Source organism: Salvia miltiorrhiza, chromosome 5, assembly GCF_028751815.1.
Source record: "Salvia miltiorrhiza cultivar Shanhuang (shh) chromosome 5, IMPLAD_Smil_shh, whole genome shotgun sequence".
Lineage (NCBI taxonomy): Eukaryota > Viridiplantae > Streptophyta > Magnoliopsida > Lamiales > Lamiaceae > Salvia > Salvia miltiorrhiza.
The window spans coordinates 22,190,724-22,334,902 of NC_080391.1; the positions used below are offsets into that span (position 1 = coordinate 22,190,724).

At 37.7% G+C, this 144,179-nt stretch overlaps 9 protein-coding genes and 2 long non-coding RNA genes across 13 annotated transcripts; 8 read left to right on the top strand and 3 right to left on the bottom strand.

Annotated features, from left to right (window-relative positions):
- Positions 1-12,528: 12,528 nt before the first annotated feature.
- LOC131025658 (uncharacterized) lies at positions 12,529-15,226 on the top strand. Its single transcript, XM_057955454.1, has 2 exons — positions 12,529-14,986; positions 15,085-15,226. Exons 1-2 carry the CDS (start codon positions 12,705-12,707, stop codon positions 15,224-15,226), a joined length of 2,424 nt encoding a protein of 807 aa, XP_057811437.1. The 5' UTR covers positions 12,529-12,704.
- A 16,586-nt stretch (positions 15,227-31,812) lies between these two features.
- Positions 31,813-33,999, top strand: LOC130986740 (UDP-glucuronate 4-epimerase 6). Its single transcript, XM_057910244.1, has one exon. The coding sequence runs from the start codon at positions 32,149-32,151 to the stop codon at positions 33,529-33,531; it is 1,383 nt and encodes a 460-aa protein (XP_057766227.1). The 5' UTR covers positions 31,813-32,148; the 3' UTR covers positions 33,532-33,999.
- A 24,016-nt stretch (positions 34,000-58,015) lies between these two features.
- On the bottom strand, positions 58,016-60,353 carry LOC130986741 (glycine-rich RNA-binding protein 4, mitochondrial). Its single transcript, XM_057910245.1, has 5 exons — positions 60,174-60,353; positions 59,529-59,662; positions 59,382-59,450; positions 58,597-58,703; positions 58,016-58,329 (listed from the first exon to the last, which is right to left on the bottom strand). The coding sequence occupies exons 2-5, from the start codon at positions 59,650-59,652 to the stop codon at positions 58,204-58,206; spliced, it is 426 nt and encodes a 141-aa protein (XP_057766228.1). The 5' UTR covers positions 59,653-59,662; positions 60,174-60,353; the 3' UTR covers positions 58,016-58,203.
- Positions 60,354-61,827: 1,474 nt separating this feature from the next.
- LOC131025660 (uncharacterized) lies at positions 61,828-62,907 on the bottom strand. Its single transcript, XM_057955455.1, has 2 exons — positions 62,581-62,907; positions 61,828-62,415 (listed from the first exon to the last, which is right to left on the bottom strand). The coding sequence occupies exons 1-2, from the start codon at positions 62,905-62,907 to the stop codon at positions 61,828-61,830; spliced, it is 915 nt and encodes a 304-aa protein (XP_057811438.1).
- A 6,036-nt stretch (positions 62,908-68,943) lies between these two features.
- Positions 68,944-78,861, top strand: LOC130986742 (uncharacterized). 3 transcript variants are annotated; one of them, XM_057910248.1, is made up of 5 exons: positions 68,944-69,305; positions 69,672-69,873; positions 70,058-70,681; positions 76,481-77,522; positions 77,780-78,861. In XM_057910248.1, the coding sequence occupies exons 3-5, from the start codon at positions 70,604-70,606 to the stop codon at positions 78,334-78,336; spliced, it is 1,677 nt and encodes a 558-aa protein (XP_057766231.1). In that variant the 5' UTR covers positions 68,944-69,305; positions 69,672-69,873; positions 70,058-70,603; the 3' UTR covers positions 78,337-78,861. The 3 variants fall into 3 exon arrangements, with proteins under 3 accessions (XP_057766231.1, XP_057766229.1, XP_057766230.1); XM_057910246.1 differs by having other exon boundaries at positions 69,672-70,681; XM_057910247.1 differs by having other exon boundaries at positions 68,944-70,681.
- Positions 78,862-92,842: 13,981 nt separating this feature from the next.
- LOC130986743 (uncharacterized) lies at positions 92,843-93,490 on the top strand. The gene is made up of 2 exons (XM_057910250.1): positions 92,843-93,018; positions 93,090-93,490. The coding sequence occupies exons 1-2, from the start codon at positions 92,899-92,901 to the stop codon at positions 93,369-93,371; spliced, it is 402 nt and encodes a 133-aa protein (XP_057766233.1). The 5' UTR covers positions 92,843-92,898; the 3' UTR covers positions 93,372-93,490.
- Positions 93,491-93,713: 223 nt separating this feature from the next.
- Positions 93,714-94,481, bottom strand: LOC130986744 (uncharacterized). Its single transcript, XM_057910251.1, has 2 exons — positions 94,128-94,481; positions 93,714-94,048 (listed from the first exon to the last, which is right to left on the bottom strand). The coding sequence occupies exons 1-2, from the start codon at positions 94,305-94,307 to the stop codon at positions 93,770-93,772; spliced, it is 459 nt and encodes a 152-aa protein (XP_057766234.1). The 5' UTR covers positions 94,308-94,481; the 3' UTR covers positions 93,714-93,769.
- Positions 94,482-111,321: 16,840 nt separating this feature from the next.
- On the top strand, positions 111,322-113,214 carry LOC131025661 (uncharacterized). Its single transcript, XM_057955456.1, has 4 exons — positions 111,322-111,799; positions 112,005-112,050; positions 112,152-112,653; positions 112,738-113,214. The coding sequence occupies exons 1-4, from the start codon at positions 111,322-111,324 to the stop codon at positions 113,212-113,214; spliced, it is 1,503 nt and encodes a 500-aa protein (XP_057811439.1).
- A 1,941-nt stretch (positions 113,215-115,155) lies between these two features.
- LOC130986745 (protein ECERIFERUM 26-like) lies at positions 115,156-121,130 on the top strand. Its single transcript, XM_057910252.1, has 2 exons — positions 115,156-115,763; positions 120,112-121,130. The coding sequence occupies exons 1-2, from the start codon at positions 115,320-115,322 to the stop codon at positions 120,961-120,963; spliced, it is 1,296 nt and encodes a 431-aa protein (XP_057766235.1). The 5' UTR covers positions 115,156-115,319; the 3' UTR covers positions 120,964-121,130.
- Positions 121,131-131,115: 9,985 nt separating this feature from the next.
- Positions 131,116-135,441, top strand: LOC130986746 (uncharacterized). Its single transcript, XR_009089357.1, has 4 exons — positions 131,116-131,350; positions 131,428-131,486; positions 133,563-133,625; positions 134,257-135,441. It is a non-coding gene; the product is annotated as an uncharacterized LOC130986746 (long non-coding RNA).
- Positions 135,442-137,093: 1,652 nt separating this feature from the next.
- Positions 137,094-140,327, top strand: LOC130986747 (uncharacterized). Its single transcript, XR_009089358.1, has 4 exons — positions 137,094-137,226; positions 137,304-137,362; positions 139,435-139,497; positions 140,129-140,327. It is a non-coding gene; the product is annotated as an uncharacterized LOC130986747 (long non-coding RNA).
- The last annotated feature ends 3,852 nt before the right edge of the window (positions 140,328-144,179 follow it).

Sequence of the window (144,179 nt, forward strand, 5' to 3'; positions counted from 1 at the left end):
TCATATAATTCCTAAGAGCAACATTTTCTATAGATATTTTAAAGGTGAATCTACAAAAGTGAGTGTGTTGCGCAAGAAATTCAATGAAATGAGACTTGACGAAGATGTGGAAGACTATTGGCCGTCGTGTTATGTTTTACACTATATTTTACACTTTTGGGATCCATATGCAACTCATATAATTCCTAAGAGCAGCATTTTCTATAGATATTTTAAAGGTGAATCTACAAAAGTGAGTGTGTTGCGCAAGAAATTCAATGAAATGAGACTTGACGAAGATGTGGAAGACTATTGGCCGTCGTGTTATGTTTTACACTTTTGGGATTCAATTTATGTTACGTTTTATTAAATGATCGAGTACAAGATTGAAATTATGTTTTAACTTCTTTAAACAAGTGAAATTATTTTATGTTGTGTTCACGATCATGCCCACAGTTGTGGGCACGATTGTGTCCATGATCATGGGCTGCCCATCGTGCCCACGTTCGTAGGCACGATCGTTCTCCATTATCGTAAGATTTTGGTATTTATGGAATTAATGATGTTTTAATCGATTATATTAACTTTGAACATGTTATATATTTCTTAAACAACATTTTAATATATAGGTGATTGAATAAGTAAATCTTAAAACACATAATTAAAGTGTTGGTGTCAAATGTGTCATGACATAGTATATATAGTGAAATATTACATATATATTCTACTTAGATCTTGATAGTAGGGGTGTGCAGAAACCAAGCCGAACTGAAAAACTGACAAAAAACGGGCCGAACCGATTGATTTTCGGTTGGTTTTTTTTTTTTATATTGGTCGGTTGATTCGGCCAAAAAAATATACTCCCTCCGTCCCGCCCAAGATGCTACATATTCCTTTTTGGGCCGTCCCAACGAAGATGCTACATTTCTATATTTGGCAAAAATAAGGAATTTTAAACACTTAATTAACACTAATTAAGTATTTCTTTATTACATTCTCTATCATACTTTATCACTTTATTACCTTCTCTTTCTTACTTTATCACTTTATTATTTTCTCTCTCCTACTTTATCACTTTATTATTACACACTTAAAATATTAATCAACAACTCCTTAAATTCCGTGCCGAAAAGTAAATGTAGCGTCTTGGCTGGGACGGAGGGAGTATAAATTTTGGATTTTTCGGTCGGATCGGTTTTCTCAAATTTGGTCGGTCGAAAATCGAACCGACCGAGAATATAATTATATATATATAATTATATATATATATATATATATATATATATATAGGGAGATGTTCAAATAAGAACCACTAAATAAAATTAGAACAGAGAACCATTTTAAACCATTCGATCATCAAGATCTACGGTGGATGCATCATCTTGGTGGATGAATGCAGATCCTGGGTTCGAATCCTGAAGGGAGCAAAAAATTTATTATTTTCGGATGCATTAAATTTAATAGCGAATGCATTAATTTATATAGTAGATGCATTGATTTTAATGGTTCTTATGTTCTCACGATAAGTGTGGTTCTCACTATAACCGCACCATATATATATATATATATATATATATATATATATATATATATTAATATTTCTATTATTTTTTAATTTTATTATCAACACACAATACTAAAACCCTAATTAATCTTTCCTAGCCTCACTTTTTTCAATTATGCACCCAGATCTTGCCTCCTCCATACCTTAGACCTCACCTCAATTGTGTGTGTGTAATATTGTTTAACCATAATTATAATGTGTTTAATTATATGTTCTTGAAATGAATTATGGATAATGACAAAATATATAATATAATTTTGAGTATTTTTTTAAAAAAATTATAAAAAAATTGATTTAAGAAAAATTCGATTAATTCAGTTTTTTGGTTCAGTTAAGTTAATTCAATTAATTCAGTTCGGTTTGATTTTTTTTAAAACCCGAACATAAATTTGGTTTGATTTGGTTTTAGCAAAAACCGAACCAAATAATCGAATGCACATCCCTATGCTTGATGCTCAAAGCACCGGCGCTCATTGGTCTCGAGCGTGCGCTGGACAGAAAATAGGTGAAAGAATCCAAAGAAATCTCGTGTGATGAGGTGAGATTTCTCTCTTTGTATATTTGAAAGAGAATCCATCAAAATCCATAGAGTTTTAAAATCCATAGTCTCAATGCACAAACTTTGAATTGTTTATTGTTTGTTCGATATTACAAATTAAACTTCATTAGCAAAATATTATTTAAAACATAATATAATACATAAAACAAGTCGATGATCATTTTTTTTAGGCAAAATCGATTAATTTTAATAATCTCAAGATGGCCTGCAAAAGCCACTGTGACCATGATCGTGGGTACACCATCGTGGTCACGGTGGCTGCCACGATTAGAGATGTCAATCCAGCCCAAAATCGTGGGCCGACCCAAATAACCCGATAAAATTAGAGGGTTAGGATTAAAAAATCACAACCTGATTATGAATCAGTCTAATTGAGCTAGCCCGTTCGGGCTCGCGGGTTGAAGCGGGTCAGCCCGTCGGGTTGCTCAAATTTAAAAAAATGAAAATCGAAATTAGATTTGAGGGCTATGCCGCGAGACTCAACGCCTCCATTCTTCCTTGGGTAACTCCTTCCTCTGCATCACAATTTGTCACCCGCCTCTCCATCAGAGATCCCCATCGTCCACCGTTTTCCGTCCGTCGTCCGCCTCACACCAGAGAATCAGAGATCCACGTTGTTAGCCTCTGCATCTAGGGGTGTAAAATCGGGTACCCGCGGGTACCCTACCCGCAAAATGCGGGTACCCGCGGGACGAAAACTGCTGAAAACCCCACCCTCACCCGACCCTCCTCCCCGATGCGGGTACCCGAATACCCGCAGCGGATACCCGCTGCGGGTATGAGGGTACCCTCACAGTCCCGCAATTTTTTTTTAATTGTAATTTTGCGGTTTTTTGGTCCCGCGAGAGGGTATTTTGTCCCGCATTTCACAAAAAAAATTGAAAATATCCTTTCTATTTTTTTTTAATTGTAATAAAATGTTTGGAGAGAAATTCCTATTAATTTAAAATTTTGGTTTAATTCTTATTTCCTAATATTGTTAAATAAAATTATTTAATTTTAATTTTTAAATATTTATTGCGGGTATGCGGGTACCCTCTACCCGCGATTTTTGAGAATTTGATACCCTCACCCGACCCTCCTCTTCAAATTTGCGGGTATCGGGACGGGTGAGGGTATACCCGATACCCGCAACCCGAATTTACACCCCTATCTTCATCTGCCGCCATTTGCCACTGACCCGGCACCACCTCCGTACACCGGTTACTCCGCGTCAGCTCCTCCACTCGCAGCACCACGAGCTCCGACACAACGCCTCCACTCGCGTCTGGCCTCTCAGCCTCTGTTGCACGCCGGCACCACCAGGACACGACGCTTCCACTCGCGTCAGCCGCCGCCTGGAACTACTAGCTCGCGTCGCCGCCTCAGCCGCCACCACCTCTGGCCGCCGACTCCTCTTCACCCCTGTTCGTGTCTGGCCTCTGAGGTAAGGTATATGCAGATTTTAGGTGTTTTGTTGTTGTTGGGGGAATTGAATTTGTTCAATTTGTTTAGTTTCAGTTTGTTCAATGTGTTCAATGTGTTTGAATTTGATCGAATAATTACATTTTAAAGCACATAATTATAATATTGGTGTGCAATGTGTCATGACATAGTATATATATAGTGAAATATTACATATATATGCTACTTAGATCTTGATAGTCTCAATGTACATAACTTCGAATTGTTTATCATTTGTTCGATATTACAAATTAAACTTCATTAGCAAAATAATATTTAAAACATAATATAATGCATAAAACAAGTCAATGGTAATTTTTTTAGGCGAAATCGATCGATTTTAATAATCTCACGATGGCGGGCAAAAGCCACCGTGACCATGATCGTAGGTATGCTACCGTGGTCACATGACTGTCTCGATTGTCTCAACGGCCGTGAGCACGATCGTATCCACGGTTGTGAGCACGATCGTGCTCCGAGGTCGTGATTAATTTGACCCGACTATTAAACTCCAACATCCATACAACACAAAATAAACCAAACTCAACCTAAATGAACATTAAAATAGATATCATAGATAGTTAAAGGTCACAAAAAGTTCAACAATTTCTATATTTCTTTCGGAGGGGCATTGGAAATTCTCTTATATCATCATGACCCTCACTACAACAATTGCTACATCTTTTTTTTCTCTGACGCCTCCGGCTCGGTTGTGCTCCCCCATATCATAAAAAGGTTGTTCATGTGCAACCTATATGTTTACATAAAATCAAAACCTTCAAACAACGAAACAATCATGAAAATCGAAAATAAAATTGCCATCGTGAGGTTAAGAACACCATCGTAGGCACCTATCGTGTCCACCATCGTGACATTAAGATCTCGTTTTCCATAATTCACTTTTCGACTAGTAGACGGATTATTCATACTTTTATATGAAGTGAGAAACACGAAGACGCCTTCTTTGAAGTTTTTCTTCTTTTTTAGCCTATGTTTCGAATGCTAGTATGAGGATTTTGGTTTTCTTTTTCGTGGTTGTTTTTATTTCTTTTGTAAAATGTTATGTACTTATGTTGTGTTAAACAACCACAAGTTCCGCACTATTACAACCACCACCAACACCATACTCAGAAACTTTATTAAATACCTAGTCTCATCCGAAAATCTTCACTAAATCTGCAGTTCTTGACAAATATAATATTGTCAAAAGAAATATATTAGTTAATTATAAAAAAAAAAAGAATTGAGTCTGATTAGCCCACGAAACCCGAACATTTAAGGTTAGAGTTAAAATTAAACTCAATTAGATCGCACCCAAATAATCCGATAATTCCGATTGGCATACCCCTCCTGAATCATTGAAAAACCAACTAAAATCACAAACTAATATTTAGAGGACCAAATTAGCCCTACTAGTGTGTAGAAATTACAGACTTGGGCATGTAGATATGACAAAGAGCTCGAGCTGCCGACATTTTTGCGCGTTCCCGACACACAAGAGAGACAACGACAGAGATAGCGAGAGAGCGACATTTTTAGTCATCAGCCAGCCACTGGCTCCACCTTTTATTTGTTTGTTAACAAAATATTGGATTAATTACAACTTTACGTTCAAATTTTGTCGATTTTCAAAAATCGAATACACTTTTCACTTTAATACATTAGGTCTCAATAAATATATTTATGTTTTCGTTGTGTTTTATGGTTTAAATTGAGAGATAATTGTAATTTATATTCCAAATATTTGATTTTGTTTTACGCTAGCTCTAACTTTTAAAGTGTTAATAAATTCTTTAACTCTTCAATTTGTAGCAAATGTGTCATTCTATTTATTTTTGAACGAATGGAAACTGAATTTTAGACTTCCATCTAATATAATCAAAACAAAGCCTATTGTGTAGTTCGTTCTCTCACGTAGTCAATTTCATCGTCAGACATTTGGAGACATATGGTAGTTGATTATGAAAAAGTAAGATTTTTTTTTTTCAGTGTATTTTCGCCGTTAATTTTGAATACTTATTTATGTTTGTTTTCAATATTTTTTGAATCAACGAATGTATTTGTCTATTTAGTTCACAGTGCTGCTCAACAGCCCAAAAATAGGGCTTCAAGCATCTTTAAATAATTTTGAGCTTTGACAGAGATTCATAAACCTTTAAAAGAGATTAATAAATTATAGTTAAAGATTAAGTAATAAACTCTAAATAGGAATTGATAAACCTAATTAGAGTGGATGCATCGTACATCCAGATGTACACAAGTTTTGCTAAACATAGAAGGCACAAAATTACTTACCAATTAAAAGGCCTAGACAATATTAAAATATTTTTAAAATTAGGTGTAATTTGTAACAAATTTCGAAGTTTAGGATTTAAATTACAATTATTCTTACTAAGTGTCATGTGTAATTTAATGATAATTCTACATTTATTAATGTCAACTAAAATGGAACATGGTGAAATGAAAAACAAATAATCAGATGGAGGGACAAGTTTTACTTCTTATCTTAACATTTAACACATCGTCCTACACAACTTTGAAAGTATAGAGCAAGTTGCACAATCAATTCCAAATCAATCTTAAATTAATGAATTTACTATAAAAGCACACACCCACACCTACTCACACCCACCCCTATTTTTTATCCCGTTTTAGTTCAGAAACAACTGCATCGATTGTACATCGAATTAAAGCAAATGGCTTCAATTCATTTTAGTGCGTAGGTCTCAGGTTTTTTTTTTTGTAGTAGTAATAATTAATTTTCCTCAAGCTATCCAACTATCATTAAATTATAAAAGTAACTACCAACTACACCGCGAATTTCTAGTTATATGGAGTACTACAATTCTATAAAAAGCAACAATGTGAAATTACACATAATATTTTTTGTGTTACATAAAACAAAAAATTTAAAATCACTTCACGATAGACTCGAATCTGAGATATTCGGCCTCAAACATTAACCACTCTATCATTAAACTATTGTTAACACATTCACATTACATTTAATATTTTTATTGTTTAAAAACCTAATTTGCCAAGCACCATGCCGTATCAAGTTATATACATTTTGGCTCTAATATGTAAAGTGCTATGTTTGTAATTAAACGATTTTGTAACTTAGATCTAGAATGAAACATGCCTGCTTTGATTACATCTCAAGGCGAAGAGAAAATGTAATTAAATACATGAAAGGACATGATTTGCCAAGGGCATAAATACATCAAATTATTAGTATTTTGTAAAAATTACTATTATTCAAAAAATTTATCACCAGCTTGAATTACATAATAACCGACTTCTAGAAAATATCGAACTTCGAAATTTAAAAAATCAATTCTTATGCGTACGGCATATCCCATGACTTGTAGAGTTGAAAAGGTGATTTGAATCCCCAAAATTCTACAGATTGAGGATAATTTTTTTCATAAAAGGAAACAAGACATTTGAAGTGGGACAACCCAAAAAGGAAAACAAGACATTTGAAGTGCGACAGGAACGGATATAGAAATTAACAAGACACAAAGAAAAATATATAATGTAGAAAATGATTTCCGAATTGAATTAATTAATTCTATCATATTTCTGGGTGCATAATATTTCTTACTGATTCAACCAATCGATCAGATTCATAGGAAACTCATAAATAAACAGCAATTAAGTGATGAATAGCGAAAAATTGTACCCTTTAGTTTGAGTAGTACTTTCAAGTATGTTTTTTTGGATATGTATGCACAACTCAAAGTGGTTAGATAATCATGTGATGTGCAGCATCAGAAACCAATAAATTAACGTTTCAATGAATTAATGTTGGCATGCATACTTCACAAAAAAATGTTGGCATGCATTAAAAAATACAGACATCTGGGCCGACATATTTTGCCCAAGAGTAATAAATTCCCAATCAAAACCCTTGAAAAACAAGTACTACAAAAAAGCTGAATTAACTTCAATCATAAGAATAGCATGCGTTTAATTCACATTGGGAATCGAAAGTACTAGTACTAATTTTAGTGAAAACAATCATAAATTGAACTACCGTTAACTAACTTTAGTGAAAGACTAGTGTTATTTGGACAAAATTTGTCCGAATAAAAATAAGGTTAAAATTTTTTAAAAATCAATTTATTTATAAATTTGGATTCAAGTTTAAAAGGATTTATTTAGTTTTATTGTTTTCTCCATATTGTAGTTTTTTCATAATTTTTCAACACTTTTTTTATTTTTTGTTATTTTATTTGTAGTTTGTGTACTTTAAAAATAATAATAATTAAAAATGTTATTCAAAAATTATAAAAAAATTACAATATAAAGAAAACAATAAAACTAGTTAAATCCTATTTTATTTTGAACCAAAATTTTTTAATGAATTTATTTTATAAAGTATTTAACTATATTTTATCCGGACAAATTTTGTCCAAATACCATTATTGTTAGTGAAAACATTCATAAATTGAAGTTTAAACGGTGAGGTTCATTATTCAAACTTTATCGTTTTCCTTCCTTTGAGTTTTTTTTTTTTTTTTGTAATTATAAATTAATTACACTGAAAAGTGAAAAATTAATCATCTATCAAGAAATTTAATCAACAATCTCGAGGGGAAATATTATTATGTATCAAAGAAATTTTATTGACTTGGCTAATTGAAAACTTTTATTTTTAGGATTTCTTTTTGAAATATTTTTTTCTTTTATTAATTTGACTTTGAATTTTGTTTTGTTTACTTTTCACTATAAAAGAACACACAACGTCTAAAGACAAATTTAAAACGGATTAACGTTGAAAAATTAATGTGTGAATATGTGTTGTTTAATTTGAGGGAGCTTTTGCAATATAATTGTAACTAAGTTCTTGTGAACTTGAATGTCGCTGGAACTAATTAGCTTAATTTTGTGATTTAGTTTAATTTTATGGTTGTTAATATATATGTAATTTTTATTTTATTAGCTTATAATAGGTTGATATATTGAAAGTGATGGTATATAATTTTTAAAAATTTTAATTTTTGAACTTGAATTACTCTATTCGTCCCTTGTGGTCCAAAGGAGATGACCTGGGATTTTACAAAAATTTGTATAATTGTGTTTTGGGTGGAGATTGAGTCACACGTTTTTTTGTAAATAGTGAGTGAGAAAAATTTGTGGGGTCATTTTCAAATAAGCAAATAGCACGATTTTCAGGCATGTACGGATATAGTAATAAAACCATAATTTTGAAGAACGGCGGGAGTAATAGATATAATAGTGGGATAAAGTGACATATAAAATCTAATCCCATATGTTATCTCGATGATGGTAGTTTAAGTCTAAACTACCTAAATGATCGAGTTTGCATGAATTCAACTCAAGGTTTATGAATGACACGGCTCAATCTGTAAGACATTAATTTTTCCTCCAATCATTAGTTTGAGGGTTTTGAGTCATTGAGAACGAAAAATAGTAAACCAATTTAAAGTTTCATATGTAAAGAATTAATTTTCGTTTTTAAGAACCATATATTGTTCGACTTCATGCAAACGCAACGGAATTGACACGCAACGGAATTGACACGAAACATGATATAGGTATAGAATAAAATCTGGTTAATTAAGACTGCAGAGAAATCTTGCATGCTTTGGATTATTTATTTATTTTTTCTTCAAACACCAATTTCAAATGAATAATGCTATTTGTATTTATTGTGCCAATCATAAACTGATTATATAAAAAAGAAAAATTCGATTCACAATTTTTTTTTGGTTTAAAATAAAAAAAATAGTTAATTTTATTGTTTTGTTTACATTGTAGCTATTTTTTTACAAATATGTGGATAAAACAGTAAAACTATCCAAATACTACTTTTTATTTAAAATTAAAAAATTTAAATAAATAATTTTTTAATCAATTTATGATTGGTTGGCCGGGCCACAATAAGGCAACATAAATTTATTAATTTCAAATGGACTGATGCTAATTAAACAACCACATTGTGACCACTCACAACTAGTTAAATAGGAAATCTTTTGATTTATTTAATTTATTTTTTAAAATAAAAAATATTCAATTATTTTATTGTATTGTCCATATTGTAGCTATTTTTATAAAATATAAAATATAAAATGCAATGTTCTATAGAAAAAGATACTATATAAATAATACAGTAAAACTTATTTTTATTTAAAAAATATATTTAAATAATCAAAAAATTTATATAGAAAAAGATACAATATGGATGGCTACAATGTGACAAATATAATGCGTTTTGTGAAGCTCTGTGTACTTAAAATTACAAGAGTTAGTCAATCGGCTCAGTCCGAGGCCGGGCCCACGAAACTGAGGAATTTCCCAATTGGCTGAGTCCACTTGTCGAAGCTAACTGGACACCGACATTAAAAATGCTGCCTAAAGATAAACATGAAATGAAATTGCATTTGTGCATAACTTTGACTAAAACCACTGAATTTTATTAAATTAAACATGACCTCCTTCAAATGCTGCCTAATTTCACGATTTGTCTTATGACGGTCCACCTAAGAATAAGGAATTTTATCATGTAATCATGTAATATACCAATTCATTAACTTTACGATTCCCTAATTATTCTCATATCATCAAAAAATATGGCATCAAAACTCCGGTGATGTGTCGGCGCTCCAACCAATAATAAATTAACTAATTATCATTTTATTTATTAGGGGTTAGTCTGGATTTATTTTAATTTATTAAAAGCATCCACATTAGTTGAGTCAGTAACTGACTCATCTATACTCTAAGATCATTTATGAGCCAAGGCCTGCATTGGTTTGACTCATGCTGCTGGCTTATATCCATGAGTTTTGATTTTTATCCTTTTCATTTAATTTAAATGACACAAATTTAAATAACACAATTACTTGAATTAAAATTACATTAATTTAAGTTATATAAAATTGAAGAAAATTAAAATAAACATATAAATAACTATTTCGGCTCTAGATGCCCGAAACGTGCCCAAACATGCTTCGATCAATTTGTTATTTTTTGCAAAACTAGCAGATTGATAAATTGATTGACAATTTCTTGTGCATTCACGATAATTTCTGCTATTTTTTCGTCCCCCGGTAGAAAGAAGAAGACGAAGAATCAGAGAACCACGAAATCATTTTTTGATAGAGATAAAAATGAAAAAGAAAGGAAGAGAAACTAAGTGGATTTGATGAAAGAAGTGAGAAAAAATGAAGAAATGGTGGTGTTTTAAATAGAAGAAAAGAAGAAAAAAAAGAAGAAAAAAAGAAATAAAAGGAAGAGTCCATTTTCGGCCGTTACAAAGTTTAAAATTCAAAATTTCAATTTTTTCTTTTTAATTAATTGCGTGTGTCACACACGCGTGAGCACTTAAAGGGCGATGAGCCGAACTCATCCGGATGAGCCAAGAATCGAGCCTCCCCTTTATGCATCGGTCGGCTCATTGCCGAAATCGACTCGAGTCGGGCGATGAGCCGGATCGATGTGGATGCTCTAATTTCTAACTAAACATTAATCATAATCAGAATTTAACTAGAGGGATGCCTAGATACACGTAATTAAAAAAATTATTAGTTTAAATGTCACGCGCAAAATCAATGAATTAACATTATATATATATGTACCAATCTACATACTTGATATAATGTCATGTGTGTCATAAAATCAATGAATTGATGTAATATATGTACCAATTTACATACTTGATATAATTTCTGAGAATGGAAAAAACCATAAGAACTTACTACTATGATGCAAATATGAAATGTACAAATAGTTTTGTTTTGTTTTTTCAAATCAAGACTTTCAAATACAATATAATACTCCTTAACAACCCCCCAACAGTTTTACTGATTAGTTATCGGATATTTAAAGGAGGCAAAATTTAAAGTGCCCTTTCTCTTATGAATAATTTGAAAAATGCCCACCCTTATCATGCAAAGCACTACATGCCCTAAATAAGTGAAGAACCGAAAATGCCCTTTGAATGTGATGGATGTGCATTGTTTTCCGCAAAAGTTCTTACACATCTATGACAAAAGTTGTTAAAGTGTAAGAAAAACATCAATTCATCAATTTAAACATTGAAATCGGTCAAATATGTGTTGGAACATGTGAAATACTGACAGAGAAAATAATATTTATTTATTTTTGAATTAAAATCGAAGGTTTTACAAGTAAATCGTAGGCTAATTAACCAATGGAAAATAAATACTAAAAATTAACACAATCGATATTAGCACTCAAAACACACATTGGAAAAAAAAAACAAGCGTCCGACCGGGAAAAACAAGTGTCCGACCGGACACAAGGTTTCACCGGGCGGACACATATATGTTCCGGTCGGATAGATGTTTTTTTGGTTCCTATGTGTGTTTTGAGTGCTAATATGGATTGTGTTAATTTTTTGTATTTATATTCCATCGATTAATTAGCCTTCAATTAAGGGACATAATTTTTTTTTTTTAAAATTGATGATAAACGACAAATATGATGTGAAATAGCTTTGTCAGTAAAGTATTCATGTCAAACACTCTAATTTCATTGAAATTCACGTGAAATGAAGGAATCTTTGTTTATATATGAGTGAATTCTCTCATTCTCTCATCCTCTCATCCGAACACTCAAAGTGAAAAAACACTCAAACTCATTAGAAATTCTAATATTTTCCAAGTGGTGAAGCTATTATTTGTGAATTCTCTCATCCGAACGTTTAAAGGTATGTCATTTTACGTTTGAAATGTAATTTAAGTTGGTTATTGTTTATTTTCAATGTTTTGTTTGATCCTATATGCTTATGTGAATTATTAGCATATTATAGCATACTATGATTTAAAGCCACGTTTGAAGGAAATACATGTGAATTAGAGCAAATTCTATCATGTTTTAAAGTATTAATTAGTAATTATTAGTTGCATTTTAGTTCTATACATATATATTGCTACATAACTCATGTTATTATGCTCGAAACTTATGTATCCGCCCGGACAAGTGTCCTTGAAAATGTGTCCGGCCGTGTGTAATTATATATCATGTAATACACGGCCGGACACATTTCCTCGGCTACTTCCCCGGGCGGATAGATGTTTTTCGAGTGTATTAACATGTTATATGTTGTATTTTAACATTGTATTCCATTTACATCATATATTTATTTATTTATTATTTTTTCTGTAGATGAATGAATATGGGAGATACTTTGTGGTTAATTATGGAGGTGCCTTCAATGGTTATGAGTACATCGGCGGCTCTTCTAAGAATTTGCATATTTTCGGAGACACAATGGCCAGTACGGTGTACATGATAAATTACCTGATGATGGAGAATTCATTGAGCACTAATTACAGCTTGTATTATTTGACGAAGAGATTAAATGGCAGGGTATACAGTAAAAATATTCTTGCCGATGACAATGATTTGCTTCAGTTGCTGGCGTCGCAGCCACATTTTCCTGAGATTTATGTTGTTGAAGACGATTACAGTGGAGGAGTGTATGTTCCTTCGTTCGATCTCCCTCAATCTTCCGGGTATGGAGGTGAATCCACTGCAACATTCGAAGGTGGGGACGGATTGGAAGCAATCCAAAGATATGCTTATTTAGACCTATCAGCCGGAGATTCACCGGCGCAACAAAGTGTTGAACCGTCGGTCACTTGGGGTAATGATCAGTCAACGGGTTGGCCTTCATGGGATGAGCCAAATCCGTACCAGTACGATCGCCTAATAACTGATCGTTGTTGGGGTCCAGCTGATGATCAATATACGTACGAGCCTCAGTTTGTGGAGGATGCTGGTAATGTAGATGAAGATTATGTTCCATCGTCTGAAGCCGAGACTGATACAAGCGCCTCTGAAGACTTGTCGGAGACAGAGAACGTGAGAAGGGCGGGGATTGAATATGCAGGTTGGCAGAATTTGCAGATCGACGAGGATGATGACGAACAGGTTCCTGGAGCAGATGAACTAACTAATTGGTTAGTACCGGTTATCCCGTTGGACGCCGCAGCGGCACTTGTGGATATTGAAGATTATCAGCTACTGCCTCGGGAGTTGTCAAAGAATATGTATTTCAATAGCAAAGATGATCTGATCGTTGCAATCGGTCTGTGGAACATGAAGCAGGGCAAGGAATTTTCTGTCAGCAAATCAGACAGCAGACGAGTCTACTTCAAATGCAAGCATTCAGATACGTGCCCCTTCAAGCTCCATGCATCGTCACAAGATGGAGCCATTTGGGGAGTGTATAAGTTCACCAATGAGCACTCATGCGACGGTGAGCTAGGGCGCGTAGCGCGAATAAAGGCCCCCGCAAAAGTCGTCGCAGCATATTTAGCACAGAAGATACACGACGATTGCGAGATCTTGAAGCCGAAGGCCATCCAGCTGGAGCTGCGACGTGAGTTTGGCGTACAGATCAAGTACGATGTTGCATTGCGAGCCCGTAATCGAGCCACGGAGATGGTTTATGGTCGACATGATCAGTCCTTCGAGATGCTGCCCAAGTACTTATACATGTTGAGACAATCCAATCCCGGTTCGATGGTGGAGTGGGAAGTTGACGATGATGGCCGATTCAAACACTTATTTGTTGCTCTTGCAGCTTCGGCTACCCCTTTCATGTTCAGCTTACGGCCAGTGATTGTCGTCGATGGCACACACTTGAAGGGTAAGAATAGGGGTATTTTGTTTGTTGCAGTGACGAAGGACGGCAACGAGAGTTTGTTCCCACTCGCGTATGGTGTTGGCCCGAAAGAAAACGATGAATCGTGGACTTATTTCATGTCACGCATTCGACGTGTTTATGGCCAAGCCGATGAACTTTTGATTGTCTCTGATCAGCATATCTCCATTGCCAATGCTATCAGGAATGAGTTACCAAATGCAACCCACGGCCTATGCTACTACCATTTGCAAAATAACCTGAAGCATTACGGTAAGGCAGTGGTCGAGGTGTATCGACAAGCTGCATTTGCGTACGAGAAGTCCGACTTCAATAGGGCTATGAACGCCCTGAAGTTTATGAAGAGAGCTGCGTACGATAAACTAATGGGAATTGGGCCGGAGAAGTGGGCTCGTTCGATGTGTCCTATGCCTGTGCGACGCTACAGTTTTATGACATCAAATGCTGCTGAAGCTTTTAATTCCAGATTGTTGTGGGCAAGAAGACTTCCTATATGCTCGATGTTAGAGGCAATCAGAATTGTTATTGAGAAATGGTTCAGCGAGCGACTAAGGGCTGCACAACAAATCGAGCAAGGCTTGACTGCTGAGGCTGGTAAAAAGGTAGCTATTGAAGTCCAAAAAAGTCGTCGATACACTGCACAAAGGTTGAGTGGCATGAAGTATAAGGTGCAAACTGCTGACAGAAGCTTCAAGGTGGATCTGGAGAAGAAAAAATGCGAATGTCGAGTATTTCAGCTAGACCAACTGCCATGTTCTCATTCAATCGCTGCAATAAGGTACGATCATGAAATGATTACTGTCGGGTTCATTGAAATGTAAATATGTTCTAATGTTCGTTATATTGATTACTATCGGAGTTTGTTTGTTTTTATAGTGAAGCCGGTGATACGATCGCGGAGTATGTAGACTCGTACTACACGAATGACTTTCTTATCGATACTTACTCTCGCGAAGTTAATAATCATCCCTCACAGGGCCCCGAACACTGTGACTGCGAGTCGTACGAGGCTGTCTAGGTACATCCTCCTCGTCCCCGCGCTCCTCCACAACACGGGCTCCGGTGCCCTGTGGAAATTGGACACCCCGAGCTAATGGGTTGTCGGGGGGCCTGAAGCTCACCGAGAGTTCGCCCGGTGTCAGCGTTGATATGAAGTAGTGACTCGACAGATCGTCAGCATCGGGCTCCAGGGGCATGACACCACCCTAGAAAGCAACAAAGATAATATATTAGAACATAAGTAAAACCAGTAACGGTGTGGAGGATAATCTTAAATAACTGATTACCTGTCCCTCGAATAGATCGCGCAGACCGTGAAGCTTCGGCTTACCCCTGAAAGTCCATCTCAAACACCGAGGGTGCGCTGTCGGATCACCGCTAGATGCTGCGACCATGTGTCCGAAGCCCGGGACGCGCTCCAATGCCCAGACATATAAAGCCCACGAAGGACCGTAGAAGTGATATTTCTCGCCGGTTCCTACATCTGTCGTATAATGACATAACATCTTATACGAATACGCGCCCCAGGGGAATCTATCAAACGCAGCCAGATCATCCACCAAAACCCAAAGCCACGGCTGTACCCGCGCATCCAACCCAAGAACAAGGGTGTGAGCCACACACACGAGGACAGCACGAAGGTACAGGCTCCCATCCTCATCATCCACTCGACGATCCAAATCGCACACGCGTTTGATGAGCGACTGTATGGTCATGCTTCGCGTACCGCAGAATCGTCGGTATGCCTCCACGCGACTGCAGTCGTGCTGTAATGTCGCATCGAACCTCGATCCCCCGAAATTGAGCCCAGTCACTAATGCGTAGTCCGCAGGGGAAAATCTGACTCGTGCTCCGCACAGAAAGAAGCAGATCTCATTTTCTTCTGACACAATCTGCCTCGATACAATCTGGTGTAATGCTTTATTGCTCTTCGCGCCGGGCCTCCAATCAGTGAAATGCCCAAAACATGATGCTCTAAATCTTCCCAATGAATCTGAATTGCACTGTTCGCCGACCACATTTAAAGTTTCAACCAGGTCCGGAAAATGTGAATCCCTATAGTAGGTGCTGATAGCAACCTCCGTCTGGTCTATAGTGTCGCGACGAAGATATGGGACATTCGCCTATTCATTTACAAAATGAATACCATATTAAATTCAGTAAAAAAATTAAAAAATAATACAAATAGGCATAATTAAATAACTACAATTTAATCAATACCAACCAATTTATATAACTGCAATTTAATACTAAATTCAGTAAAATTCAGTAATATTAAACTGCAATTAAATTCCGCAAAATATTAAAATTCAATAATTCAGTAAAATACTAAAATTCGAGAAAAATAGTCAAATTCAGTAAAATATTAAAATAGTAATTCAGTAAATTCAGTAATATTAAACTGCAATTAAATTCAGTAAAATTCAGCAATTTAATATTAAATTCAGTAAAATTCGAGTAATTCAGCAATTTAATATTAAATTCAGTAAAAATTCAGTAAAATATTAAACTGCAATTAATACCAAGCAATTTAATTAAATTCAGTAAAATATTAAAAAACTGCAATTTAATTAATACCAAGAAATAACAGTTTCATTAATTAATAATTCAACAATTATAATTAAATTAAATTCAGTAAAATAGTAATAATTAACGTAAACATACAGATAGACGGAAAAAAGTATTTTATACCTAAATAACAACTATCCGGCCGGCGAAGTGTCCGGTAAAATGAATCCGGCCGGGTACATTTCAGATTGAAACTGTCCCGGCCGGACTCATTATTCCGGGCATAGTGCCGGCCGGGTAGTTGTTCTATCGGCATAAAATACTTTAATTTATTAAATCGCACAAAGCCCACATACACAATGCAATTATAATTACTTAAACAAATATTTCAGATTGAAACAAATTCAGTAATACCCAGCAAAACTCGCAATAATAATTACTTAACCAAATATAATTAAATTAAATTCAGTAAATTACTAACTGATTAATATAAACATACAAATAATTAAAATGGAATATTTTATGCTAAAAAACGATCGGTCCGGCCGGTGAAGTTCCCGGAAAACTCAATCCGGCCGTATATTTCATTTAAATAATGAATTCGGCCGGACCGATTTATCCGGCCACTTCACCGGCCGGACCGATCGGTTTTTAGCATAAATTATTCTATTCTATTCAATTTCATGAAAATTAAAAATAAAAACCTGTGAAGAAGATGCCATTGATGAGTACGACGTGCTTCAATATTTTGAACTCTCTCGGTGGGTAAAAAAAAGTGAAGAAGCTGATATGTGTGGTGAGTAAAAAACCCTAGTGAAGGAAGGTAAATATAGTGGTGTTAAAAGCTTCGGAAAAAATGTGATTGAAGCCGATTGTATCGGCTTTATGTCTATCAAAAGAGAATCAAATTTTTTAGAAAGATATTTTTGACCTTTATGTATCGGGTGTTGCAAAATTCACTTGGTAACATGCATGATTTTTTTGGGTAACACGCATGCATTTAATTGGGACGGATTTTGAGTATATACATATATATATATATATATATTTTAAATTTAAAGATATGGATTAATTAACACGATATATATAGTGTTATATACTATATATCAACATTCAAGAATAACACAATATATACAAATAATTTCAAAGAATATATGTATTGAAATTAAGATATTAAAGGGAAAAAAATAAAAAATTTAAGATAGATACGCATGGATATATATTATTAGCTTCTTGATTTTTTTTTTTTATGAAATTGAATAAAATATAATATTTTATGCCTAAATAATATCTATCCGGCCGGTAATTTTCAAGGAAAAATGTATCCGGCCGGGTCATTGTTTTTCGGAAATGTACCCGGTCGGATACATTTCTCTGGCCATTTAACCGGCCGGATCGATGGTATATCAACATAAAAGTGTTTTTTCTATCTATTGCTATCTTTATATTAATTTTTACTATTTTGCTGAATTTAATTTAATATATTGTTTAAGTGTTAATTAGTGTCCGGTCGATAATATTTACACTTTAAATTATCCGGTCGATAATATATATACAGTTTAAAAAAATCATATCGGACACTCAGTGTGTAATCATTTCGGTCAACATCACAAATTATTGTACAAAAATGCATTGGAACTTAAAAATATGTAAGATTGTGTAAGAAGACCGAAATGATTACTTAAGATGTTGACTCACTCAAGGGTTAATTAGTAATTTAGGGCATGGATAGCTTTGTATGATAAGGGTGGGCATTTTTCAAAATATGAACAAGGAATGGGGCACTTTTGTCTATTAACACTATTTAAAATTCGGATACCTAAACGCAATAGTATCATTTCTCGTAGTGTCTAACGTTTTCTTGAAACTTCACTATTAAAATTTTCACTCTGAGCCCTCTCAAAATAGAAAGAAAAAAAGAAAAATACACTCTAACCAATATGGGCTGCCAACTTCTCGAAGATATTTAAAAACTAAAAGAACTAATAATATTACAATAGACAAAACCAACTTTCAGTCTGATCTGTATGAAGAGATCTACATTAAATTCTGCTACGCGGTTCTATATTGGTCAAATAATATCCTTCGTACTTTAAAATAAAAAAATAATAAAAAAAATACTTGTGTTTGGCGCATCAAACGATGTCGGTGGAAAAGGCCACTAATTAAATGAAATTCAATAAAAAGGGTAAGAACTGATATTCCTACTGAAATTAGGAATATTTCAGTGTTGAAAACCCTATTGGCCATTTTGAAAAATTAAATAAAACAAACAAAATAAAGATTTTGTAACCAGGCCATGTGAAAATTTGTATTTTATCTTGCTTACCCCAGTTAACGCCTGAATGAATTTGCAATCTATTAAATTATACTAGGGATTAATTACTATACACATGACATGCACTATCTCCAATATCTAGGAATTAGCTGATATATTTCACGTTAATGATAGATTTCCTTGTATAATGGATCAACCTAACATGTAATCTAGGCATTGAATTTAAATACATTGATTGCTTTTAATTATATTAATTTATAAAAAAATTCGATCGTTCATACTTTATAAAAAATGTTTTCTCAAGGAATTTGATACGAGGTTTCCTGGTTTATGTGAACCTATAAAATCTTTTAGGGTAAAGGTGCAGATTAGTCCTTAAAGTAGACCCCCCTAGAGCGTTTAGCCCCCCACACTCGACTTTGGTGCAAATACCTCCCCTATAGTACATAAAAAATATGCAACTTAATCCACGAAGAAAACGGACGTCTAACACCGTTTCCTTGAATTTTTTTTATTTTTTTCTTTTATTTTGTAGTGGGTCCCACCTTCCTCTTCCTCCTCCTCCTCCTCCTCCGACCACCACCTCTCTCTTCTTCCCTGCGGCGGTAGCCGCCGCCGGCCACGCCGCCGCCTCCCTCATCTCTCTCGACTACCCTCTGTTTCCCATTCCAGCCGCCTCCTGGACTAGCTTCATCTCTCCCCCTCTCCACTCAGCCCTAAATCCCCAAATACCAGATGCCACCCCTTCGATTCCGGTGACTGCACAGCCATAGGCTGCCGCCGCCGAGCTCCAGATCCACGTCTCTGTCTCAGTCTCTCCTCTAGTCACTCCAGCCGGCGACAACAGTGGCGCCGAGCCACCGCCGACCGCCGCCTGCTCTCTCTCATTTCTGCCTCCCTTCTGCTCCCTCTGAACAGATCGACGACCGAGCCGTCGCCTCCGAGCCCTAATCCTCCAAATCCAGGCGCCACCCTTTCCATTCCTCCGCCTTCTACGGCAGGTGACGCCCCCTGGGAGAAGCAGGTCCGCCGCTCCTCCATCCCCCCCGCCCAAATAGTTTCTCTGTCCTGCTCCTCCACCCCCCGCCGCCCCAATAGCTTCTTCGTCCTGCTCCTCCACCCCCTGCCGCCCCAACAGCTTCTCCGTCCAAGAAGTGTGGAGACGCGGTTCCCTCTAACAACTAGCTCCTCTACACCGTCACCTCCGCCGGCGACGCGGGGTTCGTGCGGGAGCCGCCGCGCCGAGGTTCGCCGGCGCCGCAGAGGAATGGAGGTTGTGGGCGGAATGGAGGTGGTGGTGGTGGTCGGATGAGGAGGAAGAGGAAGGTGGGACCCACTACAAAATAAAAGAAAAAAATAAAAAAAATTCAAGGAAACGGTGTTAGACGTCCGTTTTCTTCGTGGGTTAAGTTGCATATTTTTTATGTACTATAGGGGAGGTATTTGCACCAAAGTCGAGTGTGGGGGGCTAAACGCTCTAGGGGGGTCTACTTTAGGGACTAATCTGCACCTTTACCCAATCTTTTACTTACAAAAATTGGAGTTCTCAAAATCAAATTCTTTAATAATACTATAATCTAATTATAGATATAATTTTTTGGATAAATATAACTTTCAAATATTATATACGTAACAATAGACTCGAACTTAATATTTTTAACTTAGACATTAACCTATACATACAATAATAGGGTAAATATCACTTTAAACTTCAAACTATTTTCGCAATACTAATTATATCCTGAACTATCGAAAATATTTTTTTTAAATATTGAACTATAAATTTTGTATCTATTGTACTCTTCATTCATTTTTCACTCTTTGTATTTTCAATTAATAAGGCATATAATGAAGTTGTTTTGTACAATGTAGTTTAAGAAATAGAATAATTCTAAATATATTGTGGCATTCTGCGAGCCACTTCAAATTTTTGGAGCAAAAAAAATAGAGGAATGATATAATTGATTCAAAATTGATACTCCCTCCGCCCCGCCCCCTGACCTCCCTCTCACTCGCCTCTGCTCTCTCACTCTCTCTCTTGTTGTGCGCGCGCGCACACACACACACCGAAAATGTCGCTGCCTTTCCCCTCAAAACTTCCAACGATAGCCATCGCCGCCTCTCGCCCCTCAGCCTCTCCCCTATCTCCATTTTCTCTAGCTAACACGACAATTACCCCTTACCCCCGACCTTTGGACTCTCTCATAGACACAGACATATACTCACAGATCTGAGGGTGGTCGGCGGCATGGAGCAGCGTCAACACCTAGATCTGAGGGTGGTCAGCGGTGGTGGTGGTAAACAAAAAGGTGGTGCATGCGATTTTGGGGGCTAGGGTTTTTAGGCGGCAGGTTCGCTTGTGCGTCGACGAGAGAGAGAGAGAGAGAGAGAGAGAGAGAGAGAGAGAGATGAAAAAACGGTCGTTATCCACCGGAAAATGGTCGTTAAAGGTATTAACGACAGTTTTTCAGTGGTCACCGTTTGCATCATTGCGCCGATCACCAACGACCGTTTTTTCGAAGCCGGCGTCCAGATGTAGTGAAAAGAATAAGAAGTTAGGTTGAAGGAAGTCTTAATTAACTCATTAATTTTGGTGGACCACACTTAATTAAAACATAACAATTTCAGTTTTAATCTTTGCACCCAAAAGAAAGTGACCGCTGTTAATGGGATGAAGAGAGTACACAACTATCACAGTAAAATTCATGACCTTTTAAAATATAAATTTGTTTCTCTTATTAAAAGAAGCCCTCGTTTTATTTGTGTATTTGTATGATTAAATATTTAGTATGAGTTGCCTAAAAAAGTATAAGCTAGAGAGTTCTTACATCTCTTTAAAATGTAAAAATAACTTTAAGATATGTAAAAGTATCAAGATCAACTAAAGCATGACCAAAAACATGTACTCTAATAATTAAAAAATTTCTCTAAAATCTAAATTTTGTTTTAGTTGTGAAATAAGAATATTGATCTCCACACACATATAAGTATACCATCGTCCAATTCTCTGTTAATGTTAAGGTGAATGGTTCTTTTTTTTTTTTTTGCATGGTGAATGGTTCTTTTCTTAATGTGGTATCTCTCTCTCTCTCTCCTTAATAAAAAGGTCATGATTCTATTAATGAAAAAATAAAAAATACAAAGTTCATCCATTTTCTTAAAGGATAAATCTATACGGATCAAATTGATCCGGATCAATAGGGGTAAAGATTTTGCAAAATTACAAATTTCGACAAGAATTAATAATAGATAACTAATGTAATTCCGAAAAAAAAATACTACTATAGATAGTTATTAGCTAATGTCTCGAATTTCCACAATTTTTGCTAAAGTGTTCCGACCTTCAAAATATTCAAAAGAAGATCATAATCACTTCGAATGATAAATTTCTTGAGGCCTTTCTAGCATCGCACGCAGTCTACATCCACAACCTCTTGCCAACAACTTAACAAATAAATTTAATGTAAATCTTTTTTTGATCAGGCAAGAGAAATCATTTAATAAAATGAGGTACCAGAAGTACCTAAGAGTTCAAAACAAAGAAAAGAGAGAGGAAAAGAACATAACAATTACACACTTACACAAAACAGTTAAAACCACTCCAACACCAAGAAACCTTGAGCTGACGGAATCAATAACTATCCAGACAATGTGGCCGCAACGAACCAACATCTGAATCCTGTTACCGGCAACTTGAAATCGAAAGCCATCCTCCAACTCCACAGTATAGACTTGATTTCTGCAATCAGTTTATCTTTGTTCCATGGCTCTTGATTGAACTTGCAACCATTTCTTTGTTTCCACATACACCAAATAGTACAACTCCAAAGACCAGTAAGAAAGGAAATTTCCTCCTTCCTGCCAAGATTTGTGAAAGCTAAGAAATGACCTTTTGCCGAATGATGATTGACTGCCACTTTTCCAATCCAAACCAAAATCTCATTCCAAATTTCCACCGCCCTTTGGCACTCAAAGAAAAGGTGATCAATCGACTCTTGATTCGACTTACACAGGGTACACCTCGCCTCAGAATAAGAAATAGGTACCTGTCTTCTTAGAAGATTGTCACAAGTCGCCAACCTTTGCTTAAGAACTTTCCAAGCTGTTAAAACAGCCTTAAAAGAAGCCGGGGCTTTCCATATCTGCTGCCAATCAAAACCGTCTGAGCTGGGACTACCAGGCCTTGCTACCATGCTCAAAGATTTGTAAGCCGTTTTAACAGAAAAGGCTCCGGATACGCCCGCCTTCCACTTCCAAGCATCTCTTTTTCCTGCGACCATATGAATATTGCAAATCAAAGAGTTAAGAGAAGACAAAAGATCAAGTTCTCTCCCCCTTAGTTCCCGATTCCACGATAACCCCCAACTCCACACTCCCTCAAACCATTCTCCCATTTCACTAATGAATCCATCTTTATTGGAGCTCAGATGAAAAAGTCTAGGGAAGATATCCACCAAACTCCTCTCCCCAACCCATCGTTGTTGCCAAAATCTGGTCGACTCCCCCTCCCCAACTTGTAAAACTATATTCTCCCTGAACCAGTTCCCTCCATCACCCCAACTAATACTCAACACCTTTTTCCACCACCCACTTGTTCCGCCTCTTCCTCCCTTCACTCGGAACCCATCCCCCTCATTCTCTATTTCCCCTTGACTTGCCCTGATTACCCTAGCCCACAAAAGTTCTTTTTCAGTTAGGAATCGCCAAATCCATTTTGACATGAGAGCGATATTAAACCACTCCAAATTTTTTATGGCCAAACCCCCTTCCTTAAGATCTAAACACAACTCCTCCCACTTGATCCAACAGATTTTTCGCTCCCCAAAACTCCCACTTCCCCACAAAAACTTACAAAAAAGAGAGCGTATTTCAGCCAACACACTCTTAGGAAGCTTAGCAAAAGAAAGTTGGTAAATCGGCAATGAGAAGAGGACCGATCGTAAAAGAGTTAACCTGCCGGCAAACGAGATTTTTTTGTTGTTCCAGTTAGCAATCTTCTTTTTAATCTTGTCAACCAAATACTCCCAGTTCATCGCTCGGCATAAGCTGATCCCAATTTTGACTCCCAGATATTTCGTTGGAAGCTCCCCCTTTGTGCATTCAAGAATCTCTGCCATCTCCCTGCAATTTTCACCAACATCTCCAATTCCCATGAGGTTGCTTTTCTCGAAGTTAACTTTCAAACCTGAGAGGAGCTCAAATAACTTAAGGATGCACTTGAAGGCCCATGCGTTCTCAATCTTTGCGGAAGATACAAAAATTGTATCGTCCGCGTATTGAAGGTGAGATATCTCCAATCTGTCCCTCCCAAATTTGAATGGTTCCAGGGTCCCATTAGAAATTGATCTTTTGACCAAGAGGTTCAGTCCCTCAGCTGCGACGAGAAAAAGGAACGGTGATAGTGGATCTCCCTGTCTCAACCCTCTTTCCATTTGGAAGTCCCCCGAAGGGCTTCCATTTACCAAGACATTAGTTGTCGCTGAACTGAGGCAGCCGACAATCCAATTTCTCCATCTTTCCCCAAAATTCATCACTGCCAACATTCTATCAAGAAATCTCCAATCGACTGTATCGTAGGCCTTTGCAAAATCGACTTTGAACAGCAAAGTGTCAATCTTTTTCCTTTTGGCCTCTTCCACAATCTCGTTCAGGATAACCACTCCATCAAGAATGTATCTTCCCTCAATAAAAGCACTCTGACTTTCTGAAATAATGAAGTTCATCACTTTTTTCATTCTAGAAGCCAGAGTTTTTGCAATTACCTTGTAAAGACAATTGATTAAAGAAATAGGTCTGAAGTCCTTCAGTTCTGAAGCGGCGTCTTTCTTTGGAATAAGAACAATAAACGACGGGTTGCAACCTCTAGCTATCTTTCCATTTGAATGAAACTCTTTGAAAACGTTAATCAGATCCTCTTTGATGATCTCCCAACACCTCTTCATGAAATGGAAGTTAAATCCATCCGGACCCGGGCTCTTCCCACTATCACAATTCCAAACTGCTTCTTTGATTTCTTCTTCAGTAAACGGTGCTTCAAGTAAATCTCTGTTGTCATCTGAAATACTCTTTTGACCGAACACCTCTGGAACAGTTGGTCTCCACCTGTTCCTGTTACTAAACTGCAGTTTGAAATGTTCTCTCACCTTTCTTTTCACTTCCGTTGGATCGTCGATCCAATCCCCTTCGAGAAGCAGCCCCGCCATCTCATTCTTGATTTTTCGCCCCCTGATTGCCTTGTGAAAAACACTGCTGTTGACGTCCCCTTCCTTAATCCATCTAACCCTTGATTTTTGAGCAAGTAGGCTGTCACGATTATTTAGCTGGATAATGAGATCAGCGTTGGCTTCGTTCCTTTTGATGACCTCTTCCTCATCCAGTCCCAAAGCATCATCAATAGCATCCCATTTCATAATCTGATCTTTCAGTTGAATAATGTTGTCCTCGATGTGCCCGAATGTTGATTTATTCCATTTCCTAAGATCCTCCTTCAGCCTTTTCATCTTTTCTTTGAACACGTAACAACTCCATCCGGTGATACCACTTTTTTGCCATGACTCTCTGACCACTTGCTCAAAACTTTGGTGATTAGTCCAAGCATTTAAGAATCGGAAAGGCTTTGGTCCCCAAAAAACCGCCTTTGTCTCCATAAGGATAGGAACATGATCTGAGACCGACCTTTGAAGACCTCTCACCTTAGAATGCGGCCAAGCCTCCAACCATTTATCATTTACCAAGAATCTGTCAAGCTTTGTCTTGCACTGCCCCTGTGGTTGATACCACGTGAATTTCCTGTCTTGTAACGGTAGTTCAACCAAATTGTTGTTCCTAATAAAAGAATCGAACGACTGCACATCTCTCAACTGGAACTGAGACCCTCTACCAACCCTTTCAGATCCGTTTCTAATAGAGTTGAAATCGCCGACAACACAGACACACACATCTTTATTCTGTTCCACCACCAAACTGATCTGATCCCATAACACAACTCTATCTGAAAAACTTTGGGGAGCGTAAATATTAACCAAACAACAATCAACATTACCTGAGAGCCATCGACCGTTAACAATTGATGCTCCCGGCAAATCCCACTGGCTCGAACTATGAAAGCGAACGTTATTCCACATTGAAAGGATTCCCCCTGATCTACCGTCCGCTTGTCTCTCTGCCACTCCCACATTATCTGATCCCCAAATTAGCTTGATGTCCATATCGCTTATCTTCCCCATTTTTGTCTCTTGGATGAAGGAAAAATCAAGGTCGTGATGTTTAACGAGCTCTCTAATTTCTCTCTTTTTCATCTTACTCCCCAGCCCTCTGATGTTGAATGAGAGCATCTTCATTTATCACTTAAAATGTTTTTCTCCCTGACCCCTGCAATCTCTCTACATTCCGCCAGCTCCTTTGCGATTTCCAAGTCCGCATGAGAGCTAATCAACCCCAGATTTTTCCCAAATTCCCATATTTTCTTCCCTTCTTCCAAGGAACTCGAAACAATTTCCATTGAAGTTTCCTCGTCTGCTTGTTCCTTTGCAAACGTTGCAGTTGATCTGTCACTGAAAAGCTCACCTTCCATCTCACTGCCCTCGATCACCCTACCTTTCTCTTTCCTTCGATCTTGTGATTTATTTGGATTCTTCTTGAGTTTGAATTGAAGAAAACGATTGGCCCCCATTTTTAAAGAAAAGTCACCTCCCACTCTTCTTTTTTGATGATTTCGATTTCCACTACCAATCCTTAGGGAATCTGCTTTTTGCTTTTCCTCAATTAGGTGAGTTTCCTTTCCAGCTTCCTTGTCCTTACTCGTCGGTGAAGTAGGCCCACAAAATTCACAAGGCTGAATTTCGCCTCCTTCTACATCTACAGTTTGCGGCAATAGTGATTCGCAGATAATTGGGCTGCTCTCTCTTGCACAATGGGCTTTGGGATCCGTTTCTTTTAGTGGGCTTATATCCACTGTTGCTTTGAGAGACTCAGCTTGAGAGCTGCTTGGGCCGAGAACAGTAGGTGAGAATTGATCTCCGTAAATCTCCCCTCCACTTTTCGAAATCTCCACCTCTGGGTTGCCAGCTGTCATTTCTTTATTCAACGTCTCCTCTAGAAACAAGCCGCCTAAAGATTGTGCCGTATCTGAGCCGTAACAAATCTTTTCGGGGTTCGAGAAGGCGGCTGCATGTCTGTTGGGAATTGAAAGCTCGGCCAACTGTGTCGTCTTCCCGCATGAACTTCCTCCGTCTCCATCGGGTGGTGAAATTTCTCCGATCTGAGCTTTTGCCGGTGACGTCGAGACCTGCTCCGCCTCCTCCTCCTCATCCGTTTCCTCCTCAAACTCCGAAACTGACTGTCCATCGTGTTCCATCGGTTGAATCTCTAATGGCAGGTCTTCAACTTCAACAATATTGATCTTAAAATGAGCACCATCGATGATGCATTCAAAACACCTATTAATGGTAACAAATCCCGTTGATAGTTGGATAAATGCAAAATCCAACCTTTTCTTAGATTTTGTATTCTCATGAATCTTGAGTAGCCTCCCCAATCGAGAGCTTGTAATCTCGAAGAACCTAGTACTCCACGCCTGCAAAGGCACCCCATGCCATCTAGTCCAAACTGTTCTTTGCGTGTTTACATCAACGTATGACCATGGACGGATCCATTCTAACCAAAAATTCACCCATTCATCAAGTTCCTTCAACAGCTCCTCCACCGGTGACTTATTCAAGCTTTGAATCAACACGAGATTGCCTCCCAAAGAAGAAATCTTCAAGTTGTTTGCACATTCACTACTTATTTCCTCCTGATAGTCTTCCCAAATAAACTCCGATTTCATGAAACCTGTGAAAGAATTTCGGAGCCATTCGGTCTCACCCTCCGTTGTTTGGAATCCGATGATTTCATCTGCCGGAAAGGTCGAGGGCTTTTTTGCTCCTCGAAGAGCCTCGACAAATGTTTTTCCTGCTTCCCTTCCGCTGTTCACCGTTAAGATTCTTCCGAAATTCGCCTTTGGGTGTTTTTCCTTTACCAGAATTTCATTCTTCTCCAGATTCTCCTTGTAACCTGAGTAATCTGCTATGTGTGGTCTTTGAAATCTTGGAGTATATGCTCTCAACTTGTAGCTACCGAACCATATGTTGTTCAAATCTCCCAGAATCTTCTCCGCATCTAAACCCTTCTCGAAACGCACGAAACCAAAAGATTTTCCTCGAACGTCTTTTTTCCTGGGTCGAAAAATATCAATGACCTTACCAATCTTATTGAAGCTCTTCTCCAGTGTTTCAATCCAGGTTCCTTCTGGAAAATTATTAAAGAAGAAAGTATCTCCTTGATTGGACTTCCAGATCTCCTGCCGATCAACCGCTGACTTGGGTTTAGGATAAGCCCTATGGTTAGGAAAATTTTGCTGCCTCACCGGAGTTCTCTCGGGACAAGGACGACCTACCCTTCTCCTCCTCACCACACTCCACTCTCTCTCCATTTCTCTAGCTTGCAGAAGGTTGGACCATTCTAGACCTAATTGCCTTTATTCAAAAAAAATAATAATGTAAATCTTACTTTTTAGAACACATCAAAATTTTCTATGTGGATGAGTTCATTCCGATTGATAATTAATATAAGCGACATTTTTCTTCAAGATAGTTATTTGTTTTAGAATAATTAATGTTTTGTTTAGTTAGATGATAAAAGAATAATTATCATTTTTCTGGAGCATTATTGTCACTTATTGTAGGTCCGCATCTGAATTTGGACAAATTTATATCTAGAGTCTTATTCTAACGATATATTATAACGTTTGCATTGATTCATCTGATCAAACTAGCAAAAAAATTACCAAAAATTCCACGATACGTACATAGTTTGACTCAGAAATGGCATATAATAAAAAAAAGAAAAGATTGACAGAAAATCCAAAGTGATATTGGGCGAAAATCTTAGAAAAAAAATGCATGCGTACATTTTCGCAGAAAACAAAAGTAAGAAACCCAGTTGGCAAAGTATGAAAGAGAGAGAATGTGTTCTCACATTGTCGATGCTATTTTGTAATGAGCACCGCAATTTGGATAGCTGGCATAATTATAAAGGTTGGAGTCTTAGTAACCATAAATGCTGAGGGATACTTTCAAAATACATTACTAAGATAAGGGGGCCTTTCCTAATTCCACTTCCGCCACCGGCCCCCCCTCGCCCCTCTCTCTCCTCTTTCCATCTGTAAAACTCTCTCTATATATATACCATCAAATACCAAAAAAGAAAGTGCCCTCCAACTAACCAACCTCCTCTCCTTAGCTTACTTTAGATGACCTATAACTAATTCACATGTCCATATAATATTTTCTCTAAAAATATTAAATACAATACTATAAAGAGGAAACCAACTTTTAAAAGTAATACTCCCTCCGTCCCAATAAATGTGGCCCCTTTCTTTTGGGCACGAAGATTAAGAAATTGAATGTTATGTGTTAATTAGATGTGGTCCACCAAAATTAAGAAATTAATTAAGGGAAATGAAAGTAGAAAGGCGCCGGATACTTCTTCTTCTCACCTTCTTCTCCGGCCATAGTGATGCTGCCGGCGACATCGGAACGGCGACAGCGAAGGAGCCGCCGCCTGAATCAGAACGGAAACAACGACGACCTCCACAAATCACACACCCAAATCGCAAACAAAATCAGATCCAAAATCAAACACCCAAATCGCAAATCGCAAATAGCAAATTGCAAATCAGATCCAAATCGCAAATCGCAAACACCCAAAATCAATCACCCACCGGAGCCCTAGGCGAGGGAGGGAGGAGGCCACCGTCGTCGATGGGGAGAGAGAGGGTGGAATTTTGGAAGGTCTGGGGGTTGGGGGGTCGGCTTCGGAAGCTCGAATGGAGGCACCGCCGGTAGCGGTGGTGGGAGGTGGTGGCGAGAGAGAGACAGAGAGAGAGAGACAGAGAGAGAGGTGGCGAGAGGGAGAGAGTAGAGGCCGGCGGCGAAGGTCAGGCGGCGGGACGGCGGGGGTCAGGGGTGGGCGGCCGCGGCAGCGGGGGTCAGGCGGCGAGGCGGCGCCGGTCAAGGGTTGGGCGGCGGGGGTCAGGGGTGGTGGGGGGGTGTCGCTGAGTGTGAGTTGTGTGTGTGTTTTGTGGTGTGTGTGAGTGTATTTGATTAGGGTTTAGATTTAATTACATATTTTAATTAGATTAATTAATTAGATATAATTAAAGTAAATATTTCCATTTTAGGAAAGTGGCCACTTTTAATGGGACAAACCAAAATGGAAAGGTGGCCACATTTATTGGGACGGAGGGAGTATATTTTTTAGCTCTTCTTTAAAATTAACTCTTTTGTATACCAAAATGAATCAAAAACTAAAATACCCTTTACGGTTCCCACCACTTTAATTTTCGCGCAACATTACGTACCCACGATGGTGGACATGATGGTGGACACGATCGTGTCCATCGTGCCCACGATGCTGGGCACGATGGGCATGATCGTGTCCACCATCGTGTTCATGATCGTGGGCACGATGGGCACAATCGTGTCCACCATCGTGGATACGTGTAATGTTGCGCGAAAATTGTATAATAGTAATTAAAATGAGCAATATTTTCATATTAAATAGTTCTAATACATTACAAATAATCTACAAATAAATACTTGGCGAGCTAATTATTGTTGTTTGAGAAAGTAATGATAATTAATTTATATGTTTACTCATCTATTGAAAACGTTACACTCGTTATTAATTGTTGAGAAAATATCTTATTTTAGTAATAGTGTTACTAATGATGAATTAATTGTATTTGAAAAGACAAAAAGGATCATCGTGCGATAAAATAGATAAATAAGTTGATATAAATAAAAAATAACTAATTTTTGTGTGATAACAAAATGGTACTCCCTCCGTCCCAATAAATGTGGCCACCTTTCTATTTTGGTTTGTCCCACTAAAAGTGGTCACTTTCTTAAAATAGAAATATTTACTTTAATTAAGTCTGATTAATTAATCTAATTAAAATATCTAACTAAACCTAAACCCTAATTAAATAAACTCCCACACACACAAACCTGGCTCCCTCCACCCACCCCCTTGTTTTCCCTCTCTCTCCCTCTTGCCCCGCCGCCCACCCCCTTGCTCTCTCTCTCTCTCTCTCTCTCCCTCTCACCCCCGCCGCCCCCGCCAGCAGCAGCCGCTTGAAGGTGAAGGCGACGTTTGAGATGGTTTCAGATCTCCTCTTCTCCTCTTTATTTCTTGAAGGATTTTGCAAGATTTGTTGTTTTGTGATCTGTTCTCTCCCTCTCACCCCGCCGCACCGCCGACGCTCCCTTCTTTCCCTCATTTATTTACTGAAGCAGATTTCTCACTCTCTTTGAAGGCTTCGCCGCCGCAGAGGTTCTCTGCCCCATTTCCGCCTGACCCTCCACGGCTTTCAGGTGGCCTGTGCATGGACGGGAAAGAGAGAGAGAGAGAGAGGGAGGTGAAGTTCGGTTTGGGTGAGGGGTGACCGGCGGCGGCGTCGATGCCGGCGCCGTTGCCTTTTCCACCGCAATGCATTGAGATGTTAGGTTGAAGAAAAAGAAAAAATTGGTGCAAAAAAATCATTAATTATAATGGACCATAATTAATTAAACATAACCATCTCATTCTTAATTTTCATCTCTTTCTTAATCTCCGTGTCCAAAAGAAAGGAGCCACATTTATTGGCATGGAGGGAGTAAAAGATTGACTAACTTATGGGTACGAAGGTAGCATGAAAGATGACACACACAATTCATACTCCTAACTATAATTATTTGTTGGAACGCGTACTTTAATTATTAACAAAAACCATGTTACGAAATATGAGACTTTTAGAAGAAAAGTGTGGCTCTCATAAGTCATAAGTAACAAATCTCAATCGAACACAGCCCATTTCACAAACAAATAAATTACATAGTACTTTATATAAACGATTTCAACATTATTATAAAATTTGTAATTCCCCCACACCCCCGACCCCACCCCTTCGATCTCATCTCTTCCTCCAAAAACTTCTTTATAATCCAACCCTTCACACCCTTCCCAACTCAGGGTTCACTAAAAACGGATCCACTCCAAAAACAACAAGATCATATAAAATAACAACACTTTCCCAATCGTAAAAAAGAAAAAAGAAAAACCCAGCAATTGCAATGCAATATCACACAATGACAGGCGGCGGCGGCGGCGGCGACACGAGCAAGACGACGAAGCTGGAGCGATACAACAGCTACATCCGGCGCGTGAACAGCACGAAGCTGCTCCAAGCCTCTTCGAAGCTCCTCTTCCGCGTGACCCTTTTGGTTGCCCTCCTCCTCATCTTCTTCTTCACCCTCAACTACCCTCCCCTCTCCCCCTCCTCCTCCTCCGACCACCACCACCACCACCTCCATTCCGCCAACAGCCTCCTCTCCTCCGCCTTCTACGGCAGCGGCGCCGCCTGGGAGAAGCAGGTCCGCCGCTCCTCCACCCCCCGCCGCCCCAACGGCTTCTCCGTCCTGGTCACCGGCGCCGCCGGGTTCGTAGGTTCCCACTGCTCCCTGGCCCTCAAGAAGCGCGGCGACGGCGTCCTCGGCCTTGACAACTTCAATCCCTACTACGACCCCTCCCTGAAGCGCGCGCGGCAGCAGCTCCTGGCCTCCCACGGCGTGTACATCGTGGACGGCGACATCAACGACGCCGACCTCCTCCACAAGCTGTTCGACATGGTCCCCTTCAGCCACATCCTCCACCTGGCCGCGCAGGCCGGCGTCCGGTACGCCATGCAGAACCCCCTCTCCTACGTGAACTCCAACATCGCCGGCTTCGTGACCCTCCTGGAGGTGGCGAAGGCCGCCGATCCCCAGCCCGCCATCGTGTGGGCCTCGTCCAGCTCCGTCTACGGCCTCAACACCCAGGTCCCCTTCTCCGAGTCCGACCGCACCGACCGCCCCGCCAGCCTCTACGCCGCCACGAAGAAAGCCGGCGAGGCCATCGCGCACACCTACAACCACATCTACGGCCTCTCCATGACCGGGCTCCGATTCTTCACGGTGTACGGGCCGTGGGGGCGGCCCGACATGGCCTACTTCTTCTTCACCAAGGACATCCTGCAGGGCAAGGGGATCAACGTGTACGTGACGCAGGAGGACAAGGAGGTGGCGCGTGACTTCACCTACATCGACGACATCGTGAAGGGCTGCGTCGGGGCGCTCGACACGGCCGAGAAGAGCACGGGCAAGGCCGGGAAGAAGCAGGCCCCCGCGCAGCTAAGGGTCTACAACCTCGGCAACACGGCCCCCGTGACGGTCGGGAAGCTCGTCGGGATACTCGAGTCACTGCTCGGGACCAAGGCCAAGAAGCACGTCATCAAGATGCCCCGAAACGGCGACGTTCCGTACACACACGCTAATGTGAGCCAGGCCTATAGGGACTTCGCCTACAAGCCCGCCACCGACCTCGCTGCCGGCCTCACCAAGTTCGTCAAGTGGTACGTTGGGTATTACGGGATCCAGTCCAGGGTAAAAAAGGAAATTCACGTGCACGCCGATGATTAAGCGTTTTTATTCATCACATGGGGAGCTGAGGTGGGTCCATCTTTATTTATATTTTTCCACTTCCCTTTTTTTTTTTTTTTTATAGAAGAAATGTTGTCTGCCTACGCATTTGGATCAATTCATGATGCTGTTATAGTATTAGGAGCATAGATTTTCATATAAAAATAGAAATGAAAAGAAGAAGAAAAAAATGGGAGGGGGCGGCGGCAACGCAAGTGTAGATCTGTGAATTTGGGATTTGCAATAATGTATCCTATGAAATTAGGGTGAAAGAAAAAAGGGTTGGAATCTGTACAAAAAAGAAGTGGTTCAGATCAACCGGCATCAATTGTATCATCAACTGTATAATTTGTTGGAATAGCTAGTGCAAGGAAGGCATCGAGATTCTTCTTTTAAATAATTGTCTATATATATGTACCTTGCTTTTATTTAATCATACTCAAAATTGATGATAATTTTGGATTTGTATATTTTAGTTGCATATTATGATGAAGATGGGGCTCCATGATTGTTGTCCCATAACAGTTGTTAACGATTGATGAGTTCATAGCAAAGTGGGGCTTATCTTAATTTCGACGTTTTATAGTGCATTTAACTTTTTGAGTACTAATAATTCTTGTTATATTATTTTTATTTCAAGATCATCCAGCTGCTTTAGATTATACATTTTTATGTGTTAAAGAAGTTCAATTAGTACAAGATAAATGTTGTCTATACAATCCCATTGAGAGAATGACTTATAGTAATAGAATGGATATTTATATAGTTAAAAGTTCTCATGTTCAAATCAATTAATGTTTCTCAAGTGAGTTAGTGTGTCACGCCTAATTACTTTGCAGGTTACTGCATAGGAATTACTGTTTATTAAATTTTATGACATCATCAATGGATCAAAAACTCAACATCGAGCGTCATTGTGCGTGCGTATAATATTATATCAAAACAATTCGTCACTTATTTGACATTAAAATTGTAGATATTCCGCTGTATGTAAATAAATACTCCCTCCGTCCCACAAAGCATTACCCAGTTCTTTTCGGCACGAAAATTAAGAAATTAATATTTTGTGCGTTAAATGTGATAGATGAAAAAATGGAAAGGTGAATGAAGGGTAAATTTTTTACCATTTTTAAAAACAGGTCAAGCTTCATGGGACAATCTAAAAAGGAAACTGAATCATGTTTCGTGGGAAGGAGGGGGAAGGAGGGAGTAACATCTTTCGATAAATTAATTTAACCATTTCCTAATAAAGATTTGGCAGGCACGTATATGACCCCCTTCCATTTCTTTAACTATATATATGTCAAAAATGTTGTTTGCATTATGATGATAATTAAACATTAATTATACTCTTGCCTGGCACTATATAGACCAAATTTTGAAAGCTTTGACAAACGTTAATCAGATATCATGCTGCATTATTTTGAAGTAATACGTAAAAATGATTCGAACTTTAAAACTACAAAAAAAAGTCCGAATTTTGAAGTCATTTTTTGTATTTAATAAAGTTCGCGTCAATTTTCAAATAATTTCAAAGTTCATGTTAATTTTTTTTGTATATTTTAAAGTTCATGCTATTTTTATAAATGACTTCAAAGTTCAGGCTATTTATACAAATAACTTTAAAATTCATGTTATCTTTTCATATCTTTTAAACTCCATGTCATTTTACAAATAACTTCAATATTCACGCTATTTTTTGTATATTGTAAAATTCGGATCATTTTGACAAATAACTTTAAATTTCGAGCCATAAACTACCATTAACCATTAAAATTACTTGGATTTACATGGTGCATGTAACAACTTGAACTGAACATCGAATGCACCATTTTTTTTAAATGCTTACATAATATCGCAATCTACAAAATATTTACAATATTAATATATTTACTTATGAAATTATCATCCCACCAATTTAGTTATCTCAATCACGAGGCAGACTAGTAGAGTGACTTTTGTCCTATAGCAACATCATAATTGAAAATGCTGAACTAACCATATTTCAACTTTAGTTAGTTAGAGTCCTTTTTGAATAGGTGAAAAAAGTGGAGCTGTATCTATGATAAAGAAACAGTGGGCACCCTCTAAATCTAGAAGTTATAGAAACCCCAAAAAGGACCAGTCAAAAATCATGGAATGCTTCTTCTACTTGTAGAAGCAGCAGTGGTCACTCTGTGGGAAAAAGCTGACATATTTTTTTAAGTTTTTTTATGGTGTCTTTACTATTTCAAGAAATGGACCTCATAGTTTTGCGTACTTCCCTTCTGATTTGTTGCCCCACCAAAGCTGCAAATGTAATCAACAAAAACCTCACTCTCTTACCTTAAATTTTGTTTTCATCCCTCCACCGGAACCACATCTCTCTATATACATAGGACCGTTTGATTTGCAGTTTAGGATTGATTAGAATTAAAATTATCTTGAGAAATTAGTGTGGATTAGTGTGGATTTATATTATTTTATGGGTGTTTGATATCATGGCTACTTAATCCTATATTATGTTTGATATCCATAGGATTATGTTGGATTATATTATCTAATACCAAAACTATCCTCACATAATTTTAAAAATATCATGTGTGTCCACCATTACTTGGGCATTTGCATCGATATGCGTGAGGAAGGGTAGCAGAATTTTTATCCAACTTCTCAGTATTAAATTTATCCGAGGGGGGGTGGGCGGATTATTAGTATGGGTTAATCCCACAAAATAGCATGGAGAAGTAGGATTAAGTAGAAGTTGACCATATTAACTGCACATGATATCAAACATCACACTAATCTGTATTAATTTAATTTATCCTACCTATAAACCCATATCAAACAGGCCCATAGGATGATCAAATAAAAAAAGTGTTGATGATTAAAATTACCTACTTTTCTTAAGATTTTATAAAAACATACAGAAAACATTCATATTTAAGATGGAAGGATGTTGATTGGATATTTGTTTTCTTCTTACACATATTATGTGAAGTGAGTTGTACTTATTTCTTGTTTCTTCATAAAGTTATAAATTACATAAAAATAAAGAAAATAAATTAAAGTCATTGTCGACGCCACTGCCGCCCACAATAGAGCTATTGTCGCCCGGCCGACAATGGTTCTAGATTGGCAAGCATTAATTTGGATATCTAGCAATGGAAGAAGAGACGACAATGGCTATTTTATGGACCGAACATCCTTAATTATGGGCGGTTGTGGCTCTCCTAGATTGTAACTTCTATGTCTAAGGCTCTTTTGGTAGCCCCAATTAGCTCAAGATAGAAAAGGCATGTGGGCTAAACGTCTGTTTGGTATCCTTAATTTGTTATCACTAAGGCCCGAGATAGGAGACTGGCTCGTGCAAAAAATATTGTTGACGCTATGTAAAAATATTGGTTGCTGAGCCTTTGATTCTTATTGGGGCCTTGAATAGTGACCGAGTTTAAATCTTCATCAACCAATACTATCCATCTCCTCCGTCTGCCTTTATCTACCTCTGTAATTTTTTGTCTATTTTTATAATTTCACTTTTTGTAATTGATGGAATTTCTTGTGGATATATTTATGTTTTTGTAATTTCTTATGTGTTGGATGTTTCGAGTGTTGGGGGTGGCGGGGAAGAGAGAAGATGAAGTTTTTCGGGTTGGGTGTGTTTTGGGTGTTGGGAGCGGTGGCGAAGATTAAATGATGAAATTTTTCGGTGGGGAAAGGCTTCTTCGGGATCGGTGGTGTTGCTGAGGTTCGGGAAGGGTGGGTGTATCAGCGGAGGAGAAAGAATTGGGCGTGAGATGAGGGATTCCAATGAGTGAGAAAAACTAGAGCATTGAGGATTGAAGAATTGCGGTACAAAAAAAAATGACTTTCAGCGATGGAAGAAAGAATTGTTGGGTTGTCCAGCGAGGAAAACAAATGGGTAGGGGAGGGAGTTTCAGCCAGAGACGGATCTACAAACCCCAGTGTGGGGGCACATGCCCCTCATAATTTTTTTATTTTTTTTTACAAATATATATATATATATATATATATATATATATATATATTTGTATATATATTTAATTAAAATATATAATAAATAAGCAACATTTTAAACTCTCAATCCTCAATACATTACGCATTATGTGATATTCCCTCCGTCCACATAAGAGTACCGCTTACCTATTTTTATTTGTCTACGAAAAAAAAATCACTTCACCTTTTGAGCTATTACATCTTATTTACGTATAAATTGTACTTTTATTCCAATTTTTAACTAATAATATACATTTATTCCATTTTTTTTGTATTAACACTACGCCTACAAATTGTACATTTATTTTTATATTTCTACTTAATACAATAATTTTAACAACTTAATTAAAATTCGTGTCCAACACACAATTATACTATTTTTCGTGGATAAATGGAGTAATTTTTTGTTAACTTATTTTATATTTATAGTTAATTTGTGCCCCCACAATAAAAAAATTCTAGATGGTTCTTACGACTCTCAGATGCAGCGAGGTGCTGGTGGAGGAGTGGTGATTGACCATACTAGCGCCTTCCTTACTACTTTCTGCACCCCTTGTGCTGCCAACTTTCAGTTTTGAGGTTGAGTTAGCTGCTCTGCTCGAGGATCTTAGACTGGCTATTTCTTTCTTTGGGTTGAGCTGGATGTTGCGGCAATCGTTCTGCTCATGTCTGTTGGGCACTACGGTCATGCTAGTATATGTCATACTGTTGCCTGGATCCGACAACTTATTCGGCATCGGCAAGTCCGTTTCACTCATATACACCGCGAGACAAACCGACCTGCTTACTTTATGGTGAGTAATGGGTATCAGGTCCATGCGCTGACTACTTTCGACTGTTTTTCTGCTCCTCGTCATATTCTTGATATGGTTAGGATGGACCAACTTAGTTATCCTAACTTTCATTTCAGATGCCATGTTGATAGTTTGTTTGTTTGGCTTTGTTTCCTTGTTGATGTTGTTTCCTTTGTTTTCTAGATGTAGTCACTTTTGGGCTATATCTATGTATGGTTTTGTTCTGTTTGATTTTTGCTTTTCCCTTTGGGTTCTACTGGACGTTGTCACTTTTGGGTAGCGTCGCGTATGGGATACTTGTTGATGGTATATTTACAAGTTTGGGATCTGTCTAACCCTCACCCTTCGAGTATTTTTTTTTAAAAATCTAGATCCTCAGTCATGGAAGAAACTGGGTTTGAGGGGTGTTAAGCGAGGAAAAGAAATGGGTGGGGAAGGAGTTTCAACCATGGAAAACTTATAAGAGCATCTACATCTATGAGCCTCAAAAGGGGCTCGTAAATGGTCCCTACCATTTCTGAGCCTCTTCCCCACATTAGGAATCTATGCATTCGGGAACTTAATTTTTTTTATTTTATCTTTATTTTTAATGTTATTTTTAATTAATTTTAACATTAAATTTAACAACATAAATTTCAATAATTAAAATTAAACATTACATTAATTTTTTAAAAAAGAAATAATTAAAAAATATTACAATAATATTTATAAAAAATAAGTTCTACGAATTATGGCTCGATAGGACCAAATCGTGTTCAAATATATTCGATTAAATCCTCTTAGAGGCGGATGTGCAATCGGCTGTCGCAAAGGTAGCAAATTAATGAGTATATATTCATAAACCCCATTTTACTTAATATAGTCTCTCATATAAAATAATAATAATAATAATAATAATAATAATAATAATAATAATAATAATAATAATAAATAATTATATATTTACTACTTTACCCTATGTCCATAACCTCAAATTAAATACCCTATAATCATAGCCTCCAAACAATTTAATTTTGGGTGGTCGACTACTCACGATAAGGGAACAACAGAGAATCACTCTTCTTGCTCTAGCTCTTCATGAGATCCACCACCGAGTCATTAAAAAACTCGATATCGCCGTCAAAATTGAAGCTTGACGTAGCCGAGTGACAAACATGGTTTTCGTACCTCAATTCCACATGATTTGTTGTCATTTCCCTTCATGTTTTGCTTGTGAATGCTTGTTTGTGCCCGAATATTTAGTTTTATGAAGATTTGATATCTTTGTGTAGTTTTGGAGTAATTTCAGGAAAAATCAAGGATTAATTGGAGGATTTTGAAGATATGATATTGAAGTACGTCTCGAGAGGAATCCGTGAGCGCAAACGGCGACCAAATCCGAGTCCGGACGAGGGAGAACGGAGCAAAACGAGCGGACTGTGCAAAACGCCCAGTACCCCGCGGTCACCACCCGCGGCCGCGGGGTAAGACCGCGGGTCAGCTGTTCCCGACTCAGGAGACACCCGCGGTCACCACCCGCGGCCACGGGGCGGGACCGCGGGTCCCCTGACTCTCCCCCACGTTTGCCGGCCGCGGGCGCGGGCCGTGACCGCGGGAAAAGAGCGGAGCATCCCCAAGTGGGCCCCAGTCGCGTTTTTCAGCCCTTAAACCCCATTTTTCCCCTTTTCCTCACATTATTCATCATCCCCAACATTCCTACCTCCATATCCAAGCCCTAATCCCCAACATTCATACTCATTCCTACCCATTTGAAGAAGGATTGAAGATGAGAGAAGATTGAAGCAAGCTTCTCAATAGGATTTGTTCATTCTTTCTCTCTTTTTCATTTATGTTTCTCTTTTCATTGGGTATGTTATTGTTGAACATGATAGGCTAAATTTCTCTTTGATTCGGGGATTAGGCTAGATGATTATTGTAATGGATTGATTATTTGTGCTCAATATAAATCTTGTTTGTTCCTTTGCACATTATCTTTTCAAACCCTTGTTTTATTTCTTGTATGGTTTGTTGGCCACATTCTATGCATTTCTAATTTGCAATTTGAATCGGGAGAGAATAATTACAATAGATAAGGTGTTTGAAACATATCAATTCGATAACCGGGAGGTTGAGAGTTGGGTGAGAGTATGTCGATCTTTGTGTGCTTTTGGGAGTTATAGGTTAGAAGTTGACCGGGGACGGCAACTATGACCCGTAATCTACCGTTCTAGTCGTCCGGGAGGGGGCTAGAACTAGTTGGGAGATCACTCTAGATAATTAGGATTGTCAAGATTAATATTGAGCTATAATTGAAGTCTTTTGCTTAATTATCGATGCCTAGTCCCTAAATCGCCTTAATCATCTTATTTATCCACTTTGCTTATTTGATTTTTATTTGTCTTTGCACTTGTTAAGTATTTAGTTAGATAATCAAACCAATCACTCAATCGTTTAGTCTAAATAGTCGAGTAAAATGAATTAGGATAATCACTAGATTGAACTACTAATCCTTGTGGGATACGACCTTGCTTCCATATATTACAACTACCCGTATACTTGCGGCGTGGTGAAAATATTAGCGAACAAGTTTTTGGCGCCGTTGCCGGGGATTAGTTTAGTTTGATTGTTTGTGATATTTTGAATCATTGTGCTTAACTACTTTAGACATTTTACTTGATTTATTTTTGTTTTCTATCTTAAGATGTTTGTTTTGACTCGTTGTTTTGTTGGTTGGTAGGGTGATGAAAAAGAAAATTGTTACACAACACCAAAAATATTAAATGGATGATGGAAGGAATGAGTTGGTTGAGCAACTCGAACTACAATTGGCGATGATGCAACTTAAGTTGCGAGTTTTAGAAGCAAAAAGAAATTGTAGGCAACCATTTATTCAAGAAGCCTTCCAACCCACACCTTCTTATGGCGAGTATTATGACATGGGGTGCAATGCCATGGAGTGGCAATCACCATTGGAGTATGAGGACCATTTCAATAGTTGGAATTATGAAAATTCTTATTTCACTAAAGAAAGCTTTCAAGGGGGAAATCGGTACTATCAAGAGGAGAAACCGAATGTTAGAGACGATCTTCTACAATGCTTCATAGATACACAAGCTTGGATAGAAAAAAGTATAGCAAACTCGGATGTTATGCTAGAAGAGCAAAGAAAGTCTTTGGCTACCACTATGGAAAATCAAAAGCGAATTGATGATGTGTGCATGGCCATTAGCCTACAAAATGGAACCTTGTATGAGGAACCAATGCCAATGCTAAGTGAAGAGCCTCAAGAAGTTGAAGAAGATGAGGATCAATTCTCCAAATCCCTTGAAGTCGAGAGCCCAACTTTTCCAATGCAACCTCTACAATTCCAAAAAGATGAAGACTGCACAAGCTTCAAAGAATGCAAAGTCATAAATTTTGTCGATCCTTACCTCGACACGGGCGATTCTACGAAGGCTTGCTTCTTTCACTTTTATTTATGTTCATCTTTTGATTTTTATTTTGATTTGCCTAATAAGGAATTGTTTGAGTGTGGTGATACTCTAGATGGTGAACGAGATTACCATGACGCTCGGGATGTCTCAAGAATTGCAAAGCCACCATATTTTTGGATCGCGGCGGATGGAGCTTGCAAATTTGATGAGAAATGGCCACCGCCTAAGCCTCCACCTCGCTTGTGAGTACGAGACAAGTGACCATTTTCTCCTTCATCCAGACTTATTTCTCCTTTGTGTGAAATAAGTTTGGGGGGAGGGTGAAGATGGGTTACTTATCTCATTTATTCCGTTGTTTATTTATTTAGTTAGTTTAGTTTTCGAATAATGAGATTTTGTCTATTTTCTTGAGCTTTTCCATGTCTCTTGAGTTTGAGCTTGATTGTTGAAAAACATGAGTTGGATGAAATGTGTGTTGGGCTTATGATATGAATTTCGTTTCTTGGAAAAATTGTGTGTATCACTTGTGGATTATGCATGAAAAGTTTGAACTTGTGACAAGTGAGTTAAATGTTTTGCCTCCAAGAACTTGAAAATGAGCTTGTAAGAATTGAGCCTTTGATTGTCATACATTTACAATCTCATTTTGTTCTTGAGTGTAAATCATTTGAGCATGTGTGTTGATCTCTAGAACTTGCCATGAGTCCTTTCTTGAAAATAAAAGTAGATGTGTTGTTAATATTGAAGTGATTTAAGGCCATCTTTGTTAGCCACTTAACTCAAATTGTGTCCAAATTCTCATTTGATCCTAGTTTACCCCTTTCGTGCCTTGTAGCCTTTCTTTTAATGAACCAATGATAAAGGGGTAGAACTTAGATTGTTAGTGGTTACTTTGATGAAAATAGTTGGGAAATGATTGAAATTACTTGTCTAACTTTGATTGAGTGAAAATCACTAGTCCCCTATGAGCTCCAAAAGAAAAGAAAAGAAAAAGAAAGCAAAAAGAAATGTTGAAATAAAATAGTACAAAGGGGAGTGATTTGCCTTTTGAATCATGGTCTTGATAAGTATCACTAAGGGTGAAAAGAAGAAATGTGGGGATATTGGTTTTTGATTGATTAGAAAAGAGAAATGGTGAAGTTGATTTGTTCATTGTGATTGATAGATTGTGGGATGAGTCACTTTGCCTAAAAAAAACTACTCACCTTACCAAAGAGCCCTCATTACAACCTAATGAAAGCCCTTTTTGATCTCTATTTATAACACATTGAAGCATAGAGAGTTATGACAAATGGCAAGCCTATGGTGGATTGCATGCATTGTTTCGAATTGAGTGTAAACACGTCCATTCTAAACACTTGAGAGTCGAGTGCATCATTGAAACATCCACCTTGTGAGGATTCAAGGTTGGAGGCTATAATGTTGAACTTACTATCACTTGTGACTTCTTGAAATGCATATCTACTTGTGATACACTAGTGAAATATTTTGAAAAAAAAATTGAAGCCCTTGAAATGACACCAATTCATTCTCACATGTTTGTTACCTTTTATTTCTCTTCTCTTTATTGTTTGGGGACAAACAACGCTTTAAGTTTGGGGGGGTTGACAAACATGGTTTTCGTACCTCAATTCCACATGATTTGTTGTCATTTCCCTTCATGTTTTGCTTGTGAATGCTTGTTTGTGCCCGAATATTTAGTTTTATGAAGATTTGATATCTTTGTGTAGTTTTGGAGTAATTTCAGGAAAAATCAAGGATTAATTGGAGGATTTTGAAGATATGATATTGAAGTACGTCTCGAGAGGAATCCGTGAGCGCAAACGGCGACCAAATCCGAGTCCGGACGAGGGAGAACGGAGCAAAACGAGCGGACTGTGCAAAACGCCCAGTACCCCCGCGGTCACCACCCGCGGCCGCGGGGTAAGACCGCGGGTCAGCTGTTCCCGACTCAGGAGAAACCCGCGGTCACCACCCGCGGCCACGGGGCGGGACCGCGGGTCCCCTGACTCTCCCCCACGTTTGCCGGCCGCGGGCGCGGGCCGTGACCGCGGGAAAAGAGCGGAGCATCCCCAAGTGGGCCCCAGTCGCGTTTTTCAGCCCTTAAACCCCATTTTTCCCCTTTTCCTCACATTATTCATCATCCCCAACATTCCTACCTCCATATCCAAGCCCTAATCCCCAACATTCATACTCATTCCTACCCATTTGAAGAAGGATTGAAGATGAGAGAAGATTGAAGCAAGCTTCTCAATAGGATTTGTTCATTCTTTCTCTCTTTTTCATTTATGTTTCTCTTTTCATTGGGTATGTTATTGTTGAACATGATTGTAACAACCCGCTCTTTTATTATATTTAAATCCAGTAATACGATAATTATTATCTCATCTTTCAGTAAATCAAGCCCAGTAATTATTTATGATTTAAATTCAGCTTATGACACTGAATTATTTTCTAATTGAAGCATGGTTATTATTTTATTTCTAAGCCAGTTAGCTTCGCGGGAGTAAAACCACGATGAGAATTATTGAGTAAGCCAATAATTATTCAGTTCAGATTCATAACTGACTTAGTTAAGTCATGTTAATTATTAATCACAATAGAATTAATTTTCTATTTTTTTTTATTTATTTATTTCTTGAGTCGTGAATTTATTCCGGCTTGTGAAGAATTAAATCTACGATATAAATTTAGATATTATTCCGTGTATTAAATCTAGCACGCCATGCTCCCTCAGCCACTCTATTCTCACCCGTGCTTAGTTTTTATTTCACTCTTACGTAGTCAACAAAATTGCTGCAAGCAAAATCTCAAGTATTCAACAGACAAATCTAATTTGTCAAACAACAAATTTAATCTCATTAATTCTTCAACCAAAATCTCAGTTTTCAACAGCAAATCTCATTTTTTTCAAAGATACAGATACAGCCGCAGCAAATCTTATTTGTTCAGGCGCAGCCGATTTTCACTCACAAAAATTCCACATTCATAAATTCCATTGTCGCAGCAATTCGCCTATAAATTAACTCAAACGAATCAGTTTTAAAACCACAACCTTCAATTGCTAATTCTATAATACAGAGTGTTCGTTTTGAGTTCCAAACTTCAGCAGAACAAGGTATATATTAATCTCAAAGTTCTTCAACTTCATTCCTTATACAAGTGTTTATGTTCAATAGAATTCATTAGCAAGCAATATATCATTTTACAGTTTTCAGTATTTGCATACGCATCAAACCTTTGCAAGAAATCAGAAATAGAACCTCTATATAACTAAACTAGAGTACAGAAAAAAATCAAGTTTTGATTCCATAATCAAATCTTTACACAAACTTGAGTTTTATGTAAAACTTTTTCAAATCTACAAACCTATCGAAGAGAGATAAACCGAGAGGGAGGCAATGACGAACTGCCGAGACCTTCGCTACGACGAACGGCAACTCCGGGAGTCGGCTTTGGGCGAGGCAGCGGCAGCCGATGGCGGCGGCACCAAACGGCGAGATGGCCTCTATCGGCGGCAGCAGCTGTTCTGCCATCTCTCGCCGACTCGACGAACAGCAGCAGTCGGCGGACTCCGGGCGAGCAGCAGCAGTTCCAGGCGGCTGAGCGGGACGGCGCGGCCAAAGGCCAAGCGCCGCTGGTCGCGGCCCAGAGCAGAGAGAAGTAGCGGCAGCCGACGACGGTGGTGGCTGTCGGAGCTCTGCAACAGCAGCCCGCGACTCCGGCGAACAGCAGCAGTCTGCGGCAACGGGAGAAGCAGCAGCCGCTCCAGACGTCGGCGATGACTCCCAGTCGACGATGTTCGCTGGAACCGTCCGCGGTGGAGCTCGTGAGGAGGCGGCCGGAGGAGATTCGAGAGAGAGAGAGAGAGATGGGAGCAGCGTTCTTTTTCTTGTTTGAGAGAGAGAGCCGAGCACTGTTGTGAGAAGGAGAAAGAGATGTTGCAGTGTTTCTTTTCTTAATAATTGAGAGAGAGGGAGTGTATGCTTTTAATAATAAAAAAAAAAAGGGAGAGATGCAGCGTGAGTTTTGAATTAAGAGAGAAGAATGTTTTGCTTTAATTAAGAGATGGTGGGTTCTGCTTTTAAAAAAAAAAAAGGGGAAGAACCGATGATGGTGATTTGTGAGAGATAGGAAAAGTGTTATGTTTTTAATAAAAAGATAGAGAAAGAATCGACAACTTTAAAAAAAGGGGGATTTGTTGATTAATTAAAAAAGAGTGTGTTAGTGATTGATTTTGAAAGAAAAGGGAGCCGGATTTGAGCCGGGTTTGGGCCGAAATTTTTGGACTCTTTTATTGGGCCTAGTTCATTTTATTTGTTGGGCCGGGGATTAATTCATTGGGCCATCTTTTTATTTCTATCTGGGCCGAATTTATTTAATGTTCTTGGGCTGGAATTTATTTAATTCTATTGGGCCTGTTTCAGATTTGTTTAGTTCAGCCCAGCTGTTAATTCGTCATTTGGGCCGATTAAAGTGTCTATTGGACTAAGATTAATTCTTTCCAGTCCACATTAATTATTACTTGGACTCCTATTATTTATTAATAATGGGTCTCGAATTTATATTACTTGGGCTCCTACGATTTAATTGATTAAGTCCAATGGAATTTATTTATTTAACCCAATAAGAATTATTATTTTAGGCCTCTTCATTAATCCTAATTATTTTAATTAGTGATTAATATTTAAATTTACTAATTATTTTTAAGGGTGATGATGGGCTCACTTATTGGGCTTCATGAATTTATTATCTTGGGCCTCATTTGTTGGGCTCTAGAATTTAATTGATGTTGGGCCTAATATTATTAATGCACTGGGCTTCGAATTTGTTCATTTTGGCTCGAATTAAATTCCTTTTGTGCCTTGATTATTTATTTTAATTGGGACTTCATAATTATTCTATTAAGTTTAATTAGAGAAGATTTTAAGACTTACTAATTATTAATTAGTAAGTGAATTAGATTATTTTAAGATGAGTAGATTATTAAAGATTAATAATCCGACCTCATAAGACGAGCTTTAATTCCTTAAATAGGATTAGCATCTCATAATTTAATTAAAGGAATATGAGTCATGCATAATCATTTCACGCATCCTCATTTATTGAGATTTTTCGAGAATTAGAATCTTATTTTATTTTCTCGGATTAAAGGTCAAGCACCAGAGTTAGAGCTAAACCTGTGAGTCTGCTATTCAGGTGGGCTTTCTTACGTATAAACTAAAACCATATAGTAGAATTGTTAAGAATTTATGCTTATGAATTTGAATGATATTGTCAATGCCTAAATGCTTTATGTTTTATTATTAATTGCCTATCTGATGTTAATCGAATTCGGATTCTGGATGGGACCGCAAATCCCTTCGGAATTAGTGTACACCCTTGTGATCGTGAGTCATCTAGCGGGTTGGCCGATCATAGTGTCCGTAGAGGGAGGCCTCCCTCTCGGCACGAGTTACTGATATGGTGATTAATGATATAAAATACCTGCGCGGGTTATTGATGAAAGAAATGATATTATGTTTGGTAAATACGAGTCTTTAAAGGAAAACCCTCGTATCTTACTACTGTTGAAAGGCTTGACAATAAAATATTATGTATGTATGTAAATTTCGGCAAGTGTCCACTAAGTACTTTTGTACTTAGCCCTGCATGTATTTTTAAATGTGCAGGTTGAGCTGTGATTGAGGATGTAGTGTGCAAGCGGAGCTTTTGTCAATTTAGGACGAGAACCTCAGAGTGGAGTATATGTCTTCATACATATACTCAAGTTATAATTATTCCGCTGCGAACACTGATTATGTTAAGATATTATGTCATTTGTCAAACAATATGTATTATCTAATAATGTACTAAAACCATTGAGTACCCCGTTTTGGGATAATATTATGTACGGTCCCCTTGTGGCCTTCGTTGATATCTAGATATTTCGATTGATTTCTTTATACAAGTCGAGTCATCAAGAAAACGAATATGCCCTTTCTAAATCCCGCTCCTAAATTCCCTCCCTTAGTCGCGGTTTTCCCGAATTTGCTATCCTTAGCAAGTGCGGTCGTGACAATGATAGGCTAAATTTCTCTTTGATTCGGGGATTAGGCTAGATGATTATTGTAATGGATTGATTATTTGTGCTCAATATAAATCTTGTTTGTTCCTTTGCACATTATCTTTTCAAACCCTTGTTTTATTTCTTGTATGGTTTGTTGGCCACATTCTATGCATTTCTAATTTGCAATTTGAATCGGGAGAGAATAATTGCAATAGATAAGGTGTTTGAAACATATCAATTCGATAACCGGGAGGTTGAGAGTTGGGTGAGAGTATGTCGATCTTTGTGTGCTTTTGGGAGTTATAGGTTAGAAGTTGACCGGGGACGGCAACTATGACCCGTAATCTACCGTTCTAGTCGTCCGGGAGGGGGCTAGAACTAGTTGGGAGATCACTCTAGATAATTAGGATTGTCAAGATTAATATTGAGCTATAATTGAAGTCTTTTGCTTAATTATCGATGCCTAGTCCCTAAATCGCCTTAATCATCTTATTTATCCACTTTGCTTATTTGATTTTTATTTGTCTTTGCACTTGTTAAGTATTTAGTTAGATAATCAAACCAATCACTCAATCGTTTAGTCTAAATAGTCGAGTAAAATGAATTAGGATAATCACTAGATTGAACTACTAATCCTTGTGGGATACGACCTTGCTTCCATATATTACAACTACCCGTATACTTGCGGCGTGGTGAAAATATTAGCGAACACCGAGTCGTTGTTATTAGCGGTGGTGCTGGAGCCATTGAGCACAGCAGTGTAGGATAAGGGCCTTGGGCTAAGACTGGGGCTGAGGGTCGAGGTGGGGGTGGGGCTGCTCCGCGACGAAGATGGGTTTCTGAAGTGGAAGCTATTGCTGGGAATCAAGATTTTGGGAAAGAAGAAAGGCTTTGAAGAAGGGATTACTCCCAAACAGGCCTTTGCTTGGTTGACGTAGGAGAGCATAATGGAATTAGGAACAAATGCTAAGTATATGACTTATCCTGCAAATCCCCAACAGAATGAGGTAATTGAAAAGATGAACAGAACAACATTGGAGAGAGTGAGATGTATGCTCACAAGCTCAGGCATGCCAATGAAGTTCTAGGGTGATGCTGTGTATACTGCATGTTATCTGATAAACAAATGCCCATCTGCTGTCCTTGGTTCAAAGTCCCTAATGAGGTTTGGAAATGAAGGGCTTGTGAATATGATTACTTAAAGGTTTTTGGTGCCAAGCTTTTGCACATACTGGACATGATAAACTCCAACCAAGAGCTATAAAGTGCATAATGTTTGGCTATCCTAAGGGAATTAAAGGATATAAGCTTTGGCGTCTTGAACCTGGTAATCAAAAGTGTATCATCGGGAGAAATGTCACATTCCTAGAAGATAAAATGCCTTTTCTGGAATGCATCAACTCAGATACTACAAAAAATGAAGCTGCTTAGTTTGAGGTGGAGCATACTGATATAAATCAACATTTTCAGCGAAGAGTTGATGGTGATGACACAATTACAGAAGATGCCAATCAACTATCTGATGAAGGTCCAGATATGGATGATTTGGAGGATTATCAATTGGCTAGAGCACTACAAGAATTATGGACATAGACTACAGAAAATAGACGACAAACATGGAAAACACGTTGTCTATTTATCAATAGACAACGTCGAATGCGACCTAGGCTGCTGCAGCCGCCGGCCGCTGCCAAGCCTTCTGCTGCCGCCGTCGAATTCCACCGCTGCCAAGCCCTCTGTCGCCGCCGTTGGATTCCGCCGCTGCTAAGTAAATTCTCTTCTTTAATTTCAGTATATTGGGTGGCTTTTTCAGAAATTTCATTACTGAAATTACATTAGAACTTAAAAGTTAGAACAATGTTGCGTTGTATACTTTCCCTGCATTGCTGCTTTATTTTTAGCATCCTTTATTCTTTGTTACTGAAATTAGCTTCAAGTTCCTATTAGTTTCTGTGTGGTAGTTTGTAGTTTGGCTGAATCAGATATCTGTAATTGGCTTTCCATGATTATCAACTGATAACTTTTGCCAATGGTTGCAGAATTTGCTTGTCCGAGAAGGCAAGGAAATGGGTTAAGTGCTTTATACATATCGGAGTTGTGTTAAAGCCCTTCCATAGGTCAATTGAATCACCTTCGTCCTCTGAACTATTTCAAATTTTCAGTTCATGATTTCATGCTTCCACATTTACTCACGCGTTAGATTTATAAAACTTATCTTACAAAATCTTACATAATTAAGGCAAGTAATTGTAGATTAGTGTTTTTAAATGTGTAGTTAATAAAGTATAAAAGTGATAAAGTATGAGAGAGAATATAATAAAAGTGATAAAGTATGAGAGAGAAGGTAATAAAAGTGATAAAGTAGGAGATAGAAGGTAATAATTATTACCTTATTTAGAAATGTGTCAAGATTTGTGAGACGACCCAAAAAAAAAATGTGTCAAGATTTGTGGGACAGACGGAATAGGAAATTATATTCTCGATCACTTTTAATATATAAATTGGGCCTAAATAAAACCATTTGCAGCCTATCTTGATTGGGCCTCATTAAATTTTGAGTTAAAGTTATGTGTATATATTTTAAGGCCCATTTTATCACCAACTAGAAGTCAATATCAGCCCACACATTATTGTAAATTTGACTTTGAATTTTAAGAAGTTATTACGTGTCAAATGTTAATTTGAGTAAGAAGTGACTTTGAATTATTGTAAATTTGACTTTGACGCGCATGCGCTTGTTGTCTATTAGCTGATAGACGACGCGCATGCGCATATTGTCTATTAGCTAATAGACGACGCGCATGCGCCTGTTGTCTATTAGCGCCCTCAATAGACTACACCCACATTTATGACATGCGATTTTCAAATAGATGACACGCTTCGCCTGTCATCTATTAGCATTTTTCTTGTAGTGGAGACAAAATAAGAAGGCATACTCATCCACCTAATATGTATGGTCATGCAGACTTAATTTCTTATGCTTTGAATATAGCAGAAGAAATTAGTTTTGATGAACGAAAAACCTACAAAGAAGCTATGAATTGCAGTGAGAAGAACCAGTGGATACTAGCTATGCAAGATGAACTGAACTCATTACTCAAGAACAGTTTGGTGGATAGTCCTAAGAAACTGAAGTGCATGGGTGCAAATGGGTTTACAAGAAAAATGTGGAGCTGATTGATAGAAAAGAAACACTGAGGTACAAGGCCAGACTTGTGGCTAAAGGTTTTACACAGAGAGAAAGGATAGACTTTAATGAGGTGTTTTCTTTAGTTGTAAAGCACACCTCCATTATAATACTTTTTAGCTATTGTTACACAACTGGGATTAGAACTGGAACAACTAGATGTTAAGACTGTTTTTCTTAATGGTGATTTAGAATAGAGCATTTACATGGTTCAACCAGAGGGTTTTGTGGCAACTGGTGATGAAAGCAAGGTATGTCTGCTGAAAATTTCCATTTATGGACTGAAGCAAAGTTCAAGACAGTGGTACTTGAAATTAGATGAGCATTTGAAACATATGGGATTACAGAAGTTTGATTATGATAACTGTGTCTTTATAAGAACTTCATCTAAATCAGTTGTTACTTATCTCATTTTATATGTTGATGATATGCTTGTTGCCACCAATAACAAAGAAGAAATGAGATTTGTTAAAAGGGATTTACAAGCAAGGTTTGAAATGAAGGATCTAGAAAAAGTAAGAAGGATTTTAGGAATAGATATTCCGAGGAATAGAGTTAGTGGAAAGCTATGGCTATTTCAAGAAAATTATATAAAAAGGGTGCTGAAGAAGTTTCAAATGTCTGAGACCAAGATGGTGCATGTGCCTTTGGGGCATCATTTCAAACTTAGTGTCGATTAGAGGCCAAAAACAGTTGAAGAAAAGAGGTCTATGGCTAGTGTTCCTTATTCCAACATAGTGGGGAGTATCATGTAATGTATGATATGCACAAGACCTGATCTTTCATATGCCATAAGTGTTACCAGTAGGAATATGAGTGAACCAGGAAAAGCTCACTGGGAGGCCTTAAAGTGGATTCTAAAATACATGAAAGGAAGTTCAGATTTGGGAATTTCTCAGAAGCTAGTTTGATCGACTATGTAGATTCTGATTATATATGCAGCTAATGTGGATACAATAAGGTCACAAACAGGGCACATTATTACTTTATTTGGTGCAGCAATAAGTTGGAAATCAATTTTACAATCAGTGGTTGCTCTTTCCACCACTGAAGCAGAATACATGGCTTTTAGAGAGGCAATCAAAGAAGTTTTGTGGTTGAAGGGGATTCTCAGTGAATTTGGTGTTGAGCAACAGGCTGTGGAGGTGAGGTGTGATAGCCAAAGTGCTATGCATTTAGTGAAGCATCAAGTGTTTCATGAGCTCAGTAAACAAATAGATGTGAGGTGTCATTTCATAAGAGATATTGTTGGAAAAGGAAAAGTGAAAGTGGTAAAGGTAGGAATTGAAGACAATGCCTCAGATATATTGACTAAAGCATTGCCTTCTCAGAAGTTCAGACATTGCCTAGGTCTTGTGAAGGTGGTGCAGAAGCAGCATTGATTCTGCATGTCTTGTTGTCACTTTGAGATCTAGGCGGTATGCCCTGTGATGGGGCAAAGTGGAGAGAAAACTGGAGCTCTATATTACACAAATAAGGTGGAAAATGTTAAGGGGTAATTGCCCCTAATTACATTACATTTCCTCATTTTCTGGAATTGCACATCACTTTTAAAATCTGCCTCATAATACATAACCTTTATTTTTCTTCTGAAATTGCACATGGTCAACCAACCACCAACCGGAAAAATGACGTGGATGCCGGAAACGCCACATATACACGCCGAAAAAAAGATTAATTGATGTAGCAGCCATGTAGATTTTTTTTTTATTTTTTTTTTGCTATTAAATTCTAATTTTCAGAATATAGAATTAAAGCATTAATTTCTCAAATCTCCAATTTTCCCCTAAATGTTAATATGTGTTTGCTTTAATATGTGATCTCAGCCTTCTATTCAACAACGGTTGAGATTGCTCTTACTTAAGCCGCATATATTGACATTGTTACTGTATTAGTTAGTGTATGAAAATTATGTTAAGAGTTTGTTAAGGAGAGAGAAAAGAAATGCAGCAAGTGAATTAAAAAAGGTTGCAAATGTGTGTTGAGTTCTTCATGTTTTTTAGCTCATTCTTTTCTCTTCAATTCCTGCCGATTTCCTACTGTAAATCGGTTCATACTTCTCCCTTGTGATAGTATTAAAATCTCCGGCTAACTTTCCTGTGGATGTAGGATTGGAAACGATCCAAACCACGTAAACTTTGTGTGTTGGTGTTCATGCATACTGCTGCGCTTTATCTTCTTTTGTTGTTGAAAACTTTATATGTGAATCTTGATTCGGTGCAAGACATCGTCAGCGGCTGCGAGAACACTGTGGTGGCGGGAGTGTGGTGGGGTGTGACGTACGCAGCAGCGTGGCTGTCGGAGAGCGGGCTCCCGCCGCATACGTCTGTGAGTTTTATAGGTGTATCTATATCTAATTCTTTTTAGTTGACGATTGTTGGATCTTTATTAAGAGAATAAATGGAATGGTGTTTGAGTGACATGTACAATTGAGTGCCGCCTACCTTGTACAGCGTCGAGAAGAAAATTCACCAAATCCCCATATTCAGAAACCTCAATCCCTATTTTTGCTCTCTCAACCGGGCAGGAGCAACAACATGTTGTTGTTGAGTACATGCCACTACAAAAAAAATCGGTAATTACCGACGGCAAAATGCCGTCGGTAACAAAAGACGGCCGCCGGTAAATAATGTTACCGGCGGCGGTGCCGGCGGCAAGCTGCCGCCGCTAATTGACTCGTCGGTAACGACAATACCGGCGGCGACCGACCGCCGTCGGCAATTAACGGCGGCTTTGCCGCTGTTAAACGGCGGAGCAATGCCGGAGAATTAGCGGCGGCAACCACCGCCGCTAATTACCGAGGGCATCAAGGCCGTCGGTAATTCCACCGGAGTCCGGCGGAGCCATGCCGGAAAATTAGCGACGGCGTTTACCGCCTCTAATTAGCGGCGGCACAACGCCGTCGGTAATAAGCCACCGCCGTCCGGTGGCGCTTCGCCGGAGGGTGCCGGGTTTTTACCGAGGGCAAAACGTCGTCGGTAATTTTTTTAATTTAATTTTTTTTATTTTATTTATTTATTTATTTATTTTATTGTATATCCATAATTTATTTCCGTATTTATACGGTATTGCATACTTTAGATGAACTTCCCAGTCGGTAACCCGACTTCCCAGTGACTCACCCATCTTGCTTGTGCTCTGTGTCAAGCACGCTTAACTTTGAAATTCTTTTCGAGTGGTCACCAGTACAGAACACTCGTATTATTGATATATCTACATCTATTAATTCATTTAAATGCTATATACTCACTCATATATTTATAATCTTTGAATATGTGGAGATAATACCTGAAATATGTTGTTAATTAGTGATCGAGTTCGTTTCCGTCCTTATTTTTATCGTCGGTAAAATATTTAATTAATAATTAATTAATTTTTTTTACATTAATACACCAAAAGTGTTTTAATTTGGTTATTATATTGTGATTTGAATTTATTTGTTTATGTTAAATGCAATCATCATCATCATTGCCATAAATATATAAAACATATATAGTTTTAATAATTAAAGCACTTGAAATATATAGTTCAATAAAACATATATTAATTGATTAATATAATTTAAAATTAATCATGCTTCATATAATTTAGTTATAAACAAAGTCAATTATAAATTAATTAACTATATATAACAAATAAATCTATTTAATTAATATATAATTAAATACATAAATAAATTCATAAATAAATAAATAAATAAATAAATAAATAAGAGAAGCGTACGGTGGTGGTTTCCGGCGGGTGTCGTGAAGAAGGCGGTGAAACGAGGTCGTCGAACTACAATAAAGAATATAAGTGAAAATTAAATAATTATATATATTTAATTAAAATTACTGAGATATATATATATATATATATATATATATATATATAGATATAGATCTAGAGAGAGAGAGAGAGAGAGTTACCTGGGCGTCGGCGGTGGTCGGACCGGAAGCAGCAGCAGCAGGGGAAGGGAGGGGTTCTGTTCGTGCGGCGCAAAACTGAAAAAAGAAGGGAATATGCAGACCTATATTTTAACAATTACCGACGGCAATTTCCGCCGCTAATTAGCGGCGGCATTATCGCCGTCGGTAATTGTGTAAAGAAAACATTTAATGCAAATCAATAAATTACCGGCGGCGTCGCCGCCGCCGTGCCGTCGGTAATTACCGACGGCAAAATCGCCGCCGGTAATTTGCGCCGCTAATTTCGCGTTTTTTTTGTAGTGTGCACACTAAAAATATAAACTAACTTTTCCAAAAAAACAAAGAAACTCCCGAATAAAAAATTTGTCTACATTTAAACCGAATTTACACCAATTATATTCATCAGATCTCAATTAAAATTTATTAATCCTTAATTAGGATTCATTAATCACAATCAAAACTTAATTAGAACAAATACCCAAAATGTTAAAACTTTGCGATTGGTTAAATTTTTATTAAACATGAAAAATAATAAAAATCCTAAAAACAAAGAAAGTAGTACTCCCTCCGGCTCTCAAACATTTTCCTCTCTTTCCATTCTGGTCCGATCTCAAAACATCTTCCTAACCTACTTTTGTAAATAATTCCACCCATTATTGCTCTTACAATCTTCACTTTTTGTGGGACTCATTCTCCACTCATCTAATACACATCTAACTTTTATTAAAACTCGCGTCATCCTCCCTTAAGAAGATGTTTGAGGGACAAGGGGAGTACAACTCTCTTTTCTTAAGTAGTACTAGTATTTTGTTGCTCATTCTCACAATTCTTATTTACATATATATTTAATACTATTTATATAATTTTATAAAATAAAAATCAAATTTTATATTTAATAGATATATTGTGTTGTATACTATTATTATTATTATTATTATTATTATTATTATTATTATTATTATTATTATTATTATCATTAACAAATCTTAATTCTTTTTTAGAGCTACGATATGAATCATATAAGTAATCTTTTTTTTTTACTTGGGGGAGTTGGGGAGGGGGGCAGTGGGGTTTGAACTCGGGACCTCACTGCTCACACACAGGAGATCGCACCGCTTGGTGTCTCCTTGGGGACATCATATAAGTAATCTTAATAATGTACATTGTTGTTACTAAAAAATTGGCTAAACAAATTTTTTGTACATGTTAAGTTACAATTTAATTCTTATATATTAATTAATTATATTTATCTAATGATACATATTCAAAATCCTAACAATTATTTTTTATATTTTCAAATATTGAAAAATGTATTTGTTAAAATTCATTTTTCACATAATCTTATTACCTGGAATAACATTCTCTATTAACTTTAATTTTTTTCTTAAGAATTATATTTCCAATTAACATTATTTTACCACCAAACAAACATGCCTAAAAGAAACCATATTACTTCAACCCAAACCATTAACTACTTTGGTTTGGCGCCAATACACTTATATTCTTAGAACATACAATAAAATACTAACATCATTTTAAAATAAAACTTTGCCATGTTCGAAATAGTTTTTGAAACATACGACGAGATTTCGATACTAAGAGCCCCCACAGTAGATGATCCGATAGAGGGCACTCGAGTCATCCACAAGATCGGGTCACCCACTGCAGCCATGAGGAAAGGCTGTCACGATAGATCAGGCTTGGCCTGATCTCCTTTAATTCGCGCCCGTGTTTTACACGCGCCTATTAAAAGAAAATTTGAATTTTCGGCCAAATAGTCGTTCCCCATTTTGTTTGATTGCTCCCAACGGCTTCATAGCCGTTCCCCTCTCCCCCCTCCCCCCCCCCCCCCTCTTTTTTTTTCCCTTCTATAAATACCTCTCACTCATTTCTTCATTCACACACAGAAATAAAAATGGAATGGCTCGATGATACTTCATCGTCTTCCTCCGACGAGGTAGCGCAGTCGATCATCGATGAGATCCAGGAGCAGAAACAATTGCTTGCTCAAATGTACTCCCAATCGGCGCCGAAACGTGTTGTTCATCACCGACAATATGTCCACCGTGATCGTGAGGCTGCCCATTTTTCGACGTCGTTTTCGGATGCAGAAGGAGTTGTTCTTGCGCATTGTCGAGGCTTTTCAAGGTGAAGATACTTACTTGAAGATGAGGTCGGACTCTCTCACGCCTTTGCGAAAGTGCACGGCGACTATCCGCCAATTAGCCACCAACGTCAATGCGGATACTTTCTACAAATATCTCAAGGTCGCCGACACGACGGGACGTTAGTGCTTCAAAGAAATGCAATTCTCCGAGATAGAAAGATACATGCTCAGCTCCAACGTGATTTGATCGAGCACATTTCGAACCTATAGGGCTGAAATAGTTATTTTAGGATGTCTTTAAATTTTTAAGATTTATGTAATTTTTAAAATTTTAAAATTAATACAATTTAAATTTAAAATAAATTATACTCCCTCCGTCCCTGAAATAAGTTCCTCTTTTTCCATTTTGGGACGTCCCCCAAATAAGTTCCTCTTTCTTTCTTTCTATTTTTGGACAACTACCCCACCACTAATAATACTTTATTTATTCTTACTTTTCACTTTTTCACCACTCTCAATACTAATTATACCACTTTTTCACCTTTTCACCACTCCCAATACTAATTATAACATATTTTTCTCCACTATCAATACACTTTACCATTTTCCTTAAAACCCGTGCCGTCCCCAAAGAGGAACTTATTTTGGGGACGGAGGGAGTATTATTTAAATTTAAATAAAAAATACAAAATCAAAACTAAAAAAATCAAGTTAACTATTAGATCATCCCACTATGGCCTCTTGACTCAATGTTGTCCCTCTTCTATAAAGTCAGCTATCAGACTGGCCTCTTGACTCAATGTGATCCTCCTATCAGATCATCAGCTATCAGGTCATTCTCACTGTGAATGGCTAAATGCTCTAACCAAATCTTCAGTTCTACAATTCCGACTTAAATCGTAACTTCCATTATAGTATCCCTATATTTTCCTGTGGATAAACAATAAATTGAACATACCAATTAATCCTAAAAACCATTCAGATCTACCAGAATTGAAAGAGAAGCCTGAAAACCATAAGCGAAACTGCGTAGCAAAATGAGCACCACATAATACTCTGCATAACCCAAAGTTCCCAGACAATCATTTATGAATAATAAGATTACATACTACCAAAACAGAGTCGCTAAGAAAGCAAGCGAGCACAAAGCAACGATCAAAATCCTAATTTTTAATTTGTCGTGCCTCTAAACACAATAGAACAAGCTCAGACGATAGATTAGAAGCCATCATTTGCTCCACTACCACCATAACCACCACGGAAACCACCGCCGCCGCTGCCAAAATTACTGCGAGGAGCCTTTTCCTGCGCAAAACTCACTCGGATGTTCCTCCCATTTAATTCCTACATCAGAGAAAGGGGCAACATAAGACCAAGGAGAGAGGCTCTAGTAACCTGGCCATTTATTTTTTGAGAATAGAGAATTCTGGCGTGCTTGCACTTGTATTGTTTGTGTAACTTTTGCAAAAACTGGGCTTGTGTCACTTTTGCAAAAATTAAAAGGTGGGTCAAAACTTGTGAATTTTATAACTGGTGTCAAAAATTCAAACTAGTAGAAAGCGTTCACTGCTAAGAAAAAAAGGAACATTCTAAATCTTCACTAAACCTTACCTGTCCATCCATGGCTGAGAGTGCTGAGGATGCAGATTCATCACATGAAAAATTCACAAAGCCAAATCCTCTCGACCTCCCAGAATCTCTGTCAATAATAACTCTTGCTGGCAAAAAAGGAGGAGAAATTCTAGGGATGTGATCATAACAAAACAAAAAATGAAGAAAATGAAAAGAAATCCACAGCAATGCCACACCTCGAAAATACGAAGTACCAGACCCAGAAACCCCATCATATCCAAATAATTTAGTGCAAACACCTTAATTCACATTACTCATAACTCAAAAGCAATGTATTCATGCTGTAACAACTTCAGAGAACAAAAGATCCAAAGCAAATGCATACAAAATAAACTGGTACATTATAACACAAACACTACAGTAAATGGGTGAGATTTCATCATTTGTTATGAAATCAAATCTCCTAGAAAACAAAGAATGATACCAGAAATACTTTGCAAATGGACAACAAAACACTATATCAAGCCCTGTGGAAGACTCAAAACAAAGTACTACAACAAACGAAACCAAAAGAACCCTAACATGAGAAACATTTGAAACATCAAATGATCGGCACACACAAGAGTATGCAAAACAACAAAAAATATTAAGCTCAAGAAGCCAAAGTTGATACCAGAACACACAAATTCTAAGACATGACATCCAAAACAGTATGAAGTCACAGAAATATATATACACGTCCATTTAGGGAAAAGACACGCTTTCAACTCTTTCAACTAAATAGGCTAAAAGTTAAGTAAGAGAGTATCTGTTCTATCTCTTACCCTCCGTAACTTCACCAAAGCTGGCAAAAGCATCTTTCAGAGACCGGTCATCAGTTCCATATGAGAGACCTATCAATGATCAAATGAATTAAATTCGCCACCCCAAATATTGTACAAGGTAAGATAATTGATTTAAGAAAAGGAAACCTCCAACAAAAAGCTTCGAGGACATTGCACGGATAGCATTAAGCATGGAAGATGATCCACTCATAGCATTGCTCGCAGAAATGCTTTGCCTCAATGTGGCTCCGAACTTGTTGAAGCACGCCATTTACAAGAATCTGCAGAAAAGACTAAATGGTCAAATTTGCCTTTTTTTTCAGACTGAATTGAAAACAGCAGCAATCTGTCTCCAGCATATCAACAGCTTAAGCAATAAAAAAGTTTTCAGTAACACTTTCAAATGACATATTATGCTCATTTTATTTCTTTTCCATATTCACAAATACAGATGAAGTATAGGAAAATTTCTCTTCTCATCGTGCCGTAGAATAAATACATCGAAAATAAAGGAGGAAACGCCCATAGGAGACCAGCATAGACGGTATATCCTCAAAATATCTTTATGCACAATACATAAAAATTAAACTGACAATAAACATCTAAGAGCGGAAAAACAATGACATAAACATCTAAGCAGCAGGTAGTCTTTGTTTGAAAAGATTAAACGAAGATTTTCCACAAATGATAAGAAGATCGGATGAAAACACAAGAGAAACCACGAAAATGGAGAATTAAAATCGAAGAAATGACTCACAAAATCCACCAAATGGAACGAAGAAAAAGAATTACCGTAAGGGTTTTAGAGAGAGAAGAGCAGAAGCGGAGAGTCGGCGCTAGGGTTTAAGATGGTTTGTTGAGGAAGCAATCTGCCAAGTGATAAATATATAGAGAGATTTTTGCCGTGGGAAAATATCTCTTCGACTTTTTTCCAGTGCGGTTACTTTTCCTACGGTTGCTATGGTTTGTGGCTAGGTTTAAGTAGTAATCTATATCTACTTCTTCCATCCCATTATTCATGACACGTATTTCTTTTTGGGTTGTCCCAACCTACATGGCACATTTCTTTTTTTGCAAAAAATCAGGGGAATATTCGCTAATTATGCTTAATTAAGTCAAATAATTCGGACCTCAATTAAGTTAATATTTTGGACCTCAAAATTTATTTCATTTTTTTGCTCTCTCTTTCAATTCCGCCGCTCTCTGAACCCTAATTCTACCTCTGCTCTCTCTCTCTTCAATCCCGCCGCTCTCTCTAACCCTAACTCCATCTCTGAATCTCTCGAAGCTTCCCCTCTCTCCCTCTCGAATCTGCACTCGTCTCACCAGCTAAATCCACCATTGCCTTTTTGCCCTCCTTCCTGATGATGCAAATCTGAGGGTGAATCGAAGAAAAATAATCGCTATCGCCTCTCACCAGCTAAATCCCCCATCGCGATGATGTAGAATCTCTCGAAGCTTCTTCTCTCTCCCTCTCGAATCTGCACTCGTCTCTCACCAGCTAAATCCACCATCGCCTATTTGCCCTCCTTCCCGATGATGCAGATCTGAGGGTGAATCGAAGGTAAATCGCCGAGATATGTCAAAACCCTATGGAGATTCGCTCGATTTTGAATGGAAGGGACAATTGGAGGCGTGGATTGAATGCAAGGTGATTGAAGATAAGTGCAGAGAACATTTTCAAGGCGATTTAGCCTTTGAAGGTAAATCACCAAACTCCGATGCTTACCCTGGTTCGCCGGACTTGTCCGATGCTTACCCTGATTCTTTCTTTTTTTGTGAGAAAAATTGGGAGCATCGAAACATGAGCGATGTTGTTGAATCTATGATGCGGATCCTACTTCCTGAGTTCTTTTTGGTGAGATCTGCCCTATTTTGGATCTTTTCTTTATGCACATATTGTGATATGTGGGATTATGATGCAATTGTACTGTGGGAAGTGATAATTGGTGGCTGAAATGATATGATTATGCTCATTCTATGTGCTCTGTCCGAAAATGGTGCATCGATGATTACAATCTGAAATTGTATGAGATGAAACCCTAATTTGATCTTGCATGTTCCACTTCTTGCTTATGGTTTGGTTTTGTATGGTTTTTGTGTTGTGTGTAGTGCATCTTTGCCCTGTTGGATGGCCTATCTGATGGTAGCTACTTCTAGCAGTATGTTATGTGTTGGTATCTGCTCGTAGCAGTGTGTTATGTGTTGGTTTCTGCTTGTAGCAGTGTAATATGTGTAACCTGTGCATACATTACAAAAAATTGTGCTATAAAATCTCAAAATAACAAGGTTTAAATATGATTTTCATTAGCAACTTGTGCATACATTACAAAAAAGCTTTGTGCATCTGTGCATATGTGCATCTGTCCATATGTGCATCTGTGCATATGTGCATTACAAAAACATGAGCATTCACTTTACAAAAACAACAACAAGCTTGAAATCTTCAAAATGCACCACTGCCCCCTTGAATTTGTAGCTGCTGCATGCTACAAGTCAGCCCCTCAGTTGTGCCTCCAATCATGCCTATAGGCAGCTGCATTAAGAAACTTTCACTCCCATTAATGCTCCCCTGCTCAATTAGGTAGGCTATGCATTCCCTAATAAGCCTTGAATCAACTTCAAGGTTTAAAGGAAGCATATCTTGCCTAATCAAGGCATCCTTCTTCAAATGTGGAATTTTGTAACAGTTTTGACCTTTGACCTTGAGTATTTCAATCATGCAACTTTGTAGGCTAAGAAAAACCTTATTCAAGGTTTGTGCACTTAACTGTTGAAATGAATTTTGAACAGCCATAAGTAAGTCAGCCACATTGTTGCAAACTGATTCAGTTTGCAGCGATTGTATGGCCCTGAACCACCCCAAATCATTTATGTTGGTGTCGGGTGAGTTTGGTGGTTGATGCACCAAGTGTATTTCAAAGCCATCACTAGAGGCAGCTGCCCTGAAATCAGGGTCATTGTCTTTAATGTATGGCCGCGCATTATCCTGTTGTATGTAGATGACTTTGCTAGCAAAACTTGGCCACTTTGCCTTTATAGCAGGTATAATATGAAATTACATTAAAATAGGCAATGAAATGAAATTACATGTATAATACAATCTGAAATTACATGGATACTACTCATAAATTGAAATGATTTGGACCCCAAGCATGTTATTGGAACATTCCTTGCATAAATCATGCACTATCCATACCTTGTTAGTAAGGCAATCATTCACCACTTCTTTGGTGATACTTTGAATGGGTTTCCACTCCATTGTGCCTGCCTCCCTGTTCTTACTCTTCCTCTTTGCTGGTACCAGTTCAGTAAATGGAAAAATGCCTATTTTTCCATCAAATAGGCATTCTCCATCAGGGCCAAAGATAGGCCTACACACTGCACACATAAACATCACCTTGGTGATGAATTTTTTGCTTTTACAGGTTCTATGAGGCTCAATCTCTACAGGGGTTAAGTAAAACCTTTGGTTGGACTTGGTTATGTAGAACCATTTCTCATCAATGTGGATTGTGTTGTGCATATTTTTAAATGTCACACTCCTCATAATCCTATCATACTCTAGGGCCTCTAATGAAAACTGTAGCCTAAGCAACTTGTTAGGAGCGGTAAGATCGGGTTTTATGGCATTTGAATGAGCTTTGATCAGCCCTAACTTAATCCATCTTCCCACAGTACTTTTGCTACATTGGATACCACATGCAAGCATTCAAATGGTAGATCTTTTGGACAAGTCTAAGCTAGCAATTAACTGTAAATCTAATTGCACTCTTTTCTGCCTTGGTCTATGTATTTTTCGACTGATGGAACTTATTACCTCACCCTGCTGTATTTGCTTTTTTGCAGCTGCCCAAATCCGATTGATAGTGCTTCGTGAGCTGCTCCATTTTGTAATATCTGCTGCAATCTTCCCCCTAGAAGGCTTCCCCTTCTTGCTGTCTTCAAGGAGGAACTGGATTATGGCTGCTCTCTCAAATGTAGAGAGATCTTTTCTCCTAGGCATTCTGCCGTTTTTGTAGTTTTTGTGATTTTTGTGGCCGTATTTTTTGTGTCTTTGAAAACTGAATTGATCCATATTTATAAAGGGGATGAAGTTGTAAAGTGTGGGAAATTTGAAGAGTCCCAAAATTTCAATGAAAAGGCATTCTGCCGCCTTATTTTGATCCACTGAAAGTGCACATATTTTATTCATTTTTTACTCAGTTTATGCTCAATTACATTAGTTAAATGAATGTTTAATTGAAATTGCAATGAATTTAAATGAAATGGCAGGTTGTATTCCTTTTTACAGGTTTTATTTTATTTATTGAAATTGCACAGAATTTAAATTTCAACTTTAAAATAAATTATGGTAATTAAATTTAGATTTCATAATTTAAATTAATTAAATAAAGATTTCGAAAATTAAATTAAATTACAGTAATTTAAATTAAATTACAAAATTTAAATAACTTTAATAAAGAATATCTACACACAAACCTAATCAAGTGGACCACACACCTTTACTCCTTAATCTACTACTCTTTAATCTTCGTGCCCAAAAGCATTGTCCCATAAATAATGGGACGGAGGGAGTATTATATAAAAGATCAGTTCAACGGCTACTTTTTACCGCCAAAATTTAAAAAAAAATATCAGTTTTTTTTTTCAATTCAATATTCCTATATTTTCGGCTAACTTCTTTCTTCGTATTTTGCCTCCCCCACTACATCTAAGCATATCTTTTGCATTAAGTAGTGTTAATAGGCACGTCTTTCATTCTTAAAAAAATTACCTTTTTTCTATTTCTTTTTTTTTTAGTTATTTTCATTTCCTCTTCTTTTTTTAAAATTTATATATTTTAGTTAATAATAAAATATTTAATATTCATATGAAATTAAAGATCATGACAAGAACTTTAATTTAATATATATTATTATATTTCAAATATCGTTAAAACAAAGTTAGAAATATCAAACTTATTAATTTTCTCTCTCCTATTATTTTTGCATATATATTAGTATCTTTTATCTTTTGGTTTTATTATATATATATATATATATATATATATATATGAGTTTTAACATAAACTTTTTTCCACTAAAATTTCTCTTTCTTTACTTTTTTTTTCTTTTTTTATTCTTTTCTAAAAATCATCAACTTTGATTAATAAAAAGATATTCAATATGGATGTTAAATTAAAACGACAAATTGATGTAAAAATTATAAAAAATAAAATTGAAACGAATAAGTTATTATAATTTAAAGTTACAAAATTAATTTTTTCCTCTTTCATCTCTCCTTTCTATTTTCTCAATTCTTTTAATTTTAAGGTTCTTTCTCCTTCATTTTTCTTTATTTATTTTATTTTTTATATTTTATTCAATATCACTTTTTATAATTTTTATTATAACAATTTAATGCAACTAAAAGATGAAACTTATATTTATTTATATTAGAACTCTTTAACTTAAACATAATTTTTATGTGAAATATATTACTATAAATTTATAGATGGATAATTTTATATATTTAAAGTATATTTTCAAATTCGATTTAGATTTATTAATTTTCAATATGTTTTCCTATGCAATTTTATATTTATTTATATCAACATATTTGTTATTACTCCCTCCGTCCCATTATTTATGGGACAACACTGTTGGGCACGGAGATTAAGAAGAATAAGATTAGGGACTAAAGATGAGATAAGGTGTTTCATTAGGTGATCAATTAAAATTTTACTCATCACTCATCAGGATCAACAACAACATTAAATGAATTCTCTCGAGATCAAAATCAACATTAAAATTTACTCAATAAGATCAACAATACAGAAAACTTACTATGCAACAAGAACAACAGCAAAGCAAAATTTCTGAGAAAATCAAAATTTTACTCAGAAAGATAAAAAAAATTACTCACAATAGCAACACAAAAATCGAACAAAAATCAAAATAAAAATAAATCCACCGCAGAGATTCGGGACAAGATGAGCGAAAATCGAACAAAAGCAAAACAAAAATCGAAACCCAATTAAGTTTCCAAGATCTGCCCGGATCTATTCGGCGATGGCTACAAACTAGCTTTAGATCTACAAAAATAAATTCACCGCAGAGATAGAGAGTTGCCGCGCAGGGAAGAGGGGGAAGGAAAGAGGGAGAGGCGGTGGAGTGAGTTTTGCAGCGGTAGAGCAGCGATGGAGGAGAGAGAGAGAGGCGGTGGAGTGGGTTATGTAGCGGTGGAGCGGCGGTGATGAGAGAGAGAGAGAGGCAGTCGCATGGGCGGATGGTGGCTGCGGCGACTGGCGTCTGGAAGGGGAGGGGGTTCTTCGGCGGTGGGGTGGTCGGAGAGGGGAGGGGGTTCTTCGGCGGTGGGGTGGTCGGAGAGGGGAGGGGGGTTCTTCGGCTGAGGTTTCTCTCGAGGCCGCCGCCCCACTGCTAGGGTTTTTCTCAAGGCTGCGGCGGCGCTGTGTGTTGCCCGTCCAAGAGGGAGACGAGGCTGGAGATGCTAAGACGGCGGGGAGAGAGCGATGGAGGAGAGAGAGAGAGAGAGAGATGGCTTTAGGCTTCAGGAAGAGAGAGAGAGAGGTGAGCGGAATTGAAAAAGGTGAAAAAAATGGAATGATTTTAGATGCTCCCTCAAGTCCGTAACTTAGTACTCCCTCCGTCCCATTAAAGTTGGCTACATTTCCATTTTGGGTGTCCCACTAAAGTTGGCCACTTTCTAAAAATGGCAAAAAATTAACTTAATTAAAGCCACTATTTATTTTAGTTAAGTTCCAATTAGTTCATTTAATTAAAATTTTCTAATTAAATCTAAATCCTATTTATTTAAAAACACACACACACAAAACACACACTAACACACGCACACAGCCACCCCACCTCCCCCCAGCGCCCCACCCCCTTCTCTCTTCTTCTCCGGCGGGTGCCACCCCCATGGTCGCCGCCGCCTTCTCTCGCCCCTCCGGTCGCCGTCGTCGTGGTCTTCGCCGCGACCACCGCCGACCCTTTCCCTCTCCCTCTCCCTGGCCTCTGCTCTCTCCCTCTCGCCCCACCCCCTTCTCTCTTCTTCTTCGGCGGGTGCCACCTGCATGGTCGCCGCCGCCTCCTCTCGCCTCTTCGGCCGTCGTCTTCGTGGTCTTCGCCTCCTCTCCACCTCCTCGCCTTCCTTCACCCGCTTCCGCCTCCGCCCCCCACCACCTAGTGTCGCTCCACAGCCTCCATTTGGGAGTTTTTGAATTGAATCACACACAAACACACTCGTCTGCACAGATCTGGTTTTCTAAAGATTTCAGGTACAAGATCTGGTTTTCTAAAGATCTCGCCTTCACAGTGTTTGGGGGCAAGATCTGGTTTTTTATTTCTGGTTTTTGAGTGGATTTTGAAGGGTTCTGGTTGGCGGCGGTGGTGGTTGTTGGCGACGGTGGTGGTGGTTGTTGGCAGATTTGAGGGTGGTCGGTGCCGGAAAAAAAGAAGAGGATGAAGAAAAAACTGATGGTGGTCGGTGGTGGTGGTGCTCCGGTCGCCGGCGACTTCCTCGTTGCTGGCAGATTTGAATTGTTTCTTGGATTGGGAGGGAGACGAGGGGGACAGAGGGAGACGAGGGTGGCGGTGACTTCGCTGGAGGAGGGGGTGGCTGATGCCAGCGACTTCGCCGGAGGTGGGTGGCAGTGGATGAAGAAGAAAGTGAAAGGAGGAAGAAATTATTTTAATTAACTCAATAATTTTGATGGGCCCCACTCAATTAAAACATAACACTCCATTTCTTAATCTCCGTGCCGAAACAAATGTAGCCAACTTTAGCGGGACGGATGGAGTATAATTAGGGAGATAATTAGTCAATTAATTAAGGCTTAATCTATCCCTTATTTTTGCCTAAAATAGAAATGTGCCATGTATGTTGGGACAACCCAAAATGGAATTTGTGCCATGAATAATGGGACGGAGGGAGTATTATTTATTGATTAGATTGACCATTACTTATCTATTAAGAAAGAAAAAAAAAATGGTTCATTGAAAAAATCATTAGTTGGAGAATCATAATTGATTATCTTAAAAAAAGTAAACTGAAGATGCAGTAGCATGTCTTAATATTATCTGCAAATTCAAATATTTGATGTGTATACGAACTTTAGTTTAAAATCCGTGCGATTATATCCTTGCATTAAATGCGGTGTATATTGGAAGCTTTGAAGTTGTCATTTGATAACACTAGGTGTGTTATGCTTAACTCTTCTTCAGTCCGCATCATGCATTATCAGTCCGAGGTTTCTAATCAGAGCATTCTCTTCAGTTGTATTGAATGTTCCTAGACTGATCAGGTGTACTGAAGTGTTCCCTAACATTTGTACTTCAGTGTAGATGCTTCATTAAATTTAGCATTTAATTCAGGTGCACTTCAGTTCTTCATACTTCAGTTCTTCAAGACTTCAGTCCTTCAAACATCAGTGCTTTGGTCGTTAGTACTTCAAGGCATCAATGCCTTCGATTTCAGTATTCGTGTTTTCAGTCCTTGTGACTTCAGTGCTTAGGTCTTCAGTCTATACTAGAAAAAAAATGAACTCTAACAATTGAGTTCCAAAAAGATTCTAGTCTATTACAATAACTTCTAGGGGTTTTGGAATCATCAAAACAAAGGGTATGATATTTCTTTTTATTTCCCAACAATAGATCTCATAAAAAGTTATTGAAATGTAGTGTTCTATTTCTTTGACTTCATAAATAGTAAAGTTAGGGTTTTCTGTTCGGATAAATAACAAATGTAGTCTACTTTGAACTCTGAAATAAGTTGATTTATGGTTTTTTGTAATGATTTACATGTATAAAATCTGGTATGCATAGCTATTCCGAACTAAATGCAAAAACCTAGAAGATGAAACTCTATTAACTAACCATCAACTTTCTTAGAAGATTTCTTCCTTGCTGGTTTTTTTGATTCGGCGCTTCATTGTAGATAGTTTGAGAGAAAATCCTCGTGTGAAGTAGAAGAAATCAGTAGCCGGAGAAGAAAATTGAATTTTGGAAAATGAACAGTTTGATTTCCAATGATAATGGGTAACAATGAAGACGATTGTTGATGTAATTAATTTTTACAGTAAAAAATCAAATAATTACTATCTTGTGAAATGACGTAGCTACCCCCAGAAGTTAAATAAAATAAAAAGGCGAAACGAGTCGACCCGTCTGACCTGTGTGGGATCCGCGTGAAAATACACGTGGCATGATTTTGTGAATGCGGTTTTTATTTATTTAATGGTGTAGATTGGTTACTACGTACTGCCTAAGGACACGGTACTACGAGAACCCAATCATATATATACTCTTAAGAGATATTACTCCATCCGTCCCGCGAAACTTGAACAGTATTTTTTTTCGGGTTATCCCACAAAACTTGAGCACTTTACTTATATGACAAAAGTTTTTCTCTTTATTCACATTTTTATTTATCACACTTAATACACAAAATACTAACTCTTTAAAATTCGTGCCGAAAAAAAATTGCTCAAACTTTGTAGAATGGAGGGAATATAAAACAAACACATATATATATATACTAACTCTTTAAAATTCGTGCCGAAAAAAGAAACATGTATTTATATACTCTCTTCTCTCTCCTCTCCCCCTAAAATCACTACTGCTAATGAGTACGCTTTGGTATTTGTTTTTCCTTTCCTGATTTTTCCCCATTTCGCGTTGTATTCCCCAACACCAAAATAAACCTCTGTCTCTCCCAATTTTTTCTTCCACACACTCAGCCAGCATAAACCTATACAACGTATCCATCGCTGTTTCCCCATATTTATTCATCGAGGGAAGAGGAAATTTATTGCTTGTTTGATTGTTTGATAGTGTCTTTTTTTTTTTCGTTAATTTTTTTAAAAAAGGTGAAATAAAAGTGGGATCTTGTCCCTTTCTACAAATGCTCGTAGCGGGCGAGGTAATAATATGAATTAAAGTTGAATTAGATTGCGATAATTTGATTTGAACTCGAGAGGTTTTCATTTGAACTGAGTTCTGTTGAAAAATGATTTTATATTTACTTCTGGTTCTGGACATTTAAAGTTTTTTTTTGATTGGATGGAACATTAGAATAATTTCTTGATCCGATTCTTCATTCGAAAGAAAATTAAATATTTTTTCACCGCTTTGCTGGAAAGTGCTGAATTTTGGGCTTTATATCTTTTCCGCGATGAACCGAAAATTCACTTTGATTAGTTGAATTGGAATTTGCTTTTCTGCTCTTTCGAATTTAGGGTTCTCGGCACTTGCGTGATTGGTTTTGCTTTTGTTGGATATTATCTAGGGTTTTCAAATCTGATCAGCTTGTTAAGGAGGCGGATTTGCAGTTGGAATTAGGGTTTTGATCAGCAAATTTGGAACTTTGGGGATTCAGTTGCAAATCCTGAGGTATTGGGGCACCTGTGAAGCGAAATCAACTTAGTGGATACAAAGCTGATGGGAGTTGGCTTTGATCGTAAGGAGCTTAAGAAGCCTCGTTTCTGAGTGTAAGCATTGTAACTGTGCCAAAGTTGTTTTTCCAAAGAATATGGAAGAGGACTGTTCTTACAAAATATAACTAATAAGACACTGGAAAAATCAGAATTTATGGAACTCTTATGAATTAGTGGGCTCTTTGTTTTTCTTTTATCGAACTGGGGAATGATTTTGGGATTGAATTTTGATGATAAGGTCGAGGAGGTGAAGGTGATGATCATCAAGTGTCATTCGCCTAGTAGACCTGTCCTAAGATCCTCAATCAGGAAGCAGTAGTCCTTTCTCAAGAAGCCCTTCGGATTAACATAGAGTAGTTGCATATGCATTTACTGCAAGAGCTATAGATATCAGCACTTGGTATCTTGATTAGTTGCAAACTGTAGTCAGTTAATACCTAGCCTGCTATTGCAGTTGAGTTTGGAGGTTTTTACGTTTTACAAAATTTGTTGTGTGTTTATGTTGAAGAATTTATTGAGTTGAAGTTGGAGTCCGTCTGTTTGGTTTCGTGGACTCGGGTGTAAAGCTTGAGCTAGCAGAAGGGTGATTAGGGTATAAGGATCAGTACATGCAGAGCTAGATGGTGGAGTACTGAAGCTGGAAGTCAATGTGGGGTCATGGTGCATGGACAGAGATTTAATCGCTGGTCTGTTCCCGCTTTGGAACTCTGCTATTCAAGAATAGTAATCCAAGAACATTGTTTTCTTGATCGTAGTTATTTCATCTCGACGGGGAAAGTGTGCAATGTCTCGCTGCTTTCCATTTCCACCACCAGGATATGAAAGAAAGCACAGCACCTGCGACTTGGACTTATTGAAAGAGGTTTGTTCATTCCCCTTCTCCCTTCCCCCAATCTGTTTTATATTTGTAATACTTTTAGTTCCATGATACTTCACTACCCCGTATACTATGGATGTAGCAGTAATAAATTTGTAGTGCTCTGTTTCTACTTTGATTAGCGATAAGCAGGCACAATTGATTGCCATCATTTAGAAAAAGAAACCTCTAATAAATGCCCATATGACCCAGTAGTATTGAGACAATTTTCCATTCTGACAGTTAATTGGTGTTTTAGGTTGTTAGGGGAATTGAGTCTTATGAGATTGCACGAGACGCATAATACTCTGAACTTCGTGTGATAAGAATATCCTATCATTACTATTAGGGTTAATTAGTTTAAAATACACAAACTTTGGTCCGATTTTGGTTTTGCAGACTACCTTTATACCTTGTTTTAACATACATGAATTAACTTTCTTTGCAATTTTCTCATATACTGCATAATTGAAACTGACATCGCATCCACCTTAATCAAAACAACGTTGTTTTGATGATTAACAATTAAAAAGAAAAAACAAAATCATATTTTTTTTCTGCCTCATTTCTTTCTTTCCAGATCATCTATTCTATCCCCCCCCCATCTGCCATCTCTCTCCATTTTCTCATCTCCCATCCATCTGTTCTGGGTCTTCAATTCATAGTTCCTGCCATAACAGCGACTGCCGGAGCCGATTACAACAGAGGCAGTTCGTAGCCCCAACTTCACCCCTCACCAACTGGTCGATGCCCCGCCGCCGTCGCCAATTCTCTGCTGCACCCCCTCACCAACCTTCCATATCAACAACCACATGGTCACTATGTTAGCTTTAATTTGAGGATCAGGAGAAATTTGCCAAGAAAGTTAAAAGTCATGCGCAAAACCAAAATTGGCGAAAGTTCTTATATTTTTAACCAATTAACCCTTACTGTTATTAGCCAACTTTAGTTGTTACTATGAACAATCTTAAAGATGTCATAAAGGAGGTCTTCACGCCAATAGTTTGATGCTTATAACCAAACATGGTTAATAGGAGGAAACATAGGTGATTCTGAAAGAAGAGTGAAAATGGAAGCAGGAAAAACTTCTGTAAAATTCTAGATGTTAAAAATTAGGCAATTTGTCTTGGACTTCTTGCTGCTTATTATTTTAATAAAATTAACTTGACTAGACTGTTGCTAATCCTGAAACAATTAACATGAAATTAATTTTGCCTAGGCATCATGCTCAGATAATAAATAAATGTGATCCCTGGGAAATTTCAAATGTACTTAAAGATAATTATAAAAGGAAATAAGGTTTTAGTTACTGGGGGTAAAATGTATAGAGGATTGTTATTTAGATAATGATTCCTGCATGGATTTGATCCCTGTCAAAGTATGTGGCCTTAGTAAAACAACATTTGAAAGTTCAGAGGCTTAGTTAAACAACATAGTTAACTTCAAGGGCTTGGTGAAACACAGATAAATGTGTACGTACTTGCTGAAGCAAATTGTTAAAGTGTAGGGGGAAAAATACTAATAAGTAATAATACCTTTAAAGAAATCATTAATTAATATCTGCTGAATTTGGAGTCCCCTATAACCTAGACCCATTTTAGTCACATTGACTTGTAAACATGGAAGACATTGAGTGTAACTCATCTCCTAGGAACTGTCGTACTCCTCACTTTCTTATTGATACTCTTTCCGTCCCTCAATTTCATGCTCCCTTGAGAATGACACAAATTTAAAAAAAATGGTTGAGTGTGTTCTGAGTTGAATAAGGGTCCCATCTTTTATGGGGTTGTGTGAATTAATTTTACTAAAAATAGAAAGGGGTATAAAATTGGGGGACGGACTAAAATGGCAAAAGGGGTATAAAATTTGGGGACAGAGGGAGTATTTCTTATATGTGATGTAGTAGATTGAAATTTTACATGAGAATGCTTATGTGGTTTTTGTTAGTGAAATGAAGAGCTGTGTGATTATTGATGTGAAGTCCTAGTCTGCGATTATTGGTACTTTGCTAGTATTTTTTCCTAAATTCTATGTGGTCTGAATAAAGATGCCCAGTATAATTGGCAATATTTACCATCTGTTTCTTTTGAAAAACTTTTCGAAATCAAGAACTTTTCTAGTTCGAACAGGAGCAAGTTGGCATTAAGCTTTGGGAGGGATGTTGGTGACTCTGTATTATTGTGAACAAATACATTTTCAGGTGAAATTATGCCTGTAATATGGAATAGTGAAAGCTGAAGTATGGAAAATGTTTCTGGACATCTAACATTGTCTGAGTTGGATGCTTCGTGATGCTTCATTAAATTGTTGCATATATAATTCAACTGCAGTTCTTCATGTGCTTCTAACTAAATTCAGCTAGTTGCGGTTAATTATATACTCCCTCCGTCCCTCAAACATTTTCCTTTCTTTCCATTTTGGTCCGCCCCAAAACATTTTCCTAACCTATTTTTGGAAACAATTCCTCTAACAATTACCCTTACAATCTTCACTTTTCGTGGGAGCCATTTTCCACCCATCAAATACACAACTAAGTTTTATTAAAACCTGTGCCACCCTCCCTTAGGAAGTTGTTTGAGGGAAGGAGGGAGTATCAAATAAACAAGTTTCTTCAGCTTTCTGCTTCTTGATCTGCGTTTCAGAATATCTCTATGCTTTCTGATGTGCTCCTCAGAATATTTTGCTGATCTCTGAGGAAGTGTAAGTTAGTACATTTGTCTTTTGGTGCATGTCGGTAGTGACATTATGTTGTTATAGGGATATGCTAGTCCAGGACAGTAGTCTCTTTTAATAAAGTAAGAACCTTTCTCCTCTGCAGTAGTATAACAATGTTCTAGATCGTCAGTATCCGCTCAAGTCAAGAGACAATTCTTTGAACAATCTAATGCTGTATTTTATTTTGACAGCTTTGAGAAATACCTTTCGTATAAAGAACCTAGCTAGAGTCCTGATAGAGTGGAGACTGAACAGAGAGAAAACACGTGCCCACAAATAAAACCTGGAAATTTAACTGGTTGACTCAATGGAAACACAGAAATCCTCAGGCTATGCCTGCCTAACAGCAACTACCCAAAAGAAACCCCCAGACCAATACCCGTCCAGCAGAAATCTGCTGCTAAAGTCAAGTAGTGAAATCCTAACCCTACTAATTCAAATTAAGTATATGAATGCTCCCTAACACTCGGCCCATGCAAGGTTCCGTTAATCTAATGGTGAAACAGACTTAAAACTAAACTAACTAATAATAATAAATGAAAATAAAATTAAATCCCAGCAGCTCCAAAATGTTGGCGCCTTTGATAACACAGAACTAAAGCTATGGTGTATCAAGTCCATCTCGATTTCTTAATTTTCACAACGCTGCCATGCTCCAAACTATTTCTTGTCGTCATATGTTGATGAAAAATCATTGGTTCACCTCTTGACGAATACTCTTACTGTGAACCCAAACTTCAGTTAAACAAAAAATGAATGTGGAAGACTGTTAATGCGATAAATGCTTATTACAACAGAGTAACAATATACTGGGAAGGTTGTGAACACAGAGAGTGGTTTTTAAAGATTGACTACCACTAGAATTTTCATCTATCAGAACCTCCAATGCCTAACTAGTGATACTTGGAAGCTTGTGAGCATGTCTTCTCATTGAGGAGTAGCATCAGTGGTTTGTCTTTCATGTTATGGTGAGTTATATTTGCTTTTGGAACCGAGGTAAGTTACACCATAACCTATCTTTTAATTAAACAACTAAATGATTAATTCAAAAGTATCACTTATACGCCTTTGTATATTGGATAACCTTAGTATAAATATATGTGTACTATAAGCATGCAAGTAGCTCTGTGGTATTTCAACTCGTTTCATTTGTTCATATTACAGCGATACCATATATAGAGATATGATTTTCTAAATAAAATTTTGTAGAATTAATTGTGTCCTTTGTTTGCTACATTTACTGAACCGAACCACTCTTCATGGTTATTTACAGGTTTCTTTTGCTCTGAAAACTGTATTACTGATGAGTTTGATTATAGACTAGATGAAGGCGACTTAACGTTTGCTTAATTTCACTTCTAAAGCATGCAATTATATATTGAGGCATTTTCTTGAACTAGTTGAATAGGACGTGTGCACACGTACAAGTTATGAATTTAATAGTATGTATGTATGTATAATTTGCTTTGTCAACAAACAGTGAAGCTTTAAGTAATGCAACTATGAATCTGACGATGAGTTTGCTCATGGCTTAGGATTATTTCTCAAAATAGATAAAATTTTAGATACATTTAGATTCTCATCTTTTATCAAAATAAATAAAACCTTAATATATGTGTATATATATGTATTAAATTATTAAACCGTTCTTAGAATTTAAAATAAGTTAGGATATTATAGGTATATTAAACTTTGTAAGACTACACACTTATAATAGCATTAGATGGACTGAGTACGCATGTACTTCATAAGAATTGACTCCTTTCCTGTTAATGATGTCCAAAATTATATGCAATTCTGAGTAATATATATTTCTCCGACATACTGTTTTAATATGTCATTGATGCAAAAGTTAACTGTATTAAAACAGCTTTGATCTTTCCTTATTTGTTTTGTTCATATGCATTTGAATATGATTTGTTTGAAATATAGATACATATATCTTCCAGACATTGCAAGTACATGTATCTATGTCCAACTGTAACATAATTTAGTATATATATATTCATACAAATTCTAATCATCATATCAACAATTTTTGCTTCTGTACGTCTTTCCTACCATTATCTAATTTAAATATTTGTTATTGGACATTAGTATTAATTCCACTTTATGGACTAAATTGTCGTGGTGCTTGTCAGACTTCTGCCTGAAGGCAGAATTGTTAGCCCAAGCAGGATATTAGAACTTATTAGTACTTTAGAAGTTTAATGAGACACCAAAAAAATGTCTGTATAATATGATATGTATGGTACAAAATGTCGTACAGGAATTACTCAAAATGTATTCTTCTCAAGAGTCCAGTGTATTCACCATTTAGATAGTCAGCTCTTCATTCTCTAAGTTCTCTTAGTACGAACCTTTATTTGCCTGAGGATACCTATAAGTGACTCCAAAGATAACCACTCCATGTGTATATTCACGTCTCATGGAATCTGCTTTGAGTTTTCATCAGTGATATTTTCTCCGTGAATATACATTTTTGCTCCAACAAGTTATGTTTAAAATACAAGCCATTTTTTTCCATTGCCTACTGTGATTGATTTTCTATGTTTCCTACGACAGTGTTAATTTGAAATTTGTCATTTTGTTGTAAACTTGCAATTGGTGTGAAAGAAAATCTGGGGTTTATTTAGTTGTTGAAAGATTGTTTATGGTTTCATGCTCTGTTATTGTTTTGATCAGAAGGTTCCAGCTGGTTGTTTTGCTCAAATGTATCATTTTTCCTGGTTACAAATTAGTGAAGTTAGAATATATCAAATTGTGTTCTTGTGGTCTTAATGAAGAACAAATTATCTTTATTTGATCTTATTCTAATCTTTAAACAGATGATTTTATTAATCCTTTCCATTTTTTGGTCTTTGTTAGAAGTTTATTATTTGGGAGATCTTGATTTTGGATTTCGGTATAAGAGAAAATGGAACATGTATGATACGAATAATTGATGTGCACAACTTGATATCGTCTCTGTCACTAATACATAGCATCGTGTAGTAATCGATTCGAATGTGTACACATGATTGTGATCGAGACTAATTATGTGTTTGCATCGTCCTGGTTGGAGTATGTTTATGATTCTTATGTTTTCAGGCAAAGCGCAAAGAGAAAAAGCACAAAAAGGAGAAAAAGGATAAGGAAAGAAAGAAAGATAAAGATAAAGAGAGAGAGAAAGAGAAAGATGGAAGTGATGAGAAACATAGGGACAAGAAAGATCGAAAAGAAAAACACAAGGACAAGAAGGAAAAGCACAAGGACAAGAAGGAAAAGCACAAGGACAAAAGGAAGGATAAGGAAGATCGTGGCAAAGACAAGGATAAAAGCAGCATATCAGAAGAGTCAACAGTTGCTGGGAAACTTGAGGATAGAAGTGGAGGGAAGCTTCAGCCAAAAGTACACAGCAAAGATAGAAGTGGTTTCGGGAATGAAGCGACAAGTTCTAGCCCATTTCAGGGTCAAAATGGCGGGAAGCCTTCACAAAGCTGCTTGCCTTCCCAGTTCAGTGAGGAATCGAAATTCCTTCAGGAACTGGACAGGAGGATCAGGGATGATCAACGGGGTGGTGGGAGCCAGTTGCCTGAGCGAGTTGCAGTTCTGGACAATAAAGATCAAGAGATGGTATCAAGAGGTGCCATCACAAACTCTTCAGGACTACTGGTAGAGGAAAAGGGAGATAACAAGAATAAGAGAACTGATAGAAAAAATGGTCCTCAAGGGCTGAAAAATGATTTTAGTGGAAGTAAAATGGTGCAGAGCCTTGTGCCAAATACCAAAGCTAAAGTTGAAGGGGTCCCCAAACCAGTGGATGAAGAGAATGGGAGGAGGTGGGAAGACAGGGAGAAATGTAAGGAAACAGGTGTTTTTAAACAGGGGGACAAGCAGAAAGACCGGGTTAAGGAGAGCCCTGTGAAGGAAAAGGACAAGGATAAAGAGAAGAAAATAGACGTGAATGCAAAGATTAAAAAAGAAAATAAGAATTGCAGTCAGAACCAGTTTAAAAATGATGGGAGTAATGATCCTGGCGGCATTACCGGTAAACGTAGTATGGACTTGTTGAAGGAAACCAACAGTAATTCTGCTACTGAAGGGAATTTCAGGAAAAGAAAAGATGAAAATACAAATGGTTTCCTCCATGGTGAGTTCTCTTGTTCCATGGTAACTGCAGGACAAACTTCTATATTTCCCCCAAAAAAGAAAGTGCATGCACTTGTATTATTGGAAAGATAGCTATGTAATAATCTTTGTTTGGGCTTGCCTGGTCCCAACTTTCTTATAAATGCTTTTCACTAGATCTCTTGAAACATCAGTGTGACTTTCTATGAAGTTGATATGGTGTTTGTATATGTTCAAGTTAAGCTTTACTACTGGCTGACAGATGTTGCTTGCTTACAGAGAGTGAAATCAGGCCGAATAAAATGCAAAGGTCTGCTCCTCACCAGTTGACAGAGAATGGAAGGAAACTTGATCCTTTCCAGACTCCCACAAAACCATCTCATGATAAGCACGCTGTTCCTAATAGTGCTAGAGTGGATAATAGAGAGAGGGTGAATGGCTTCACTGTAGCCCATAAACCGTCACCACAAAAGCCAAAATCTTCTGCAGCAGCTATGGTCAGCAACCAGGTCAGTGAAGCTTCAAAGGTACCTCGTCATGATCCCCCTTCTGTGAACAAGACACTGAAGGTGCCGAAACTTGAGGACCTAATTGCTGAAACATCAAGAAGGCCTCCCCATCCCGATTCCAAGTTCCTGGCTGAGGTACTAACAGTACCCAAGGTGGAGGACTGGTCTGAACTTGACTACCAGGACTGGCTGTTTACCGAGAAAGGTCATGCTGGTAAGCATAAGGTGGAATCGGTCAGGGACAAGGACGACCAGCATGTGTGGTCAGAAGCTGTACATATAGAATCAGCAGATATTTGTGCTATGCCTTATGTGGTCCCTTACTGATTGTTGGCCAAACTGCTACCTTCTGCTATCTTAAGCTCTGCACGTTGATCGCCAACAAGTAGCTGGCTTGTGTAGTTGGCCTTTTTGCTCTGTCACACAGGCGTATTTCTTGCCTGTGTCTGTACTGATGAGCATGGGCTGGCGGCGTGGTCTCTCTCTCAAGACTACAGGCGTGGCTTAGAGGGTGGGGCGGTTGTCACACAACCTAATTTAATCCTCGATATACCTTGAGATTGATTCGAGGTGCAACTCCAGCGTGCACGAGACTTGGCATGGAGCTCTGCAGTTGAGCATACGGCATGAAGCTAATGTATCCCTTGGTTTATTGAGTGTAGCTCTAGAATCACATCACCACAATTTTGGGTTGTAACATAGAACTCTAAATTTACATGAAAATGTAAGATAGAGGGGGAAAGGAAAGGGAAGGGGTAGTTCCATTCATTTGATTATAACTGAGATGTAATTGTTGTTCATAGTCCCACTCGGCTTCTATAATATATCTGGTGTTTCTGCAGAATTTCATTATATTGGAGTTTTAAGGGCTTTCCACCTAATTTTAACCTTCCCTCTCTTTTTCTCTTCAAAATCTGGAAATCCTCATGAAGAGAGACAATCCCACTCAATTCTCATATCAAGGGGTTTCTGTCTTCACTTGGGCAGGCATAATCGGTGCTCTTGCAGATGTGCACTTTATGAGCAAAATATAATTAAGTGTTCACAATTGCTCTATTTATTCAACTAGAATACGCTCATTCGTGCGATATACACTATAGACATCGAAATTAAACGATAAATTTAAATAAAAAATATATAAATAATAAAAAAATTAAAATATAAACAAATATAAAATATATTTTAATTAAATGTAATAATTCACATCGATTACTCAATAAAATCCTGAATTTAAAAATGTAAATTTTCAATTTGTACAAAGTGTAATGACAATTATAGTTACTCCCTCCGTCCACTAATTCATGACCTAAGGAGCAAAACACGGGTTTTAAGAAAAAATGTATTTTTATTAGTTGAGTGGAGAAAGGGACCCACAATTAATGTATTATTTATTAGTTGAGTGGAGAAAAAGTGTATTATTTTGGGACCCACCAATTACATATAAATAAAAACTTACTAAAAATGGATAGGCCTTGAGTTGGTGAACGTCCCAAAAAGGAAAGAAGGACTTGAATTAGTGGACGGAGGAGTATTAAATAAATTTAAACATTATTCGATAATGAAAATTTGCACTATGCATATATTATTCATCATAATAAATATTTTTATACACAAACATAAATAAAAAGTTATAAATTTTTAATGAGGAGAAAGAAAATTAAATTTTTAAAATTTTTCATAACTTATTCATTTTTTTAATGATTTTTATACTATATTAAATTTAAGATGCATAATGATTATTTTTCATGATCAAATATGATGACGTTTAGAAAATAATTATAATATAAAAAAGTAAAAAGAAAAAAATAGTGAAAATTTTGGTGGAAAAAAAGGGAGGAAAAAAGGGGAAGAAAGGAGGGAAAAAACTCCTCTTTTATATATTACTCAAACCTTTTACTTTCGTGTTAAATAATCTATAAGTATATATGAAGGATACACAATTAAATATGGAAAAATGAAAGTGAGACTGAAAGCCGACTTCATGTTGGCAACCAATATTGCTGAAGTCAGATCAGGTTGACTCCAACATTTACTAAGCTTGCAAGCTTTATAGAGTTTTGGAATAATTATAGTTTTGTTCTTCATATTTTGGTTACATAGATATATATCCTTTATGTATAGTTGAATTATTATGTTTTTATCTGAATAAAAATTAAGTATTATATTATTTTTATTTAATATTAATTGGTAATTGAGTTCTCTTCAAAAAAAAAAAAAAAACAGAAAGAAAGAAAGAAGGAATTGAGTTGATCTGTCAACTCTGAATTTGTTGTGGAGCCAAGTTCGAAAACTCAAAGGTTGACCACACAACACGAGCTAGCTTTTGTAAGTGAGTATTTGGTCCTAGGGTCGTGTAGATGGAGCGGGGAGTAGATAATGGGATAATTACTCCATTCGTCCGTTAAAAAATGGTTTGTATTCTATTTTAGGACGTCCCACTATAAGTGATATATTTTCATAAATGAAAAATGAATAGATATTTGGATAATTACTCCATTCGTCAATTAAAAGTGACCTGTATTCTATTTTAGGACGTCACACTATAAGTGATATATTTTCATAAATGGAAAATTTTAACTCTTTAAGAAGTGTAGGTCTCACAATTTTTAACCAATTTGCACATTCTCCTTAATTTTCGTGTTGAAAAATTTTGAGCCACTTAGGGCTCGTTTGGTTTTCAATAAATGATTATGTAGGATAATTTGTAACTAGGATATTTAGCGTGGATAATGACAGATTATTAATACTGAGTTGGTGTTTGATATCATGGCTAAATACAGAATATCCTGGTTTAAGTTAATCCTAGGGGGAGGTGGTATTATTAATTCTAAGAAATCTGAATTAATAATACTGGATCGTGAAATTAAATCGGGTCATCCGCATTATTACTAAATAATATCAAACACTAGACTGATCTGTACTAAATAAGCTAATACAGTGTATTAGTCAATATCAAAGATGTCCTTATAGTGGGAGGGAGGGAGTATTAGTCTTCATTAATTTTAGCTTAATTATCTTCATTAGTTATTCAACAATACTCATAATAAACTCATCCAGCTGGCTGTTCTTTTCACTATTTAATTAAGATGACATTTCCTTTTCCTTCTCTTGTATGCTACCAAAAAAGTGGAGTAATTAAATTTAGCATTAATGGTCTTCGTTTTCGGGCACCTGCCCTGTTCATTCAATAATATTAAAGCTTCTTTATTAAAATAGTAGTAATAAATAACATCTATTATGATACCCCATATACAGGTAGTATTTTGGAGTTATTCAAGATTGCCAAAGTCCTGGAAACAGCGGTGGAGTCAAGAATTTAGTGGGAGGATGTTGAATTTATATGGGATTTGGGGCGGTAGCTTTTGATTTTTTTTTTTTGACATTTCGTATATTTTAAATATTTTTTTTAAAAACAAGCATAATAGTAATAATAACGGACAATATTTTCATAGATTATGTAGTTTCAATACAATACAAATAATTTAAAAATAAATATTTAATGAGCTAGTTGTTTTATGATACATTCATGGCATGAATAAAATGATACTAACTCCTACCATTATTTTCAAGCATGATCGGTAGCTTAATTATGCAACAGGTTAAGTTAAAAGTTAATACCTCTCTCGTTTTGAATATTTTGTTTAATCTTTCTTGATCATTCTTACCTAGTTACAAAAAATCCTCAATTTTTTTATGACAATTTAAGATCCAATTTTACAGATTCCTAAGTTCTTTTACATAATATTATATAAAAACACTCAAAAATTGGGCGGGGCCTGGAAAAATGCATATCATCCTATATTCATTGCTATATAATCAAGGGTTAATTACTCCAAAAACCATGAACTATACCCCCATTTTCAACTTTTCCATGAACTTTTTTTTTAATAAAAAATTCTCTGAATTTAATGTGTTGAACAATTTTTCCATGACTTTCAAGAATCCCCAAATTGAGTGCTGACATGGCATAGCCGGCGGCGAAAAGAAACGACGCCGTTTAGTTGGGGGTAAAACCTCTCTCTCTCGGTTGGGCGTCGAGCTCGCCGGAAGTCGAACATCAACAGTCGAGCCCAACCATGCCATGACTGGTGGCGGCGGATCTGCGAGTCCAACCATGGCCGGTGGCGGTGGATCCGCAAGCATGCCAGGGGAGGCGGCGAAGCTACGGGAGTGGTTGGTGGCGGCGGATGTGCGAGCCCAACCATGCCAGGGGAGGCGGCGGAGCTATGGGGGTGGTTGGTGGCGGCGAATCTGGTGATGGTGGTGGTGGAGGTGGAGGGCGATGGAGAGAGAGGGGGCGATGGCGAGAGAAGGGGAAGTGGCGTGAGTCGAGATGAATGTGAAAATAGGGTTTTGATCGCGTCTGCTGAAATTGGGAAGATAGCGGCGGCGGAGGCACAGTAGAGGAGGTACGGCGGAGGAGGTAGGGTTTTGACCGCGTCTGCTGAAATTGGGGGCAACCGTCGCTACGGGGGTGGTTGGTGGCGGCGGATTTGCGAGCCCAACCATGCCATGGCTGGTGGCGGCGGATCTGTGAGCCCAACCATGACTGGTGGCGGCAGATCTGCGAGCATGCTAGGGGAGGCGGCGAAGCTACGGGGGTGGTTGGTGGCGGTTGATCTGCGAGCCCAACCATGGCTGGTGTCGGCGGATCTGCGAGCATGCCAGGGGAGGCGGCAGAGCTACGGAGGTGGTTGGTGGCGGCGGATCTGGTTATGGTTGTAGGGGAGGGCGAGGGAAAAATATGATTTTTTTTTTCAAGTAGGCGCCATATCAGCTCAGTATTACCACGTAGGCGACAGCTTAGCCCGGAGCTTCACCAGAGGAAAAAATCATGGAAAAATTGTTCAACACATTAAATTCAGAAAATTTTTGATAAAAAAAAAGAGTTCATGGAAAAGTTGGAAATGAGAGTATAGTTCATGATTTTTGGCGTAATTAACCCTATAATCAAATATGTATTGAGTTAAATTCTTTTTGATAGTCCGTAGAGGTTGCTTTTGTGCCAGACTAAAATATTAATGGGCCTATTAAGATTACAACTCCATCACTTACTATACTAGATAAATATTCTTATTCTATTGATTCACCAACAAGTATATTAAAAACATAGAAAAACTACATCTTTGAATTTTTTTTGAAAAAATATTTCATTTTTTGCAAAAATAAACTAATTTTTATTATTAATAGTTCACAATTATATTTTAACTAGATAACTGAATCAAACTCAACATTAAAAATTAATTAAAAAATGAAAATGAATAAAACTAACAAATTAATAAATTAATATAACAAATCACCGTGAAATGTTAAACAATTAATTTGGATGCTATGATTATTAAAATAATTTATTATTTTATCTCTCATATTTATTATATATGTATATAATATATATATATATATACATATATATTTAAATAATAGTAAATAAATAAAAAATTAAAATTTGTGAGGGGGCTTGAGCTCCTACCCCCGACCTGCCACTGTGTGTACGTTGGGTTGATAGATTAACTATTACAAGGACATAAGTTAATTCATTTTCTTCGTATTTGTAGTCTTTAGTTGAATAAATGCAATTTGATATTATGGTCAAAACAAATTGGTCATTGACTCATTGGCCAATGGTATTACTATCAAGTCGTCATGATACATAATTAATGAGGTGGTCTTGGGTGGACTCTGCCGCACCGGGCTCCCATCCTATCTTCATTTAGTTATTTAATCTAATTAAATTTAATTAATAAATTCTAATTTGATATTAATAAATACCCGTTAAAGTTGATATCAAGAAGGTCTTTGATACGCTAAATTGAGAATTTTGTGGTTATTGTTCTTGGTAGTTTTGGGTTTCCTTCGATCTTTGGGCAATGGATTCGTACTATTTTCGGTTCGGCCCGAATTTGTTGAATGGATCCTTGCATGGTTACTTTCAATATGCTCGCGAGGGGTTCATCAAGGGGATCCCCTCTCCCCTATTCTCTTTGGTTTGGCAGAGGGCGTGCTTAGCCGTCTTCTGTTGGAGGCTGAGAATAATGGGTTTATTTCCCGCATGAAGATGTCTCGTTCTTTACATTTTCCCTCCCATTTACTTTATGCAGATGATGTACTTTAGGCAGATGATGTCTCATTTCCCTAAGTGGCAAGGTATGCAGTTTTCTATGGCGGGTCGTATTTGTCTGGTTTCTTCGGTTATTCATAGTGCGGCTGTGCATAGTATGTTAATTTACAAATGGCCTGCCAAGCTCTCACATGATTTGGATCGTGCTTGTCGTTCTTTCATCTGGACGGGTAGTACCACCTCCAAGCCGTCTACTGCTGTTGCTTGGAATAAGGTCCGCGCTCCCAAATTTTAAGGGGGTTTGAGAGTCAAATCATTTACTCATATTAATTAGAGTTTTATGCTTTGTTTGGGTTGGCTTATCATGAAGCAAGATTCTATGGGTTTCCGTATTTTCTGTGATCGTTATCTTAGTCATTGTTTTCGTCCGGCTTCGCCTTGGTTCTTCTTTTCCATATGGCTTAGGGTCCGAAGCTCTATCAGTGCCCTGGTTTCAGATTCTTTCTGCTCGATTGGGTCTGGCTCCAACATTTATTTTTGGTTGGACAATTGGCTAGGTTACCGCCTTATTGATAAGCTCAGAATTCCCACCTTGGTCCAGCTCTTCTCCTTCAGAGCGTTTCAGATTATTACTATGACAATGTCTGACATTTCACTCTGGAGTTTCTGATTATTTTTTCGGATGTTGCGTTTGACATCATTTCGGTCCCCATTGTTCACGGCCAAGACTCTCGATCTTGGACTCCCTCGCATTTTGGGGAGGTCACTGCGACGTTGGCTTTTGATCACATTCGCCCTTCTTTTCCTGCGGTTGACTGGGGAAAGTGGATTTGGGCGTCATTCATTCATGTCTGAGGGACTATTGTTGTTTGGCACATTATCCTTAGTCGTATCCCATGTTTCAATATTCTTCGCCGTCAAGGTATTGTCGGGCCTACGTGGTGCCCTCTCTATCACTTGGATGATTAGTGCATTGACCATTTGTTTTGGAGATGTCCCGTGGCTGCGGAGGTTTGGTGTACACTCTTTGGTTGGTTCCATTTGGAGGTCCCTCATTTGCATGACGTGGGGAGTTTGATAATTATGGCTATGAGGGTACTTGAGAGCCGACAGATCGCCAGTCTTTGGAAGGTCGGTGTTATTTATGCTCTTTGGTGTCTCTGGTCTCACCGAAATAGTGTTATATTTTAGGAGGCTTCGGTTTTGGCTAAGGCCGTTGCTATTCACTTGAAAACTTTTCTACTTGAGGCGTCTCATTTCAAGCTCGGTTGTATGGCTAATTCGGTTGGGGATCTGTTGATTCTTCATGGATTGGGTATTTCGGGCAGCCCTATCCTTTATTTATGTCTTCTGGTGCCCTCCTGCTTCAAATGAGATTAAAATCAATATTGATGGTTCTATTCATGGCACCCCAGCTTCCATTCATGCGGGTGGTATTGTTAGTAACTGTCATGGGGTTTTAGGTTGTTTTCACTTCTCTGCTAGCCATGGATGGGCTTTTGAGGATGAACTTCTGGCTTTGATCATTACTTTGGAGCGGGCGCTTCAACATGGCTAGGATAACCTCAAGTCTGATTCGATGTATGTGGTCAATCTTTATGGTACTCATTCCGACTTAGTTCCCTGGCGTTTTAAGAGTCGATGGCGGAAGATTCTTCAGGGCACTGCTCATCTCCGCAACCATATTTCCCACATTTTCCACGAAGGGAATCGGGTGGTGGACTTTCTTGCCTCTTCGTCAATGATGAAGGTTATTGGGATCATATCATCCCGGATATTGCTCAGTTGGTTAGTGACGATGCTTGCTCTCTTCCGTATATCAGGACTATTTCTTAGAAAGAATGAACTTCCTTTATTTGGTATTTTTAATGAACTTTCATTTTATTTGATATAATCTCAAAAATATTGTCTCAAGGTTTGTAGAAACAAGCAAGTTTCATGTCTTTGCTTTTTATTGTTTCATTTAGTTCAATTTTTTCCCCATTAGGTTTGGTTGAATTTTGCTATCTTGAAGAATAAAATTTTCATTTTTTTTTCTTTCATTTATTTCTAGGTGCATTTGATTAATATGTATGCTAATAATTTGAGCAGTTGACATTTTAAAGATTCAAGTGTGTTATTTCGTAAATTTAATCCCGAGTTATAAAGTATTTTGCTAATATAATGACTACCAATAATAATATAATCTCTCAATTGAAACTTTAAGAACTAGGGATCTTATGCGTATTTCTTATCCCTTAATTGGCAGTTTATATTCGTACAGTGAGACCCTTTAGGGTTTAGGGTTTAGGGGGGAGGGGGGAATTTTGAATTTCTTATGAGATGTTGAGGGGCTAATAACCTAAAATCAAAAGATGAGGGGATAAATATGTTAGGGGGTTATATGATAGGGGGCTTTTTGTTGATTCTTCATTTCTTTAATTATCAAGTACATTTTTATAATTTTTTATTATATTTAAAAAATAAAATAAAAATTTATTTTAAATATTTTATTTTATTGATTTATAATCATATTAAAATTAAATATTACCATGTATAATTGATTCTTCACTCAATAATAAATGACACAACTAAAAAAAATAAACTAAACTACAAATTGATTTGTGAAACTTAAAAATACCACTAAAAAATTGCAAATTATATTTATTTAAATGTGAGTGTCAAAAATTTTCAGCATGTGCTCAATTAAGTCATCTCGAATAGCACTATGAACTTCTCTATTGTGAAGTTCATCTTTATTAATCGTATAAACAAACAAGCTCGCAATACATTCAGAGGAGTAGGGAAAATTAATATTCACCAACTTCAGTTTGTGCTCTTGTAAGTATATCCATAAAAAATTTTGTAGGATCATAATAATTTTGGTAAGTATTTCGTTCATCCTCTACTATCATATTGTGTATGATGATACAAGTCATCATAATTTTTTCTACTAACACCTTGTCCCAAACAAGACATGGGAATCGAAGATATGCAAATCAAGCTTGTAGAACTCCAAATGCTCGCTCAACATTTTTTTGGACAAATTCTTGTTGTTGAGAGAACAACTTGTATTTTCAGATATGTGGGGAAGTAATTGACTTGGCGAATATAGGCCATGAAGGGTATATGTCATCAATAAGATAATATGCTCTATCACAATGGCGACCATTCACTACGTAATTAACCTTTGGTGCTCGATCTTCTAAGACATCATTAAAAATAGAAGATTAATTGATAGAGTACATTAATATCATTGCATGAACCTGGTATCCTAAAGAAAACATGTCATATCCATAAGTCGTATGATACAACAACTTCCAAAATGATCGTTGATTTTTCACTTCTCCCTGTATAGTTCGGCCTATGCATTAGGACAATTTCTCCACTCCTAATGCATATAGTCAATACTGCCAATCATGCACGGAAAACCACGTTGTTCTCCAACATAGAGTAGTCTTGCCAAATCTTGTTTATTAGGTCTCTTATGGTACGTGCCACCAAAGTAGAAAATAACACCTTCTACAAAATAGGCTAAAGCTTTTCTTGTCGCATATGAACTCATTCGTAGATATTCATCGACGACATCAGATGATGTCCCATACGCCAACACCCTCATAACTTCGGTACACTGCATTGATGAAAGACCTAGTCTGCTGGTGGCATTACGACTCTGTTGAAAAAACTCATCATTAGTAATAACAACCTCGACTATTCGAAGAAAAACGATTTTTGCACGCGAAATCGCTGTCGAAAGACCCCTCGAATAAAAAACTCAATGTGTGACACTCTTCTTAGTTAGTTTTATATCATTTCTTATTGAAATTTTTGTGTTGGGATTCACTTTGTACTAATATATTGTTATTTCACCACAGATTTATGTAATAATTAAACAATGTGGTCAATATACGAGACTTTTTATATTGTTAGTAGGGCCGTAAATGAACTAAGCTATGCATGAATATGAACGTATTTGGTAACTAAAGCTTGAGCATCGAATCAATATGAAACGAATCAATGTTAAACTTTTATTTGTATTTATTACAAAATTCTAATTTGTAATATGATGATGCTCAACCTTTAGGTATAAAACAAACCTACGTGATAAACTAATAATGATGATGGTGCTGCGTTTATAATGCTTCGTTGATGGTGTGAAAAACAAGACTTGATTTAGTTTTAATATTGTTTCTAATTATTTAGTGGGTTTTTGGTTTATTTTAATAGCATCCGTAATGGGGGGGGCTCGCCGAGCCCTCATCCCCCTTCCACATCTGGAAGCGCTCTCAGCGTGGTTCTGCGCCCGGGCTCTGACAATAATTTGATTGGGCGCGTGTACTGCACGGCCCAATCACAAATACTATACATTAAAAAAAAAACAAATATGAGAACTACTATAATGTAAAGATTGGCATAATTTTTTTCTTTTAAATTAAAGAGTTGTTGAATGACTCTTTTGATTTTATTTTTTTATTCCTTTTTTCCTTCTATAAATACTATTATCTCCCAACTCAATTTCACACAACATTCTTTTTCCACTTCATCTTCTTCCTTCTATTTTATTTTATCTTCCTTTCATTTAAATTATGCTAGAAAAATGGAGGATAATTGGAAAAATTAGTAGAACAACCACACCCACAAAATCCATCTCGGATCAATCCAAATTCGTCTGACGGAGCTCTTTCGTCGTTCTCTCAAGAATCAACGTCGCAATAGATTAATTTAGACTTTCATTTTTAATGCTCTTTTACTTTGAATTAATTTAGGATTGTAATTTAATGTTATTGTAATTTTAATTTTCAATCAATGTAATGTTAAATTTTAATTTAAATGAAATTTATGTTATTAATTGAAAAAAAAAACATTAAAAATAAAGATGAAAAAAAATTAAGAGCCCGAGTAAATAGAGCACCATTGTGAAGAATGAGCTCTCAAATGATGAACACCACTTTTAAGAGTCCATACCAATTCTTCACCACAAATGCTCTTAGACCCTTGCATAGGCTTTGGTTAGGATTAGGGTTTTAGCAAGACTATTTATGTTTCGTAGAACCTTGGTTTGGATGAGTTTTTAAATTTGAATTCTATGTAAAAAAAAAATAGGGTAAATATCATATTGGGAAAAGGTGCAGATTGGCCTCCGAAGTAGTAGCCCCTATAGCGTATAACCCCTCTTACTCACTGTGTGTGCAACTAAACCCCTGAACTCTGAGAAAATGGTGCAAATTCCCTCCTCTGACCTAACGCCGTTAAGTGTCCGTTAATGTTTAGGTTTAATTGCACCCTCTACTTCAGGGTGGATCTGCACCTTAATTTGTTTTTTTTTTTTAATTTCAGCAACCCACATCCGGCATCAACTTAACCGCCCCCTGTACTCATCGGCTCCAACTTACACTTTGTCAGCTCGCACACGCTCAATCTCTTGATCGTCGAGTGCTTATCGCCGACATACAGCAGCATCACCAACTCCAGATGTGGACCTGGATCGAATCCTACTTGGTCCAAATCCATATCCGTATTTTTTTACTTAGGGCAGGATCCGGTCCAAATCCATTAGGTCCAAAAAAACGAGATTCATATCCAGATCCATTAGATTCACAGGGTCTCGAGTCCTAACCCGGATCCATTCTTTTTTCTCTTTTAAAATAAATTTACAAATATTAAATTAACCAAAAATAAAATCATAATTATTATCTAGAGTTTTAATAATTATTCAAAAATAAATAAATAAAATTTAAATATATATTATATAGATAAATATATACACAATTAATATCATAAGATAAGCCTAAAAGGTTAAGGTGTTGGAGGAGATACTGTTGTGTGGGGCGGTGAAGAAGCTGGTGGCGTTGTTGCATGTAAGCGGTGGGCAGTCGACAACCAAGAGATTGGGCGCGTGCGAGCTGACAAGGTGCAAGTCAGAATCGATGAGTACGGGGGCGGTTAAGTTGATGCCGGAGGTGGGTTGCTGAAATTAAAAAAAAAAAAAAAATTAAGGTGCAGATCCACCCCTGAAGTAGATGGTGCAATTAAACACAAACGTTAACGGACACTTAACGGCGTTAGGTCAGAGGGAGGAATTTGCACCATCTTCTCGGAGTTCAGGGGTTTAGTTGCACACACAGTGAGTAAGAGGGGTTATACGCTATAGGGGCTACTACTTCGGGGGTCAATCTGCACCTTTTCCCTATCATATTAAACCTTAAACTGTACTCGCTTTATCAAAAATATCCTGAATGTTCTGAAATGTTCTCAAAACCCTCAAAGTATTAGGGTTTTATCAAATGTATCCCGCATCTATTTTTCGATCACCAGAAACATGACGTGGCTCGCCGGATGCCACAATGTAATTTATATTCTAATTTTTTTTAATCCATGTCATTTTATACTACTCCCTCCGTCCCACTAAAATTGGCACACTTGCCTTTTTTGTTTGTCCCACTAGAATTGGCACTTTCCTAAAATAGCATGCGGTTCTTACTTTCTCTACTCATATAAAAGGGTAAAGGTGCAGATTAGTCCCTATAGTAGACCCCCTAGAGCGTTTACCCCCCCACACTCGACTTTGGTGCAAATACCTCCCCTATAGTACATGAAAAATATGCAAATAAATCCACGCACTAACGGTGGGCTGACGACGTTGAATTTTTTTTTTTTTTTTTTTTAATACTCGGGCCTAAATGCGCGCGTTTAGATATGAAGGCAGAATGTGAAGAGTTTTCTTCACATTCGAAACTGTTCTTCACATTCGAAAACTTCAAGCGGCAGGAAAGAAGGAGAAGGTGATTTCCACCCCATTTGTTGACAACAATCGATCATACGAAGACGCTAAACACGAAATAGGTAAGTTACGGCTAAATTCCAATGGTTGAATGCCTTTTTTCAGAGCATGCAAGGGCGGTGGAATAGTATGATTTTTGATTTCTTTTTTTGTTTTTTCTTCGATTTTTTTTTAAGATGAAGCATGAATGTAGCTCCCTAAGTTGTTTTCTTGTTGTTTGTGTTATTTGTGCAGCATGTCGGATACTTTGGTTACATTTATTTTCAATTGGTGGGGTTTATGGGAACGAAGGGAAGATAATGGTGAATTGTTTTATAATGGTTTTAATCATGAAGAAGTAAAAGACACAGTGAAAACATGACTTTAGAACGAATAATAGCTAAATTTGAGGAATATTATGGTTCGAAACCTAAATTAGTCTATGCATTCGATTCTGACTACACCATAGAGAAGGGCCTAGTTCCCCTTAGAGATCCTATCCAGTGTAAAAAAGTAATTGACTATCTAGAATTAGTTAGCGAAGGAGAGATTCAGTTCTTTGCAGATCATGAGCGTGACCCTATGCCTACTTTTGTACCTTTAGAGATGTTTGTAGAAGATAATGATCATCAAATATTAGAGGAGAAACATGGGGTTGAGATTCATATGGAGGATGAGGGAGTTGTGGGATCTGAAGATGGGGTAAATAAATGTGAGAGGGCAGAGGGTATGGGGCAGAGGGTGGAAAAAAATGATTTCAATGAGGGCAGAGATGGTGATGGGGTAGATGAAAGTTTGAAGGCAAAGGGCATGGGGCAGAGGGTGCAACAAAATGATTTGAATGAGGGCAGAGGTGGTGATGGTATAGATGAAAGCTTGAGGTCAGCTGGTATTGATGACATTGACTTGAATGTTAGTTGGGTGACAGACATAGGGAATGTGAGAGAGGAAGTTCAAAATGAGGGTGGTGAGCAACCTCAAAATGATGGTGCAGAGACAGACCTAGGGAGGGCAGAGGGTGGTGAGGCAGATGAGAGTGATGACAACTCTAGCATATATAGTGAAGAGACAGAGGAGAGTGAGGATGATGAGAAAATTATAGAGCAACTTGTGGGATCTGTTTCAAGGGGTGAAGAGGGTGGCTTTGAGTTGGGAATGACCTTTGCAGGGGCAAAGGAGGCTAGGGAAGCCATTAATGCTTATTCTGTCAGGTTTGGTTACAAATTGAAGTTTTTGAAAAATGAAAAAACTAGAATTAGAGTCATCTGTGTCAATGAGAAAGAATGTCCATTTGTGATGCATGTTTCTAAGGATGGGGATGTTGGTGGTCTAGCTTTGAAAACCCTTGTTCCTGACCACACTTGTGTTAAGCAAAGGGAAGTCCCTGGTGCTAGCCAATCTTATTTGGCTAAGTACTTTAAGGATACAGTGTATAGAAACCCTTCCTTTACTTCTAAGGACATGCAATGCCATGTGAAAGACCATTTGAAATTACATGTAAGCTTGCACAAGTGTAAGAGAGCAAAAAAGGAGATCATCTGTAAGTTAGATGGCAGTTACAAGGAGGAATTCAATAGGTTGTCTGCCTATTGTGAGATAATTAAAACTTCGATGCCTGGAAGTAAGATGGAATTTCAGCTTTCTAGTGAGCAGCTGCAGAGTGGAAGCAAGGTATTTAAGAGAATCTTTGTGATGTTAGAACCATGTAGGCAGAATTGGCTAGGTGGATGTAGGCCCCTAATATCTTTAGATGGTTGTCACTTAAAGGGGAAAACATTTGGATGCCTCTTGACTGCTGTGGGGAAGGATGGGAATGATGGCATAGTTCCCATTGCTTGGGCAGTGGTTAATAAAGAAAACAAGAACAACTGGAGATGGTTTATGACGTGGTTGAAGAAGGAGCTGAATCTGGAAGAGGGTGGTCAAGTCACAGTGATGTCAGATATGCAAAAGGTAAGCAACTTCGTATTGCTAACTACATTCAAGCTATTAATATCTGCCTAACTTCGTATTGCTAACTACATTCAAGCTGTTAACCCTATAAACTGACTTTCATAACTAACACACTAACTTTATTTGCCTTGAATTGTGTATGCAGTTACCCAACACATCAGAGGCTTCTACTTCTGCAAATACTAGAAGTAAAACAAGAAGTTCAGTGGTTGGAATGGGGCTTTATGTCAATCTTGACAGTGGAAAACAAGTACTAAATGTAAGAGCCTTCTACTTCTCTACTTCTCAGATGCTTGCCTTGAACTAACTACATATTACATGCTTGCACAGCCCGGAGGGCATTCATCAATGGTGATAGATGAAGGGACACCTATGGAGGCAGACCCAAACACTAGGTTCCCTATACCTAATGAAGCAAAGCTGAGGTCAGAGAAGAGAAAGAGAGGACAAGGAACATCAAGTGAAGGGTCAGTGAAAGGGAAATCACAGCAAATGAAAAAATTCAAAGCACCAAGAGGAAAGTCAGAAACTGTGGATAAAGAACCCATCCTCAGAAGAAGTCCTAGAGGAAAAAATGTAATTTCAACTATTGGATCTACAACCACTAGTTGAGATGACATCTAGCAATGGGTTTTGAGTGTTTTTGATAAACAAGTTTTAAGTTTGGCAAGTATTTTTGATACAATGGTTCTGTTTAGAAGTCAGGTTGGCTGTTGATACATTGGCTCAGTTTTTTTGTTATGATAAAGATACATTGTCTCTGTTTTTTTGCAGAAGATTAAGATAGATTGTGTTATGAAATTTTACTGCCAATTGTCTGCCATTTGTTTTAACATTAATTCTTGCTTATGCAATTCAGATTACATTGCTCAATGGCCATATAATTTTATGCAGTTATGTTGAAACTAGATACAATTTCAGAATACAATTGAACACAAGATCAATTTCATTCATTCATTTGAAACAAAACCAAGTTACATCAACTAAAGCATAACTAGATTGAAGCTTAACTACATTCCAGCTATAAGAAGCTTCATCATCACAAACCAAGATATAATCAACACAATTACAAGAAATCGGTTTTTCCTTCTATCAACTCTTGACTCTTCTTTACAAGCTTGAATTTCAGTCCATAGATCACCAATTTCTGCTTCAAAATCAGTGGGTGGAGTCGAATTTTCATTCATCTTCACAAGCTTCATGTTTTCCTTCTTTAAATGGTTAATTACTTCCATCGCTCTCTCAGACATTGGTTCATCATACCAATCAAAAAAACCGCAATTTTTGGTCTACAAAATGTATGAATGAGTGTAAGTTCAGTGACCGAATATACCACAACATTTTGAGTGATGAAAACGAGTGATTTACCTTCCAATTTCTGCATCCATAGAACCTTCTCCCCGGATTCTCTTCCGTCCACGAAGTCATCCTTGTAGCTTTCAACCTCTTGCTTCCAAATCCGCAGTTACAATACTTGACATCATACTCGTTCTCCATCTGTCGGCTACCGCGCGGCGAAGATGACCATAAACCTGAGTTCGAACTCATGCTTCTCTTCGAATAGTGATAACGTGAAAAAACCCTAGCCTAATTCCACAAGATTCCGTTCTTTTCTCTCAATTTCTGGAAGAAGTATTCGAAAATTAGGGTTCTTGCTATTTGAACCCTAAATTGTAATTAGATTACCGTTGCATTTCGTTGGTGTGGGCCCGTCTCGAATTAAAAAAAAAAAAAACAAATTTTTAACGTCGTCAGCCCACCGTTAGTGCGTGGATTTATTTGCATATTTTTCATGTACTATAGGGGAGGTATTTGCACCAAAGTCGAGTGTGGGGGGGTAAACGCTCTAGGGGGGTCTACTATAGGGACTAATCTGCACCTTTTCCCCATATAAAATAAGTGGACCCTACCTACTTTACACTCTTAACCCTTTATTCTTAATCTCCGTGCCCAACTCAAAAGTGTCAATTCTAGTGGGACGGAGGAAGTTAATTTTTTTAATCCATGTCATTTTATAAATGAAAATACATCCTGAAAATTAAAATTTATTTTACACTTTTTAATCCATCTCGGCACACACATCACACAACCACAACTCTCGCCAACCCCCTCTCTGCCTAATGCCGCCAGCCACCGCCCGGCATCGCCTCACCGGCGGGTAGCAACCACGGCGTCGCCGCGCCTTCTCTTCCCCTTCTTTCCCCTCAACTCTATCTCTCTCTTCTTCTAGCTTGAATGGGATTTCCCTCTCATGGGGGATCTGGTTTTGTGGGTATGTTAAGAAATTCCCAAAATCTGGTCGACTTTTAATCGATCTCCTACCTGAGGTTTTCTGAATTTAATCCCAAAATTCCTCTCTAAAAATCGACATTCAATTTCTCATTGGGGAGGGGCTCTCATCGAAAAAAAAATAGTTTATCCTAACAATCTACAAAAATCTAAGCAATTCCTCTTGGGTGTTTTTCGAAAATTCCTCAAATCTAGTTTCATTTCACTCTCATTCTCAAAGTAAAAACAAAAAAAAACAAAAAGCACATAACACTCAAGGGTGGAAGGAAGAGAGAGTTGAGGGGGGAGAAGGGGAAGAGGAGGCGAGGCGCGGCGACGCCGTGGTTGCTACCCGCCGGTGAGGCAACACCGGGCGGTGGCTGACGGCGTTAGACAAAGAGGGGGCTGGCGAGAGTTCTGGTGTATGTGATTGTGTGATGCGTGTGCACTCATATGGAAAAAATATACTCCCTCTGTCCGCCAAGATTATGACAATTTGCTTGGGCACGAGATTTAATAAAATTGGTGATGATTTTGATGTAGTGGAGAAAGAGTCCCACCACTTTATGAGATGAGTGATTGAGATTGAATTTTGAGTGATTTTTTTTGTAAATAAAGAGTGTTAGTAAGGATAAAATATTAAAGAGAATGATGGGACCATTGCCATAAAAGGAAAGTGACATAATCTTAGTAATTGTGACATAATCTTGGCGGACGGATGGAGTAATACAAAATGACATGAATTAAAAAAAACATAATATAAATTATATCGTGGCATTCGGCGAGCCACGTCACATTATTGGTTATCGAAAATAGATGCGAGATATATTTGATAAAACAATTATACTTTAAGGGTTTTGAGAATATTTCGAAACTTCTAGGGTATTTTTGATAAAAAAAAGTATAGTTTAAGATTTAATATGATATTTACCCTAAAAAATGGGATTATTCTCAATTGTTTATTTTTCACGCTTGCACGTCAGAAATTCTTTTGCATTTATTTGGTCTTCTTATGGTTAAAAAATATAATTTTCTCTTCTTTTTTTACCCCCACTTTCCTTGGCACTGAGGAGTGAAAGATATTGGATTATTTATGTTTTTATTTTATTAAAATTTTAGTTGTTTATATTATTTCCTCCATCCCTCAAACATCTTTTTCTCCTTTTATTTTAATCCGTCCCCAAAATATCTTAGGTTAATAGCCGAAAATACACGAACTTTCACCGGATTTGCATATTGCACATGACCTTCAAAAATAGCCCCAGAATACACCACCTTTTAATTTAGTTGCAAATTGGTGGTGACGTGGCTGTCGGATTTTATTGACGTGGACTATTTTCCAATGTAAGAATACGATGTCGTTTTGTTGTTACATTACAACACCCAAAACGACGTTGTTTTGTCAATTATTTTAAATAACAAAAAAAAAGAAAAAAAAAGTTGGGGCTGCCTGTCTCCTCCGTTTTGCCAAGTCTCCTCCGCCGCTCACCTGTTGCTTCACCCCGCTGCCGCCGCCGCCACCACCTCCGCCGCTCACCTGCTGTTTACAACGTCATCGCTCAAGAGTGGAAAAAACACCCTCAAAGATTCTGCATTCACGGCCTCATCACCATTACCCACCAACCAAAAACTAATCAAATCAACGAGCGCCCTGTTCAAACCCTCCAACCCATCAAAATTTTGATCGACTATAACAGACATTTATGTAACCTAAAACGGAGTCCACTAAACTTTTGATTTCTCCACATATTTTCCTCTCTTTCTTGGACCCCAACTCAAAGCTCTTCAAATCAAGGAAGGGGGGGCTTTGGGCTGGGCTTGGCGGCGGCTGCCTTCCGGATGTGCGGTCGTCGGAAATCGATGGGCAGGAGGCCACAATTTAGGGATCTAGGGTATTGGTGGCGAAGGTGGTGGTGGTGCCCTCGTTTTCTCATTCCCAACCACCGCCGCCACTGGTGCCGATGAGAAATGGATGGTGGAGGTGGCGGTTGAGTGGAGGTGAAAAGGGGGAGGCATTCAGATCTAGAAGGGGTTGATGTCGGAGAGGTGTTCCTCGCCGGAGAAGCAGGGGGCGGCTCCAGATCTGGAAGGGTGGAGGTGGCAGAGCTGTCACCGGAAATCAAGGGAAATAGGTGGTGGATTCAGGGATCTAGGGTGTGTGCGGCTGCGACGACAGTGCACAACGGTAGTGTTTGATTTGTGCGTGTGTTATAGAGGGAGGATGAGAGGCGAGAGAAGGGAGAAGCGACAAGGTGGTTCTTGGAAAGCCGGCAACGCCGGTGAGGAAGAAGGATGTGGCGCCTCCCAGCGGGCCATCTGTGTAGAGAGAGAGAGAGAGAGAGAGAGAGAGAGCAGAAAAAGGGCCATTTGTTTTTCATATTTTTTATTTTATTTTTTTAGGAAGATAATTTAATTTTTGGACAAAACGACGTCATTTTGCCCACATGGCTTGCCATCATGTAAAAAAAGCCACGAGTAATGCCATGTAACGTTAAATACTATCCACGTCATCGCCGGTCAAACTTAAGAGCTGCCGAAATTTTCACCGTGTGCAATTTGTAATTAAATTAAAATGTGGTGTATTCTAGGGCTATTTTTGAAGGTCATGTGCAATATGCAAATCCGGTGAAAGTTCGTGTATTTTTCTACTGTTAACCCAAATATCTTTCTAACATACTTTTGAAAATAATTGTACTCACTATTACTTATATAATCTTCACTTTTTGTGGGACTCATTTTCTATTTATCAAATACACAATTAACTTTTATTAAAAATCGTGCCACCCTTAGTTAAGAAGATGTTTGAAGGACGCATGAAGTATATTTGAAGGACATATACGAAATTGGAAATTGTAAACTGACAGCGCTATCAGAACTTGAGCGTGCACCTATATCGTTAAATAATCTGCGATTTGCGCATTACCTTATAAATAATCTCAATATCGTCAAATATTTGCTTCTCTTATTTTTGGTAGTACTCTTCTGACTACGGTAGGACATATAATATGTTTGCTTGATTTTACAAATATTTATCTTTTAAATTGTGACAATTACTATAAGATAAAGATTCATAATTGAAAGACAAGTTATAAAAGTAAAAGAGCAGGTTCTGGAAAATATGTATCGCGAGGTGAGATGATTGTTAATTGTTATACTTAAATAAACAAAAGAACTAATTAACATATTTAACTATTTTGTTGGATTTTTTTTTTGTTTCTTGGCTGGTTGTCACAAGCCATATTAGTCATGGTTTGGAAGCAAGAGTTATCAATATCATGTTTCAACAATGATCGATCTGATCACATTGATGCAACAAGTAATATATTAGGCAGCACATCGGAAGAACAACCACCTATAGGATTGTCGATCGCTTCGGATTCGGTTATTCGTACCCAAATTTTCGGTGACTCGAATCCGAAAATTTCACTAATCGTTCTTGAACCAATTTAGGTGATCGGTTACCCAATAATTGATTGAGTCAATCGATTAGGTTATTTGGGTATCCAAACACCCATTTAAAAAATTAAAATTCACAATAATATTGTTCTCGAACCATTTTAGGTGATTGGTTACCCAATAATTGATTGGGTTAACCGATTCGGTTATTTGGGTATCCAAACACCCATTTAAAAAATTAAAATTCACAATAATTTGCTAGTTAGAGGATTCAAACACTGGTCTCTAGAAAATACACAGAGCAACTTATCCACTGAACCAAAGCTAATTTATATGATTATCTATACTAGTATCTTTTAGGTGGTATATATAATACCAAACATAAATTAATTTATTAGTATAAATGAGCCCTAATCACATCAATTAGATTTTAAAATTAAAAAATATATTAGGAATTAAAGTAAAAAAAAACATTTAAATTAGTCAAATATATCATGTACGTGGCAGAGGAGCCCTAACTATAGCGGAACTCATTATATCATATAAATAGCTACATTTTCATACTATATATCATTGTATGCATATATAATTTGATATTTTATTTCTTGGAGCTAACCTTCTAAGTAGGGATTTGGGAAGTGGGAAGGGACAAATTCAATTCTAGATTAGATTTTAGGGTTCCTAATTTAATTTCTATAATTCAATATCAATTTTCAAGTAATAATTTAAAAATATATAATATACATATTAAATCATTAATAAAATATTTTTCGGTTATTCGGTTAACCCGAATCGGTTATCGGGTTAACCGATACCCGGCATTTTTTTTAAAAATGACAACCGAAACTAATCTAATAATAAAAAATTTCGGTTATTGAATACCCGAACTCGAAAATTTCGGTTTGATTAATAGATTATCCAAAATTCGATAACCAATTAGACAACCCTAACCAGCTATATATTAAGAAGTAACAACACAAATCAATACATATTGTTACACAAAATGTTTATTCTAATGAAGATAATAACTGTTACAGAAAATGTTTATTCTAATGGAGAAAATAACAATATACATTTTTGTGCTTATTAAATTAATCTTTTTCAGCACGATTATTAGTAGAGTAAAATTATAGTGTAAAAGTGTGCGACCGGTCCATATATTTAATATAATGTAAATAATTATCAAAAAAGCAACATAACATGTACTAATATTAAGACATTCTAAAAGTAATACCCGCCGAGTCAAATAGAATCGGGGGGGGGGGGGGGGGCATATGTTTATATTTTTATGGTATAGTGTCAAATAATTTTTATGTGAGCTATATTTTACTATGTCAGATCTTCAGGATCAATCTACTCAGGAAATTATATCTATAAGTTTTTAATTTGCAAATTTTACTATATCATTAATACAAAAATGAATAATTGTCAATGAGGTCTAGTTTAAAGGATAAAACTGAGACATTCAAAGACTCTTATTTATGAGAGGTCTTGGGTTCAATCCAAACTGCATGTGGTGTAGTTTTATCACCTTTAATTATGTGGGTAGTGGTCCCGCCTACGTGCGATTATTTTTCCACTTTTATGTGATGTAGCGGTCCCACCTACGTGCAGGTGACTTATTTGATTATATAGTAGATACCTCTTGAAATTCTAAAAAAAAATTAGTTGATCAAAATTATTTATCAACCATTAAATTATTTATTTAATATTCTTTAATATACCTAATGACAAATTATTAAAGTCACACACATACACACTATATATATATATATATATATATATATATATATATATATAGGGGGTGGTTATTCAATAAACCACCCTTATTTTAAGAATTACGAACCAGCAAAAATGCATGAATTTTATGTATAACACGCATGAATAAACTGTATAAAGGCATGAATTGCGAAAAATAATTTTTTGCTATCTTTGGGATTCGAACTCAGGAGCATGAATTTATTCAACAAGGTGATGAATCAACCGTAGATCTTGATGATCTAAGGACTGGAAATGGTTCCTAATTTATATTTTAAGAAGCGTTCTTATTTTAGCCTTCCCATATATATATATATATATATATATATATATATATATATATATATATATATATATAGGGAGAGGTTCAAGAAAGAACCATAAATAAAAAAAGAACGGAGAACCATTTTCAGCCATTCGATTATCAAGATCTACGGTGGATGTATCATCTTGTTGGATGAATGCAGATCCTGGGTTCGAATCCTGAAGGGAGCAATTTTTTTTTTTTGAGTGCATTAATTTTAACAGCGAATGCATTAATTTTTACAGTAAATGCATTAGATTTGATGGTTCTCACGTTCTCACAAATAATGTAGTTCTCTCTAGAACCACACCCTATATATATATATATATATGTATATATATATATATATATATATAGGAATGGGATCATATATATCCCAATGCTTATAATAGATCCCTAGATCCAAATCTTGACCACACATTTATGACATGTGGCGCATCAAGATGGTGACACGTAGCAAGGAGCTTCCAAGCATTCCAAGGCAAAATCTGGAGGGGTAAAATTGGAATATAATTTTCGAATTTAATAATTAAAAAAATATATATATTTTTTTAGATTTTCTCAAAATAGATATATTTTAGATGCATATAGTTTCACACAAAGATGCATAAAGTTTTCACATGAAATGCATAACTTTGAACAGAAAAATGCATTTAATTTTTCCAGTTTTGGTATTTTCACCACCCCCACCCCGTACCACCCCCCAATCCAGCCCACACCACCCCCCAACCCTCCCCATTACCACCCCCCAAAAATAGGCATGTTTCACATGCATATAAAATCAAACAAAAATGCATAAAGTTTTCACATAAAAATGCATTAAATTATACAAAAAATGCATTTCATTTTAATAAATCTGGTAGTTTCGCCACCCCACCCCCACCCCACCCACCCCCAATTTTTTTTTTCAAAAACTGATTTTCTGATTGCTGGCCCACCCCCACCCCCACCCCTCCCCCCAATTTTTTTTAAAAAAAACTGATTTAAAAAAAAAAATTGGGGGGGTGGGGTGGGGGGTGATTTTTTTTTTGGGGTGGGTTGGGGGGTCAGTGGTCAGAAAATCAGTTTTTGAGAAAAAAAAAATTTGTGGGGGGGTGGGTGGTGGGGGGTAGGGGTGGGTCAGTGGTCAGAAAATCAGTTTTTTTTAAAAAAAAAAAAAAATTTGGGTGGGGGGGGGTGGGGGGTGGGGTGAAATCTTATGCATTTTTATATGAAACTTTATGCATTTTTATATGAAAGTTCATGCATTCTCGTATGAAACTTTATGCATCTAAAATATACATATTTTGTGAAAATCTAATTTTTTTTTTAATTTCGAAAATTACATTCCAATTTTACCCCTCTCCAGATTTTGCCTTGAAATGTCTTGCCACGTGTCACCATCTTGATGCGCCACATGTCATAAATGTGTGGTCTAAATTTGGATCTACGGATCTATTATAAGCATAGGGATCCACCGGAACCCAACCCTATATATATATATATATATATGAAATGGTTCCAATGAGATCGTTCATATATGATGAGATCTTAGATTGATTTTAGTGTAGTTTTCTCACTTTTATGTGGATAGTGGTCCCGCCTAGGGATGGCAACGGGTCGGATCTGGACCGGATCTCATCAATACCAGATCCAGATCCATTTTTATCTATGAGATCCAGATCCGGATCCAGATCCGTGGATCTGAAAATTTTGGATCCAGATCCAGATCCGCCAGATCCGCGGATCCGCGGGTCCAGATCCATGGATCTCCTGTTTTTAAATTCCCATAATCCAATATGCCAAAATGGCTGCCAAATCAAAAACCAATTTATCAACATGATAAATACATGGCTGCCAAAACCAATCTGTCAACATGATAAATGAAAATGGCTACCAAATCCAATTCAAAAACCATAAAATTTCGATAAATCCAATCTGAAATGGCTGAATCTAACAAACTCAATCAAAAACCATAATCTAATCTAACAAAATGGCTGCCAAATCAATGGCTGAAATCAACAAATTTAATGGCTGAAATGACTGAATCTAACAAACTCAATCTCTCAAAAATGGCTGAAATCAACAATTTATTTAACAAAATCTAACAAAATCAAAATAGTACGGCGCAGCGACGACCGGTGCGTGACGTGCGTCGAGAGAGCTGTAAAAGAGAGTTGTGTGAAAGAGAGTTGGGCAGAGAGTAAAAGAGAGAGTGTGAAAGAGGGATTCGCCGACCTGTAACTCCGCCTTCGCCGGCGAACTGAGAGGGAGGCTGGCAGGGTGAGGCCGACTGCCGACGAATTGGAGTTCTCCGAGAAGGTGGCCGGCGAGCTGGAGCTGGAGTGGTCCGAGAATAGGGATGGCAACGGGCCGGATCTGGACCGGGTCTGGCCAATACCAGATCCAGATCCGTTTTCATATACCAGATCCAGATCCGTGGATCTGAAAATTTTGGATCCAGATCCAGATCCGTCAGATCCGCGGGTCCACGGGTCCAGATCCATGGATCTACTATTTTTAAATTAAATTAAAAAAATTTCACAAAATCAACAATATCTAATTTCCATCATGAAAAATATAACACAAAATACTTTTATCTAATTACTTTTAGTTTTTATTCTTTTGAATATAATTTATTAATATTTTTAATTTAATTAATATTATTAGTAAACTAAATATAAAATATAAAATATATATATATAATAAAACGGATCCACGGGTCGGATCTGGGCCGGATCCGGATCTAAAATTTCAAGATCCAGATCCAGATCCGTTTTCAAAATTGAGATCCAGATCCAGATCCAGATCCGTCGGGTCCAAAAAATTGAGATCCAGATCCATAAAGACGGATCTGGACCGGGTCCAAGATCCACTGCCATCCCTATCCGAGAAGGGAAAGAGGGGCGGCGAGCGAACTGGAGGAGGAAGGGCGTGTGCGGTGTGCCGCGTCTGCTGCAGTTGCTGCTGTCCCCGCCTTCGCTGGCAGCGGGCGGGCGAACTGGTAGGGCGGCGGACAGCGGGCGGCGGCTGGGCGAGGGAGTGAGAGAGAGTGACTGAGGCGGCGGGAGAGTGAGGGAGATTTGGAGATGAACGAGAGATGAGAGGTTAGAGGAGAAATAGAATCTAGGGTTTCAATTTTCAAAGTTATTCTATTTTTTCTATAATTTTTAATTTTTAATATATCTAATACTATTAATAAAATAAATATAAAAAAATAAATAATATATTTTAAATAAAATCGGATCCACGGGTCGGATCTGGGTCGGATCCGGATCTCAAATTTCAAGATCCAGATCCAGATCCGTTTTAGAAAATGAGATCCAGATCCGGATCCAGATCCGCGGATCCAAAAAAATCCGTAAAATCGGATCTGGATCCACGGATCTGGACCGGGTCCAGGATCCATTGCCATCCCTAGTCCCGCCTGCGTGCGATTATTTTCCAATTTTTGTGTGATGTAGAGGTCTCACCTGCGTACGGGTGACTTATTTGATTATATAGTAAATATCTCTTGAAATTCTGAAAAAATATTAGTTAATTAAAATTATTTATCATCCATTAAATAATTTATTTAATATTCTTTAATATGCTTAATGACATATTATTAAAGTCGCGCGCACGCACACACACTATATATATAGAGAGAGAGAGAGAAAGGGAGGCTAAAATAAAAACCAAATTTAGGCTATAAAATAAGAACCACTATATGCCCTTAGATTTTCTATATTGGACGGACAAATTTTCATTACCATTTCCTTTGATAATGAACGCCAGATTAGATAGTGGGGTAGAAAAGTAATTTCAGGATTTTAAAATCTATCTTTCCCTTAAATGATGGGATACGTTTAAGCCAATATATAACATACCACAATAAAAAATATGAATTAACCTATACGTATAAGAAAGAAAAAAGAAAAAAAATATTTTATGGAGAATATTGGTATCCATGCGAAGTCACTCTTCACAATTGATAGATATAATATAATATATATTTTATTCATTTTATTAAGTGCAACCTCCCTTAGATTCTTGCTGTGAAGAAGATATATAACAAATTTGTTTTGTTGAGATAGTTCATGGTCTTGTATAATTTGATTCATGTAACTGAATAAACTTATTCTTAAAAGATACAAAAAAAAAGAAGGAAAAAACCCTAAGTTTGTAGTTCAAGAACACGATCAGAGGTATAATGGAGAACCCAAGTATGAGAAGATATTATTCACTATTTTTTATTCATCCAAAATTGCATAACGATTTATACAACAATACATAATTATTCGTCCAATTTGTGTAAACATACTCATAATTTTTGATGAACAATTAAGGGTTTCATTGCTACTATTGCACATAATTTCACCTATTTTTTATTCATCCACAATTACATAACGATTCATACAACAATACATAATTATTCGTCCAATTAGTGTAAACATACTCATAATTTTGCGATAAACAATAAGTCTGTATATTTGAATAATTATATGCATTCTTCGTTATATCTCATGTGAATTGACGTATGAATCATGTTCTTAGGGATAAAAGTGAACCCTTTATTCGTATGAATCAACTTCACCCATTTTTTATTCATCCACAATTGCATAACGATTCATACAACAATACTTAGTTATTCGTCCAGTTCGTATAAACATACTCATAATTTTGCGATGAACAATGAATCTGTATATTTGAATCATTATATGCATTCTTCGTTATAATTTTAAGATGTATCAGTATGTGAATAATACAGTGTATGCGCATGAATAGGATGCCATTAATAAGTTTAAATGTTACATGTATAAATTTTATAGCTTGACATGAATAGGATGCATTGGCACGTGAATAATTCAGCGTGTGAATAATTAATAACTACAACATGAACTGAAAATAAACTTAATTGGCTGCCAAAAAACCAAACATTCTAGTTTTTTTTTTAATGTTTATAATAACAACAAATTAATTATAAAGATGTATTTGACAAAATGGGCTTGTATTAGTTACTCATTATATGTAACACCAATTCAAAAAAATATGTCATTCATTTACAACAATTAAAATATTCGTGCAAAACCTTGCCATCATTCATACAGCATCCATGATAAAAATATTACATACAACTAACAAAGTCAAAAAAATTTATGTATCTTCACTTCTTGTATTGCTACTTTGACCACGAACAACGGATCTGACTGCCTTTCTCCCGGTAACAAGAGATCCATCATTGGCTGTCAAGAAATTTGATTAAATTTCATCATGACAAAGAGATCAAATTTTCAATGTGCACGAGAATGGTTATCAGCATCATACAATTAACTAAAACTCAAAGACATTGATTAAAGTGTAGACACTATAGTCTATTTCCATCCCCACTGATCTGAAAATGCCAAATAGGTACCACCAAAATATAGTACGAAAAAAAAAATTCATATAAAACCAATATTGATTCAACCACACCCCAAAAAAAGTGCAAAACATTTCATTACTAATAACAATAGCAAAAATTGTGAAAGCCCCAAGAATCCCATCGAAAACAATGTATGTTCCTATAAAATCTCATCGATCCGACCACCCTTAGTTCGTGCCATCGCCGGAATTTCGTCGACCACCCTTAGTTTGTACCTTGCGCCATCTCTTCTTTTTCGTCGACCTTTTCTTTCCTCAAATTTTGAAAGATATACTCCATCGATTCATATGGGTTAGATTCATTTAGGTGGCTGCATTTAATTTAATGGGTTGCCGATATATCATCTCCCTTTTTAACAAAATAATATCATAGATTTTGTCTTCCTAATTCACGCAACTACACAATTGATATAAATATGGATTACATCAAATCTTAATTCCAATTTAATGGAGCGTTGTTTTCGGTAATGTGTAGTTGGCTAATTAGAAAGTCAAAATGTCATTACAAATTTACCCTCTGACGACATTATACGTGAATTAAGTAGTGAAATAAATTGAATAAATGTGGATCTTCCATACTGATTCCAGCCGTTAGATACTAAGAGATCTATGGTTAATATAAGGTCTTAAGTTATATACTAAGAGGGGTTTGTGGAATAACCACCCCCTATATATATATATATATATATATATATATATATATATATATATATATATATGAGAGCGTTCCAATGAGATCCCCTATTTTTAGTGAGATCTTAGACACGATCTCGTGCGTTTATTTTATTAACACTTCAAGAATTTAGCACATAGACAACATATAATTAATGTTGTCTATGTGAGAAATGTCTGTTGTAGAGGCCGGTGTTGTCTATTCTGGGGTGCTCATAGACAACATATACTCCCTCCGTCTCACAAAAACATGAACATTTGTAAGTGACACGGGTTTTAAGAAATGTTAGGTAAAAATGTATTGTAAGTGGAAAAGGGGTCCCACTTTGTGAAAAATAGAGATGAAAAGTAAAGGGATTGTGATGGGGTAGTATACCAAAATAGAAATGTTCATGTTTTTGTGAGACATCCCAAAATAGCAAAATGTTTATGTTTTTGTGAGACAGAGGGAGTATTATTTGTTGTCTATTTAAAGATAGACAATAGATGGAAGCTAATAGACAACACATGGAACCCAATAGACAACACATGGAACCCAATAGACAACATAGATTATACGTTGTCTATAATAATATAGACAACAAACATAGTGGTTATAGACAACATTTTATCCCTATTTTAATTTTGTTATATATATATATATATATATATATATATATATATAAATTATATAGTAATATCCGTTATCTATTCTATGGTAAAATTTTAAAGAAAATTCTAATATATTTCTATCCCTATTTTAATTTTGTTATATATATATATATATATATATATATATATATATATATATATTAAAATACTTAAACACCAAATAATCAAACAATACTTATAAACCACCAATACTCAATCTAATTATGCCTTTATTTATCTAATAAAAAAATTCTAATAAAATCTCCAACTAATTACGCTTTCATTCACCACCAATCACCCAACAAATCAACCATCCAATTCGCTTGAACCTACATAAGCAAAATAAAATACGTCAACTTTAAAATATAAAATCATCCAAATTTTTAAATATTAATAAACCATATCAAATTTACCTTCATCGTCATTCTTATCAAAACAAATAAAGAATGTTAACTGCTGAACCATGCATCAAAGACTTTTCACAATAGAAAGCATAAAAAGATGTATCTGAGAAAAGAAATTCCAGATCCCAAATCCATACTTATTGAAGTGTCAAAGCAGAAAGTCTTTAGTACTGAGAAATTACTGTAAATTATGTACTACTCCCTCCAGTCCCACTCCAATAGGCTCACTTCTTTTGGGCACGGAGATTAAGAAAATTACTTTTTAGTAGGAAAGTGGTAGTAAAGTGGTGTGGTCCACACCAATTAAGTACAACTTTTTTACTCAAAAAGAAAAATGAGCCATTGGAGTGGGACATCCCAAAAAGAAAAATGAGCATATTGAAGTGGGACGAAGGGAGTAGCAGTTAACGCCACAATAAAAAAAAAAAAAAAAAAATTACCCTTCCGTGTCTAACAAAAAGGTGAGCCTGTTCATGTTGAGCATCTTGCTTAGATATATCAAGTACTTCGTTTCCAATAATTAACTGCAGGCTACCATCTGACCACTCCACAAAGCGAGCATTGCTTTCAATCTACACAAATCAAGAATCTGATATTGAGTAGGCAGTTGCAGCAAATGACTCTTGATGAAAAAGTCTATAGAACATGTAGAAGGCTAGTTGTCTTGTCCACACTAAAATACAAATTTATGTTAAATGATACTCCAGTCTCAAACAATATCACTAAGATGTCCTTAGAGGCTCTCATCTTAGAAAATTTTAGAAAGTTGCTACTACCAACAACACTTGAGTTTCAAGGAACTTCTTGTAAAATGAAAGACCACGTGATTTGACAAGGCACAAACTCCATTAACTACTTCACTTACGTAATGATCCTCTTTTTAATCTTCTCTGTTCTATATAATAATTAACAACATATTCATTAAAATATGTTGTCTATTTTATGTTGTCTATGTGGTTAATTCTTATAGTGTAATCATATGACCGATATTGTACCCAGAGGGCGAGTTTTTTCTCAAGGTTCGAATTCTGGAGAGAGAGAAATATTTTAAATTTCGTTATTCATCATTATATACTGCCTTATTCATCAATATATATGTCTTATTCATTGAAAAATAAGGGTCTCAGATCTCACGAAAAATAATGGTCTCATTGGAGCGCACCCCTATATATATATATAGTCACTGAGAACTGAGAACACTGCACTGACGTGTAAAGTTACTTTATTTCCTGTACAGTTTACTGCATTAAAAAAATGAAAAAAATAAAAATTTCGCTTCTTTTAGGATTCGAACCCAGATGGTGCATTCATTCATCAAAATAATGCATCCACCGTTGATCTTCATGATCCAAGGATTGAGGATGGTTTTCCGTTCTCATTTGAACCTCTTTCTATATATATACATTGGGGTGAGCTAAAATAAAAATATCTTTTAGAATATAAAATAAGAACCATTTTCAATCCTTAGATCATCAAAATCTACAATTGATTCATCACCTTGTTGGATGAGATGGTCACGAGTTCAAATCTCATAGGTAGCAAAAAAATTATTTTCGCAATTCATACATTTACACAGCGAATTTATACGTGTTCTGCATAGAATTCATACATTTTAATTAGTTCATATTTTATATTTTAAGAAGTGTTTATACCCTAACCCTCTCTCTCTCTCTCTCTCTATATATATATATATATATATATATATATATATATATAAGGTGTGGTTCTAGAGAAAACTACATTATTTGTGAGAACGTGAGAACCATCAAATCTAATCCATCCACTGTCAAAATTAATGCACTCAAAAAAATTAAAAAAATTGTTCCCTTCAGGATTCGAACCCAAGATCTGCATTCATCCAACAAGATGATGCATCCACCGTAGATCTTGATGATCGAATGGCTGAAAATGGTTCTCCGTTCTTCTTTTATTTAGTGGTTCTTTCTTGAACCTCTCCCTTTATATATATATATATATATATATATATATATGAAATGGTTGCAATGAGATCGATCTTATATTATGAGATCTTAGATTGATTTGTAAGTGATGATGTAATATATCTTATGACTGATTTTTATTTGGTGGGAGAAAATTTACCGCGGTTCGAATCTTGAAGGGAGCGAAAATTTTACTAATTTTTTGAATATCGTTATTCAACACTATATACTGCCCTATTCATCACTATATAGTGGTTTATTCATTAATACTCCATCTGACCACGATATCGTTTTCACTTAATCTTTGTGTGATGGAAATGTTCTACCCGTATGCGAGTGACTTATTTAATTATATAGTATATACCTCTTGTAATTCTAAAAAAAATGTTAATTAATCAAAATTATTTATCATCCATTAATTTTTTTATTTAATATTCTTTAATATGCATAATGACAAATTATTAAAGTCACACATACATAATATATATATATATATAGGGGCGCGCTCCAGTGAGACCCTCTATTTTTCGTGAAACACTGAGGACAATGAATAAGACATATAATACTAATGAACAAGACGTAAATATAACGAACAAGATGTACATACTGATGAAAAATAAAATTTAAAAAATTGGTAATGAATAAGACATATATTGATGAACAAGGCAGTATATACTGATGAACAATGCAATATATACTGATGAATAACAAAATTTAAAATATTCTGCTCCCTCCAGGATTCGAACCCTGTGAAAAAAAATCCCCCTCCAAATACAATATCAGTCATAGGATTGATAAAATAAACGCACCAGATCGTGCCCTAGATCTCACTCAAATTAGGGGGTCTCATTGGAGCGCCCCCCCTATATATATATATATATATATATATATATATATATGTGTGTGTGTGTGTGTGTGTGTGTGTGTGTGTGTGAATTTTTGGAGCGCAGTTTTAGTACGAAGAAAGATCTAATTTTTTTTAAAGTAAAGATGATATCTCATTCAAGAGTATCAGAAATGTTCAAAAAGATTAGGGTTAATTGCCTATAAATACACAAATTATACCCAAATTTTGATTTTTAACCAAATTTATTTTTTTGGTAAAAAAAATACATAAACTTTTAATTTTTTGGAATTTGACATGACCCCAAAAGTTCGTTGGTCAATAACTTGATTGACTGAATTTTGATGGCCAATCTGAATGTACAGTTGGAAAGCTATTGACGTTGTCTTTCTAATGATACTTATATTGTTGGGTTTTGATAATCGGAAGTGGTCGAAAAAAAGAAAAAATATAGAGTTTCGTGACCTTGACTTTCATGCCATTTTTTTACCACTTCCAGTTATCAAAACTCACCAATATAAGTATCATTAGAAAGATAACATTAAGAGCTTTCTAACGGTACCTTCGGATTGCTTATCAGAATTCAGACAATCAATTTATTAGCCGACGAACTTTCGGCTTTAGTCAAATTCCAAAAATATAAAAGTTTATGTATTTTTTGACCAAAAAAATAGATTTGATCAAAACCCAAAATTTGAGTATAGTTCGTGTATTTATAGCTAGGCAATTAACCCAAAAGATTAAGGGTCTTACAATCTTGATACCCCAAACACGCGAATAGAGAAAGAAAAAGAAAAATTAAAAATTTGCAGACATATATACACGCGAGGGGATGTGAACTCCAATCATAAAGAGAAACACAAAAAGATAATGAATAGTGTGATTTCAACCATTTCCACAAAGAAGAAAGATCTAAGCCTACGATTCAGTTGATTGGTTTTTCCTGGATACTATGCTTGATAAAATGAATTTCAGCCATAAGTGGAGAAAGTGGATTGCAGGGTGCCTTGGTTCGGCTTCCACTAATGTCTTGGTGAATGGAAGTCCGTCGGGCGAATTTCAGTTGGAAAGAGAACTCAGACAAGGAGATCCTCTATCTCCGTTTCTCTTCCTCGTTGTCGCAGAATGGCTGAATGTGCTTGCTGAAAGAGCTGTCCACAAAGGCCTACTGGAACCGGTAAAAGTTGGGAGGGATGAGATCGGGATTTCTCATCTACAGTATGCGGACGATACAATGTTTGTGGCGACCGAAAAGATGGAGAATGCTTGGGCCTTCAAGTGCATTCTCAAGCTCTTCGAAATGCTCTCGGGCATGTCGGTTAATTTTGATAAAAGCAGCATTTTGGGTGTCGGTATTGATGGCTCGAAATGCGCTGAAGCGGCTGACATTCTCGAGTGTAATGTTGGAGAGCTTCCAACAAAATACCTTGGCATCAAAATAGGTATGAGCTTGTCCCGTTCTTTGGAGTGGAGATGTCTCACTGATAAGGTCAAAAAGAAAATTAGTGGGTGGAATCATAGGAAGTTCTCTTTCGCGGGAAGATTAACCTTACTTCGTTCGGTGCTTTTCTCCATACCAATTTACTAACTTTCCTTTTCTAAGGTACCTAAAAAAGTGCTATCTGAATTATGTTCTATTTTGAGCAGGTTTCTTTGGGAAGGGGGAGAGAATGAGGCTAGGAAAATACATTGGGTGAGCTGGAAGGATGTTTGTGTTGACCAATGTTTTGGAGGCCTGGGTATTAAAAATTTGGAATGGTTCAATCAGGCACTTATTTCAAAATGGATTTGGAGGTATCTGTCGGAGAGGAATCTGCTGTGGGCGCGAGTTATTAGGGCAAGTCAGGGGGAGGTTTGTTGGGATGGGGAGGGTTTCCGAACAGAGGAGACGAGGGAAATGAGAGCGGGATGGTGGAAAAATGTTTTGAGTATGAGTTGGGGGGAATATGGGAAGTGGTTCAGGGAAAACATCGAACCAAAAATTGGGGAAGGAGATAGTTTTCTGTTTTGGCAGCAACGATGGATAGGGGAGAAGAGGTTGATGGAAGATTACCAGCGACTTAATCGACTTAGCAACAATCAGAGAGGGTTGGTTAAAGAAATGGGGGAGTGGATTGAGGGTGAATGGAAATGGAAATTTCTGTGGACCCATGAGCTTATGGGAAGAGAACTAGATCAGCTCGAAGACTTGCTTTCGAAAATTCAAAATTGTCGCTTGGTAGCAGGAGTGAAGGATGGCTGGAGATGGAAAGTTTCTCCAAATGGGCTTTACTCGGTAAATTCTGCCTACAAAATGGTGAGTCGTGTTGTAAGTTCCTTGACGGCTTGCAAACAAGTTGAAGAGTGGAGCTTCATTTGAAAAGCTCCTGCTACATACAAGGCGATCACAACTGCTTGGAAAGTTTTGAAAGGGAGAGTTCCTACTAGTGAAAACCTTCGCAAGCGACAAGTGATCATCCAGGATTCGGAGGAGCTTTGTGTTTTTTGCAAAGGGGCAGTTGAAACCATTGACCACCTTTTCTTCGAATGCCATGAAACCGAAGAAATTTGGAGTCATATTTTACGATGGGTTGGGAAACAATCAGCTAGACACCATAAGGCGAAAGATCATCTGCTGGCCTTTGTTAATCTTGGAAACAAGAAGGATGCATCTTTTCTTCTTGGAGTTTGGATTTGTACGATTTGGTGTCTATGGAAAGGAAGGAATGAATGTAAATTCAACCAAGGTATGTGGAGCAAAGAGAGAATGACAGCAGAGATCAAGATTAGGCTGTGGGGGTGGAGGACAGCTTTCAAAGTGTCTTCCTCTCCTTTGGATTTCAGGCGATGGATTGTTGCGGTGAACTTGGATGGCTAGATTATTTTCTTCTGTGTCTTTCTGTTTTGGGTCGTGTGACCCTTGTTCTCTCTCCCCCTTCTTTTGTTTGCTTTGTTTTCGTTCTTTGTTTTGTTTTTGGTACTGCTGGTACCTCTCTCTTTTTTAATGCATTTTGCCTGATCAAAAAAAAAAAAATTACAAAATTTTAAATGTATAAATTATTTAAAAATAATGTCTCCGGGCGCAAAATTAGTTTGTAAAATAAAAAGGTCATAGCAAGTTAGCAACGGTCGTTATCATTAAATTGTGGCTGTAAATGTGTATAAATTATGCAAACTACCCACCGCTCACCTATACTCATAAATGATCGATATGATGGTCATCTTATATATGCACTCACACATGATATAAGATTTAATTACATGAATAATTTTGATTTTGAACTTTCGCTAAATTAAAATGATAGTTTATTTAGAAAGACAAGCTTTTTTATACGGTCTTAAATATGGGATGCTAGCTATTAAGATAGGAATAATTGCAATGTACTTAAAAGCGTAATTCTTCATATAAAAAAAAAATGATATTCTTTTGGAGGACAAGCGACATCCATAAAGCGACGTTCATTATTAGTGGTTAGCTAGATAAAAATAAGAAACAATAGGGTCGAATGGCCCTATTCAAACATACAACATCAAATTTTGTCCATCATTTGAAAAAACATAAATTTTGACCATTTTTTTTATGTCATCTCTCTCTCTCCTATCTCTTTCTCATCTCCCTCTTTCTCTCCAGCAGCTCCTATCTCTTTCTCATCTCCCTCTCTCTCTCTCTCTCTCTCTCCAGCGGCTGCGCGGCAGCGGCGCCGAGCTTGGAGAATTCGTCGGAGCTCTCGCGGCGGTGGTGGAGGAGATCCTCCCTCTCTCTCTCTCTCTCCAGCGGCTGCCGCTCTCTCCTCTCTCTTTCTCATCTCCCTCTCTATCTCTCTCTCCAGCGCGCCGCCTGGGCAGAATTCGTCGGAGTAGAGGATGAGGCGGCGGCGGTCTGGTCTGATGAGGCGGCGGCGGTGGATCTGATCTGATTGTTGCGTCGCCTCCTCTATCGGCAGATCTGATCTCCGCCTCCTTCGATTTCAGCCATGGCAGATCTGATCTGATCTGTGTGCTGCACGCATGGCACTTATGACACTATTAGTGCCATAAGTGCCATAAGTGCACACTTCCCCCTAGGGTTTAGATATTTCATTTATGGTTTAGATTATCCATTTGAGGTTTAGATGTTCCATTTAGGGTTTAAATGATGTTGTTGTTTCTGTATTTGTGTTGCACGTATGACACTTATGGCACTATTAGTGCCATAAGTGCCCAAAATAATTATTTTACTTGGTTTTATTTTGGATTTCCATTTTATTTTGGTTTTATTAGTGTCATAAGTGCCAATGGAAATCCAATATAAAACCTAAGTAAAATCTTGGCACTTATGGCACTAATAGTGCCATAAGTGCCTAACCCGACCCGGCACGCGACCCGCGTGCCTGATCCTACCCGGTCCGCCTCATTAAGGGTAAAAACGTCCAAATCAATAAAAATGGCCAAAATTTGTGTTTTTTCAATGTGTGGCCATAAATTGTGTTTTATGCTTCATTTCGGCTACTTTAAAATTTTACTCTAAAAATAATAGTATAATTACTATATTATTTATTTATTTAATAATTAAAAGAGGAAGGTTTAGAAAAATTCTAACAATGAAAATAAAAATATTCAATCGTGTATATTATCAATCCTTGAACACCCCCAATCCTGAGGTGACATGGCCTATAACTATAATTAAATCAAATTGAATGCGAGAAATTCGTGGTCATATTAGTATTTTATTTTGAACGGATATACGTTAATTATTAAGAACCTAGCTAAAGTAGAGTGGAAAAAAATTAAATTCATTAATGGGCAATTAAAGTAAAGTGGAAATAAGATAAAGTGATTGCCTATAAATTAGTAGAGCAAAATTGAATTAAATGACACATAATCCCAACTACAAATCAATTGTGTAGGACACCAAGTGGCAACCATCAACCTATATCATTTCAAAACCAAACTGCTTTCCCCCTCACCATTTTCTCAAATTAACCCTAAAAAAAGAAAAAAAAAATGAAAAAGAAAATGGTGAGTTCTCCCACGTCGGAAGGCCTTATCTACGACACAAAACTATCCTCGGTGGGGCCGGCATACGCGACCGAGCCGGAGCTGGTGTTCGAGCCCAGCAACTTGGACTTGGCCATGAAGCTTCACTACCTAAGGGGAATCTACTACTTTGAGAGGCAAGCATTTGAGGGTTTGAGCATCCTCGCCATCAAGGAGCCCATGTTCGAGTGGCTCAACAAGTATCCGGTGACGTCGGGTCGGTTCCGGCGGGCCGAGTCGGGCCGGGCCTACATAAAATGCAACGACTGCGGCGTGAGGTTTGTGGAGGCCAAATGTGAGAAAAGCCTCGATGAGTGGTTGGAGATGAGGGATGCCTCTCTTGAGAAGCTCCTTGTTAACAACCAAAACATTGGGCCCGAACTCGGATTTTCACCCCTCATTTTCATTCAGGTATCATTTCTTTGGACTTTCTGCTGTCTTTGATTTTATTTCCTTTGTGTAGGCTATTTCTGGCTAAATCTATTAGGGTTTTCCACAAATTCATAGTTGCAGATCAAACTTGATTTAGATGATGTGTGGGTTGGGCAGTTTGCATCTTACTTTTACATGTCTAGATAGAGACAAATTCGATGATGGGGTTCAAAATCGCCACACAAGTTTCCATTACTTATTGTTTGGCATTTATTAGTATATTACCTATAAATATGATAGAAATACTTATTTCAAATTATAAAATAATATTCCCTCCATTCCACGAAAGAATTTACTACTTTTTCTTTTATTTTTGAATTATACCTCACTACTTATAATACTTCATTTACCTCTACTTTTTACTTTTTCATAACTTTGAATACTAATTACAACACATATTTAATTACCACTTCTGATACAACATTTTTCTTAAAATCCGTGTCACTCCATTCTAAAAAAATTCTTTCTTGCAATTGGCAAATGCTAAATATTGGACTTTTTTTGATGCCAGATGCCAAGAAGTGATGCTTCCAAATTAAATTTCCATGTAATAATGCATACAATGTTTTAACTAAAGTGAGATTAAAGATGAAGGTAGTGGGATTATAGATGAAGGTATATATATCATTCTATAAAACTTCAAATTTTGATGTAAAATTCTAAAATTAAGCCTATCAACAATCCCCACCATTATACCCATGATATATACCGTACCATCCACGTATTCCCCTATTTAAAGAAAAAAATCGGTCTTTTTATTTGAATGGAGAGGGTATATATACCTCACTTCTCTTTCGGTCTTAAGAATGCTCAAATACTAGAAAATTTTCTGTGAGGATATGAGATGAGACTGTTATAATTGATGCATTCGCATTAAAAATTAATGAATCTGCCTTTAAAATTGATGCTCTTGAAAAAAAAAAATCTCCTTCCAAGATTCGAACTTAAATGATGCATTCATCCATCAAAATGATGCACTGTAAATTTTGATGATCATATTACGTACTGATAATAGTTCTCTGTTGTTATTTTATTTAGTGGTTTTTACTTTGAATCTCTCTTTATGCATCACCTAGGTTCAAATTTTGGAAGGAGCAAAATTTTTATTTTTTTCGAGTACAATAAATTTAGCAACGAATGTATTAATTTTACAACAAATGCAATAATTTTAACGGTTCTCACGCTCTTATGAAAATTGTAGTTATATATATATATATATATATATATATATATATATATATATAGGGATGCCCTTAGATCGTCAAGATCTATGGTTGATTCGTAACCCTGTTGGATTAATTCGTTGTCCTGAGTTCGAATCCCAAAGGTAACAAAAATTTATTTTTCGCAATTCGTAACTCTGTTGGATAAATTCATACGCATTCTACATAAAATTCGTACATTAAGAAACGTTTATATTTTATACACTTAAGAGTGTTTTTATTCTAGCTCTCCCCTATATATATATATATATATATAGAGAAGGGTTCAACAAAGAAGCTAAATATTGTGGAGAATAGAGAATTCGTAAAATAAAAACGAACAGATCTATAATTTTAATGAACATATCAATGTACCACATGAACAACAATTTGCCAAAGGTTCGAATCCTGCTGGTGGTGAGTTTTTCTTTATTTTTACTAAATATGACTGTTCATTACTTATGTTGATCTGTTCGTAAAATAAATAGATTTGTTCATAATGAATAAAAAGATAATTCTCTATTGAACTCAACCCTATATAGAGAAGGATATATATATATATATATATATATATATATATATATATATAGATATCTGTGTGTGTGTGTGGTGTGATTTCAGTGAGAATTTTATTTTCCGTGAGAAAAGAGAATTTTAAATAAATCAATAAAATCTATGAATGAATCAATATAACTCTTGAATAGCTGTATTCAGTTAATATAATGAAAATTTCAAGATTTGAATGAGACTACATATTCTTGAATTTTATTGATTTATTCGTATAAATTATTGATTTATTCGCGCGTGTGCATACGCATTCTCAATTCTTATACTCCCTCCGTCCATGAAAGAACTTCCTAGGAGGGAGTGGCACGAGTTTTAATAAAATGTTCTATAGTGTATTGAGAGTGGAGAAAAAGTTGTAAAGTGTATTGGGAATTGTGAAAAAGTATTAATAATTTATTGTATTGTTTTAATTAATGTTATTTGAGTGGTGGGAATTGTCTTAAAAGGGGAGTATTTTTTAAGTGGTGGGGTATTGTCCCAAAATAGGAAAAAGTAGGAAGTTCTTTCGTGGACGTCCCGAAATAGAAAAATAGGAAGTTCTTTCGTGGACGGAGGGAATATTTATCATTCTCGACAAAACATATATATATATATATATATATATATATATATATTAGGTGACAATTTAATTAGTAAATTCTCGAGCTTTATTATGCTAAGAGAAAACTATATATATATATTTTTTTTATTAATTTAATATGTTATTTATATATTGCAATAATTCGTTTAAGTCCATGAAATTAAGTTATGAGCCATCATCTATAATTCTATATTGATGAAAAGACAAAAAGAAGCTAGGTATTCTACTCTGTATTTCTTTTAGAATGGATCATGTACGAATATAAACAAGAGTGGGCGAATTTATATTATCTGTGTATTTCCCTTATCCGGTGTTTTTTTTACTGTGTTTTCACCGATAAGGTATTGATGAGGCTCGGTTCATTAGCTTGCGTTTCTGTGCAATCAATGAGTTTTTAGGTTTATTGTTTTACTTAAGCTAATAAACTCCAATTCAGCAGTTAGAATGGACATGTACGAATATAAACAAGTGGGTGAATTTATTAGGAAAGATAAGGTTATTTTTCTCAAACCGTAGATAGGCTTATTTATTTTCATTAATTAGAGGGGCTCTATAGTTGGTAAGGGCAATAAATAAAAGTAACAGAGACTGAAGACGCTTTCATTTATTAGTAGTAGTTAGATATATTTGGAAACATTACTGTGCACCTGAACTTGCAACGACGCTGGTAGGTGCATGGGATTTACCCTAGAATTCACTCTTTCTATTAAGGAGTTTTATCGTTTAGATAATTTTATTTTATTTTATTTTAAAAATTTATATTTGTATTTTTAAGGGAATATTCAAGTTGTGTCAACTGTCAACTCCTGTTCGATCTCGCTTTCCCTCTCTCAAGTAAAAAAAAATAATCATATTCATAAGTATTAGGTATTTTGAACCTTTAATTTATTGATTAAAGGAAAATATTTTATCAATTAACGCATTTTAATTTATTGTCAGATGTCTCCTAAAATAATTTATTTACTTGCACTTATTTTGAATTTGACCGGTTATAAAAGTCATTAACAAATTGTTGACCAATCGTAATTCGAGAGTTCACCATTTGTAATTTATAGAACACAAATTCTCCTGTGCACTCGAGTGTACAATGTCATTTCGATAACATGATAGTGTTATTTAATGTTAGTGTCAATTCAATATAGTGTTAGTGTCATTTCGCGACAGTGTTATTTATAACATGACAGTGTCATTTGTAAAACAAAATAGTGTTAGTGTCATTTCAAGATAGTGTTAGTGTTTGTGTCATTTAGTACAAGTGTTAGTGTCATTTTGCACTTGGGTGCACAGGAGACCACCTCTTTATAGAATTGGTTAATAACTCTTTTATCTATTTTATTTTTCGGTGCTCTTTAAATCTAATTGAATCGTATTTGAGAATTAATAAACTTTAGTAGAGGATTAATAAATTTTAATTGGACTAACAAGTTATAGTTGAAAACTTAATAAGCAGTTTAGCTAAATCACAATTTAGAGTTTACTAACTCAAAATAATCCCTAATTAGTTACTAATTCATTAATACTTAATTATTAATCAATTAAAGCTTAAAACATCCCTTAAAAGCAATTAAAGCTTAGAACATAATTGCGGTCATCTATACGGTACAAACAATGGAACATTTTGTCCCTTAGAGGACACCAAGCGGTGCGACCTCCTGTGTGTGAACAGTGAAGTCCTGGGTTCCAACCCCACTGCTCCCCCTCCCCAACTCCCCCAAGTCAAAACAATGGAACATTTTCTTTTCCAAGTGAAGTTTGCTTGATTTATTTCAATTTTATATGAAATGTGAATGTGCGATTGAATTTGTTTGAAATTTGTAATTATCTGCATTTATTGTTAAATTTAACTGCTAAAATTATACTGACTTTTTAGCTAAAATTATAACAGCAACGTATAACAACAACAACACAAATTATTCAAACGAAGCAATTCACACACACACATTTCTGAATGTAGTAAAAATCTTGAATTGTGTTACAGTTAACCAAATTCAAATGCGGTGGTGTTGCTATGGGCTTAAGCTGGGCCCACGTTCTCGGAGACGCGTTCTCTGCGGCAGAGTTCTTAAACATGTTGGGCCGGGTTGTTGCTGGACAAGATCTGGGCCGTCCATTCGACTTGGCCCAAACTCTCACGAAGTCAAATATATGTAACGACCCGCCAAAGGTTGCAGATGATCCGACCGCGGTCAAACGCGTCGAACCGGTTGGAGATAATTGGTTGACTCCCACAAAATCCAAATTAGAAGACTTCTCTTTTGATGTTACCCCCACACAATTGGGCCATCTCCAATCAAAATTAGGCCCTAAATTTGGCCCATTTGAGACCATCTCAACCATCATTTGGAAATGCATTGCCAAAATGAGGGGCCAAGATTCGGAGCCAAATGTTGTGACAATATGCAAGAAAAGTGAAGTGGAGAACAAGATTTATGGCATGTTGGGTAATACACAAGTTGTGAGTGTGGTGAAGGCTGATTTCCCGGTAGTGGATGCCGAGCCTAGTGTGGTAGCTTCGTTGATGAAAGATGAGGCATTTGATATGAGAGAGAAAATCAATGAAGCTATGGAGAGAGAGAATGGAGTGGTTGATTACGTGATTTATGGTGCCAATTTAACATTTGTGAACCTTGAAGAGGCCAAATTTTATGATTTTGAGTATAGGGGGCATAAGCCGGTCCGCGTGAGCTACCGGGTCGACGGAGTTGGCGATCAAGGGGCGGTGTTGGTGCTTCCGGGGCCGGACGGAGGGAGGGTGGTGGTGGCAATCTTGCCGGAGGAGGAGATTGTTGGCCTCAAAGAAGAGTTGAAAAGGGAAGGGCTTATTGCATGATCACTTGCAACTCCGAATTATCCGTCGCCCAAGCTACTATATATATATTTTTTTTTTCAGTACTTCGCAAGGTAATAATGTATATGCAACACTAATATGTATAATGTGTGACGCACCTATTATTAAGTTTCGAGGTTTGTGGCTTTGCCAATTTATTATCTTTTCTATTTTTGGCTTGATGTCCTAGTACTAAATAATACTCTCTGAAATATAACGAGTTTAATTAGAAGACGTTTATTTTATATGATTAATATGATGCGTGATTGAATTTTTTTTAAAGAGTAAACAAGAATAATACAACTAATTTAAATTATATATAGAAATAATCAAGGATCTTGAATTATTTCAAAAATTTAATTTATCAAAATAAATAAATAAATAATCTTATTATTTTTATCTATTAAGACTAATCTTTTAAAGTAAACACTATTTTATTTTTTAAGTTGTGTGTTTAGTAAAGTTAACTAAATCAAGATTCTTATGAAAGTACGTGCTCGCGTGACTTGTCACATGTTTGTTACTCTTCTGTCAAAGTTCTAACAATTTTATTTGCCAAATATGTTTACATGTTGGGCTAAGTTTTCACATTTGATTGAATTTGAAGATGTCCCGAGAATTTTGGGGTATTGAACTACTTTTAATTCGGCCCACGAGTAAAAGACATGTGAAAATATTCGAAAAAAATTAAAAAAACAGTATTCATGTCACTTTCAAAAAAAAAAAAAAAAACAATCAAAAGAGAATAGTATTCATATCAGTGCAAAACGAGTATAAGTTGCCAAGTCAACGAACACACATATATATATATATATATGATGTGATAACATCATTCGTGTTCCTCATCATTTTGTAATAGCCAACTGATCTTAATAGGCTCTATTAAGTTTAGAGCCTTTCAACAACAAGATACATTTTGTCAAATCTTTTTATGAATCAACTACATTATTTTAGGCTCTATTAACTTCATTCAACAACAAAATACTTATAACAACATGATCCATTCATTAACATCGTGTACCAAACTGAAATTGTTTAGGAATAGAATGTTATACATTCACCATCTAATGGTTCATTTCATCTCTGAATACACTAACATAATTGCAACAACAATCAAAGCTAAAGAGAGTAGCCTAATGCTCCATTCCATTCTTTTCAACTTAACATCAACTGCATTTGTCAAATTCACCAAGTCAACAACATCACTTCCATCGCTTTTGATAGATTCAAAGCTTTGCTTCTTTTCATCAACCAAAAATTTCATGCCCTCCATGTTCTACACTGCATTGTTCATTGAATCATCATTTTGTTAAAAGTATACTTGTAATATGCTGTGGTTTCAAGATCGACCCACTCCCAAAATCCCCAATCATCCCACTTTGTCTGACGATAAAAAATGTATCTCCTCTCTGGATTCTTCGCAGTGTGTGAAGTCTTCAAAATCGTTGGAATGTTATGCATACATTTGAACTTTAGACGCGCACCTCTCGTTCGAAAAAGAGCTTCTGACGAGCCCGTTTTTCATACTCTTTTCGTGTGTCTTTTAGGTCTAGATCAAGTCTTCTTTTTGTGTGTTTTATAGGGGTGAGCAGTCGGTCCGGACCGGACCGAACCGGACCGGACCGACAAAATCGAGGACCGAATTCTTAAGATTTATAGGACCGAACCGGACCAACCTAAACACTAGGACCGAACCGGAACCGGACCAAAACCGCCGTCGGTTCTCGGTCCGGTCCGGTCCAAAACTGAAAAAATTGGACAGTTGCGAAACAAACAAAAAAATCACATTTTTACACATTTTAAAAGACACAAAAATCTGCCCAACAATCGAATACAAAATTTGCCCTAGCTCGACACAAAATCTGCCCAACAATCGAATACAAAAAGACACAAACTGAAATCATGAAAGATATAGTTCGACAATTCACAATATCACAAATTGAAATCATAAAGCATGTTTCAAAATCTGCCCTAGCTCTAATCAACAATATCAGAATTCAGAAATCACAATATGCACAAACTGAAATCTGACATGAAGAAATGATTTTGGTGAGGCGACGGGAGACTGGAGCGGCCGGCAGGGGAGTTGCGGTCGGAGGGGAGTCGCTGGGCGCTGCGAACTGCTGGGTGCTGGCGGCTAGCGACTTCGGGGTGAGGGTGAGGTGAGCGATTGGAGAGTGGAGGAGATGGCGAACTGCTGTGAGTGAGATTGGAGAGTGGAGAAGATTGGAGATGGCGAACTGCTGGGCCGCTGGCGGCAAACGGAGGGCCGCGAGCCGGCGACAATGGCGGCGACAGGGGGGGCGGCGCAATTTAGGAGAGAAAGGGAGGAGAACTGAGAGACGAAGGGGAGATTCAGTTTAGGGAATTAGAGTTTCTACTCTATTTTTCAGAATATTAGAAATAATTAAAATATTAATAATATTAATAAAAATATTAAATATATATTTAATATATATATATTCGGTTTTCATCGGTTTTCACCTCCTCCGGACCGAAACCGAACCGACAATAATTCGGTCCAGTAAAATGGGACCGGACCGGACCAATCACTGGACCAAAACCGGCCCGGACCAAAAAAACCGACCGGTTCGGTCCGGTTCGTCGGTTTTGGTCCGGTTTTGCTCACCCCTAGTGTTTTATGTCTTTTGTGTTTGGGAGGACACATTTTGGGCATAAGGACAGTTGGACAAGATCTTGAGCAAAGCAGGCTGCATTCTGCAAAAGAGGCAAAGATTTGAGATCATTCGTGGGCACAACAGTTGTACTCCTTTGTCCAGACCAAGTACCATGTGGAATTCAGTTGTGTTCAAAGGCACAGCGGCGAGACAGGAGCAAATCTTGCGTTCTAGGGCAAAGCGGAAAAATCTGACATTCAAGGGCAAAACGAAAAAAACTAGTGTTCAAGGGAAAAATCGCAAGTCAGAGGTTGAGCAAAAACTAAGCAGAAATATGATGCTAACTTTGGGGCATAACCTGACATACAAAGGCACAGCGCGCACCCATCAACATAAGAAAAGAAGAATGCGGATATTGACTTTCCTTTTATAGGGAGATCCGTGTGATTTACTTGCCAAAGTATGGGATGCATATCCAATTTGGGCTAAGCATATATGGAAAGAAATCTGAGCAATCTTGGTTGTGCCCAGAAATCTTAGCCGCCGTGCCCAGAAACCCTAGTTGTTGCCCCCAGAAGCCCTAATCTGCATGGACCTGGCCCAAGGCCCACTACCATTCTCTATATAAAGAAGCACTCATCTACGCACAGAGAGAGCTAGAGACGAAATTTTTACCACACACGATTTTCAGCCATTATTCACCTTAGATTAGTTTGTTTTGTATTTCTATTTTCAATGAGAGTCTAGCCAAGGAAGAAACAAGCCCTTTGGGCACGTTTTTATTTGCTTTGGGCAGAGTTGGTGCTGCCCAAGGATTGCTTTTATTTTTTAGCATCTATTTCAATTCAAGTATGTTTATTGCGTTTATTTATTTTGTGTTATTTTATTTAAATATGTCCAGGTAATTGTTTTACTTGGTTTGGGCTAAAATCGAGTTAAGTATGAGCATGTGAAATTGTGAGGTCGTATATGGGCAAAGTAGTTGTGCATGTGTGTTCCCGAAGCATTAGGCCTGAATCTAAACAACTTGGGCAAACCCAGAGCTTTGTTAGGCCGATGATGTTCTGGGCAAAGTTAAGTTACAAGCAATACGTGGGCACAAGTTTGGAGAAATCCCACTCCACATCGTGCGGCTGATGCGGGCGGTGATAGTATGCCTCTGGCATGCCTGTGACCAATTGGGTCTGCTGTTCGGTAATGCGTTCTGGATATACCCGCACAACTACAGCTTGATGCGGAGAATCTACCAGGGCAGAGGGAGGAAGGGTGTACACTTCCACCCAATACGAAGGGCGCGGATGAGGGCTGAGTAAGCTTGTGCACGTGACACTGTGACAAAATGAGGGCACATCTCATTGATCAACGGCCCATAACCAATGATACGTGGGCACATCGAATTTCCTTGAACTTATGAGCGATGAGTTTGCCCATACTTGACGAGACAATGCCCAAACCAAGTTACTTTTATTTTTTATTTTTATTTTATTTTATTTTAAGTTATTTGTTCTCAGGGCTCTGCCCAAAAGCGTGCACACCGCTCTGACTAGGGCACAACCCAAGTGATTGATAGTGACGTTTATGACAAGAGAGAAGAATACGCCAACTCCTCGTGGGATCGACCATATACTTACCGCTAGCGGAACCTAGCTGTGGGCATAGGAAAATACAAATTTATTTTGTCCGAGGTCTTAACGACGGGCTTCGGTAGCTTCTTAATAACTCATGCTTGCTTCATTCCTTCCACAGAAACGAGCTCTCGCAAACCTTAATTTCTACGACAGTGGACGTGCAAATCCTAATCTCTTCAATAATATTAGCTGCGCGAAGATGAGACTCTTCAACATTGACTGCGCAAATTGAAACCTAAGAAGAACCTTAATTTGAACAACTGCCTAAAAATTCTTTTTTTTTATCAGAAAAAGAGAAATATTATTAAGAACCAGGTACCAGAGGTACCAAAGGGAGAAAGCAGAGAAACTGCAGAGTACAAAGTGGAGAAATAAATAGGAAAAAAAGAGCAGAACAACCAAAACTCAAAACAACCAATGGAATTAGAATTCCTCAACCACGAATTGAAGTCTAGGGACGAAATCTCCATCTTGTAAACCTTCGTCCAACTCCAAAGTCTCATCTTAATCTCGGCAACCAATTTATCTTTGTTCTGTAAACCTTGGTGAAAACACATTCGTTTCTAGCTTTCCATATACACCAAATGGTGTAAATCCACACACTTTAGAGTGTTGGGAACTTAATGGAATATCATAATCCTTATTTTGATGATACCAAAATCCATAGGTTTCATTTGTAATAGACTAGAACTGCTCGAACTCAAGTGTTAGAGTTCTTTTCCTAGTTTAGTTGCTGTTCTGAAGACTGAAGACTGAAGAACGAAGGACTGAATACTGAAGACTGATGTTGCCGACTGAAGCAACAGTTGAAGAATCAGTCTTGAACTGATTACTTAATGTGTGCCACGTGGAATCAGCGGACTGATACTAAAGTCAAGTATCAGTTAAACATTCTTCCTCGGACTGAACCTCCAAACGTTCAAAGGAAGCCACGTACTCCAGAAGTACAGCCGCATTAAATGCAGAGATCTCAGTATCGTTCTTTCTCTGCAGAGGTCATAATTATTTGGTGATTACTTTTTCAGAGACGTCGCATCTCCTGCGCTTCAACATAGCCGTTCTCACCAAATAAGGAACCTCGAAGATTGAAGCCTCAGCCCAAGTTCAAATTACTCTCTAACGGAAGAAATCTTGAAGACCTTCTCCGCCAACAGATCTATTCAAGACTTCTCCTATAAGTAGCTGATCACTATTTTTATAGCAACAATAACTGCAACTAAACAGTGCAATTGTAGTACGCAAATAGCAAGCAGAGTATCGTATCCACAGAGACTGTAAAACAAAATTACTATAACTAATTCCTAAACAGACTCTAACAGTAAACAGGTAAAACAAATTTGAAGGTGAACTACGAACTAAGATTAACTAAATAAAAACTAAAGAGCATGTAAACTATGATAATTAACTCAAATATAAGGAAAGCTCTGACCCTAGGGATGTACTTTCACTAATCAACTACATGTATTCAACATATTGATTCAATTACCAATTTTAATCCAACCCTGATGAAAGATCACTATATTATTCACAAGCATCTCTAACGACCACCTATGAACGTAGATTAATTAATCCCTTTTCGCATTCAAGACTCCAAGGAATAAATTAACTCCAAATAGCACATAAAGAATAGCTTCCTATAGCTTCACCTATCGCATTCAAGACTCAAGGCTAACACTATATCATGCATTCCTGAATCGGCTGAACAATTATCGCATTCAAGACTCAAACTGAACAGCTAGACATGTAAATCATTGATCAAATAATTCACAAGAGAACAGGCACCAGGAATCATAAATCACAAGTTGGAGGGAAAATTGATATCAATAAATCAAAAACACATAATCAATCAGCTATATACAAACCCTAGGTTCAGATTAAAAGAACTAGCCAGACATCATAAAATCAAACATAAACATAATTAAATTGAACGCAATTGTAAAAACAAATTGTATAAAAACCGAATTAAAACGATTGTAGCGGCTTGAATCTTCAATCTTGATCCAAGCCTTGAAAACTGGAAAGCTAAAATATTCTAAAGCTATAAAACTGAAATATGAATGTTGGGAACTGAAAAACTAAAGCTGGGAACCCTAGATAGGTCTAAAGAGGACCTATTTATAGTCTTAGGGTGAAAAACCAAGTTCTAAACCGAAAATAACTTGAAAAATCGTAAAAAATGCGGAAGAAAATAAAACACGCCTAAAAACGGCGACCCGTTCGGCGATCGCCGAACTGGTCGCCGAATTCAGGAATTTTCTACACGAAAACGACGACCGCCGTTTTTTCCTCCGAAGGCCAAAATTCAGTCAGGGTTTTCGGCGACCTGGCCGGCGATCGCCGTCTTGGTCACCGTTTTCAGCCTTTAAAACTCCAGAATTCGGCGGTCAACGCCCTTTGACCGCCGAATTGCTCATTTTCCGTCCCGACTCCAGAATCTTCGTCTTTTCTCGATTTTTGGGCTCGATTCTCTCAAAACTCTCCTCTTCAACATGTTCCTTACACTCCATGCTCCAATATCACTCAATTCTGCATCCAAACAGTCAAAACTACACCCAACCGTGAAATCACGAAATAATAGTAAATGAACTCCAAACGATAATGAAACGGGTGTAAAATCGACTTAAACTACAGAATATAAACCATAAAAACCATGCAAAATGAGTGTTTATCAGTAGCGCTCGAGGATCACTTCAATCTTCACCGATTCAACAACATAAGTTGAAGCTCTGCCAAATTTGTTTCTCAGCCAAAGCTCAAATTCCCCAAAGCTTGAATCGAAGAAGAGAATCCCAAAATCAAAAATCAGTCACTGCTGATTACATAAATTCTCTTAGACCTTAGGCAAACCTTATTTATCCAAAGCCTAGGTCAAACTAACTCCAAAGAACTTGTTCTTTGAAGTTTAGTTGGCAAGATTTCAAACCTCCCTTCGACTGATAGAATCGAGTGTTTGAGTTGCAAAGGAGTTCAGGAAGGTACTCTTTGTCTCCGTGAGATCCTAGTGCCAGTTCGTGCTAGGAGTGAGAAATCCAACAAGGTGTGTTGGTACTAAAGATTGAATCTTCAGTTGTTTCGGTTGTGTGCAACAGCAAGCACACGTTTCGGTTTGTTGTGCACCCGTAAACACGAGCATCTGTTTGCAGTGCACCTGTAAGCACTTGCAGAGTGAAGTTGTTGGTCTGATCAACTGATCGTGGATGTAGGAAGTGTTTTCCGAACCATGTAAAAATCTCTGTGTTATTTACAGCTTTCAGTATTTAATTTCTTACTTGTGCTCTTCCTCTCATCAATTGAAAACTGATTAATTTCAAAGAGAAACTTAAGACTAACAACATGCTCAACCCAAAAGGCTATTGCGAAACAAAAGTTTTCCGATGCGTGTGTTATCAGTCTGACTGATCTATCCTCTGATAGTCAGTGAGATTTATAACATCTCTGTTTATCAAACTCGACTGAAGCCTTACGTGCATCAGTTAAGTTCTTGTGACTTAATTGATAACTCCTTACTGAAGAGTCTTTCAGTATCAGTCGTCAACCCTGTTTTGATCAAAACTCTTTTCAGTAAATAGGTGTCTGAGTTTGTGTTTGAAGTTTCATTTTGATCTCTATATTGAGATTTCCCAAAAATAGCCTATAGGTGTATTCCCCCCCCCCATACACCTATTCGAGACCCTCCGGACCTAACAGAGAGGAAAGGTGCAGCCGCCTTGTTTCCGAACACATGAAAGCAAGAAAGTGTTCTCTAGCATCTCGCTGTTGGACCGTCTGAACTCCAAGCCACTGGAGAATGACAATCCAAATATCTGTGGTGTGTGAGCAAGTGAAGAAGATATGGTTCAGATCCTCGGGGTAAGAGTTGCAAAAAGTGCAATCTGAATCTGATGGAGAAACGTGGATCTGTCTTCTAAGAAGGTTATCGCACGTCGCCATTCTCCCTTTGATAATCCTCCAAGCAGTTGTTTTCGTCTTGTGAGGTGCGGGGGCCTTCCAGATCCTTATGAATTCCTGATTTTTCGATCAGTTTCTGCTCGAAGCTCCAACCCCTCAGATTAATTTGTAGGCTGACTTGACTGAGAACTGCCCGTTGGGGCCTGGCTTCCATTTCCATCCGTCCGGCTTTCCTGCGCACAAAGAGAATTTCCTGATGGAGGAAAGGAGTTCAGAAATCTGAGTTTCCTCACGCTCCCTCAAATCTCGACTCCATTCAAGTCTCCATTCCCAAACTTCGTCAGCCCAAACACCCATATTATTAAGCGATCCCCCCTGGTTGCTACTCAAACGAAATAATCTTGGAAAGTTATCTCGAAGCCTTTTCTCTCCTGCCCAACAATGATGCCGAAAGAGAATTTAATTTCCTTTCCCGATCTGCACCTCCAAATTTTCCCTGAGCCATCTCCCTCCCTCCTCCCAACTAAGTCTCAAAACCTTCTTCCACCAACCTGCTTTCACCTCATTGTTTCTTGCAAATCTAAAGCCCTCCTCATCCCACTTCATCTCCCCCTTAATTACAAGCTCTCACCACCCGAACCCAAAGGGAGTTATCCTCCGACAAGAATCTCCATACCCACTTAGCCATAAGGGCCTTATTGAAACTTTCCAGATCTTTGAGGCCAAGCCCCCCCTCGCGGGTATCATCACAAAGCCCTTCCTATTTTACTCAATGAATCTTCCTCGCCTCTGATCACTATTTTATTAGCGACAAAAGTACCGCAACTAACACGATGTAATCGTAGTATAAACAGCAATCGGATATCGTATCCACAGGGACTGTAAAACGAAATCACTCTATCTATCTCCTACACAGACTCTCACAATATGCAAGTAAAACGATTATGAAGGTGAATATTAAACTAAGATTAACTAAATAAAACTAAAGAGCATATAAATAACAATTACTTAACTCAAATATATGGAAAACTCTGACCCTAGGGATGTACTTTCACTAATCAACTACATGTATTTAACCTATTGATTCAATTACCAATTTTAATCCAACCCTGATGAAAGATCACTATATTATCCACAAGCGTCTCTAACGACCACCTATGAACGTAGATTAATTAATCCCTTTTCACATTCAAGACTCCAAGGAATAAATTAACTCCCAATAGCACATAAAGAATAGCTTCCTATAGCTTCACCTATCGCATTCAAGACTCAAGGCTAACACTATATCATGCATTCCTGAATCGGCTGAACAATTATCGCATTCAAGACTCAAACTGAACAGCTAAACATGTAAATCATTGATCAGATAATTCACAAGAGATTAAGCACCAGGAATCATGAATCATAAGTTGGAGGGCAAATTGATATCAATAAATCAAAAACACATAATCAATCAGCTATATACAAACCCTAGGTTCAGATTAAAAGACTAGCCAGACATAATAAAATCAAACATAAACATAATTAAATTGAACGCAATTGTAAAAACAAATTGTATAAAAACCGAATTGAAACGATTGTAGCGGCTTGAATCTTCAATCTTGATCCAAGCCTTGAAAACTGGAAAGCTCAAAAGTTCTAAAGCTATAAAACTGAAATATGAATGTTGGGAACTGAAAAACTAAAACTGGGAACCCCAGATAGGTCAAAAGAGGACCTATTTATAGTCTTAGGGTGAAAAACCAAGTCCTAAACCGAAAATAACTTGAAAAATCGTAAAAATGCGGAAGGAAATAAAACACGCCACCAATTCGACGACCCGTTCGGCGGTCGCCGAATTCCGGCCAAATAACACACGAAAACGGCGATCGCCGTTTTTCCAACTCCAAGCCAAAATTCAATCAGGGAATTCGGCGACCAGGCCGGCGATCGCCGTCTTGGTCGCCGTTTTCACCCTTTAAATCACCAAAAATCGACGGTCAACGCCCTTTGACCGCCACTACATTTTTTTCCCCACCACACTCAAGTGCACCACTACTCTTTTTCTCACCAACTCCACTCAAATATTTATTTGTTTGGCACCAAATAAGTGGGTTGTCACCTTTTCCACCGAAAGCCATGCCTTTCACCTGTCAATCAGCCAACAATTCTTTTCATATAATCTCATTATCAGCAGCAACTCTCTCCATTCTGCACTAATAACCCACGTGAAAGAGGAACTCCATTCATTGCTATTCTGCCTGCCAAACTTTAGAGGTAAGATTTGGCTTAACTCCTTCCATTTCTTCCTAAGCTCAACCTGCATCGTTTGAGAAACAAACTTTATATTTCAGTGTATCTATCCACTGATTCAATATCAATAACAGCAGCCACCAACACCAAATATTTGCAGGTAAATACTAAACTCATTTATTCAAATTCACCCCATGATTCACACAATCAAGCATGCTTCAGTCTTAGAATTCAGAATTCATATAGTTGAGCATATAAGCATCTTGAACTTATTAAGCACCCAATTACGCTTTCATGAACAAGTAGCAGTTAATATGTAGTCTAAACAAGCATATGAGTTTATGCAAAGCAAAGAAGAGATTACACATTATCCTTGCCTAATTCACGCTAAGAACCGATCAAAATAGGGGTGAGTATAACTTAGCTTTAGAAAGGAATGGGCGACTGCCCTGCTCTGAATTTGAAGACAACGATAATCGTGACTAGGACTAAACTCGCCGGCCTCCACTGGTGGCGACGACGGGGCCTCTGTTGACGTCGGGGCGAGGAGGGAAGGCTGACTGCCTTGACCGGTACCGAGCTGAGCAGCGGCTGCCCAAGGCAACGACGAACCCCAACTGCCAGATGAAAGAACGCCGACTCAATCGCCAGTTTTCGAACGAAGAAACAGCGGCCTTGAGTTCCAGATCTTATGGCTCGATTGGGTTCCACTGTTGGAGAAAAGAAGTGGGTCTTCGGATCTGAGAACGAGAGGGAGAAGGTAGAGGCGGCTGTCAAAACTCTGCGACTCACGGCGACGGCGGCTCCGGGAGAGGCGGCTGTCGGGCTCTTGCTGCCAATAGCAGCGGCCGACGACGCTGCTCCCAGACGACGACCGGCGCCGTTTGAGTCGCCGGATTCAGACGAGGATGTGACCGCGGCACTGATTCCAGAGATAGGGATCGACTGAGTTCTGCGCGGAGAGAGATAGAGGACGTCGCCGGGGTTCGACGCATCGGCAGTCGACGCTGACCGGAGAAGGCGGCCGGAGAAGGAGGGCTGATCGAGCGCCGAGCGAGCAGGCTGGAGAGGAAGGGGCGAGCAGCTCCTTGAGAGAGAGAGAAGAGAGTGAGACGGCAAGGTGTGCCGCCCTCTTCCAGGCACGGCCGCGCCGGCAGCGGCGGCGGCGCCCGCCTCAGCTGGAGACGGATCGGGAGAGAGAGAACCGAAGCGTGCGTCTGTTTTGAGCGAGAGAGAGAGAGAAAGAGAACATGGCCGACAATTTTGAGAGAAGAAAGAGAGAGAGAGCGGCTCCTTGAAGAGAGAGGACCGAGAGTTGAGAGAGAAGGATTGGGCTTTTATTTTAATTGCTTTGGGCTCGAATTGTTTTAAGTTTGGGCTTGGTATTATTTCCTTTGTTGGGCCAGTCTTTTATTTAATTGGCCCTTCTCATTATTTCTATTGGGCTCGATTTAATTAAGGAGTTGGGCTGATGCATATTTTATGATGGGCTATTATTCTAGTCCCATTTATATTTCGTTGGGCCAGTTTAATTCATCATTTGGGCCGATTAAATTGCCTTTTTGGGCTAAGATTAATTCTTTTCAGTCCACATTAATTATTATTTGGACCCCTATTTTAATTATTTTGGGTCGAAGACTTTTTAAGTTGGGCTTTAATTCTTTTAAAGCTTGAGCTGAAGTTACTCCTTTGAGCTAAGCCTAGCAGTATCAATTTTTGATGGAGCCCAATTATTTATCAGTGGGTGAGCCGATTCGTATTCAGTAATGAGCCGCCCAGTTTATTAATTAATGTTTTTGGACTTCGGACTTTAAAACGAGCTATTATCATTTATTTCTTTAAAGCCACTGGTTTATTTAATTAATTGACTACTCTCTTTTGAGCCTATTAATTATTTGAGGTTACGCTAGTAATGATGTTTCTATCGAAAAGCCCGATAATTTCTACAATGTCACACCTCGTTTAAAGCCGAGTTAGTCATTTTTCAATCAAGTACAAATGCGAGGTTTATTTCACGACTAGAATATTCCGATGACGAAGGAAGAATCATAGTTTTATTCGACCGCGCTAGACGAGAATTAGCTAAATCTATTAATGAGGATTAATAGTAGAATTCCCAATTATCGCTCAAAAGATTAGTTCATGCATACCAGATTCATGCATAGTTAATTACGCTTTCTCATTAATTGAGAATTTTTCTCGAGGCAATGTCTTATTTTACATTCTCATGATTAAGGTCAAGCGCGAGAGTAAGAACTATTCAAGAAGTCACAGTACCTTAGCAAAACTTTGCTATCAGGTGGGCAATTCCTTACGCGTAAATAAAATGCTATGCAAATGTTATGCTTTAAATTCAAGTATGGTATGCTTTATTACGCTTAAATGAGTTAAGCTTTATTATGATGCACGTTAAATGATTACGCTTATTTACGCTTGAATGTTTTACGCTGATAAGTTTATGCTTATATTTGATGCTTGCGTCTGTTGGGGGAGGCCTCCCTCAACAGTACGATGCCGTGTCCGCTGAGGAGGGCCTTCCTCACGGCGCGATGCCCGTGTCCGCTAAGAGAGGCCTCTCTCGCGGCGCGATGCCAGCATGCCAGTATGCCAGTGTTACAGCGTCTATTGGGGGAGGCCTCCCTCAATAGTACGATGCCGTGACCGCTGAGGGAGGCCCCCTCTCACGGTGCGATGCCCGTGTTCGTTGGGGAAGGCCTTCTCCACGACACGATGCTTGTTTATGATTGTTGATGATGAAGAATGCGCTCATGCTATTTATGAATTTGGAAATGTTTAATGAGCAAAGGATTTGAAAGAAACTTATGCCTCTTATGCGATGTTGTGTTTTGTTGTTGATGTTATGTTATATGTTTGGCAACTGCCCACTAAGTACTCTTGTACTTAGCCCTTCGTTGTTTATGTTTGTGCAGGTTGAGCTGTGATGGGCGATGAAGTATTGCTGAGTGGAGTTTTTGTCGAACTTAAAGTAGGCTCAGAAAGGATACATGTCTTCATACATGTATCTCAGTTATGCATTCCGCTGTAAACACTGATTATTTCAGTTACGCCTTCCGTTGCAAACTCTGATAATGTTTTAGCCAAGCCCCTAACGATGCCTTTTTCCTTTTTAAGAAATATTTCACGCGTATTCAAGCTCTTTGAGTATTCTTTTATGCACCCCTTTCTAATCCCGCTTCTTAATTTCCCTTCCCCAGTCATGGTTTTCCCGGATTAATTATCCTTAATTAAGGCCGGTCGTGACAGAGTGGTATCAGAGCAGTTCGTTTGCTCTGAGCCTAAGAGTTTATTTAAGCCAAACTTAGAATGGATCACTAAAGTGTCTAGAGTTCAATCGACAAAGCTCAGCACTTCATCGCATCACACTCAACGAAGCAGAATGGTAAGCTCTTCCAAGTTTTAAGTTAATGTTTACGAAAAGTGAGAATTATCGTAATAACAAAGTGAGAAACTGTCAATAGCTTTGTTATGTTGTTATTGAATGAAATGATTTACGCAAGTACGATTAAGTATGCCTATGGAATGAATCCCTATGAACATAGAGCTATTAAGATATGAGATCACCACTACGACAGAACATAGAAGCAAACATAGAAGAAATTAGATTGTATCTTTTGGTGGCTATAGTGAAGGCAGCAAGATAAGTGATGCATATAGAATAATTTTTAAGCTCATGATTTTATAGCCACTATAAATCTCCATGACTTATGTTTAAGTATCCAATTTAGATGATGTGATATTATATGCTTAAGAATTGTTATGACTCATGGATTTGAGATGCTAAGGACCCTTAAAGCTTACTACATCAATGTTGTCATTGGAGTCTTGACTTGTTTACAAGTTAGAATAAGTTGACCTTTACAAGAATTCTTTAGAGGTTTGTATTAGATTATGCTAGAGTGTACTAATTGACACATCCCTGCTATCAGAATGCCGCCTAAGATAGGACGCCCTGCGAGAAACAATAACAATCGCAGAAACCGTAACGCTGTACCCGAAGAACCACAAGATGCTCGAGGACATAACCCATCCCCTCCGCCCCCGACTAGGAGAGTCGAAGAACTCTTTTTAAGGCAGAACCCACCTACGTTTGACGGAACGAGTGAACCAGCTGAAGCTGAGATTTGGGTGCGTGCAAATGAACGCATCTTCAACTTTCTACATTGTACTGATGAGGAGCGCCTATCTTGCGTCTCATTCCAGCTAACAGGATCAGCGGATTTCTGGTAGGAAGCACGACGAAAAATTCTGACACCTGAACAATGGGCAAGTTATACTTGGGAAGATTTTAAGACAGGATTATATGATAAATATATTCCGAAAAGCTAATAGGAAGAAGAAAGAAGCTGAGTTCTACGAGTTAAAGCAAGGAAAGAAATCTGTGGTTGAATACGACAAGGAATTCTGCAACCTGTCTAGGTTTGCTCCGCAACAAGTGGACACAGATGAGAAGATGGCAGAGAAATTTTGTACCGGTCTGCGACACGAAATTAGGATGGCCCTAGCAAGCCACGGAGGACTCTCATACACGGAGTCTCTGAACAGGGCACTTGACATTGAAGCTGCAATGCCGTCAGACAAGTCAGCCCCACTGTTGATCTCAACGCCAAACGATCCACCAGGAGCCTCGCATACTCTCAAAGGGAAGCGCAAGTGGGACAACAATGAAGACAATATCAATCCGATTAATAAGCGAGTATGGCAAGAATATGAACGGGCCGAACAGTTTATTCAACCAAGGCACGAGGCACAGACTAACCTCGAGTCAACTGGGGGTAGCCAAAGTCAGAGAGGAATTTCACCTTGCCCAAATTGTGGTAAGATGCATAGGGGTGTTTGTCGAGCTGGAACTAACGGTTATTACAATTGTGGCCAAAAAGGTCACTACTCCACGCAATGCCCCAACAGACAACGAGGTTCAGCAATTGAGAATAATCACACCCCTTTGCCAGCAATACGTGGACACTTGCGAAATCAGCCTCAATCACATCAGTGAAAATCTTATGGAGACACCGCAGACAAGAGAAGCTACGCGGGAACTTGAAGACAAGAAGAAGGAAAAATACCCCGAACTGTTTTAGCAGAGATATGCAAATTTCGGGACGAAATTTTTGTTAAGAGGGGTAGTATGTAATGACCCGCATTTTTATTTTTATTTAATTTGGTATCGCGATAGTTAATATCGCATCTTTTAGTAAATGAAACCCAGCTGCCAGTTATATATGAATCCAGTTTATGATCCTGATTTTTTTTATCAGAGACAGAGTTATTATTTTAGCTTTATACTTTTATAACGTATGAGAAAAATGCGACGAGGATTATTGAGCCATTCAATAATTATTATTTTCAAGTTGTAACTGACTTAGCAAAGTCATGTTATTTATTACTCGAGAAACAAAAGCAGTTATATTTTATTAGTGCTACTAAAAGTCGAGGAATTATTCCGACTGCAACGCAGATTAAATCTACGAATTTAATTTAAGTTATATTACAGTTTATCAAGTTAGCAGGCAAGGAAAAACATATCAAGCAAGATACAGAAATGCGATGATTGAAAATCGAAACCAGTATTTTATTACAGTTACAGAATTACCGAGACATAGAATATACATCATTAATCCTCCACTACATTTTTTTCCCCACCACACTCAAGTGCACCACTACTCTTTTTCTCACCAACTCCACTCAAATATTTATTTGTTTGGCACCAAATAAGTGGGTTGTCACCTTTTCCACCGAAAGCCATGCTTTTCACCTGTCAATCAGCCAACAATTCTTTTCATATAATCTCATTATCAGCAGCAACTCTCTCCATTCTGCACTAATAACCCACGTGAAAGAGGAACTCCATTCATTGCTATTCTGCCTGCCAAACTTTAGAGGTAAGATTTGGCTTAACTCCTTCCATTTCTTCCTAAGCTCAACCTGCATCGTTTGAGAAACAAACTTTATATTTCAGTGTATCTATCCACTGATTCAATATCAATAACAGCAGCCACCAACACCAAATATTTGCAGGTAAATACTAAACTCATTTATTCAAATTCACCCCATGATTCACACAATCAAGCATGCTTCAGTCTTAGAATTCAGAATTCATATAGTTGAGCATATAAGCATCTTGAACTTATTAAGCACCCAATTACGCTTTCATGAACAAGTAGCAGTTAATATGTAGTCTAAACAAGCATATGAGTTTATGCAAAGCAAAGAAGAGATTACACATTATCCTTGCCTAATTCACGCTAAGAACCGATCAAAATAGGGGTGAGTATAACTTAGCTTTAGAAAGGAATGGGCGACTGCCCTGCTCTGAATTTGAAGACAACGATAATCGTGACTAGGACTAAACTCGCCGGCCTCCACTGGTGGCGACGACGGGGCCTCTGTTGACGTCGGGGCGAGGAGGGAAGGCTGACTGCCTTGACCGGTACCGAGCTGAGCAGCGGCTGCCCAAGGCAACGGCGAACCCCAACTGCCGGATGAAAGAACGCCGACTCAATCGCCGGTTTTCGAACGAAGAAACAGCGGCCTTGAGTTCCAGATCTTATGGCTCGATTGGGTTCCACTGTTGGAGAAAAGAAGTGGGTCTTCGGATCTGAGAACGAGAGGGAGAAGGTAGAGGCGGCTGTCAGAACTCTGCGACTCACGGCGACGGCGGCTCCGGGAGAGGTCGCTGTCGGGCTCTTGCTGCCAATAGCAGCGGCCGATGACGCTGCTCCCAGACGACGACCGGCGCCGTTTGAGTCGCCGGATTCAGACGAGGATGTGACCGCGGCGCTGATTCCAGAGATAGGGATCGACTGAGTTCTGCGCGGAGAGAGATAGAGGACGTCGCCGGGGTTCGACGCATCGGCAGTCGACGCTGACCGGAGAAGGCGGCCGGAGAAGGAGGGCTGATCGAGCGCCGAGCGAGCAGGCTGGAGAGGAAGGGGCGAGCAGCTCCTTGAGAGAGAGAAGAGAGTGAGACGGCAAGGTGTGCCGCCCTCTTCCAGGCACGGCCGCGCCGGCAGCGGCGGCGGCGCCCGCCTCGGCTGGAGACGGATCGGGAGAGAGAGAACCGAAGCGTGCGTCTGTTTTGAGCGAGAGAGAGAGAAAGAGAACATGGCCGACAATTTTGAGAGAAGAAAGAGAGAGAGAGCGGCTCCTTGAAGAGAGAGGACCGAGAGTTGAGAGAGAAGGATTGGGCTTTTATTTTAATTGCTTTGGGCTCGAATTGTTTTAAGTTTGGGCTTGGTATTATTTCCTTTGTTGGGCCAGTCTTTTATTTAATTGGCCCTTCTCATTATTTCTATTGGGCTCGATTTAATTAAGGAGTTGGGCTGATGCATATTTTATGATGGGCTATTATTCTAGTCCCATTTATATTTCGTTGGGCCAGTTTAATTCATCATTTGGGCCGATTAAATTGCCTTTTTGGGCTAAGATTAATTCTTTTCAGTCCACATTAATTATTATTTGGACCCCTATTTTAATTATTTTGGGTCGAAGACTTTTTAAGTTGGGCTTTAATTCTTTTAAAGCTTGAGCTGAAGTTACTCCTTTGAGCTAAGCGTAGCAGTATCAATTTTTGATGGAGCCCAATTATTTATCAGTGGGTGAGCCGATTCGTATTCAGTAATGAGCCGCCCAGTTTATTAATTAATGTTTTTGGACTTCGGACTTTAAAACGAGCTATTATCATTTATTTCTTTAAAGCCACTAGTTTATTTAATTAATTGACTACTCTCTTTTGAGCCTATTAATTATTTGAGGTTACGCTAGTAATGATGTTTCTATCGAAAAGCCCGATAATTTCTACCATGTCACACCTCGTTTAAAGCCGAGTTAGTCATTTTTCAATCAAGTACAAATGCGAGGTTTATTTCACGACTAGAATATTCCGATGACGAAGGAAGAATCATAGTTTTATTCGACCGCGCTAGACGAGAATTAGCTAAATCTATTAATGAGGATTAATAGTAGAATTCCCAATTATCGCTCAAAAGATTAGTTCATGCATACCAGATTCATGCATAGTTAATTACGCTTTCTCATTAATTGAGAATTTTTCTCGAGGCAATGTCTTATTTTACATTCTCATGATTAAGGTCAAGCGCGAGAGTAAGAACTATTCAAGAAGTCACAGTACCTTAGCAAAACTTTGCTATCAGGTGGGCAATTCCTTACGCGTAAATAAAATGCTATGCAAATGTTATGCTTTAAATTCAAGTATGGTATGCTTTATTACGCTTAAATGAGTTAAGCTTTATTATGATGCACGTTAAATGATTACGCTTATTTACGCTTGAATGTTTTACGCTGATAAGTTTATGCTTATATTTGATGCTTGCGTCTGTTGGGGGAGGCCTCCCTCAACAGTACGATGCCGTGTCCGCTGAGGAGGGCCTTCCTCACGGCGCGATGCCCGTGTCCGCTAAGAGAGGCCTCTCTAGCGGCGCGATGCCAGTATGCCAGTATGCCAGTGTTACAGCGTCTATTGGGGGAGGCCTCCCTCAATAGTACGATGCCGTGACCGCTGAGGGAGGCCCCCTCTCACGGTGCGATGCCCGTGTTCGTTGGGGAAGGCCTTCTCCACGACACGATGCTTGTTTATGATTGTTGATGATGAAGAATGCGCTCATGCTATTTATGAATTTGGAAATGTTTAATGAGCAAAGGATTTGAAAGAAACTTATGCCTCTTATGCGATGTTGTGTTTTGTTGTTGATGTTATGTTATATGTTTGGCAACTGCCCACTAAGTACTCTTGTACTTAGCCCTTCGTTGTTTATGTTTGTGCAGGTTGAGCTGTGATGGGCGATGAAGTATTGCTGAGTGGAGTTTTTGTCGAACTTAAAGTAGGCTCAGAAAGGATACATGTCTTCATACATGTATCTCAGTTATGCATTCCGCTGTAAACACTGATTATTTCAGTTACGCCTTCCGTTGCAAACTCTGATAATGTTTTAGCCAAGCCCCTAACGATGCCTTTTTCCTTTTTAAGAAATATTTCACGCGTATTCAAGCTCTTTGAGTATTCTTTTATGCACCCCTTTCTAATCCCGCTTCTTAATTTCCCTTCCCCAGTCATGGTTTTCCCGGATTAATTATCCTTAATTAAGGCCGGTCGTGACAACCTAACAACATCTCCATAATCATCACAAACCAAGGGATATAATCATCATAAATCAAACTAGACATTCTTTTATGCTCTCGTTTTTCTCATAACAACAAAGTCGACTATCCATGAATTTTTCAATTATCACTCAACTTTCTCAATCAACTTTCATCAAAATTTCTTTCTTTTTCTCTTTTTTTTTTTTTTTCTAGAGCTTATAAGAATGACTAGAATCATGTTTCACCCTTATTTCAATCAACCCACAATCAATATCACACGACGATTCCCATATACTCCATCACCCCCTATCATCCGGTTAATGAATCAAAGCTTAAAAAGGCTCAAACACGGTTAACAAGGGAATAATATTTTCAGGACAGTGTTTGGGATATAACGTGGCTTACGAAAAATGGCCTAAGATCATTTCAAACTCTTGAACACAACAGTCAACCTCGACCAAGACTCATGGCAAGTTCTAGAAGCGCACTACATGCATGACAACACTCAAAAACAAAGAACAAACTGCAAATATGGGCAGTTAAGGCTCAATTCCTCACTAGCTTGTTCAACGTCAAAAGTCAAGGCAAAATCTACTCATCAATCACACACATCGGTTCAAATCATGTCATCATATCAAGAAAATTTGAGAATTACCTTCTTTTTCGCAGAAATCGTCACAGGCACCTTACCAATCAACTAAATGGAGCAACAACCATTCAAATAGCACAGAAACTATGGAGTAAGTCTGAGAGATTATATCAATTTAATTACAGGCCCACGAATTAAAAGACTAAGAAACAAATCTCCTCAAAAACATCAAAAAGATCAAAAATATGCTAGGCTAAAAATGCAAACCATAACTAATCTCCATCCCCCTCCCCCAAACTTATTAAGGAGCGTATGCTCGAAAATAAGTTTGGAGGGAAAAATAGATAAAAGTTATGGTTAGCATACTTACACATCACTCAAGATGGCGGTCCTCCTTGTCTCCTCTGGAACTCCTGAAACTGTCGTAGGAGTTCCTCCTGCATAGCCATCTGCCTCGCATATTCTTGCTGCTGTCTCGCCATCTCAGCCCGCTGCCACGCCTCAAAGGTCGCCTGCCGGTTGAACTCCTCCCGGGCGTATGTCTCAAAAACACCATAATGAGCAAATTGCTCGCGCTGATATGCATCCATCGCTTGTTGCTGCAGGCGAACCGTTGTGACGTCAGTGCGCATCACCGTGAGCTGCGCCTCCTGTTGCTCGACGAAGCCCTGCAACCGCTGCATCCGATCGGTGAGGTCAGTCACATCAAAATGGGCTCCCGGTCCCCATTGTTCTCCGGCTGCTTCTGCCGCGGGCTTCTCCTGCTCCTCTTCCTCCTCATGCACCTGCTCCTGCTGAAGGACCTGCTCATCAACCCGCTGTCCTGCAATAACCCTCAAATGGGCGTCAGTGTTCATTAGCCAATTTTGCGTCTCAAAGCGTCCGCCCACTCGGGTGAGAGGCGGGTTCGGCAGGGGGAAGTGGTCTCCATCACTTTGCACCAGCTTGAACGGGGGCTGAGCGCTCGTCAAGAATCGCATGTGGACCAATCGGCGACCGTTGAGTAGCGTATCTCCTGCCAACACATCCCATTGAGCAACGACGGGACAAATACGTCGGGCAAGGGGTGTAAGCATCCCTCCAATTGTAATCACTCATCTGGTCGCGCTGGATGCCTTGAACAACTCTTGAGGAGGATTTGAGTCAAATCCATTGGGGTGCGTGTGAGCATCCCCCAAATCATGAACAGCTCCTGCTGCGTCACATAAGTGTTGTCCTTCCGTGCAAGCACCGTATAAGCCAAGATGCGGTGTGCCATCCTTAGGACAGGATTTCTGATATCCGCCGCATTCGATGTCCCCGACTCGAATGCACCAGCGCTCGGCAGGGCTATTTCTCTCCAAAATGCTCCAGCATTGAACTCGGTACCAATTGTGTGCACGGTGTAGCCCCCTACCCTGCAGTTGAGTGCATTGGTGATCTCGTTCACCGAAGTATCCGCCTCCCAAATATTATTGAGCTGGAAAGAGATGGTTCTCGGTCTGGGTTCCTTGAAGACCGACTGATCCAACGAGCTCAGAATCTCCAGCGTTGCTCGTTCATAGATGGGCCATCCACCGTTGAAGATGTAGACCCACCCTACATGGTAGAACAAGTCTTTCACGTCGTCATAAATGCCCATCTCCCGGAGAAGGTCATGATCGGCATACCGTGTGATTTCAATCCCCTTCTTAGCAAGCTTCTTAAACCGGACCCTATCATCGTCGGATATCAGGACTACCCCATAAAACTCGGGGTCCTCCCGTGTATATTCGCCCGGTTGGCGTGAGCTTTCGCCCGGTTGGCGTGAGCTTGAGGCGCCGGCGGTTCTACGCTTCTTTGGGGCCATTGTACCTGGATTAAGTGCTAGTTAGAGACCATTTAAACATGTACAAGATTGTAAAACAAGCTAACTAGCACCCCCTTTCCATCTCTCTTGACAAATATCAACTTCTTGCGTCTATCATAATCCCCCACATCATGCTAAGTTTTTCAAAAGATACAAAGCCTCATGAATATTATCAATGCCACAATCAACATCACATATAATCTTCAAATAAAGACCAATCAAAATCAAAGCAAAGACAATATCCCCTTGAGACTTAACAATTATAGAACTAGCATGCTCTTGTGGATTCCATCACTCATCAACACCAACAATGATCTATCAATAAGTTCAAACACCAACACAAAGCAATTGATTCAAACTCCCTAAACAATTAAGCTCATAAAAAGTTCTAGCATAAACCCTAGCTCTACCAACCCATCAAAAATTTCACAATCAAACCAAAGAAACATAGTAGTAGCATAGGAATAACACTAGATTAAGAGTTAGAAGCACATACCTTGAGGATTTAGGAGTGATTTTCGAAAATTCAAGTGTTCTTGAGCAAAAACCCCAAATTCGTGAATCTCCCGATTTGGTGGATGAAAACCCGAAGTAATCGGATGGAATGGAAGATAATGATGTGGGTAGTGAATGTATGGAAGGAATTGTGAAGATTCAAAGTCGTTTGGGAGTAATTGGATGAAGAATTTTCGAAAATTAGACTACTATGTGTGCTGAGTGTGTGTTTTAGGTGTAAGGTATAAAATAAGGAGAAAAAACGCAACTTAAAAACAAACCTGGGCAGTTCGGCGACCAACTCGGCGATCGCCGAGTTGGTCGCCGTTTTTCGGCATTTTTGTGCTGTAATTCGGCGACCGCCGTTTTTCGGAACCAAGTGCAAATTTTCATCCAGGGAAATCGGCGACCTGGACGGCGATCGCCGTTTTGGTCGCCGTTTTCAGAGCTGGGTCGCCGAATTTCCAATCGAGTCGCCGTTTTTCGATTTTTCCATTTTTATTTTTTTTACTGCAAAAACGAAACACACTAGGAAAAACATTAAAAACGAACATAAACTGACAAAATAAAAACTAACAAAAGCGAGAGGAAAAACAACGACAAACGAAAAGCAAAAAAAACAAGCAAGAACTAACAAAGCAATAAAAATTGGGTTACCTCCCAACAAGTGCTAAAATTAACGTCTATAGCTTGACGATACCTCCAATCATGGATCAATGAAGTTGACCACTTCCACGTCGTGGTCCATCTCAGCTTTGAAGTACGGTTTGAGGCGATGTCCATTAACAGTGAAAGTGGACCCATTCGATGCAAGCAACTCATAA

What these genes read in the sequence shown, in the direction of transcription:
- LOC131025658 (XM_057955454.1), top strand. Translation starts at nt 12,705, where the DNA reads ATGAATGAATATGGGAGATACTTTGTGGTTAATTATGGAGGTGCCTTC. An exon ending in CATTCAATCGCTGCAATAAG is followed by an intron (nt 14,987 to 15,084) that starts GTACGATCATGA and finishes TTGTTTTTATAG; the next exon opens with TGAAGCCGGTGATACGATCG.
- LOC131025660 (XM_057955455.1), bottom strand. Translation starts at nt 62,907, where the DNA reads ATGCACAACACAATCCACATTGATGAGAAATGGTTCTACATAACCAAG. An exon ending in ATGATTGCCTTACTAACAAG is followed by an intron (nt 62,416 to 62,580) that starts GTATGGATAGTG and finishes CCTGCTATAAAG; the next exon opens with GCAAAGTGGCCAAGTTTTGC.
- LOC130986743 (XM_057910250.1), top strand. Translation starts at nt 92,899, where the DNA reads ATGCAGTTACCCAACACATCAGAGGCTTCTACTTCTGCAAATACTAGA. An exon ending in GTGGAAAACAAGTACTAAAT is followed by an intron (nt 93,019 to 93,089) that starts GTAAGAGCCTTC and finishes ATGCTTGCACAG; the next exon opens with CCCGGAGGGCATTCATCAAT.
- LOC130986740 (XM_057910244.1), top strand. Translation starts at nt 32,149, where the DNA reads ATGCAATATCACACAATGACAGGCGGCGGCGGCGGCGGCGACACGAGC.
- LOC130986741 (XM_057910245.1), bottom strand. Translation starts at nt 59,652, where the DNA reads ATGGCGTGCTTCAACAAGTTCGGAGCCACATTGAGGCAAAGCATTTCT. An exon ending in CTCGAAGCTTTTTGTTGGAG is followed by an intron (nt 59,451 to 59,528) that starts GTTTCCTTTTCT and finishes GATCATTGATAG; the next exon opens with GTCTCTCATATGGAACTGAT. An exon ending in TCTCAGCCATGGATGGACAG is followed by an intron (nt 58,330 to 58,596) that starts GTAAGGTTTAGT and finishes TCTCTGATGTAG; the next exon opens with GAATTAAATGGGAGGAACAT.
- LOC130986744 (XM_057910251.1), bottom strand. Translation starts at nt 94,307, where the DNA reads ATGAGTTCGAACTCAGGTTTATGGTCATCTTCGCCGCGCGGTAGCCGA. An exon ending in ATGGATGCAGAAATTGGAAG is followed by an intron (nt 94,049 to 94,127) that starts GTAAATCACTCG and finishes TACATTTTGTAG; the next exon opens with ACCAAAAATTGCGGTTTTTT.
- LOC130986742 (XM_057910247.1), top strand. Translation starts at nt 70,604, where the DNA reads ATGTCTCGCTGCTTTCCATTTCCACCACCAGGATATGAAAGAAAGCAC. An exon ending in ACTTGGACTTATTGAAAGAG is followed by an intron (nt 70,682 to 76,480) that starts GTTTGTTCATTC and finishes TTATGTTTTCAG; the next exon opens with GCAAAGCGCAAAGAGAAAAA. An exon ending in TACAAATGGTTTCCTCCATG is followed by an intron (nt 77,523 to 77,779) that starts GTGAGTTCTCTT and finishes GCTTGCTTACAG; the next exon opens with AGAGTGAAATCAGGCCGAAT.
- LOC130986745 (XM_057910252.1), top strand. Translation starts at nt 115,320, where the DNA reads ATGAAAAAGAAAATGGTGAGTTCTCCCACGTCGGAAGGCCTTATCTAC. An exon ending in CACCCCTCATTTTCATTCAG is followed by an intron (nt 115,764 to 120,111) that starts GTATCATTTCTT and finishes ATTGTGTTACAG; the next exon opens with TTAACCAAATTCAAATGCGG.
- LOC131025661 (XM_057955456.1), top strand. Translation starts at nt 111,322, where the DNA reads ATGAATTTCAGCCATAAGTGGAGAAAGTGGATTGCAGGGTGCCTTGGT. An exon ending in ATACCTTGGCATCAAAATAG is followed by an intron (nt 111,800 to 112,004) that starts GTATGAGCTTGT and finishes TATTTTGAGCAG; the next exon opens with GTTTCTTTGGGAAGGGGGAG. An exon ending in TAAATTCTGCCTACAAAATG is followed by an intron (nt 112,654 to 112,737) that starts GTGAGTCGTGTT and finishes GCTACATACAAG; the next exon opens with GCGATCACAACTGCTTGGAA.